Source organism: Oryzias latipes, chromosome 12, assembly GCF_002234675.1.
Source record: "Oryzias latipes chromosome 12, ASM223467v1".
In the NCBI taxonomy this organism is placed as follows: domain Eukaryota; kingdom Metazoa; phylum Chordata; class Actinopteri; order Beloniformes; family Adrianichthyidae; genus Oryzias; species Oryzias latipes.
Window position 1 is genome coordinate 26,205,693 of NC_019870.2, and position 117,079 is coordinate 26,322,771.

Below are 117,079 nucleotides of genomic sequence, written 5' to 3' on the forward strand. Positions count from 1 at the left end.
TTTCCTTTTTTACCTTAATGTCTGAGCGAACATCAGTGGTTGTTAGTAAAGTTCGATAAGAGTCCATTATTTCATGTTTTTCTCTGACGGACTGCAAACAGGGCGGTTTTAATATCATTAAAAATGTGTTAAAGTTAGACTTTCAATCAAACCAAGAAGTAATAATTAATGGATGATTAATTACTGCTAATGAATCACTGATTAATATTTGGGTTTTTTGCTGGGTCTGGTGGCCTTTAGATAGCTTTTAGGTTGGAAAACATAAATGATAATTCAAAGCAAATTTTAAAAAGTGGTCAAATGAAGCCAAGTGATCTGAGGGCAAAGAAAAAACAAGACATTTGCTACAAAACTTCCAAAAGGGCTGGAAGACAAATAAAACAGAAAAACAACTTTATTCGCTGATAAGACCTCAGCATGATAAGTGTTTGACATACAGATTTTCAGAAAAACACTGAAAAGTAATGTGTTTCACGTTTAAAAAAAAAGGTTTCTTTTGCTTCTTTAGTAAAACCTGACAAATAAAAAAAAAGACAGAAAGTCATAATTTGTTCCTTCTAGGAAGTGAGAGATTAACAAATTAGTGAATTTAATAAATGTAATGTTTTTCCTCAGTAAAAATAAATTGTAATAAAATAATAATAATTTAAATATATATCATAAAAATGTTGCATAATAATAAAATATATAACCTAAAATACACTTCTTTAACATTTAAACGTGATTTCATTTTTTAAGTTCTTATCAAAACTTTTGGATTCTTGAAATTGATGTTGTCTAAAAGTGGACCAGGAAGGAAGTTATTCGATGTTTTACCCTATAGGTAAGGATAATTAATACAAATGATGGAGAGGGCCCCATGGTATTGTGCTAGGGGCGAGGTCCAACACCCCAAACCATCACACTCCCACCACTGTGCTTTGACAGTTTTTTTTTTAAATTTTGCAGCAGCAGTTGCTTTTACAAAGTCCTTACAGATGTTTCTCTGTAGCATTTTGTTAAAACACAAATAAATGACCCAAAAAAACTATGATCCATCCAATCCACTCACATTTTTTTTTAGTTGTGATTTAATTATTCTTGTATTAATATCATAGAAACGTAAGCATTTAGTCGTTTTTTAGATGATTTAAAATATTTCACAAGTACAGAAATCTCTTGAATCCAATCACTGACAGAGAAACATGTTTTCAGATCAACATGAACAGGAACAAATCTAAGAACAATTCAGCCATTTGATCTGGAAAACACACTTTTGTGTTCCAATATGACTCATATTTGCCTCATTAAAGCTTTTTGTATGTTTGTTGGGACAGTTTGGCACACATTTTAAGGTTGTCTGTGGATTTCTTGGCCATTCGTTTTGTAATCTTCTGGATAATCTCTTCCAGGTGGATTCGCTGGGTTTGTTCACTTTTTCAATCCAGTTACGATACCTTCAGTGGTCCAAGACACTCATTACCTGACACTCCAACCCCCCCGGACATGCTGACGGCCCTTCACTCCTGTCCTCATCTCACGTAAAAGCTTAATTTACAAGCCCCTCTGCCCTCTTCAGCTTTATTTTTCTTGCTGGTATGTCAGACTGTCGTCCCACAGAGTGTCGCCCCCCCCACCCCCCCACCCCCCCACCCCCCCCACCCCCCCCACCCCAGCATGTGTTTGCAGGGTAAGGCGGCACATTCCTCATCTGGCAGTGTGGTTCCTGGAACTACAGAAAGACTTAATTGTGTTCAAATAGTGATAATAGATTTGGAATCACATAAAACTCACTTGTAAAGCTAAACGTTGGGCTTGAAATGGTGAAAGAAGGACTCATGTTGCCCGCAGAACTCAGGGTTATTTGACATTAGAGACTTGCTGTGTGCAGACTCCATTTATCCAGATGTACCTCAGTTTGTGAGGACACTTTCCCTTTATTTGCACAGCATCCCTGTAGGTGCATTACAGGATGAAACTTGCAGCTGGATGTAGGTTTGGCATCCCCTCACTGAATAGTGAAACACCCTCCACCTCAGCTCTCACATCTGCTAAAACAAGAAATTCTTCATCACAAAGCGGTTTCCTGCAGCTCTGCAGCAAACATCACTTAAAATACAATGATTTGTTTGCAGCACTTGCCTTCCCGGAGCTGCAGGTGAAACAGTTGACTGCTTATTCCTTATGTGTCTGACAGATCAATAAGTAATCAGGTTCAGTGGCTCTGCCTCCACTTTTGTATTTTCTTGTTCAGTTTACGCTTTAGCGTTTTCATGTTGTGTTATTTGTTAAGTCTAACTCCTCATTGTCTCAGCCTGACAGTCATTTCCAGACTGAGTACACCTCTTTACCCTGATGAAGTCTTTTCATCCAAAGGGACCACATCCATCTTAAGCTCTCCAACCTTGACTCTGAAACTGGTTCCCTTCCAGCCACACTGACCTTGACCTCCCACTCTCTGCCCTGAGGGTTCTCAAGCTTCAAGGCTCAGGGTGTCAAACAGTGGAACAAATCCACGATTAACGGGCTGGACTGCTGGCGGTTCAATTTCATCTCCTCTTAACATGACTAACATGAGCTAGTGTTGAGCTGTTGGGATGAATGGAACCCCCCACCCTCCAAAACTCAAACCCATGGGAAAGCTAGACAAATTATGATCTGCAGATAAATCATAACCAGTAAAGAAGATAGGCACACTCTAATGAAAGTAAAAAAAATATCAGCACTGAACAGAAATGAAGTTTAACAAAATCCAGAGGAAAATAAAGTCATAAACCAAAAATGTAGTGTGTGAAAGAGGAATAAGATCATGTTAAATGATATTGTGCACAAATATGTTTATTTACCTATTTGTTTGCTTGATCTGATGTCTAGTGAGCTGTAATTGTACAATCACTTGTTTATTTCTTTAAGCTGCCATGAGTGAATTTCTGCCTGAGATAAATAAAGTTTAATTCAATTAAGTTCAATTTAATTCAATAGAATCCATTTTGTAATGCCGCCTGTCTTCCTTCTTCTGCGTTTTATTATTTTTGTTTCTATTTTTTGCAGGTCTGTTCATGTTTGAGACTTCTCTGTTTCACAAATCCACTTTTTAAATACAAAGAAAATCAGAGTTCACCAAATGAGGAGAGCAACAAAAAAGTTACATTTCCACATTACATTCTTTTCAGATAATTTCTTCAACTTCGGACTGAATTATGTTTGATGTAAGTTTGCCAGGACTTAAACAGCCAGTGGACAACTATTGGAAACGTTTCAACCAAAAAACATCTAAATTAAAGACAAGATGAAGAACAACAGCAACTAGTAGCACATATTGGAGAAAATGTCATTATGCAAATGTTTGGGGCCTCACTCTGCAGAAGATGAACAAGTCTTTACCTATTCTGTAAAGCATTTTTGAATGTAACCCCCCCTCCGCCGTCTGGTAAAAGTTTCAACAAGTCGTTTGTATTTCTGTCAGAGGGATATTTATCACAGATTACATGACAGCTCTGGAAGACGGCATTGTTTGGGCACAGTCTGTTCATGATTCATATGCCGGGGTTACAGGGGAAAGATCTGATAGACGCTGTGCAGAGCCAGCATGTGTGGAGGTCTGTGTTTGTGTTAGAGATTTCATCAAACAAAGGTGCATGTGCCAAACCCATGTCAGACTGCTCAATGCCCGTCTGTTTTTCAGGAGGTGCATGTAGATTACTGCACTAGTGGTCAGTTGTCACCCATCAGGAGGTCTGAGGGTTAAAGGATGTTTGCAAATGTTCAGACAGACATGGAAGCAAAAGCACCTCTGTGGTGGCTCCTTACTTCATACTGTACATTTAGAACCCAACTGTAATTATTACTGCATTCCTGAGAAGAGCAAACTTGGCTCGATCTTGTTATTACGTTGCTGTTTTCTTTGTGAAGCTGTGAAGCAAGTCTCAGCTTGTTGAAAGAGTAAAACATCTTTTCATAGCCGGGCAAAGATCCATCAGCTCTTAATGAAATGTGAAGAGTGTTGAGTGTAGGAGCCCTGCCAGATGAATGGAAACAATCTGCCCAAGCCCCAAAGTGCAAAGAATTTCCAAAAGCACTGATAATGATCAGCACTCATTATCCTCAGCATTCAGCAACATTGAAAACATCTACGCTCAGTCCTGTTTGACAGAGGAACAGATACATTCTGCAAGAAATTACAGGTTTTACAACAAGGCAGATGATAAAGTAGCAGATTTCTTTACTTTAATCGCTTAAATATATTAGTACAATCATTTGTTTTCAAGATGCTCCTGGAGTACTCAGTTTAGGAACAGGGCTTCTCTAAACTGAACACTTTAACGGTTTGTTTACATCCTTACAGGTCCCATTTCGAAAATGTAGTTTCCAGTGATTTTAAATACGGAAAGAGCCTACATTGTGCTTTTGCTAAACCTTTCAGCGTAAACTATATCCATATATATGACAATATTTTACCTTTGGCACACTAAGGAACAATTTTTTTTTAAAGGAAAACGTTTTTAGTAGCTTATTTTCGTACCCGGAAGTAAGACAACTCGATCTCTGAAGCGTCACTTTTTGCTCCTTGGGGGTGCCGCCCATTTCCTGATGTCAACCCGGAGCCAGCCTCAGCAGCGTGTCAGTGTCTCCACTTAAACGAACATCCTAATTTTGCAAAGATAGATGTAAATACTGTGCATATAACATAAAAGTGTTTTAGTCAATCACAGCTAGCTCTTTGGAGAGAGTGGGTGTGTGTGTTAGCCTAGGGGACAGGGTGCTGGCAGCGCAGACTCTACCTGGAAGGGGTTTTTCCTCCATTATATATGTCACAATGTCAGGACCCGCTTGTTTTCGTTGATTGGGAGAGGCTTGTGCTCAGAGTGCAGGTTTTTAAAAAGAATACTGAGCGTTGTGTGAATGGATCAAAATACAGCTTTGGGCTGGTTTTTTGAGAGGAATTTGTGACGGATTGGCCAAGGATGAAAGCCAGGATTAGGAATGACATAACACAGATCATCAAGTCAGCAAATAGATTTAATGCCACGAGTGTAGCTCCAACACAGAACACAGAAAAGCCACATCTTATATAGGAGCTTAATGAGAATTGATAGCAGGTGTGACTCTCACAGGGGAGGACGTCCAGGAGAAGGCCCAGCCTGCCAGACTAATCAAACATTTAATGACAGAATTATAACCTGTTATACAACCTAAAAGCTCAAAAAGTTTATCTTTGGATGATAGGCCCTTTAAATTCAGAATGTGCTCCGGTTAAGCCATGGTCACGCGCACCTGATTGGGGGTTGACCGTTATGGGTTTATTGGTTTGTCTTGGCCCAAAGTTGAGCGAAGGTGTGTGTTGCGGTTCCTTTGAGGCTAATTAAAAATGGAGCATACGTGTGTGTGGTAATGCATCATAAAATATTCCTAAAACTAAAATGTCGACGCACTTGTGAGTGACGCCGTGGGGGCAGCGGTAGGGCAGTCGACCTCTGCTCGAACAACAAACATATCCTTAATGGACAATCTAAGTGCTAGCTATGGAAAAGCCTGACTAGGAGCCTGACCATCCTTTAGTACGGATCTCTCTAGATATGAGTAGAAGTTCCAGTTAATAATTGTTTTCGCTTGTCCTTCTGGCACGATAATATCAGTTTTACAGTAATGTTCGGCTGACCGTAATTCTTGGTTGTTTTTTTTTACCGTAATTCTGGCTTTTGTTCCACATATAGTGGTGGTTGATGCTCAGATTACCCCTTAAAAGTCAGCGGTTGACTGCAAGTGCAAGTGACTTAGCTACGTCTCAAATGTGAAAGATTGTGCATCCATCCAGCATGTCACAGACACATGACTTTAGTGCAGCAAAGTGTTTGAGTTCTTGTCTTATCAGTGTAATGTGTTTCTGTCCTGAGCTTATAAACCTATGTGCTTCAGCTCCGCTCTTGTTGTCACATGTTGGGCTTGTTAGAGCCGCCTGCCAGGTGGGAATGACCTCCCCTAAAGGTGAGGGCTGAGTAAGCCCCGCCTTCACCTGCCAGAGTGGCCCTCAGCTGGAGGCTGTGAGCATGGAAAGTTCACCGCTGGGTTGTCAGAGGTGTCAGCAAGCTGACAGACGAACACTGTTCTTGTTGGAGCATGAAGGGCAGTGACCCTGCACCAAACAGGTTAGGAGCAAAACTGACGACCCCTGACCCCACACCCCCCATGAGAAATGCTTGTGTTCTCCCATAAACCCTTGTCCATTTGCAGATTTGATCTCCCCAAATCACCTGAAAATACATTTTAAATCACAACTTGGGCTTACAGTGCTTTCTTAAAATGTACATTTTTGCTTTTGAACAGCTTAAACACAACTTAACGTCTATCCTGAAGAGTAGAAGACTTTCCAAAGCTTTAGCCAACAGTTTGCTCTTTACACATCAGCGTGACTCAAACGTGTTTTGATATTGCATAAAAGAACTGTGTGATCGGCCCATTCCCCTCTTGATCCCTTGCTGCAGTTTTGGGCAAAAGCTCCTGTCTTTGTTGAGGTTTCTCCTTGAGGGCAAGACATTTTCTCTGAAGGCTGCCGTTGCACAATTAAGACTATCTGAGCAGCAAATCTATATGTGGAAGAAAACATTTTCCGTTTCCTGGGGGAACAATTGACAGCTCAACAGACTTTGTTGAATCAGCTGTCTAGACAATGACAGACGCCTGTTGGGCTGATGTCTTATTTGACACAGTTTTGTTATTTGTTAATTTTAAAATCTAGCTTTTCCTTTTACTGAGGGTCATAGCAGTCACAAGATATTTCACTTCAGCTTGGAGTCAAAGTTAACTGGTTTTCTGTTTGTTGTAAATTCCTTGTGTTCTTTTGTGTTTTTTTTTTTTTTTTGACCAAAACATGTTTTGTCTGTTTTATTCCTTTCAGCACAAAATTTAGTGCAGGTTTCTTATGGCCAACCATACATTGAATCTTTCCTCTCTGTTGGCTGAATTGATCGCATGCTATTCTAATCCTGGAAAAAGATTATCCAAAATGCTTGCTCCATGTCTTGAACATTTGACTGAGGGGAGTGAGAACTGTTTAAGATACCTGTAACAAATCTATCTGGAGAAGATTTGTCAATAAATGTTCCAAAGACATGATAAAAACCAACTCTAACAAGGAGAAATTTTATTGCACTTATGCAAGAACAATTTGAGTCCCCGAAAAGGTTTTGAACGAACAATTTGTCAAGTTGTCTGATACAAAGCAACCTAAGAAATCAAGTTTTGAACCATCTTAAAAAAGTTATTTGCAAGTGACAAGACTGAATTGCAGAATTGAGACTACATTTTTGAAGAAATATGTAATTTACTTCAAAATTTCATTCATCCACTCCATTTTCTTAACCAGTGAAATACGTTTTGGAGTTACAAAGAAGCCAGAGCCTGTCCCAGTCCCTGTTGCATGTTGCAGGGGAATTGTTCAACATAATGGATAATTCATGTTTTCAATGAGCTGAAGGTCTGCAGTGAACTTAAGCTTCAAATGTTCCAAACCTTTACATGGATCTTGCACAAATGACATGCAAACCATATGGCTTTTCTCTGGCCAAGGGTTTCATTTTCTGTCTCTGAACAATCGCTCTTTAGTTTGAAAAGTTGCTAACTTCACATAAGATTCTCTCCACTTTTTTTCACTTTCTGATTTAAAAAAAAGCTACTTTTTTTCCTTTACTCTTAATATGGTTTTGATATTGTAGGGAGTTGCCATGCGGGTCGGCTGACTCTCAGGTTCTGAAATGAATAAGGATAGACCATTTTTCCCTTTAGATTTCAAGCTTAAAAAAGATTACGAGTTCAGCTGTGTCTACAGTAGGATTTATTTACAGGTTAAGAACAGCATGAACATGGTTCACTTCCAAAACGTTTAAGCCAAAGATGCAAAAGAAAAAAAAAGCCTATTTTAGGAAATTAACAGCCTCACATATGAGTTAAACGGTATATATTTATATACTCTGAACACTGCAGGAAAAATTAACCTAAACAGAAAGTGTATAGGGGGATGTCTCATTTCTTCTTGTGATAAAATTGGTGGATCTTTGGTTATCTCTATCATACAGAAACACGGATCATTGGGTCAGTAATCATGACAAAACAAGTCTTTTCCGAAATGAAGATATGTTTGGCTTCAATCATTACTATTATGGCTAATAGAAGGGTCTGATTGGAGGAAAAACGCCAAAAAAATACATTGGTGTTGCTGCAACCTTGGACAGAGTTTTATTCACTTCAGGTTTTTATGCCTCAATAGTTTTTAGCTGCATCAAAATGTCTACCAGTACCCAAAATAACTGTGTTGTTCCGATGTTTACAGAAAGACTGAAGGTCTGTGATTCACTCAGCTTCTTTGTCTTTTGGCTGCTTACCATACAGCAGTCATCTGGCTCCCAATAATTCACTTCTCTTGATCCTCCACACAAACACCAACCACCTTCCTGTACTCCTCCATTACATTTATGAACCTCCTCTTTGGTTTTTCTCTAGATTTTTGTCTTGGTAGATACAACCTCTGCATCTTTTAACCAATGTGTCCATAGCATCTCAATGTAATTACCTGAATTTATCTCCAAAACCTCCAAAAACATAAGCTGGTCCTCTGATGGATTCATTTCATGATTCATGATTTTTCTAATGGATATAATCTGCATATATTTTAGATAACTGATCTGCATTTGCTATGTTGATTTCTAAAATAGTTATGTCTATTTTTACACAAAAATTTAGTAATTCATCTTTGTCATGTGCTTTATTGATACCTAAGGATTCTTAATTCTGTCTGATAAAAGTTATTAACCGCTGATAATAAATCATGTAATAAAATGGTTACGGTAGAACAGGGGTGGGATTATTTAAATTTGCTTCCTTCCACTCCCTTCTAAGCAATATTTAATTTTATGTCTAATTATCCTAAGTTTGATACGTCATTGTATGAATGTAAAACTGCCTATTGTAATGTTTTTTGTGTATTATTCTTACTTGATTGCTTGAAATAAACCATTTCAATTCAAAAATCAAAAATTTCTATCCGTCCTGGTCAGAACCTCATCTTCTTCATTTGTGTTCCCTAAGCCTACACCTTTTGTTTGGCCTTTGCCACGTCCACCTTTTGCTGCATCTCCCTGTACTCTTATCTGTTCTCCTCCTTCCTCTCAGTGTCCCACTTTGCCTTTTTACTCTTAACACTCCCCTGAACTTCTTCATTCCACCACCAACTCTCCTCTACTTTCCTCATTCCTGATGGCACATAAAGTAACTTTCCCCCAGTCTACTAGATAACCTTAGTCCAGGCTATCTATGACAACTTTCTGATCTCCCAAAGCCCGTTGTAACTCTTTCCTAAATAGACACCCAGCATTCTTTAGTGGATGACATAATTATTTCAATTGGTCATTTACTTTCTTTCTATTTTTGTTTTATGACGTTCCGTTAAATCTTTCTTTTATATTATCACGTTTTTCATGAATTGTATTTTCCCTCCCTGTCCACAGAGGAAGTGGATGTTCTGCAGGAGCTTTCCCATCTAGTGTCAGACAGCAGCAATGCCTCTTTGACAGTGGAGGATGGCAGGTGTCCGGTCCTTCAGGTGGGACAGTATTCCACCCTGGCTCTTCCCATGCAGCAGCTCTTCCCTGACAGGTGGGTTTCTAAACTATTATAAAAAAGAAAAACAGTAGGAAGATTGTTACGATCATTTAATCCTGATCGTGTGCTTATTTATAATTATGCAGACAGTAGGTCAAAGTTTTTTATTTTTAATTTATTGAAATGTAATGACATCCGAACAAGACACCTCACTTAAAAAAACACACGCACTCATGACAGGTATCATTACTCCTGAATTATTTTCAAACAGAAGAAAGGCTTCGGTTTGCCAGGTGTGATGTGTGACTAAAGAGTTCATCAAGACTGAAGGGAAAGGTGTAGAAGACTGTGACGATAGCAGCAATGTTGTTGGTTTAGAGCCAGGCCTCAATGGCCGGTGTTTCTGAAGGATTTCCAGATATCTACGCCCTAATCTAGGCTCACTGCCTGGATCAGGTGTGTCTATCCAATTATGGCAGAGCAGGTTATGCTAGAAAACAAGCAGGAATGGGCCACTTGGTCCCCATCCCTGATTCAGAGGACATGGCTCTGAAAATGGGAAAGCAAAGCAGGAGGCTTAGATGATTATCTTAAGGTTCTCTGACCAGGATGGATAGGATCAGGGATGAATCCATCAGAGGAACAGATCATGGGAAATGTTATATAAGATAAATGCGGAGAAGCAGATTGAGATGGTTCGGACATGTAGAGAGAAGGAACGTTTAGGATGTTGGTAAAAGGATGCTGAGCTAACAGGACAGAAGACCAGAGAAAGAGGTTCATGATGTAGAGAAAGAGGACCTGTGGTTGGATGGTATGAACAAAGAAGATGTAGAGGAGAGGATTCGATGGAGACATTATCCCCGAAAGGGAGCTACTAAAATGCAAATAAGTAAAAGAGTAATGCCTTGCGCTTAGTTTTGCAGATGAGTTCAGTTTGTCGGTGCAGTTTCGGAGTCATCAGAAGGAGGAATGCAGCGTCTTGACCGTGCTGAGCCCTGACAGCCACATCATGCTGCAGCTGCGGATCAGCGCCCGTGCTGTCATCTTCATCGGAACTCAGCAGCGACACTACGAGTAAGTCACCCCATCTCATTCCCCCCTTTTCCCAGTTGGAAATAAAAGCCTCACTCTGCACAATTAAAATGATCTACGGGCAAAATCCGAATATAATGTTCATCAGCAGGTTTTCATTAGAGAAGGCTTGTGTGGAAATGAAAAATTCCGACCACAAAAACTCTGATCATCATGGCTTTTTTTTTTAAATGCAACTGTGATTTATTTTCAGAGTAACTTTGGAAAACTGTTAGAATTGTTTGGCAGCATCTAAAATGTCATGTTCTGAGTTAAGGGAAGCCTTTGGGAAATGAAAGACATTAGCTTAGGTGAATAATTGAGTAAAAGTGCCCAGAGTATTTCTGTGTTGATGCTCCAAACACGTGCATGTTCTTACTGTTACACATTTCCTACTTAGAAAAAATACAGATTTCAAGATGTTTACAGCATCTGTCGTGTGCCCAGACCTGGTACTTGTCTAAGTTATTTGCAAATATGTCTTAAAGTCAGAAAAACCTGTACAGAGCATGTTTTTATGCATGTGTTTCTGTTTGGAAAGGGTTCAGATTGGTTGTCTCTTTGATGTAATGATTTATTTGCCATCTTCTGGCTGATTCCTGCCTTTTGGGGACCGCAGCGCTTGAATGAAATGCCTCACTGATGGGCTCCAAACACAAATGTGGACGCTGACAGACTGTGTATTATTTTGCTCTGTCAGCAAAGAGGAGGCTTTATAGTTTTTATAGCGGCACTTCAAACATGCAGGCTTCCCTTTTATATGCATCAATGTGTTAAGAGTTTTATCACCATTAATGAGAGTTTTAGAAGTAAATTCCCCTCCAGTTATTTTTTTCCTGATGCTGTCTGCTTGCTCTTTATTGCATCTGCACAGCTCCCCTTTTGTTTTTGTGTTTGTGGAGTCCAAGCTGAGCTTCAGATTCACAGATTAAGTTCATTTTGTCTGCGGATCACCCTCTTCCACTCGGCCTTTGTGGTGTTTCTCCAGCAGCTGAGCTGCTCATTAATTGTCTTTCATTTTGCAAATACAGTTGGATGTTGTCAAGTCAGAATTTAAAATAACACTGACGAAAGAGCATTAAATGGGATGAATTTAGTGCTAAATTACAAAGTTCCCCTGAAAATGAAACACAGGTAACTTCGGTAGGTGATCTGCAACCTTTTTTATATCACACAATATTTTCACAGGCTGACCTGTATGAGGCTGAAGTGGACAGCTGATCTTTTCGGCCTCTTTTCTTTGAAAGTTTATCTTCATCCTCAGTAAAATATCTGGAGCTGCTTCAAACTTTATTCTTACACTAGACTTTGTGTAGGAACCATCAAAATGTGATCCAAATTTTCCACTGACCCATAATTGTCAAAGTGGAAGCTAAAAAATTTGGACACCAACTCCAGCCTTGAGTGACTTTTAAAGGTGCAATGATTAAATACCAGAAAAATGGTAAATAAAACTGGTATTTTCTAAATATAATACTAAACATGAATCCACCCTTTGATCACCATCCTCTGCAGGGTCCACGTAACATTAGACAGCCAGTTGTTGAATGTTATGCATTATTATAGTGCATAGAAACAACTGACACAATAAATCTATGTTTGGCTTTTTATGCAAAAAAAAAAAAAACTTTCCAAAATACGTCTGTTTTTTAATAACTTTGTTAGCCTGGGGGTTTCAATGCAGCGGTTGTTGCAGACGCTTTAAGAAAGTAGTGGATGGATTTTCCACATCCAAACATCTTGACATGCTTCAAGAAAGAGTTGAATGCTGTGGGGGGAATCCAATAGTTTTCCAAATAGAAACCAAGATAAAAGGAAAAAATGTAGGTCATGTCAACCCACAGACCTGTACCGGTTCACGCCCCGGGGGTTGGGGGTAATTGACTGAGGCGATAATCCGTAGAGCGCAGTTTGTTTTCCATGCCTATGAGTCATTGTTCCTCATTCAGCTAGATTGTGTTTGGTGGACACAACCATCTGTCGCTGGTCTTATGCATTATTTGAAGGTTCAGATTTATTAAAATGTAGGAAAATGAGATGAATGTTTTACCACACATCCAATATCTTCACAGAGATTGCACATCAAAACCGTAAAACCACGAATCAAAACCCCAAATCCGCGAATCAAAATGTATAAATTGAGAACCAAAACCAACAATTTGCAACCAAAAGATATAACCCAAAGCACAATCATATTTCTCAGCTGCCGATTTGTTTTCTCACCATTCTGAAATCATCGTTTTGAGTTGCGGTTTTATTCTGAAATTGTTTTTTTGAGTGGTTTTATTTTTTGCGGTTTTGATTCTAAAAACTATGCATTTTGATTCGCGGATTTGGGGTTTCGATTCGCAGTTTTACGGTTTTGATGCTCAATACTTTAGGCGCTGAATTGATACCATCCACGTTTTGTCCCTTTTGGAATCACAGGGCTGTTGGAGCCCATGGGTGGAGGCAGGGGACATCCTTGAAAGGTCACCAGTCGCAGTGGATATAACACTAAAAAATAAAAACTATACAGCTTAAAAGTGGCTCCAAATCACAATTTTGTTTGTTTATACATTTTATCCTAAGAATTTAGTTTAACCCTAATCTTCTTTTTTAGAACTACTTTTTGTATAATATTTGTTTGTTTGTTTATTGATCTAAAAAATCAAACTCAGAAATCTTGTAATCAGACCTTATATGTGTGTTTCAGGTTCCCGGTGGGGGGTCTGTGTGACGGGGAGTGGCATTATGTGGGGGTCAGTGTGTCCTCCCAGCACCTGTCGCTGTACGCTGACTGCTCTCTGCTAGAAAGCGTGGACTGGGTGAACCTCGGTATGGGGATCGGCACCGATGGCCTGCTCATGGTTGGAGGCATCATCGAGGCTTTTGAGACTCCTTTTGAAGTAAGAGGCAGCTTTTCAAGATTTTGCTTTTTTCCAAACACTAAGAGAAGAACTGAAGCAGCTCCAACCACTCCAACACCGCCCTCGGAAACCACCAACACCCCACCCAATCAAACACTGCAGCTTTTTCTGAGCCTTCAAAAAATCAGTGTAACCTCATAGAAGTGCAGCTCGAATTCTTTCATCAGTGTAGGAACACATGAGGCACTGATAGCTGTGCAGTTCAGTGCATCTAGACCATTGACTGTATAACAGAAGAGGACTGAGCAGGAGTAACATCACCCATTGAAAACAGCCTAATGAAATCAATTCAGTCGCCATTTTTTTTGGAGCCAGATGACGGTGATTGGTCTGAGTTGGTCTGAGTAAATGTTTCTATGGCAACCATGGTCGCCAATTAAAAGTAAGCTTGTTTAAAGGCCACCCCCACTGGAAAGAAAACGTTTAAAAAAAGGTATTAGAGGAAGAATGGATATTCTGACAAATATAGTGGCTGAGTAACAGCTGTTTATTTCGCTATAGAAGTCTATGGGATATTGTCTTCTTTGACTTTGCAGGTACTGCAATTGGAATGTGAGGGTGGAGTAATTCAGTCCAATTTTATTATACAGTCAGTAAACTAGACATGCATTAAAGTGGGTTTTGGCTGGGTTTTGACCTGTATAGTTGGGTATTTTCTGGTCCTCTTTATGACCAAACATTTATTAAAATCATCGTTCCAACATCTTTATTCAAGGCTTTGGAAGCCACTTTTAAACATTTCTAGTGATTCTGCTGCAACCTCTCGACAAAGAACAGAACTAAAATGGCTTTGCTTTAAATTGCAAAAGTCTTGAAGTCTGCTGAACTTCTAAAGGACCTTTGCTAACTGGAGCTGCAGCCTTCTGTGGTGATTTTTCATCTAAGTGGATGAAACTGTTATGTTAATGCCTAAAGAGCAATCATTCTGGTATGTCTTTAGTTACAAGAACCACTGTAGCGTGTCATCTGAGGAGCAGGAGGACTGTGGTGAGATGACTTCTGCATCTGGATTTGTTTGTACCATCAAAAAATGGTTTCTCTTTGTCAAGTGGGATCTTACTGAACTCTAAAGTCATTGAACGCAGATTAAAAGTTAAACCAGTTGAACTTTGACGAATCAGGGACTCGGATTTGCCATTGACGTATGGATGGCGCCCTTTTTAATAGATGGAAGTTACAAAATTGATCATGGAGGAGAAATTATCAATTGCCGTTTGTGCCCAGCCAGACTTATATCACCAATTCTTTCATGTATCAGAATAGATCTGTGAAAGCAAAAGCCTGAGTGAGATTTGTGGGATTCGCACCACTTTAACATTTCGCACCAAACTTCTTTCAACTGTACTTTAGCTACATGTGGTAGTATCAAGTGGCAACAGTCAAGTATACACACAATGCTAAAACTAGGTTTAGTAATGTGCATTCAGGACGTTCTTGATCAGAGGTCGACAGCTCTACCTCTCCACCACTGCTGCCCCATACAGTATATGTATTGTTAAAGCTGAGTTGTTGCCATTCATTTCTATATTATTTAAAACTTTACAAAATGGTAGTTCCCTATCATAATGATTTAATATGACTTCTGATGTTTTGGAATAAATCATGGGCCTATTAGACAACTATCGTTTCCTCTCACATTTTTTTTTTTCTGTTAGTGAAATTATAAAGTAAGTATTCTTCTGTTACATAGTGCGTAGTATATTAGTACCTTCAGTTAAAGATAACTTCACTCTTACAAAATAAAAATAAAATCTTTTGTTTCTCCAATATTTGATGCAGGGTCATCTTCGGCAGCTGGTCATCCGCTTTGGTGACCCTAACGGCGCCAATCAACACTGCAGCCACCACCCACCCCTCTGCAAAAAGCCCGCCCCCAAGTCCCCTCGTGCCTCTGCACACACCATGAAGGCCTCTGAGGTGAGGAACAGTAAATGGAAAGGACAGAAACCAAGAACAGTTCGGTAACAGAACAGATGATGCTCCAACATGGAAATGAACGTGTTTGAGGCGGAGTCAGCTCTGACTCCTGCAGTCCATGTGCTGACTGTTGCATTTAAAGTGGCTTAAGCGTTAGAATGGACTTTCAGTGGATTTAGGGTCAAAACTTTCCTTAATCCTGTGGGTTTTTGAAGCAGTTGCATGAATCTAGTGTCTGGTTCTTCATCAGTGTGTACCACCTCTCTTCCTCTCAGAGACTACTGCTGTCCTCAAATGACCTGAAAGACCTGCAGGTGGATTCAAAGGAGGACTCCATTTTGAGCTTTGACCAAACTGTGAGTAGAATAATAGAAAAAGCAAACCAGCAGCTTCTCTTTTTTAAGAGCATTGGGAAAGCATGCATTTATGTTACAGATTAATAAGTATGCAGCTGCCTTTCCCATCTTAAGCTGAGGTTGATGGGCAGGGGACTGCATTAGATTAGATTAGATTAGATTCAACTTTATTGTCACTGCACATGTAGGTACAAGGCAACGAAATGCAGTTAGCATCTAACCAGAAGTGCAATAAGCAGTAAGTACAGAATAAAGGTCTATAGTATGTACAATAACTATACAGGTAAATATTATGGACATAATTTACAGATATTAATACTATAAGCACGATATACAGATAGGTGTACTATGAACAAACTATTCAGATGGGCTATGTAAGAGTGTATGAACACTATAGGCAGAACTATGAACATAATTTACAGTATTGCAATGGACAGTAAAGTGCATGGAAAATATTACAATGTGCAGATGGATTATACAGTGTTCCCAGATGAACAGACAGTAGTGCAAGTAATAACAAGTAACTGTTTTACTTGTTGTGAATAGATAAATAATTCAGAGTGTTGAAGAGGGGGGGAGGAGTCTATGGTGGTGTGGGGGGTGTTTTAGGGGTGTCAGAGGGAAGAGTTCAGCAAGGAGACAGCTTTAGGGAAAAAGCTGTTCCTGAATCTTGTGGTCCTTGTCCGGAGGCTCCTGAAACGCTACCCGGAGGGGAGGAGGTTAAACAGTCCGTGGTCAGGGTGAGAGGAGTCCTTGAGAATGCTGCGAGCTCGATGTAGACAGCGTTTCTTCTGGATGTCCTCAAGAGCAGGAAGTGGTGTCCCTGTGATGCGCTGCGCAGTTTTCACCACCCCCTGCAGTGCCTTGCGGTCAGCCACTGAGCAGTTCCCATACCAGACTGAGATGCAACTCGTTAGGATGCTCTCGATCGCACACCGGTAGAAGTTCACCAGGATGGATGAAGACAGCTGGTTCTTCTTCAGTGTCCTGAGGAAGAAAAGGCGCTGGTGAGCCTTCTTGACCAGGCTGGAGGTGTTTGTGGCCCAGGACAGTTCCTCCGAGATGGTGGTTCCCAGGAACTTGAAGCTGGAAACACGTTCAACAACCATCCCGTTAATGTGGATGGGGTCATGAGTGCTTCCATTCTTCTTCCTGAAGTCCACAATGAGCTCCTTGGTCTTGTTGGTGTTAAGGAGCAGGTTATTGTCAGCGCACCATGTGGCCAGGTGCTGTACCTCTTCCCTGTAGGCAGTCTCATCGTTGTCACTGATGAGGCCAATCACCGTGGTGTCATCTGCAAACTTAATGATGGAGTTGGATCCATGCACGGGCTTGCAGTCGTGGGTGTAAAGGGAGTAGAGGAATGGGCTCAGCACACAGCCCTGTGGTACGCCAGTATTAATTGTGATGTTGGTGGAGTGGGTGTGACCTGACCGAACATGCTGAGGCCTGTTGGTCAGAAAGTCCATAATCCAGTTGCAGAGGGAGGTGTTGATTTCATGGTCTCCAAGTTTAGTGGTCAGCTTGGAGGGAATGACGGTGTTAAATGCTGAGCTGAAGTCAACAAACAACATCCTAACATATGTGTTGTTATTGTCCAGGTGTGTGAGTGCAGAGTGCAGCACTGTGCATACTGCATCCTCTGTGCTTCTATTTCTGCGGTAGGCAAATTGGTGTGGGTCCAGTGTGGGTGGGAGGCAGTCTTTGAGGTGTGCTAGGACCAGTCGCTCGAAGCACTTCATAATGATGGGTGTGAGTGCCACGGGGCGGTAGTCATTCAGTCACGGATTTCCGGTTCCGGGTTATACAGCAGGACGCGTGGCGTGCCTCTCTGCGAATACAACTATCTTCAAATTACTTAAAAAGTTGATTTTTCTCCAAAAAAGAGAGCTGACCATGCCCCCGAAGAAACCCCAGGAATATGAAGATCTCAAAAAGTCTCTTGACATTATTCAAGAAACGCTGAAAAGTTTTATGGATCAAGTGTCGGCTAAGCTAACACCACTCTGGGATATGATGGAAGAGTTCCGAAGATTTCGGGCTCAAAACGAGCAGCGAGAAAACCGGGTCGAGATTCTGGAGAAAAGACTGGACGATGTGGAACAGCAAGTAAGGATGAATAATGTCATTCTCACTGGAGTACCAATCAAGCCTCGAGCGAAGCTGAATGCAGCTGGAGCTAGTACTGCTTATGCTAGCGCTAGCGTAGCTAGCAGTTCTAATACGGAGATGGGTGCAGCGACGCTGCAACAGCAAATACATTCATTTCTCACATCTAAAGGGATTTCCCTGGATCTCAATACCATCGAGACCTGCCACCTGCTCCCCAGGAGAAAGGAGACGGATAAACCAGCGATCCTCATCAGGTTTGTGAATCTCAAACACAAGCTAGCTCTGATGAATCAACGCAAAAATCTCAGAGGATCTGCTGTTTATCTGAACGACCATCTGACCAGAAGGAATGCTGAAATCTCAAAACATGCACGGCTTCTCAGGAAGCGTAAGCAGATTGAGAACACTTGGGTTAAAGGCTGCAGGATTTACGTCAAACCACTCGGTCCAGAGGACCGATCCAAGGTTCTGGTCGTGAACACCATGAAGGACTTTGAGAAGTGCTTGATTACGGATGTCTGAAACAACGTGGAGTAATAAATCAAAGAGCCAAATAATTTCAAGAAATATGACACCTGTAATCATCACTTTCTCTGTATGTCTGACGTAACCTGAATAACAGCAGAGTTCTGACCTGCAGACAACTTGACCTCAACTTTCACCGCAGCTGATATCAGCTGAAGAAGGATATGGACCTGAATCTAATGTCTGCAGACATAACATGGAAGAAAACTATTAACTGTTTAAACCAAGAAAATCAGCTGTTATCACTAAAAGAAGAAATGCCAACCTTGGACAATTCGACAGTTTATGGACCCTTTTTATTTTTCCCCTACAGCATTACTTTATTATATAAAAAAATAAAATAAAAATACAAAAAAAATATAAAAAGAGTAAAACAAATGATTTATCACTTTTGAAAATTGTTAAATTGATTGACTTTTGATGATATTACTTCACTAGCTCCTAAAATTGATAAATTGATTCAAAAATCTTTCCTAATGTAGCATAACTTTGCACATGTTTTTAACTTTTGATACTTGATGAAATTTTGCTATGGAAATTCCTGAAACAGTGTTGTGTCTATTTTACTGATATAGTATTATGTTTTAAAGCATACGAATGACTTTTAAAAGCAACATAATTTGCATATATTTCAGATGCTGCATTTGCCATGTTGATTTCTAAAATAGTTATTTTTGACGTAGTACTTAAGTAATTCATCTTTGGCATGTGCCTTATTGATACCTTATGATTGTTAATTCTGTCTGATAAAACCTAGGAACCGGATATTGATAAATCATGTAATAAAATGGTTATAGTATAACGGGGTGGGATTATATAAGTTCGCTTCCTTCCACTCCCTTTCAAGCAATATTTATTAATTATGTCTAATTATCCTAAGTTTGATTAGTTACTGTATGAATGTATAACTGATGATTATATTGTTTTTGTGTATTATTTCTATTTTGATTGCTTGAAATAAACCATTTCAAATAAAAAAAAAAAAAAAACGTAGGGGAGGAGTGTTTCGGTACTGGCACAATGGATGTGGACTTAAAACATGTTAGCACAGTTGCCTGGGAGAGGGACAGGTTGAAAATGTCTGTGAAGACCCCTGCAAGCTGCTCTGCACATGCCCTAAGCACACGTCCAGGAATGCCATCCGGGCATAAGTCCCCAGACTGCATGTCTGGGGACTTATTCAGCTGTGGGTTTGTTGGCAAAGTAATGGGAACCAGCCAAGGGATTGGTTTCATTGTATTCTTTTGTCTTTGTCATTGCTTTTCTGTCACTAGTGTCTGTAAGATCAACAGCCATAGTGATCAGACTCTCCAGGAGTGTTGCCATGCTCGGTCCACTGCTCTGCTGTTGGTCAGAGTTTTTGAACTCTGAGTCTGCCATCTATATGAAATAATTTCTGTGGCTTTGAGCTGTCACTGGCCTCCATGATGTTTGTCATGGCAAACGTTTTTGTTCATGAAATAAAAGCAAAACAGTGAGTAGCTGCATTTAAGAAATCTGGTCTCCAACTAAACCCTGAAAAATGCATTTTCAATCAGAAAAGACCCCCGTTTGAGAAACTCATCATTTTTTCCACAGTTTCCTACTTTATAAGAAACACCTTAAAGCTACCAAAGCAGGCCCAGCACCTAACGCCACCACCCTGGGGTCATTCTTTAGTCCAATGTGGGATTTGAAAATCTGAGGAACATTTTCAGACTGTGATGAAGCATTTTAAAACCATCCTGTGTATTGGTACAATTGTCAACACCAGCTGCACAAAATAGTTTGAAAAGAGTGATAATCTGTAGTAAAAAGGCCACAGCAATGTCTGTTTTTGACCACAGTCTCCCAACTAATGTGTCCATAGACAGAATATGGTCCAGGGACAAACTGACACCGATGCTGACAAGATGGAGCAAAACAGGTTCACCAGACCTTGACCACTCTGTTGGCTAAGGAAGGGCTAGGACACACAGGAATGCATGAGATTTTTCGGATATGATGTAGTGCAGTGGTCCTCAAGACCGCGAACCAGCTACAGTCCTTTGGTACCTGGCTACTGAAAGTGAAATAACATGACCTTCATTTTTTTCTGTTTTATTAACAATTTGTTTCTGAAGCAACATTTTTGGCAGGGATACATATGGATTCTCTTTGCCACATCCGACTCATTCTTGACACATGTCAAGTCACTTGATCACGTGTGGAAAATCCATCCATCCTTTTGAGCGACTGCTCTGACCACTAAATTGAAACCCCCAAGCTAATAAAGATAACAATAACAAAAAGAGTTTGGAAAGTTTCTTTTGGCAGATAAAAGCCAAATAAGGATTTATTGCAACAATTGTTCCCACACACCATATTAATAATACAGAATATGCAGCAATCACCTGTCAAATGTTACAAGAATGCTGCTAATAAGGTTGCTGAAATGGTGGATTCAAGTTTATTATTATATTTAGAAAATTACAGGTTTAGTGACCTCTGTTTTGTGTTTGTTCATCACACTTTAAATGTCGGGCAAGGCTGACGCAGATATGGGCTAAGGGGAAATACAGATCACATTTGAATGGATCGTACATGACATTTGGTCTACAAACAAAGTATAATGCAGCTGTAGATACTTTAAAAAGGATAAAGATAAACTTATCAATTACCCCCTCCTCTGATTGAACACTAGCTGATGGAACTGTTTGGTCCTTCCAATATTGTGCAGGAAAAATACATTTATCTGGAGACGTAAATCCCAAAGTGACAAGTTGTCCATTAATTGACTTTTAGCTAAATAGAAACATATGTTTGTGTTTATCAACCGTGGTGAACTGAACATTTTCACATATAAGAACGGACCATGTTCCCAACATTCCTGTTTTAGTTTTGCTTGCTGCTTTACAATAACAATGTTTTTAACTTTTTTTTGCCAACATTTTTGAGGACAGACCCATCTTGGTTGAATAAATCTGCGTCTCCGTCTGAACTGGTTGAGGTTTTAGGATGGTGTGAACACCCCATTTTACGATCAGTTGATGGCCGGCTCAAGCTTTGGGAGACTCAGTGCTGAATGCATGATTAAATGTTATGCAACATAGTTTCACATTTGAGACAACATAGTTATGAAGCTTGCTGCGTTCTCTGTCCTGACATCATTAACTTCAAATCCCACCAAAGCATTTATCAAGATGTTTTGCTCATTAATGTAATCAGATTTTCTCCGTGGCAAGTCTTGTTCTAAATGATTTTGTGCATCCAGGATTATCAAAGCACAGATACCGCTGCCAAATTGTGTCCAACCAAACTAAAAAAGCATCTTATCATGAAAATGAAACCAAAAAATAATTCCTGCCAGTTCGGGTCGATATACAGTGTCTGTTTTGTCCAGATTTTGCAGGACTGTTGGCCTCTGCTCATTTCCCATCAGATCTTAGGTTACACTCTCTCCTGCTAGCTGACAGCCCCTCACATGCTCAAGCTAACAATCCAGCTGTACAGTTTTGAACCAGATGCCTGTTCAGGCAAGGAAAACAAAGACGTACATGGATCTGTTTGTCTTCATCAGAACGGAGCAGAGCAGGGAGCTGTGGCCTACAGATCGTAGCTGTACATCACAGCTACACTTTTGTCTGCTCCCGATTCACTATAATTTCAAATAAATAAATAAATATTAAAACATGCAATTTTAATCTTAATTTTCTTTATATATGTCCTCCATCATCATAGAAATGCCACAAGAACATGTTAAGAACACAGTTTTCTTTTGAGTGGATCTTTAAGGACTTTGATAATGTTCTTGTGGTTTTAAAAGAGTTGCATGTTTATGGTAATCTTGTACTAAAAAGCATAAAAAGTTGAGTCTGGAAATCTAGATTTCTGGTTTCTGAGCAGAGCAGGCTGGCAGAAGGCCCCTGGGACCAGCCCAGCAAAAGAGGAATGACGACTTTTATTTGTTTCATGTGTTCAGCTCCACTGAATGAAAAAAGCTGTAAGACGCTCTCTAATGCCTCTCCACCAACGGGCAGACATGAAGCAGACAGACGGGGTGCTGACAAAAGGCCACATAATAAACGACCCTGTCAGTGGAGGACGGACAGTTCTTATTGCAAACAGTTTGTAATTTTGAAGAACAGACGCCTAGCATTTCTTCTAATCAGCAGGAAAGTTCTGCACCCTGTACGTTTTTTTTTTTCTGGGAACTTCAAAGGAGGATCTGCTATAATTTTCCATCAGTTTGGAAAGTTTGGATACTCTTCCATAGTGAACTAATTAAAGCACGAAAGGACCCCCCTGAAATCAGAATTTTGGGTGTGGGGGGGGGTCTGGGTAGACCTATGAAGCTCTTGTCAGGATAAGAAGCATTTTGTCAGCATGAGTTGTTTCGGCATGTAATCATTTGGTTGAAAGCTGGGGTATTAGAAATGGAGCAGATGTGGTCGACTGTTTGCTGATGAAACATCAGTAAATTACAAACGTTCCAAAATCTGCCTCTGCAGTTCAGTGAGCGGCACAGCAGATTTCTCAAAAAGGAGCCTGCATGGGGGCAGACATGAAGAAAACCTATAAATTCAAACTCAGCACATCGACTCTGAAAGTATAAAGCGCTTTCTGAGGTTCTATTACCCCCAGATCAACCTCACTGAACTTGTTTACTCATATCGTTGTTTATGCTCCAAACCTTTTGTTCGTGATAGACGTGACGCAATGCTTCTTGGGATGAGCAGCTCCCACTGTGAGGAGTGAGAAGGTCTCTTGTCTGACTAGATGATAAAATCAGCCACAGAGAGTCTGTGGGGACCTTCATTCCTTCAGCTGTGGTTATTTCACTGAATCTTTGGAGCTTTCCCAACTCCCATCAAACTCCTTCCATACATGGAGACAGCAGGGATTCCCTTACCTCATCTGTTTGGAGACGTTCTCCATTTCCTCATCAACAGTTGAAATCGTTGTTTTTTTGGGGGGGTGATCGGAAGTTCCCTGGCTGACAGTGATTTGGGACATTTTGGAGATCAGCCTTTTGCAGAGTGATGCATGTATGCGAGAGCAGAATGTGTTTTTATTTAAAGCTTGTTCTGGAACACAGCTTTGCTGGGGTTGCCTGGCTGAGAGCTCACGGGTTTGGGTTTTGTCTGCTCTGGAGTGCGTTCTGGGGGGGCTTTAGGTGTGTGGGTGTGTCAGCCTGATCAGACTCCTGCCTGAGCAGAGCAGCAGAGCACAGACCGGCTGTGTCTCCTGCAGTCATGTTCTGCCATGTGGGACGGTCTCTTCTGCTGGGCTGCCTGCTGCTGGATTTAAAGGGCCTGCATGTTCGAGGCGAAAGACAACAGCATGAACAGGTAATGTGTGCTGCATGCGGCACAGATACTATAGAAACACAGGATAGGTTTGCTTCCTTTAACTCTTTCTGTCATGCAGTGCCTCAGTCTTTAAACATCTGGCGTCAAAATTCAGTCCATTTGGTTTGAAAAACTTTTCACACAAACTTAAAAAGCTCAGCACTTCTGTAGTGATGCTGCTGAACGTCAGTTGTGTGCATCGTCATCATCCTAATTAATCAATCAACCTAATTAATCAGTAAGAAAGTAGAAGGGAAAACTTTTCAGGTGAACTTTGTTAAATGACTGCAAAATGAAAAAAAAAAAAAACTTTTGCTCTGGTTTAAAAAAAGAAGCTGGTTGGATTAAAAAAAAACAACAACTTTAAATTCTGTTCACAGTCAAAGGACACATCTTTACTGAGGTGTCATGAACCCTAATTTTAGATTAGGTAAAGGAAGATTACATAAACATAATTCAGGATGCACAGTACTGGATTTTAGCGGACATTTCCATTGACGGATTGATATTTAAACCTCTGCCTTTGACAGGAGATAAAATACCAAGTCTCTCCTACTTTTGAGTTTAAAATAGTGTTGTAGTGTTGGATAACTTATTGCAAATTGCAAATATCCAAACAATTTTGAATCAACTTGAGATGTTTTTACATCAGGATCAACAGACTTCATTTATCTTTAAATTTAATGTCCAGAGCTCACCCTAACCCTAACCACATTCACAATTTTACAGTGGACCGTGGCGCCTCACATTATAGTGAGTTCCACCATTTATCATTAACTCCACTTTTGTAATAGAAACTGCTTAAGAGGGTAACGTCTAGGAATTGGAGTAACAGTTGTGCTCACATGAACAGGAACAGCAGCTACTTCTGTACAATGTTGGAGGAGCTCTGTCCAGCATGAAGCTGGATCTAATGGAGGAAAAGCTGTTGCTGGGAGGTGTGCGTCTGTGTCAGCCACATGTAATGTTAAAGCCACACACCTGGGATTTTGCATGTGACTCAGCACAGATGCTGAATTGCACGGATTTCATTTGAAAGCCACACATGCTTTCTTATTTTATATTCCCCAAGCAAACAGCTTCAGAATTTGTGAGAGAAAAACGTCCATTAGTGCAGCATACTTGCTGCCCAAACTCTGTCGATAGGCATTCACAAGGATGCCCTCTGAAGCTGTATGACCAAGAAAAAACAAATCATTTCAAGCACTATTAACCAATGAGGAGATCAAGGGGCTTTGACGGGAGAGGGACCAGACGTGCTGATTGATCATGTAACCAGAGGAGGACCTCAATCAGCCAGTCCAAAGTGAGAGTCAATTGAAAATGGAGCACCAAAAACTGCTATGAAAGAAAAAAGGAAGAAATAAAAAAAAACACAGCATTGATTTGCATGTAAAGGCGAGTTTATCTTGTTCTTTTTTCATTTCATAATAGAAGTCCAGTTTTTTCAAAGAGTGTTTAAGTTCCTGTTTATATTAATATAATTTTATAAATTACTATATATAAATTGAAGTAGTAACTAAAGGTTTTAGCCAAATCTAGGCTCCAAAAAAACTGAAAAATAATTACCCTAAAAGAAAAATAGATCGCTCTGTTTATAGATTTCTGCAGAGATCCCTGACTTAGACTTTGGATACTATTGATTTAACCTATTTGTTACTGCTCGATTATTTAGAAGTTGCTATCTTACAATGGATTAGAAAAGTATTGAGTACATATTTATTTATTAGGCAACCATTTTTTCAAACATTTTAAATAAAATTCACATTCTTTCTTAAAAACCATAAACCACAGTTTTTTTTTCATATTTTCATCAATCTTGTCTTGTCTTGATTGTAGATCTCTTCTCATTTTTGATTGGCTGATTGATGTTCCAAGAAACCGTTTTGGCTTTCTGATTGGTGAACTTGGTTTTAAATTGTGATGACCTCCTATCCCCTCTCCCCTTGTCCTGGTCTTCCCCACCAGTAAAGTTCTCTTTTCAGAAATGTTTGGCATAGAATTCATTTGTAAAATGAGAATAAGATGTTCACCTGCAGAGGGCAGACATGGATGTTTGTCTCACGTATGAACATTTTAAGGCAAGTTCTCAAGAAGTGTGAAAAAAGAACAGAAGGGCTGGACTTTCATATTACATGTGTGTTAATCAGCATCTGTGACTTAGACATGTGTGTCTGTGTGTGTGTGACTATCAAACTGCACAAACTGACAAAGACAATACGCTTTGAAGAACATCAACAACACTGTAAAACAATGTTTCATAGTAACACATTCTCCTTAATCAGGAAACAAAACAAAACATTTTTAAGATATTTTCATATGAACCAATTCAGCCTTTATATTTTATTCTTAGAGACTGATATAATATTGTTCTAATTTTAATCTTTGGCTTCCATTTTTAGGGTGTACTGTCCCTTATGTTCTCCAGACTTCCTCATCCAAACCACAGCTCCTCTCTCTGGATCCTGTCGTAGATTTCCTCTAGATCTACAAAGACACAATGCAGATCCTTCTGACCTTCTCCGTTCTTCTCCAGAAGAATCCTCAAATATTGCATCCGTGGTTCTCTTTATCCACACTTTTGCTCACAAATGTTCACTTCTGATCTCAGTCTACCTTCTGCTAGTCTTCATACCTTTATTGTGACTCATCAGCTTTATTCCTCTGTAGTTTCCACAAACACACCACCCTTCTTTTTTCACTCTCCTTTTCTAATAGGGACCTTGTGTTTGTGTGCTACTATCACACATAACTTTAAGGGAGACGCAGAGACAAATGAAGATGTTAGCAGTGGGAGACGCAGGAAAGATCCATGAACATTTAGTGACAAACTTGCTTCTCTAATGAAATGTCGAGTCTACATTTCAGAAATATGCCTTCATAATTTCTGAGGTAGCACTCACCTTTATCTGAACGGGACATTTGCTTTGCCTTTTCAGCAGCAGATTTGTTAACTCTACCACTTTATATGCTTTAAAAAAAAACATTTTAACCTTAAGATGCCTCCTGTGCTTCAGTTTCCGTCATAATTTGCTCTCCAGGGTTTTCATTATTAAATCTCAGTCACGGCAAACCAGAGGCATAACTTGATTCTGTTTCCCTACTGTAACATTGCAGAGTTTTCCCTGAAATATCAGGAAATTAAATCATTTCTTGTTTCGTTTTCAAGTAACCTTTTTATCCAGCGAACAGAGGTTAGACGTTTGGCTCCTGCAGGTAAACGCAGCACGCAGAGCTAAGGGGCCCTCTGCCCCTCCCTTAAACCCTTCATGGTCTCATTGCACATCCTGAGAAGTCCACAATCAGTTTGCCAGGTGCTTTTATTTTGAAATGAGTGCTCCAGGATAATAAAAATCCCCCAAACACAATAAGCCTGATGCCACCTTTGATTCACTTGGATGCATGTGAACACTCGCATGTTCATATGTACGATCGCCGGTGTGTCAAACAGTGAGTTCTGCTTTATTTCATCACCTACAGCAGTGCAGACATGCCCAGACTTCAAACAGCTCCCTCTGTTGTTTACATCTGGTTTCTGTGTTTATTGCATCTTCTCACATAAGCAGTAGACGTCTGTCTTCATGAGTCCTGAAACATCAGAAATGTGTCATCCTGAAGTTTTCCAGATCAAACTGTTTCTGGGCAAGACCCAGCCAGCCTGCATGCATGCCTGTGTCTCAGTAAGATTTACAGTCCTTGTGGTCTGATTGGCTCTTTTTAGGAGCACTTTCATTGTTTGTGCGCGTGCACGTGTGTTGATGAGAGCGCCGTAGCCTGTAGCCCCTTTGTCGGGCGTCTTCAGGTAACAGAAGATCTTCACATGAAAGGAAAACGCCTGAGGGTTCTCGTGCTGACAAACGCTGCTCTGATTAACCATAACCATTAATCAAGACCAGGTGCACCTGTCATAATCTGACCCTTTATCCTGCCTTTCTTCAGAGCCCAAAAGAAGTTTAAGGCCTTTTATTTTATATCAGCAATCATGAGAAATGCTTACAAAGGTCCAATGAAACCAATCTAGATATGTACATTTACTCAACGGCGTTTCCAAACAATGATCCTGTTACTGAGAGAGCAATCAAACAAGAGAGCATGATGGATCAGAAAAATCCAGTTCCTGCTTGTTAAGGCAGCAGATGCCGCAGGCATGGAAGTCTGAAACTTGAAGAAAAACTGTGGATTTTCTAGAACCCAACAACTTCATCATTTGTGATGAATCCCCTCTGCGCATTTTTATGTAACTTTGTGTTTTGTTTTTGGCATCAGTTGCTGATTGTTTGGTCTTTTGCACTTCTGCTTGTTAAATTAGAATCTAAACTAATAAAAAGACTGTAAATTGAAAGCTTTGGAGAGTCCCAGCTGACCTGAGTCACTCTAAACGAGAGAGGATGAATGAAAAAATAAAACAGTGAAGATTGTGCAAAATGGTTAGGATTTAGGATGGGCGGGGCTTTTTTTGTCACCTGTGTGAAAGCTTAGAGAAAGTCTAAGAGGCCATTCAATTGGCTGAAAGTGAGCATGCCGCTTTGCTGATAAGTTTGATTGACAGATTCATTAGCCAATGGTAAATTAATTGACCTGCTCATCTTTGATTCTGTACCGGTCGGTCGTTAGCGTGTTGGCTTTAGCATAGCTCCTGTAGGTTTATTCCCTTCAGTCTTCAAAAATTACTGGCTTGTGCAACTTTCCAGTGGACTTGGAAGCAAGGCAACATATATATATTTATATGTGTATATATATATATATGTATGTATATATATATATATATAAATATATATATATATATATATATATATATATATATATATATATATATATATATATATATATATATATATATATATATGTGTGTGTGTATATATATATATGTGTGTGTATATATATATATATGTATGTATGCATGTATGCATGCATGCATGTATGTATGCATGGTGTGAAAATACTCTTCTGCAACCAGCTTCCAGTGGTCATCTGAAAAACTATAACATTTGGTTCTTCCAGGTTGACCTCCAGTTTATGGACAAACACTCAATACTCCCTCAGTGTGCCATGCTTGACCTTTGCACCACTTTAGGGGTCCAGTTTGTGTTTCTCATCTTAAATTAGTTTCAGGAAAGATAATAATAATAAGGGATTAGATTTATCTGCACTTTTCCTTGGTGCTCAAAGAGCTTACAATGTGTCCATTATTCATTCCCTCTTCATTCATTCTGGGTGATGGTCAATACGGATGAAGCCACAGCTGCCCTGGGCCAGACTGACAGAGGCGTGGTGGCCAATTTGCGCCCACTGCCTTTCTGACCATCACCAGGACATTCATACACATTCACACACCAGTGGAGCCGCACTGGAGGCAGGGAGGGTGAACTGTCTTGCCCAAGGACACGACGCCATTTGACTGAGGGGAGCAGGGATCAAACCGCTGACCCTTCGGTCATTGGACGACCTGCTCTATCTATCACCTGATGCACTGCCGCCCCAAAGAACTCTAACATTTCCATACGTTTGTTCTTTTTCACTTTTGAGCTGAATTTTTTTGCTGGGAAAATTTGCTTTGTGAGTTCCTTGAAGAAGTGCACCGTTTGTCACACCACTGCCCAAAATCAGAGTTTTTAATGACAACTGAGTGCTAGGATGATCACTCCTAATGCAGCATTGATGACTGGCTACTCAGCATTTCACGTATTATTTTCTAAGCATGGACCAAGCTCCTGTTTGAATGAATATCTGGCAGACAGGAGCAGAGATAAGGAGACGGGAAGTGTTGACCTGAGAGGATCCGGTGTCGCTTTATCTGCTAAGACCGGCTGCTTGGATGCAGCCCAGAACAAGAGAAGGAGAAAGGGCTTTTGTTTTGGCTTGCAGCCGTGTGTTGGTTCTCCTGCTCGTCTCCGGGCTTCACAGCACATGCAGAATGCAAACTCAGATATGTTCTAGACCTGATGAATGGAATGCACATTAAAATAATCTGTTGTTGATGTAAAATGTTCAATCATACAATTATGGTGGGGTTTAAGCAAGTTCAACTGATGTCTGCCTTAAAAATTTTTAAAGTTAAATCATGAAACCAGTCTTTTTTTTTCTTTGGAAAGGTTGTTTTGGTGCCTAAACTGTATTAAGGTGAAATATGATCTTAAAATGATTTTCATTCAAGCCAGTGCTTTCCCAAACTGGAAGAGGTAATTGTTTAAAATCTGGCCCTATGTCAAACACACAGCGTTTGGCTCTTACGTATGAGGTGCATTGAACATCTGAAGATACACGGACTTCTTCTTACTGTCCTCACAACTCTGTGACCCAATTTTCTCTTGCCCCAACCAACTTTCTGCAGCCCGACCCTCTTCAAGGTTATACCCAAGCATGCCGACTCCGGGGTTCTGTCATGGTCTTTATTTTGGGCAGAGAAGCTGCAGGACTCACCAATCAGCTCTATGCTGTCGTTCTGATCTTTAGAAATAAAGATAACTTTGAGTCTAATTTCTGCATCTACATTTGCAGTCTGCCCTGTCAGGTTGTTTAAGTCCACTTCCAGATGTTTCTAATATCGTTTATAATAAATAAAGTGCCATAACAGTTTATTAATTTCTGCTGGATTTGAGTTTGTTTAGAAAAGCTCTGTCTTGTATCCTGACCAGCAGCGAGAGACGGAGGGTTGAATACCGGAGGGGAGTTATTTTAAGATCTAATTCTGAACAGACATGTAGTAATTCCCGAACGGAACCAGAACTGAGCTGCATTCATGAGGAAACGGTCTTCCTTTACTCAGATTTTTAGCTAAATGTAATCCTTTCACAGAATGCTGTTGTTAGACGGGTTTCCTCACTGGGTTTGAGCTGAGAGAAACAATTTCATGCAGAAAACAGCTGGTCACCTTAAGCAACATCTGCACGCTGGTGTCTAGAGCTGATTGTTTTTATTTCAGGTTTGTGCCAAAACCTTTTACTGTGAATGATATTAAGTCCCAAGAAGCATAAAGACTGTTGTTTTCCTGTCCAGTAAAACATTACGATCTATTTGCTGGATTCTTTTCAGCTAAAATACAAGAAAATAACATAATAATCACCTTTACTTTTTCCCCCACTTGTTTCTTTTTCTTTTTTTTCCCATTTTGGGTTACAAAAGACCAGTAGCGGTTTTAGGCACGGGCCATACGGGCGATCGCCCGGGGCGGAAAAATGACGGAGGGGCGGCGCCAGCGGCTCAGCTCTTCTAAAATACTTTATGCACCACTATTGGTTTACTTATATCACAGAGTTTGGGTATAAAAAAGGTATAAAAAAAAATCATGCTTTTTTGGTTATTTTTGTGTGAAATGCCCAAATAAAAAATGGGAAAACAAAAAAAATTATTCACTTAGATGTCAGTTGGTTTAGTCGACAGACTTGATACCCATGTCAGGACATTTATGCTAAATGCAAAAACATCTGAAATATGGAGAAAAAAGGTCAAAGCTGGTGCCCAATTTAGAAAGAAAAGAGAAGAAGAGGAGAAAAGAGACAAAGAAAAGGTTATTATCGCATAGCTAGATGCACGTTTTCTAAATTCGAATGCTACCTGCCCTACAACAACAACAACGTTGCAGAGGAAAAATCTCTTGTTTGGTCTATCATGACAAAAACTGAAGTAGGCCCAAATATTGCAAATAACGTCATTTTTAAGATATTCTTCTTAAATGTTTGCTCTGCCTCAACTTGTAACATTAGTTATGATTCGTGTGTCTGTCTGCTCTGCTGTAACACAAAGTTTTTGTTGTGTTTTATTGTTGTATATTAGTTCATAATGTTAAATAAGCTGTGATGGTAGCATGCTGCTGCTGCTGCTGCTGCTGCTGTTAGCTTTTCAAAACTCCAGTTGATCAAGTCATACCTGAGATCACCAATGTCTCAGGAGCAACTCACTAACCTGCTGTTGTTAGTATCAATCATTCAGGGGGGGAGCAGATTTCATATGATGACGTTATTGACAAGCTTGCATCAGGAAGGCCACAAAGGTTAGGTTTTAGTTAGTGTTTCTGTTCTTAGTGCTGCAGTTACATTTATTCTAGTGTATTATTAGTGTGATTTGTAGTTTATAATATTTATTTCAGATTATTTGCGTTTGATTAAATATTTCCTAACTGTATTTTCAGTTACAATAAATGGACAAAGTGACTCTATTGGGGGGGCGCCAGAGGAGGGTCTCGCCCGGGGAGTAATTCAGGGTAGAACCGCCACTGCAAAAGACCCTTTGAGGGACCACAGATAATAAAAAAGCTATCTGGTTAATTCTGGCATGGATACAGATATGTTTATTTAAAAACATGCACTGTCCTTGAAATGTATAAATATGGTGAAATAAAAAGGAACTATTTGATCAAAATGACATTTTCAGGTATTACACATAAAAACATTTTTTTTTATTGCTTTTTTATTTGAAGACTTGGAAATATCAGAATTTTCACAAATTTTATTTTTCTTCCTGATTTGATTGATTCTAAACAATAAATAATAACTTATGTTAAAATGGATTATTTATTTTTTTAAATCAGCTTTAAGTTCCTTTAAATATATATATACATAATTCATGCAGGATAAAATTGAAGCTCTTCTTTGCAATAATAAACAAAAAATCCATCTTTTCTTCCTGCCTTTTGGCTCCCCATTGTCCTGTTTACCATATGCTACACATCCACTGAAGTGCTCTGCAGCAGCATCAAACTGAATGTATGGCTCTCTGGTCCCCTCCCCTGAGAGGCCTCTCGCTAAGCCAGCAGTCCCTGAGGCCCAACATGTTGCTGCTTTGTCGTCTGTAGGGGGGAACTACTGGTTCTGGAGTGTTTGCAGTCACCTCTGGATGCTGCACAAAGACGTGTGTTTGCTTGAAAGCGACAGGTGGCGCTGAAGTGACTGAAAACAAATACAGCAACAACAGTTCCAGAACATATACCAGCTTCCATTTGAAATAACTTTGAAGAATTGCAAGTCATTTTAATGCTGAACTGTGAAATCTTTGTGCGGGTTGTGTAGCAAGATGAGTCACTGTGTAAATTATATTTCATTGTAAAGTAAATTTCAATGAACAGAGCTTTAACTTCTCAAGTTCTTTGTAAAGTCTGTGCAACAAGAACCGACAAGCATAGGACAACGTGCATTTCTGAAGGAAGTAACCTTGGGTGAAGGATGGGAGGCGTGTAGCTTTATTGTCATGCAGTAGAGGATGACAGAATCATATGCTCATTTGGGAGGCAAGGTTTGCTAAAAAGACCAACCATTCTTTTATTAAAAGCACCAGATTGAGATACAAAACAAAAAAAAACTAAAATGTTTGTTGACCATTTGAAAAATTATGAATGAAAATTATGAATATAAAAATGTCTTCTGATTTAAAAATGTATTTACCAACTGGTAAAATTTGCACAATAGGGTTTTAACTTTATGTCAGGGTTCATAATTATTATTTTCTGAACAGATCACTTTATTCTCAGTCTATAGGATTCCTGGTGGTTTCAGAACTCCCTAAACTATAATGGAGGCGGAGCCTTTAGCTATCTGGCTCCTCTTCTTTGGAGCCAACTTCCTGCTTTAGTTCAAGAGATAGACACGGTCACCGTTCGTAGGACTTCAAACCTTCCTGCTGATTGTTAACCTTGGTGACCCTGAGCCTTGCCCCCTGGGGGATGAACTTGGGTCATATTCAAATCTGTTCACTATTTACTACATGCTGAGGGCTGCCAACTTTTCATAAAAGGTTGGAGTGAGACTCAGACAAAAGAAGTCACTTTATACGGGTCAAGTGTAGTTTTGGGAACATGTAATTAAAGCACGGGATCCTACGAGTGTTTCTTCAGCTTCAGCAGATTCATTCATTTAAAAAAAGTGTATTTTGGTGGGTAAGTGAGAAATAGAGGTGTGGCGTGAAAACGTAAGAGATCAATCAAATGCTTGAGTTTCACAACTAATCCATGAGAGTTGGTTGCACTGACATACTGTATGAATCTATAGTATAATTTCAAAATTGAGTGCCCATTTCCACCAAATTCTTTAAAAATCAGACAATTAGATTTTTTGGGATCAATTTTTCTTGTGTTGTCTCTCATAGTTGAGGTATACCTATGATGACAATTACAGGCCTCTCTCATCTTTTTAGGTGGTAGAACTTGAACAACTGGTGGCTCACCAAATACTATTTTGCCCCACTGTATGTCCTCCATCATGAGACAAAAAAATGCTAAAGAACATGTTAAAAACACTAAAAACGTGTTTTTTCTCCCTGACAGAAGCTTTCACATCTGGGCATTCGCAGGACTCCGGGAATTATATTTCCTCTTCTCTGTTAATTTGTCATCATTTCCTCCTTGGTGTGACTGGTGGAAGGTGGAGATGCTACAAGAGCACGTTAAAACACCAAAAACACAATTTTCACTGAGGTTAAGTTAAACACAAGATAAATCAAATGAGCAGCTATTTAATATAGACTTCAGTATTCAGAGCTCATACCAATGGGGTTTTGAGTTTGTTTGCACTGGAGTGCTTCTCTGCTGTTTTATGGCAAGAAGGTGTAGGTGTATGCACTTATCAGTGAGATGAGCTGGAGACAAAGCTTTGTTTATCCGAGTGGCAACAATCTAGTTCACCATTCCTCTTAGAAGAAAACAAAAACCAGGGAATAAACCTTTCAGAAGTCTGACTTTGTTATCTCTCTCTACAGGCTGCATTCCTACGACTCCGGGGCGATGGCACCATACCCTCCAGACCCGACCGAAAAGGCTCAGCTGGACGTGGAGATGTCTTTGTGGTGGACGAGGACATCGACTTGTTGGATCCTGTCTTCCAAAATGGTGGATATGTGAACCCTCAATGGAAACCTTTTAAAAATGGACTTGAGGGACGACAGAAAGGAAAAATTGACAAAATACCGAAAAAGTTTGAGGACAATGTCACAACAGAGAAAAAGACAGATTCTAGTGGGAGAACTTCCCTGCAGTTCCCCAAAAAACCTTCAGATGAAATAATCGACTTGGACATTGGAAATACCCCTAAAAAACCTTCAGCTGGGGTTTCTCCACTTCCCAACACCCCAACAAGTCCCAGAACATCCAAAGATTCCAACAACTTAGAAGAAACAGAGGAGACAAAAACTTTTACCTCAGCACCTACCAAGATCATTATACCTGTGCAGACCACCATGCCTTTTGACCAAAGAATCAAGCATATAGGAAAAGGAAAACAACCAGACCAGGGGCATTCTGGGACTATAACTATAGTGTCCAAAGAAGGTGATCTGGCCATCGGCTCAGATGGGAAAAAGTACAGGCTTCAAAGAGGGCCACCTGGCAGAATGGGTCCCCCGGGTTTAGAGGTGAGTGGCTTTGTTTTTCCTCTTGTTTTTCCTTTGTCATTGTGCAGATGCTGCTGCCATCCAGGGGTGACTGGGTGTATTTTTTTTAGTAACCAGAGCTGGGATCATTTTTCTCCCTCATAGATAACCAAGGTGTTTGGGATTCTTTGACAGACAAGCTAAAGCCTCAAACTCAGTTTTGGCATCACATTAATCTGCAGATGAATGTGGGATTACAAGTGATCATTGTGAATGAAGACAACATGAGCATTCTAACTGTTGATAAAAGAATTCTGGTTATTTTTGTGCTGACTTACTATATATATATATATATATATATATATATATATATATATATATATATATATATATATATATATATATATATATATATATATATATATATATATATATATATGTCAAAAAATGAAATAACTCATGTGAGAAGATGCAAATTTCAACAACCCAGTGATTATTAGAATGAGCAGCTAATGTCCTGTTACTTGGTGGGAGTCTTAGAGTGGCCCAGAGGTGGGGGCTTTTGTTGGTGATTCAACACCATATCTATACAAGAAAAAAGCAATCATATCACTTTTCTACGAGCGTGCTTGGTGATCTTAAACACATCCAGATTCAAACACAGGTTTCAACCTTTAAATAACTTTGACACGTAGGAAGCCTCACTGGAAGCAGAAAAAAGGAAGAGGTCCATTTAATGTAAACTCTGAAAACCTGTGATTATTCTAAATAGATCTTTAGCAAGACATCATCTCATATTGGAAGGATACAGAGAAAGGCTCCAAAGACCAAAACAAGAACATTGTTATTTCATACATCACCAGTTTTTCTGAAAACCTGAGAACATTTTGGCCAACTTATCAAATACAAGCCCATTTCCAACCGACCAATGCACAAAAGTAGAAGCGAGTTCACCCCAAATAACACCAAGAAAAACAAAGTAATGAAATTCAGTCCAGTTCAGTGAAGACTGTTCAAAGCTGTAAATTAGAGAAACAAAACAGCCAATGCACAAGAGGATGAACCAGCACAGAATAAACAACACTTTCGTACCAATTTCAGGTGTCTAATCCCACATAAAAGACGAGGGACATTCATTTGAAAATCAAAATGCACAGATTCTTGTCAGAGAAGACAGATGTTTCGATAGAAGGGTCAGAGAGGTACTACATGTACAAGTAAAAACCCTCCCCTCAGCAGAAGGGGAGGCTTCAGACAAAATGTGTCTGCTTTTTAACCATGCTGCCCTTTCATTTAAATCCAAAGAAGACCAAAAACTCAAGCGCAACCATTTCCAATGACCCTGTGAGGAGGCTAGATTGAATAAAAGAGGAGAGGTGTATAGTTCGGTTTCTCTTCTTTTCCCTCGTTTCCATTGAGCTGTACAATCTGATCCAGTCTAGTATTTTTAGCGTTTCCATTATAAAATGGACTCATAAAGCCAGACCGAATCGTACCATTTTTGGGTCCCAATTGGTTGTAGATCGATAGAAAATGGAATGGTGTGGTTAGGGCCGAGCTACTGTTAAAACCTGTTGATTGGCTGAAGGTCAAAAGAAAGCGCCTAGAAAACAGATGTTTTCCTCTTCGCCGCCTGCAATCTTCTTTCAAACAACATTAAATGCTGTAAATACAGAAAACATGAACTGCTGGATGTCCTCCATTGCTTTTGTTGTTAGCTTCACCCCCCCTATACGCGGGAAGGTCCAACTCGGAGTAGAAACCCCACCTGAATAGTCAACGACCACCCCCCTGGATGACATCACAGAAGAATCACAACATCAGGCCAGTACTGAAGGACAGTAGACACTCATTTAAGACAATACAGCCACATTCTGGACAGAGAGGACAGATGGCTTAAGAGAGGACTTGAGGAAGACATCTTTGTGCGATGGAAGAAACCTTTTCTTGCTGAGGGGGTATGGGGGCACATTTTCTCTTGTGTTCAATCTTGTTTGACATATTTACACAGCAGACTAGGCCCCCACTCACATCCATCACACATTCAATAAACTACAGTAAGACCCCCACCAAATAGCAGAATGGTAAATTGTGAATACCAGCGCTTTAAGTGGACAAAAAAAAGTGGTGGTACTTTAAAGAGTACCGGGGAGTACCAGCCCACTTAAAGCACTGGCGTATCTTTTGATTGCCTTTTAATACCTTCTTTAAAGGCCCAAAGTGCTTCACAGTCACACTCCTATTCACCCCATTCACACACATACAGTCACTGAAGACACCAACCTATAATGTGGAGTTCAGTGTCTTCGCCAAGGACACTTTGACACATGGGCAGGCAAGGTAGGAACCAAACCTGTGATCTCATGTTAGCTGACCACTCTAATTATTACTGGTTTGTTGACATTTGTTAGAACTGAAGAAGATACCCTGATGATCAAAGAAAGTGTTTTTTTCAGTCTAGCTACTCTGAAGAACAGAATACTGCAACTTGGATGAAGAAGAATCTCAACAACCATGATGATTGTGAATTTTTTTTACAAATTACAAGCTCTGCTCTGCAGCAGCTGTCATCTGGATCTAATTGGGCGGTGTCATGCTGCTTCAGACACTTGCTCATCTACAATTCTTTGATCATTTCTGTCACATATTAGCTGCATGCATGAGGAACTCTTTGTTAAATGTTTATTTAGTGTGGCAGACCTAACCTCAGACTGGAAGTGCGTTTGGAAGAATAAAGTGATCTTATCCAGTTCACAACCTTGTGGAGGTTACTTTGGTGACTGTTGGGCCATGCAAAGCACATGTGCTTCCATCTGGATTTACGGTTTAACACCCCAGGAGGGCCTGATTGGAGCCGGCTGCAGAGATCATGAGGAAAAAGTGCCATTTGATATCTACACCCATTATAGCCCATGGTTGTTGCAAGTGTTTCACCTGTCTCATGCAACATACACAACTGAAATATAGGTCAGTCAAGACAAAAGTGATGCTGTCATAGTTTTTGCAGCTTCAAGTCTTCCCTTGTATCAAGCTGTTGATGGATCAGGTGTGTTTAACCAAAAAGGAGCATCAATGGCAGAAAACATGTAGGGTACCGGCCCTCGAGGTCTGGAGTTTGAGACCTGTGCTTTAGAGTATCCATCACTAACACAAGACACGCCCTGTTTTATTAGGGCCCAGACTCTCATTTGCCACTGTCAGTAGACTCATCCAAGCTTCTGCTCGCTTATGCTAAACAAGTCCATCCTGTCGCACCACCCTGGCTGTTTCACCTTGACTGGATCAAAGAGTCAGGCTTTACAATTTTCTATGTGATAAGCCACATGTGTACACATGATCTGACTAGTTTTTGTCAATGGACAGTGCTTTTGCAAAATACTCAGTGTGAGTAAAGTTGCCTCAAATAAAAAAAGTGGGTCGCAGAAAGGAGTTAATAGTCTAGTTAAGGGGTGGCCACACCTGGTCCTCCAGAGCCTCAGCCCTGCCTGGTTTCCAGCTTTCCCTGGACTGCTTGATGCTAAAAACCTAAACCAGGTATGTTCAGTCAACCAGGATGTGGAATCACTTGAGTCAGCCAATCAGCAGAAAGATAGTAAAGGAGAGCTGGAAACCAGGCAGGATTGTGGCTGTTGAGGACCAGGGTTGGCCAGCCCTGGTCTAGTTATTAGTCTTGTGCCTGTGCACAGCAAGTGTTTATAAGCAGGGCATCATGGCAAACATGAAGGACATAGTGCCCCAGGAACCAGGGTTGGGAAACACTGTTTAACACATTGGGCAGTGTAGGCTGAATAACAACCATAAACGCACTTTAAAAAGTTAGACCTGATTTGCACACCAAAAATGCTCTAAAGCTCATTTGACTCTATGGCCTGCTCTCTACTCCAAGTTGGACCTTCCCGCGAATAGGGGGGGTGAAGCTAACAACAAAAGCAATGGAGGACATCCAGCAGTTCATTTTTTCTGTCTCTACAGCATTTAATGTTGTTTGAAAGAAGATTGCAGGCGGCGAAGAGGAATACATCTGTTTTCTAGGCGCCTGCCATTCTGAACCCAATCCTGTTATTAGAGCTGTGACGGTGTGAGATTTTTGATCAACGCGGTGATGAACCAGTAGAGGGGGCGCAGTGTCGTGGTTAATCGCACCCCGCCAAACACAAAATCCCCCGGCGGCCACGTCGGAAAAGAATACAATTACAGCGCAGTATTCTTTATTAACAAATAGCAGTGACAACTAACTAACTAACTAGTAAACTAACTATATAGGTGTTGTAGAAAGAATATGTGTATGTGTGTCAAAGCGCTGCGTGTCTAAGAGGAAGGAGCGCACACAAGTGTGTTGGGGGTGCGTGTTGATTCTTCTGCAGCGGACCACTCTCTAGCTGCACCTGTGCCCTCTGGTACAGACATCTTCCCAGAATATTATATATTGCCCAGTAATAAACGAGATTGCGACACTTTGTCACCTTTCTGGTAGCCATGAAACCTGACACCCATGAAGAACACGGGGCACGAAGCTCTGCCTTTGTTTATGCAGACACGTAACTTTGCGCTGCACAAAATAGTTCCCAAACAAAACATGTAGTTATATTCATCGAAATCTAACAGTATGCCTTCATGTTTGGTGTTGCAGAGTGAAGGAGAACAGTAATGAAAGTTTCGAAAAACAGTGACTGAATCTTTATTAAACCGCTCTTTAGTACAGCTGTGACAGTGTGGGATTTTTGATCACCGCTGTGATAAAGCAGCATTGCGACCCCCGCCCCCAACGCAGAATCCTCCGGCGGGTGGCCGCACGCGGCTTGTAATGAAAATGAATACAATGGAAATTAATAATTAGAACGCAGAAAATCTGTAGTATTTCCTCGCGAGACGGAAACTTCTGTTGTAAATTGAGGGTGTGTGTGTGCTGCTGAAACCGCTCGCGTGTGTGTAAGAAGAGGGAGCACATCTAGCCCAAGAGGTGAGAGGCGCAGGGAGTGAAGGAGAACAGTATTAAAAGGTTTCCCCCAGAAGCACTTAGTCTGACCACAGGACTAGCAGAAAAAGTAAATTATCAGTAAAGATGAATGTGTTTAATGTGTTTATTATAGTTCTAATCACGCACCACATGCAGAACTTTAAAAAAGAAAAACATGGGGTGATGACCTCTTCACCGTATGATGCGGTGATGCGGTTATCATCCCACCCCGACCTGTTATGTCTCCGTTTCGCCCTTCTGCCTCTAAAATTATACCCACCGTTGGCAGTCATTTATCAAAGTTACTTTAGCTAAAAGTGCTGATAGGTTATTTTGCTTTTTTACATCAAAATGCACACAGGGGACACTCTGACACATGAGCTAAAATGAAGAGAATGTTTTGGTGAATGGGCGGGGGAGAGGGGGGCAGCCTTTGTGGCTTCTCCTTTGTTCAGGCATGGACCATGAAGCCAGGCTTGAGTCTCCATTTCTTCTGCTAGAAGCACAAAAAAATAATTCACGAAAATCAAATCAACTACTGTAAAATTTTCATGTAAAGAAAAAGTCTCCTCTGACTCGAGCTCGCACCTTTCCTAGTTCTGGTGATAATTTCTCCAACCAGTCATATTTTGTGTGTGTGAAAGCAGAACTGTTGAACCAAAAGAAATGGCTTTCGATGCGAATCATCTGAAAGGTAACAGTTAAAAAAGAAGGAAAAACATTTTATATTCAGACGTGCATCTTGTCCTGATAGTTCTCCTTTTTCTTTTTCTTTGCTGCTTTATCAAAACTTTCTGTTTCCACAGGGTTGTCCCGGGGAGCCAGGACCTCCGGGGTTTAAAGGTGACAAGGTAACAGATCCTCCTAACCATCATTGAGCTGCTAGAGTCTAAACGGGTTGTCATGGATACCATATGATATGCAGCTTGTAGAAAACACTGTATTCTTTTCTTTCCTCTAAATATTGGTTAGTAGTAGCGGTTTTAGGCACAGGTTATATAGGTAATTGCTTGGGGTGCAAAAGGGGGGCGGCGGTGACAGCGGGTCAGTGCTTAGAAAAAAATCTGCGCTACAATTGATTTACTATTATCTGTTGTATCACAGAGTTTATAACAGCCTGGAACTGTGAACTGCCGTCCCTGCAGCTGCTTCTGTCTCCTTCTCACACACGCAGTCGTGTGTGAGAAGGAGAGGGGAGGGATAGTGGGCTCAGGCTGTTGTGCAACACCTGGATCATCACGTGCCTTTAGATGACTCAGCTCATGCTAATAATGTCATTCTTTATTAACTATTGTAGACATCTTTATGATGTGTGTTTATTTTCCATCAATGTTTTTCTTTGTCTGTCTGTCGTTTAGTTGGTGTCAGTATTTGACAGAAAGACAGCAGGTAATGCAGGAAAACTGTGTTAATGTTTCAGATCAATTTACATTTAATATTATTTATTGATTGAATTATTTTTCTCAGCATCAAATGGTTCAGTTGGTCAAAATGTTTCTAGTTTAAATAAGGACTGACAGATTTTTTTTATTTCAGGCACTTTAAGTTTTTTTTTTCTGTTTTAGACTATAACAGGGTTTCTGTGTGGCAAAATAAAGTTAATATTTGTTAAAAGTGGATTTATATTGCTTTTTCTTTTGTTTATGTTGAAAGATACAATTTTAGGTATACTTACACAATATTTATAGATACTAACCTATATAATGTCACCACGGCAAGTGTATTTGTGTGTGTGTGTGGGGGGGGGGTAGGGGGGGGGATGCCAAACATTTTATTTCTCCTGGGGGGGGGGGGGGGCTAGCAAAAAATAATTGAGAAACACTGCTTTAAAATGTCCCTAGGTGTGCATGTGTGAGATTGGGCAGTTCGAGACAGACTGGTGACCTGTGTACCCCGCCTTTGCCCAATAGTAGCTGGGATAGGCTCCAGCAACCCGCAACCCTGAAAGGGATACAGTGGGTTAAGAAGATGGATGGATGGAAGTTGATTGTTTAATGTTTATTCTGAAATGATTTTTCCTGCTCCTGCTTAAATGTTGCCGTTCTTTTCACTCAGGGTAAGACAGGAGATGAAGGAAGACGAGGAAAACCAGGAGTGCCGGGGCCTCCTGGTCCACCGGGTTTACCGACCTTCTACCTATGGAGAAACACTGCTGAGGATTGGACTGCTTTCCAGGTATACTCTCAATAAACCACACGTTAAAACACCTACTATTGATGATAAGAAATGTGTCTGCTTTATTCTAAAAAAAAGATCGTATCAATAAAGTTTACCACATCATAGAAAAAATATAAAGAAAACTCAAAACAAGAAGTAAATGTGAAGAAAATTCCAAACTCAGCTTTTCATGATGCTTCTTCCTTTCATTTCTCGGAATGTTTTGGATCCATTTTTTCGCAACAATCAGAATCTTTCTTTGGAAAAGCTGCTCAAAGTTGGTGGAACTATTACTGAACCATATGAGTTTACATCAACACCGTTTAACTCTGGGGTGTCAAACTCATTTTGGTTCGGGGGCCACATTCAAGGTGTCTGATCCCAAGTGGGCCGGAGCAGTAACATAGAAGCAAAAAACATATGTTTTTTTACTCAGTTGGAAAAAATGCCTCAACCAACATTGTAGCCTAATCACTTATTATTACACATTCATTCACAGAGGCCAATGGATGTAAAATAAAATGTATTTCACTTAAAAAATTGGTTTATTTAATTTTATTCAGACTAAATATTTTACATCTGACACTGAATCAATCCTTATAATAAACTCAAGAGGGACTACGGAAAAAAAAATGAAACACCTGCCTCAAATCAATGAATAATTAAACTAAATTAAACTTGCAAACATTTGTGAACATAACGAGAATTTGGAGTTAACCTCCTTTCTCCCCTCAAACTTCAGCCAGCCATCAATATCAGGATTAAGATCCTGTACAGAAACTTATTTACTGTCATTCAAGTGTGCAAAACACAATGAAACGTCCAAGAATCTTTTCCTGGTTTCTGCCTCAATTTTGTGGCAACACCTGCCTTTTTCCAGACCTTTGATGGGCACCATCAATGACCAAACTCACGTCAGGTGACCAGTTTACTCCAAAATAGTCCAGCACAGTAACTAGAGAGCTGACTATGTCATCAGCTGTTGTTGTGTCCATCAACTCAAGAAACTCCGCTATGACGTTCTCTTCAGCACCTCTAAGAAATATGAACAGTTGTGCAATATCTGAATCTGTGCTTTCATTAATAGTGACCGCAAATACAATAAATGACTGAATTCCTTAATATGGCGCCCAAGTCTCCTCAGAGATGTTGTGTCTGTAATCATAATCTTTGACAGACTGCTTTTTGGGAACAAGACTTCTGCAGCCTTCAGCATTTTTCTATAGGATCACCATCTGAAAATGGTTTGGATGTTTGCTCCAACTTGTCTGCAATCAGGTGTCTGTCACTGCTCCATCACTGACGTCACGCTGCAGTAAATGCAGACGGGTTTTTTTTCAGGCCAGCTTTTAGTTGGTAAATCCTCTCTTTTCTTAACTGCAAATGGTGAAACTTTCCTCATTGTCTCAAAGTGGTGCTGAATTTTATATTCTTTGAGCACTGCCACCTGTTGATGACATAACAAGCACGCCGGTTTTGCATTCAATTCCGTAAACAAATAAAACTGTCCATTTTTCCTGGAAAGCTCAGCACTTCACTTCAACCCTTTTTTTCTTTTTTCACATTTCGGTCATTATTGTGTCACTACTGATCCTTCTTATAACAATGTAACAGCAGTGGGGCTTGCGGGGAACCAAACTACATCTTATTCAGACACAGAGCCATTAGGTTTCACTTTTGGCAGGTGCAAAGATATGCATTTTCACCTGTTTTGCTCAGCCTTTGCTCCCCCTAGTGGCGGAATTGCGCATTTCGGTTATTTCTTTAAAAAATCACAACTCTTCACAGGAATGGACTAGAAACGTGCTTGTTTTTTTAAACATTCTTATAATTTTTACTCTTCATGACTGGGCCGGATTGAACCATCTGGCGGGCCGGATTTACTTTTTCTTTTGTCACTGTCATTTAGCAAAAGAAAAGATGAAAATGGTTTAACCCACTAAGACCTAATTCTGATTTAAAGACCCATTCCCCAAAAATGTTTTAAAGTGTTTTCGGTAGTCTTTTACTTACTATTTTGCAATTTATTTAAAAAAACAACTGTGTTGTCTTCAAGGACATAGTTTCTCCAGAGCGGCAGGAGTTTATTAGAAATTCATCTTTGAGTTGTGGGTGGGACCATTGGCCCGGAGTGAGCCTTCCTCCTACTTCCCATCATCCATCTGTTTACTCTCTCAACAAAAATGGCAACCAATATTGCAACTCTCCAGCCGCACAGTTTTGATACAGATTCCAGCTCTGACGAGGAAAACAAAGACATTCATTGATTTATTTGTGAATCCATCAAAATGGGGCAGAGCAGGGAGCTTGTGGCCTGCCGATTGTAGCTTCTACGTAATAAACAACTACGATAAAATGCATCTTTTCGTCTGATCCTGATTCACAACAATTTGAAGAAAGAAGTACTCAGAAATGCAGTTTAAAACGTAATCTTCTTTTGATATACCATCCATCATGAGAAAAATGCCACGAGAACATGTTAAAAACCCAAAAACCTCTTATTCATCAGAGTGGGTTTTTAAGCGTAACAGTTAGTGTCTTTGCACGTTGGGCCTGCTGTCTATTTTTGCTGCTTCTCAGCTCTGATCACAGCTGTATGACTTTGTAACAATGGATTCTGATAATGGGGAACTTTTGATTTATTGTTAAAAAAGACTGGACAGGTGGAAGTCTGTTTGTGCTTTATGAAGATTACATAAGGTGTTAAGGAGGACAACCAATGGTTTACATTGAAACCTGAAAAGGGAGAGTCATGAAAAAAAAAGCATTTTCAACCTGTAAAAACTGAATGCTGATAAAACAGGGACACTATACATTTTTATGTTTTTTCAACAACTGTTTTTGTCTCATTCATTATGGAATTTGCAAATCTTTTTTTTTTTGTGCTTGTTTTTTTCTGCAGCAAACCAACTTCTATCAACTTCTTTCTTCCAGTTGGCCTGTAAGTATGTCCTCTAGCTTTTCTTGCCCAGACTGAGATGTTTTAGCATGTTATGGATTCACTGTTCATGGAATTCAAATAATGCATCATTTTTATGAGATTCAAGCTGTTACCATAAACTGCTATTTTTGATGCTGTGGAACAACAGCTGTTCCTTATTGAGATGAATCAACCTAGTTTGTTAGAAGTATTTATTCAGAGGCTGGTTTCTTTTTTGTGAGCTTGTAGACTCAGGAAGGCACACAAGGGCCCCCTGGAGAAATGGGCAAACCTGGCATGGAGGTCAGACATGGGCCAAAGACTTGTTTTGAGTATGTTTGTGGAGTTTATTGGTTTATCAGACGTTGTTTGTTTAGGGGCCACCAGGAGAACCTGGACAGCGAGGACAACCAGGGAGTCCAGGAGAGACGGTATGATCATTTGTGTGAGGTGTTGAAATGATAAATTCAATTAAATGAATTAAATGAAATGTTTGATACTGTCATGAACAGCACCAGAATTTGGAGCAGCAGTGGGCCAAATGACGACCATTATACAGCTATATACCAAATTTTAAATATGAAAAGCCGAGATGTGAAAAACCTAAAATCATTGCATAACTTTCACCACAAAACAACTTTTTAACAGGTTTTGGCCTCAAATTTAGCCTGACATCCAACAAATCAAAGTGGCAAGAAGAAACTCTTTTAATATTTTATTGTCTTAATAAAGTTCATTCAAATCCAGTTAATTGCATTTTGTTGTTAAAAACTACTTTGATATGTATATGTAGCATCTGGATGGCTCAGTTGGCTGCATGCAGGACTGCCACATGTAAAACTAGGGTTTGAGTCCCAGGAGATGCAATGAGCTCCATCCAGTGTGGATCCTTATGCAAGACCATTTGTGCTACTGCCTAACTATGTAGCCACAACGGGGCCCAAGTGTGGGTCTCCCTGTGCTGGTCCCCTGCCCAGATAAAATACAGGGTTCTGTCAGAAAGGGCATCCAGTATAAAACTCTCTGATGGCAATCCATCAGTAAATCAGTAAAAGCTGATTCACTGTGGCGACCCCTGAAGGGATATGCTGAAAGGTGAACAACAACAACATTCATATGTATTCATGATGTTATTGTGCGATAAAGAGGGAATTAAAATTTGAATTGGCCATCAAGAATGACTTTTAATGTTCCAAAAATCTGTAGTGGTAGTGAACTATAAAGGCCTGAGACAAGAACGGAGATAAAACGCCACATAAAAAAGAGAACGTGTTGTTCCCCTGAACTGAAAAGCTGTGATAAGTTTGTTTTTGGCAGATTTCTGATGTCCATATTTTGTTTCTATCGTAACTTAAATATTTTGGAAATATATTGTCAGCTTTTTTTCTGATTTTTTTTTCTTTTATCTCTTTGTGGCTTTCAGGAAGTTCTTGTTTACTTTTTGTAAGAAACTTAATAAAACCTGATTAAATACAAAGGCTTGAAACTTTAAATTTAATCACGAAATAATAATTTTATCAAAAACACAATTTTTTATTTTGTAATTTTGTGCAAGTCAATCTTAAAGGATGCTGCAAAGTTGTGTTAATCCATTTCCGATCCTAAAAGTCACTTTAAGGGACAAAACAGCAGGTTTGAATTTCATTACAAACTGGACTGTCCCACTGTTGTCTGACAGGGCGAACGAGGCCCCAGGGGCCCTCCAGGACGAGCTGGAATGCCGGGAAAAGATGGGGAAAATGGGGAAGATGGTCAGCCGGGATCACCTGGTGCTCCTGGATCACAAGTGTGTGCTGAAATTTTGACAGATCCAAAAAGTCCAATTGTTCTGTGAATGCTAATCAACTCATTGGTTGTGCAACATCAGGGTCTGTGGGGATACAGGGGAGAACGAGGATCCAAAGGGGAAAAAGGGGATGAGGTGAGAATTATCCCCAAAAAAACGGGGGTTGTTGTTTGATGATGCTGGAGTCGACTGTTTTAACTGAGTCTTACCAGATTTTTGGCCCAATTATTACTACACTGATATAATCTGACATAAAATTGTGCAAAAAAGAAAAATAGTCAAATTGAAACACACAGTCTGGTTAATAATGAATGTCGTGTCCCTTACTGGGGAGAAGGAGGACAGCAAATTTTCACAGTGATGTCTCATTTGATGAACCTTTTGCATCACTATAAAAAGCTAGGTTCAGTACAACACCTTCTAACATTTTACATATGATTCGAAGCTTTCATATTCACTTCACACAAAAATTTAGAAAAATGTACTATCAACAAATAAACATATATAGAGAAACCAGGACCGGTTCTAGCTCCATGGGGGAAAGATGCTGTGTTAGTGTTACAGTAACTGCTGGCAGGGCTGTTGACTTCCAACAAGCTCACTCCTGATTGATGACAGTGGTTGTCATAGAAACATTTATTGACTAACTCTGACCAATCACTGCTTACTGACATTGTCTGGCTCCAACATGGTGGTGTCCATACTGCAAGAAAAATGGCGACTGAATTGACTCGATTTGATTGGATCCAGAATTAAACCATTTCACCTACTACAGTTCTCATATACAGGCAATGGTCAGGATACCTTTTGGATTTTGGCGGGACCAGTATTTAATGTTTGCTAATTAGCTAGCAGGGCAGCAAACTTGGGGGATAAAGCTATGTTCTACCTCTACAGCCCACATCATCAACAAATGACTGACCTTTGCCTGTTTTTTTTCATCAGGTTTCCCTGTCTTGAGTTTTTCTCACACCGCTAGGAGAGCTCATGATTGATGGCGTGTCTCAACAGTCTTTGATTTTTTTTTTTTTTTAATAAACCCTCTCTATTAAAACTGAATAGTAGCTGTCAATCATTCCCACCATATCTGTGGGTGTCGCCGTCTCTCTAATCAACTGTGTGACAGTATTGTCCAAAGACCTAATAATGCCTAAAAACATTAGCCACAGCTTATTATTGCAGTTTTTTTATTCATTCATAGCCAACGTTTATTTTTATGCATATATGGGGGGAAAAATAAACAGGAGGTAGCTAGAGGTAAAAACATACATTTTAATTCTCAGAAGAGGCTGAACATGCAGCTTTGGGGACCCCTGGTGGCTTGGGGGCGATAGACATTCGTCTAGTTCACCTATAGAGGAAAACAGAAGTTGGTGAAAAATAAAAAGTCAACCCATGTGTTTTTTTGCAGGGTTTCTTGGGTCTGCAGGGTCCAAAAGGAGAAACCGGAGAACCCGGTGAGAAGGTAGTCCTTCATACATTTATTCCTCCTCCGTCTCTTATGTTTGGGCCATCTGCCTGTTTCTGAGCTCACATGGTTAAAGAGTCTTATTAAAGTGAGCTCTGCACTCAAATTCACAGCAGGTGGTTTTAATGGGTTGAAAACATCCCATAATCGTAGTTTTGTTCCTTAATCAGAAAGTAAGTTTACTTTTTTTTACCTGCAGAGTGTGAACCCGGTCTGCAATGTTGTACATTTCAGTTTAATACTTTGAAATAATAAAGAATAATGTTAAAAAAGAATAACAATAATAATTCAGGGATATTCTCTCTATTAATGATATTCTGCATAAATAACAGAAATTATGCTAGAATAAAGAAAAACAATATAAAATAAAGATTTTGATTACCGTAAAGATATCAAGGAAATGTTATTGGGAAAATAATTTTTTTTAACTGTAAAACTTTGACTAGAACTAGTTTTTGATCAGGCTGTATGGAGGTGAAAAGGTTACCCCCCCCCCCCCCCCCCCCCATTTTTAGTACAACCTTAGCTAAGGATTGAAATGTAATTAATATATCTAACGTGGTTTGAAAGAAACAAACGTTTAACTATTTTATCTGTAAGATAATAACGTTGTTGAGGTTTTTTTTAAATCTTACAGGGATCAAAAGGTTTGCCTGGCCCCCCTGGAGCTGTCGGCCTTTCAGTGAGTTTCAGAAAATCCTCTTATTTTCTAAAAAATAATCTGGATCTTTTTTATGTGACACTTACTTTTGGCTTTACATGAAAGAACTGAAGTATGAGTTAAAAACTTACAAGTTTCGTATTCCCTGGTAAAGGAATCTAAGACTTTAAACTGAAAAGGGAATTTCTCTAAACTTGACAGAAATGACCTTTACAATTTGCCAGACAGAATGCGTTCCATTAAACTGCAGGCCTTTTTATGATTAATTAACTATTCTTTAAAAAGCACTGTATTCAATTCTAACATTATTATTTGACATTAGTTTAATTTTTTGCAGGGATCACCTGGGTTTCGTGGTGGGACCGGGCCAGAGGGGCCCCTGGGTCCTGATGTGAGTATCAGACAGAGATGCTCACAAGTCACCTTTCGCAGTCCAAGTCAAGTGTCAGGTCTTGGCGTTGCAACTGTCCTTACAGGTGGATATGGGCTGTCCAAGGGCGAAAAATAGTCAAATCTCTGTGCAGGGTGTCAACATGGCATATCAAGATTAGGGCTGCACGATATAAGGAAAACTTGCGATTTGCTATATTAATGATCAACATTGTGATGATGATAAAACTTGCGATACATGAACAAATAGCAAAACATTTAAATACATCATTTCCATTTCAAATCTCAAGTTTCTGCATGTGAGACTTATCTTAAGTCGGATTCAAGTCCTCATCACTAGTTTTACACTGACCAAAAATATAAACGCAACACTTTTGTTATTGCTCCCATTTTTTATGGTATGAACTCAAAGATGTGAAACAATTTCCACATACACAAAATGACCAGTTCTCTGAAATATTGTTCACAAATCTGTTTAAATCTGTGATTTGCCAAGACAATCCATCCCACCTCGCAGGTGTGCCATATCAAGATGCTGATTAGACAGCATGATTATTGCACAGGGGGGCCCTTAGACTGGCCACAAGAAAAGGCAACTCTGAAATCTTCAGTTTTGTTTTATTGAGGGGGTCAGGGGACTCAGACAACCAGTCAGTATCTGGTGTGACCACCATTTGCCTCATGAAGTGCGACACATCTCCTTCGCATAGAGTTGATCAGGTTGTCTATTGCAGTGTTTTTCAACCTTTTCTGAGCCACGGCACACTTGCATCCAAAAATTTAAAAAAAAGGAGAAACTCATAGTCTGTATTGATCTACAGCCCCTGCACAATCTCACATGCATTTTTGAGATAATTGTTACAGAAAAAGCTGGAAACTGCAGCTGTTCTTTTCTAAAAGATGCAATAAAAGTTAAGTTAGAAGATTTAAAAACAGTTTGTGTGTTTGTTAGTTTCAAGATGTTTAACAACAGATCTCCTTTTGCGCTGTCACTCTCACAACCCAATGCATCATGGGAAATGTAGTGCATTAAACGGCCGAAGATCGGTTTTCGGAGCTTCATTGTTTTGTTCACTTGTTCCACGGTCTGATACCGGATTCTGTGGAAAGCTACACCGCTAAAGACGAGCTTTAGCTGGTATTTCTGTCGGAACTGAGCGACTTTACGAGCTAAATCGGGACAAGGAAGTGAAGACTTTAAGCACTTCTATTTGGTCAGACCGATGACATGTGATTAACCCCCCCAAAACGGGACTTTTCCAAACTACAGCCGAAGGTGCAGCTGAATCGCGGTACGTCATTCTTATCAAAATGTCTTTAATAAAATAAAATAAACGCAAAGAAAAGGTATTTTACGATCTTTTATATTCCTAACTCCTCAGTGTTTTATCAGGGCCTGTTTGGATGAACAGAGAGCTAAAATCCTGGAGATGGGAAATGTTTTTAGATCAGTTAATGAGGGCAATTTCCCACGGCACACTTGGCCATCTCCCACGGCACACTAGTGTGCCGCGGCACACTGGTTGAAAAACACTGGTCTATTGTGGCCTGTGGAATGTTGGTCCACTCTTCTTCAATGGCTGTGTGAAGTTGCTGGATATTGGCAGGAACTAGAACACGCTGTCGTATACGCCGATCCAGAGCATCCCAAACATGCTCAATGGGTGACATGTCCGGTGAGTATGCTGGCCATGCAAGAACTGGGATGTTTTTAGCTTCCAAGAATTGTGTACAGATCCTTGCAACATGGGGCTGTGCATTATCATGCTGCAACATGAGGTGATGTTGTTGGATGTACAGCACAACAATGGGCCCCAGGTCGTCACGGTATCTCTGTGCATTCAAAATGCCATCAATGAAATGCACCTGTGTTCTTCGCCCGTAACATACTGTATGCCTGCCCATACCATAACCCCACCACCACCATGGGCTACTCGATCCACAACATTGACATCAGAAAACCGCTCACCCACACGGTGTCTGCCATCTGCCCTGAACAGTGTAAACCGGGATTCATCCGTGAAGAGAACACCTCTCCAACGTGCCAGACGCCATCGCATGTGAGCATTTGCCCACTCAAGTCGGTTACGACGACGAACTGGAGTGAGGTCGAGACCTCGATGAGGACGACAAGCATGCAGAAGAGCTTCCCTGAGACGGTTTCTGACAGTTTGTGCAGAAATTCTGTGGTTATGCAAACCGATTGTTTCAGCAGCTGTCCGAGTGGCTGGTCTCAGACGATCTTGGAGGTGGACTTGCTGGATGTGGAGGTCTTGAGCTGGTGTGGTTACACGTGGTCTGCGGTTGTAAGGCCGGTTGGATGTGCTGCCAAATTCTCGGAAACGCCTTTGGAGACGGCTTATGGTGGAGAAATGGACATTCAATTCCCCTAGCAACAGCTCTGGTGGACATTCCTGCTATCAGCATGCCAATTGCACGCTCCCTCAAAACATGCAACACCTGTGGCATTGTGCTGTGTGATACAACTGAAGATTTCAGAGTGGCCTTTTCTTGTGGCCAGTCAAAGGGCCCCCCTGTGCAATAATCATGCTGTCTAATCAGCATCTTGATATGGCACACCTGCTAGGTGGGATGGATTGTCTTGCAAAGAAGTGCTCACTATCACAGATTTAGACAGATTTGTGAACAATATTTCAGAGAACTGGTTATTTTATGTATGTGGAAAATGTTTCACATCTTTGAGTTCATACCATAAAAAATGGGAGCAATAACAAAAGTGTTGCGTTTATATTTTTGGTCAGTGTAGATGGAAAACATTTGGTAACTTGTTAAACAAGAACTCGTCCTTTTATTTGTTTGACTTCCCTCTAACAGAGATGTAGCCGCATAAAAAAGGTTTTCTTTGGGGATCAAAGTGTCCCAGATGCCGCCAGAGGCCAAGTAGGGGGGAAATATTTTCCTCACTCTGTCATAATTAGTAGAACGTTTTTTTCATTTGCAGTAAAACAACTCAAAAATAGACACTATTTATTAGCTTTATTTAATCAAGCTGCTTTGTTCTCCGTGAGAGGTTGTCACTTTTTCACGCTCATCTTCAGGGGGAGAGTGGACTGGACGGCCCCCCAGGTCTGCCTGGGCTTCCGGTAAGGACACCAGCACGTGAAAACAAGCATTTTCTTGTTCCCCTTTATGGTGTTTTGCACAAACGTTTGGGGGTTTGATGTGTTTCAGGGGGCTCCGGGAATGACCGGACGAGTCGGCGCTCAGGGGGTTAATGGCTCGAGGGTAGGCATGAATCCAAAATATGAACTATTTCCATTTGTGGAAGAGGAATGTTTACATTCCTCCATCCCCAAGGATCTGTTCTAATGAACTCCAGCTCCTTTCAATTATGCTTTTCACCTCCACTCTCATCAAAGAGATGCCAAAAAACCTGTTTTATGCTTTCATAAACATGAAACTGAATGTTCAGACTAATTTGACAGGTTTGTTTACAAAGCATTCAATCTTTCCTTCAGGGGGACATGGGGCCGGCTGGCAGCATTGGCCCCCAGGGACCTCAGGTATGCACAGGCTTACAGTATGTACACACTGGACAGGTTCTGAAAATGTTTGACGTCACTGCCTTACCTGTCCCTTCTTTTATTTACCAGGGGCCTCCAGGTTTAGAGGGACAGATTGGACCTCCAGGGTGCAGAGGGCCACAAGTGAGTACCGGTACATGAGGGCGGAAAGAATGATCTGAGCCGCTGGGCCGATGACTTTACTGCCTGAAAATTGCTTAAGGGTGATTCCAGTCTACATGTGTTAACAGGGACATCCTGGAAGGATGGGGGGCCCAGGAACTAAAGGAGATCCTGTAAGTTTACAATTTCATTCATTCATTCATCTTCTAAACCCATTTTTGTCTCTTTCGGGGTCACTGACAAAATCATGTCAGAAAATGCTGTGTTTGAAAGTTTACCTCCATTGTTTCGGGATTTACATCTAGGTATGTGCCGATCCGATCACATGATCGGAAAACTGGCCCATCCATATTGGATGTCGTCTCCCAATCATTTAATATGTTTGTATTATGAACAGCACTTTAGAGTTTGAGTTTGATTTTATTTAATTGTCATGCACTAATGTGCCCAGCCTTCATGGGCTTATACGAGACTGGAAGACAAAATACAGGAAAATGTCCATCACAAAAATACAATGACCCACCCAATCAGAGTCTAACAGAGTACTAAGTGTCCATTCTTATTGTCCAAGCCTTTGCCACAAAAATTGCCAAACAAAAAATGTAATTTTTAAAAAGCCAACGTAAAATTTCATCTTCAGGTAATAAATCAGGACATTTCTTTTCTATTACCTCATACATCCAAAGTCTGTGTTGTCCATACAAAAAACAATAAAACAAAAAATGAAATTCATCCTCCACCACTTGCAGTTCACAGACCTCACAGAGTCTTTCCTCCTCAGGAATGCCTTTAAAGCGCCCTACTTCCACCTGCAGGGGGAGCACTCCTGCTCTAAGTTGAGCACATAAGGATCTTTGTCCTCTTTTTAATTTGTTCATAACATATGGCTCAGTCGAAAATTGTCTTTAATTTGCAAATAAGTTCGTAATTTTGATTTTTGAAGCAGTTTCATTTTCCAGTGTTTTTCATAATAATCAACTAGAGTTTCTTTAACATTAACTATCTTACATTTCAAACAGTTAAAAATATTGATTGTAGGTTCACAGAGGACAAAATGTTAAACACATCTTTACACCAGGGATAAATATGAGCTCTATCATCACACAAGGTTTTATACTTAAAGCTTACTATTCTGTATAAATGCTCCACTAGAAGTTTGCACGCACCAGAACACGGCGGCAGTTCAATCAGGAAGCTAGCAGAAACACTTCAGTCAAATGAGCCGGATGTTCACAAATTTGGACTTTCCGGATTAACAACTCTCTTAAAAACATTTTAAACTAATAAAAATTATCTATATTGGCCTGCCTTAACGCAAACAACGACCTACAAATGCATTTTTCTCATTAATGTTAACGTCTCCGTCCTGCAGACGGAGAGACGGCTGCACAGCAGCTGCTAACTGCCAGCTCCACGATTCAACCCCTTAAACAACGCCTAAGCTCTTCTATGACATTCCTTATTTGTTTCTCTGGCAGAGAGTTAAGAAAATGAACTGTCGTGATGAAACCCAAAATGTGATATGTGAAGAGGTTAAAAGTCTTACAAGGTTAAAAAAGAATCCCATGGCCGTTTCCCATTTTCCTAGGTAACAGCTGTACTGTTTTTACTTGATTGTTCAAGTTACTTCAGAGAGGTGCCATGTGTAAGTGTTAAAATACGGTTAAAAATCAGAGACAACCTGAATCTCTTTATTAAATTTGTTCATTTTGTAAATGTGTTACAAAAGTATCGGATCTGGACTTGACAACGGCAGATACTCAAAAGCAAATGACTCAGAATCGGATTGGAGCCAAAAAACCTCACATCCCTAATCCTAATTACATTTTATGTTATTGGAAAGTACTGTCTGTGTGCAAGACAATATTTTAAATCAACTTTACTGCTGTAGAATAATTAACTTAAAGCATCACGTCTGATTTTTAAATTGCTCTTGTAGCTTTCTTCCGTAGTGTTTAAAAATGGTCTTCCTGTTTTACCAAATGTTTTACTGAAATGATTGCTTCTTTTTTGAATCAGGGACCTGTGGGCCCGATGGGTGCCCGGGGGGAACCTGGCTTTGAAGGACCCATGGTAGGTTCCATTTCAGACCTACGTCCCTCTTTGAGCTCCTTCCTCTGAGGATGGAGTTCCAGACAGTCAGGGAGACTTAAGGGGGAGTTGCTCTAGTGTCAGCTGTTTCTAGAGTTCAGACTGCAATGGACTGTATGTCCTTAAGGCACTACAGCGCCCTCTGCTGGTGATGAGTCAATAATGACCGTTTTTATTCACAACTGCAGAAACTCTCAACCTCAAGTATTTTATACCTTTATTTTGCAATAAATGTCATTTCACAGAAGACTTAATAGGTTAACTTTCCAATTTTGGAATTCCTAAATGCCTCCATTATTGTACTTTTCTTAGTTTTCATATCTTTTATTGATGGTTGTGATGTTTTGATGATCACTGCTGATCGCTGCTTGATGACCGTTGCTCTCCCACTCTTGTAGGGTGAAAGAGGGATCCGTGGTCATGCAGGTTTCCCAGGAGCGATGGTGTGTAACCTTTCCAAGCTTTACAAATGTTTTTGCATTCTTTGGTCCTCTCAGTCTTTACCTGGTTTTCTTGCTATCAGGGCAAAAGAGGCGCAGATGGGGACAAGGGAGATCCAGGATCCAAAGGGGACAAAGTAGGAACTTAATAAATAACTCTAAAGAAAATTGAGAAGTACTTTTTTCTTCAGGGTTCTCGGAAAAGCTGCTCTTCACACCATAATGATGTGAAGCTGAGTTGTTCTTCGCTGACTGGAATATTCAAGAATTTATAAGCCTTCACTGAATCCTTAAAGAAACAATTTATGTAAACTATATTTATTGCAATAAATAATCAAGTATTTTGAAATTTGAAAACGTCAGTGTTTTTACATTATATTTAAATTATGCACCAGGAAAGGTATTTCTTTAGTTTAATTTTATTTTTTAAACGTATAAAACAAATTTGATAACCCAAAATGTGTTTGAGCTTTTTCAAAATCGCTTCAGATGCATTCAAATGTCTGTCTTCCTGGTTCAGGGTTTTCAGGGAGCCACAGGTATTCGGGGTCCTCAAGGAGAAAGGGGTCTCATCGGTCTGCCAGGTTTTTCAGGAGTCGCTGGCCCTCCTGGCCCTCGAGGCAGCGAGGTACACAGTGAAGTACAAGTACAAGTATAAAGTAAAGACAAAAAGATATTATTCTACAAAGAAGAAAATGAGAATATGCTTCCTCACAGTTTGACGTTGGAAAAAAACTTCAAACTTATTGTAATTTTTATGTAGAATTTGCGTTTAGAGAAAAAAACAAAATATAAAATTTTCGATCATGTGCCAAAACTCTGGTAATTTTATGAATTTTTAATGGCATTTAAAACATTTAAGAATAATTGATTTTAGAGCACCTTGTAAATGAACTGAGATCAGTAGAATAAAAAAGGCAGTTTTGCTCGTCAAATACAATTTTGAAATTTGAATTTAAAGAACTTTTTATCTACTTTTGCTGTTCATATAAAATCTGAAACCAGCCTGGTGAAGGTAAATAATGACACAAACTGTAATGATCTTCACTCAGGGACTCGATGGTGAAAGTGGTCTTCTGGGGAAGAAAGGAAGCATCGGGTTGAAGGTCAGAGAATATTCCAACCAACACATGTCAGATCTCATCTGCTGAAATCGAAATGTCACAAACTGCTGTACTTCATGATGAACTTCATGTGCTGAAGGATGTTTACTTTTGAATGGTCTTCAAAACAGGGTTTTGTTTGACCGTACAGCTATTCAGTAATTTATGACCTCTAATATCCAGAGGACTTAAGAAGATCTATGATGACTGTGAAATCCGTGAAATGACTGTGGTCTCCATGAAAGAAATGGATGTTGCCTTCATACTAACATGGTCAATGTTGAATGTAGAATTCCCCCAGGAGGAATCAAACCTTCAAACAGCTGTTTGTTTCTCACATGACAGCTTCATTTATCTTTTTTTTTTCTTTGACAAAATCATTAACATCATCACCATCATTACCAATTTACTCTTTAATTTATCTGTTAAGGACTGTATGAGAAAACAATTAATGCGGTTTCTGTTTTTTTTTCCACATTCTGAAAATTATTATGATAATGATAATTGTGACAATTGTAAGCAGATGTTTGTGTTGTTGAATGTTTTGTATTTGTTTTCCTAAGATGCTATGGGAAGATGTGAAATCACATGTAGCTAAATCTGGAGCAAACGTCTTCAAGATTTTAATGTAAAAAAAAACTAAAAAGATATGTTAATATAAAACTCTAACTTTGCTGTGAAACTGTGATTAAAACCACTTTAGATTGTGTGCTGTTGGAGCTCAGAATTAAACATGTTTATCCTTCCTCAAGGGGAACAGAGGACTCGATGGACGCACCGGGAAACCAGGACCCAGAGGGAACAAGGTAGACCATGTGCAAAGCTGCACACATCCTAAAATCCACCTGTAATTTGGAGTACATGTGTGATTTTATCGTGTTTAGTCTGTCGCATTTTTTTTTTTTTTACAGGGTGTGACTGGAAACAGGGGACATTCCGGTCAGCCTGGTCCATCGGTGAGCTTTAATCCTGAGGCTCCTGGCAAATGTCTGAAAAAATATTTCTTATATTGTCAAATCTACCAAATCTGAGAGGGGCAGGACTGGTATAGGGGTTCAGTACGGAGGCTGCACAACCAGAAAAATCCAGGTTTGATCTTTGGCTGGTGCCACTCAGTCCTCACACCAACAGGCTAGCATTTTAAAAATACACTTTCTGGCTACTTTATTAGGCACACCTGTCCAACTGCTCACTGATGCACATTTCTAATCAGCCAATCACACGGCAGCAACTCAATGCAATTAGGAATATAGATATGTTCAAGATGATCTGCTGCAGTTCAGAGCATCAGAATGGGGAAGAAAGGTGATTAATGTGACTTTGTTTGTGACATGGTTGTTGGTGCTAGACGGGCTGGTATGAGGATTTCAGAAACTGCTGATCTACTGGGAATTTCACCCACAACCATCTCTAGAGTTTATAGAGAATGGTCCGAAAAAGAGAAAATATCCAGTGAACAGCACTGTTCTGTGGGCATAAATGCTTTGTTGATGCCAGAGGTCAGAGGAGAATGTCCAGTCTGGTTCAAGCTGACAGAAAGGCAACAGAAATTCAAGAACCACTGGTCATAACCGAGGTCTGCAAAAGAGCATCTCTAAATGCAAAACACGTCCAACCTTGTGGCAGATGGGCTACAGCAGCAGAAGACCACACTGGGTGCAACTCCTGTCAGCTAAGAACAGGAATCTGAGGCTACAATTCACACAGACTCACCAAAACTGGACAATGGAAGATGGAAAAATGTTGTCTGGTCTGATGAGTCTCCATTTCTGCCGCCACATTCAGATGGTCGGGTCAGAATTTGGCGTCAACACCATAAAAGCATGATTCCATCCTGCCTTCTATCAACAGTTCAGGCTGGCGGTGGTAGTGTCATGGTATGGGGATGTTTTTTTTTTCACACCTTTGAGCATGGTTCCAACGCCACAGCCTACCTGAGTATCGTTGCTGAACATGTCCATACCTTTATGACCACAGTGGACCATCTTCTAATGGCTACTTCCAGCAGGGTAAGACGCCATAAAGCTGGAATCATCTCAGGCCGGTTTCTTGAAAGTGACAATGAGTTCACTGGACTTAAATGCCCTCTATAGTAACCAGATCTCTACCCAATAGAGCACCTATGGAATGCGCTGGAATGGGAGATCGGCATCATGGATGTGCAGCCGACAAATCGGCAGCGACTGCGTGATGCTTTCATGTCAACATGGACCAAAATCTCTGAGAAATGTTTCCAGAAGCTTGTTAAATCTATACCACCAAGGATTAAGGCAGCTCTGAAGGTAAAAGGGGGTCCAACCTGGTACTATCAAGGTGGCCAGTGAATTTATATTGCTTACAGTAAGAATCTGGGTGAATGAAACTTGTTGTGGTGGTTTACCCCATCAGTCCAAGTCTTAATGCTACGTGCCAAGAAGGGAAGGTCCTAACTTTGATGTGACCTGACTGGATTCAAACCCACAATTTTACAGTCTTAGTTGGGGACACTCCACCACTTGGCCATTGAGTTGGTGTTCACAACTGTCTCTTCATATGAATTGAACAGGTTTCTTAATCTGCTGCATCAAGATAATTGTTGAACATGAAGCACTTAGAAACGTGAATATATGTGAGAGGGACATGTATGAATGTACGTATGTGAGAGGTTCAGAATGAAATTTGTGTTGTACGGCCCGTCATAGGATGTGGTTTCTCGTATCTTTAGTCAGTTCACAAACAAAAGCTGGAAAACCAAGAGAGCAGTGTAACACGCCTACAAGCTATTAAACTCTTTATTGTTTTACATGTGTGTATTTGTTTCAGGGCTTACAAGGACTGCCTGGACCACAGGGACCAGAAGGAAAGCCTGGTACACAGGTTCCCATTCTATCATATTTCAATCCCATCAAATGAAAGAACTGTGTGTGTTTTGGTTTTTGCTTATGTGTTGTATGTGCTTATATGTATGTTAATCTTTTTGGGCATATTTATTCCTGTGTGTGTGTGTGCTCACTAAAGTGTACATTTCCGTTTACTTATCCCTCACATTGTTCCTTTTATTAATAATCTCCGCAAAATCTGCTTTCAGTCTGACAGTGAGGAGATTTAGGTGCAGTTTGTTAAACACAAAGCTTTTTGCATTTGGCGCTCACAATTTTATACACAATCTGAAGTCATGTGAGTGTAAAATTTGTTCTCCCCATCTGACCCCATCCAGGGGCAAGGGAAGGAAATGTTTCACACACTCACTTTCTGGGTTAAAATAGATCAAATGTGATTTCTCTGTTCAGTTTTTTTTGTTCAAAATCTATTTTTCTTGTTTTTTACATTTTTCTCCGCCTCTTCTGGAGATTCCCGCTTGATGCTTTGGTTCACTCTCCATGTTTAGAAATACTGGGCTGTCCTAAAAAGTTATTTATGCTTCTTAAGTGCTGACAACGTCATCATCATTTTAGTTGAAAAGGTTAAGTTTGGAACAAAAACATTGGGCTTCTTGACTTTTTTTTTGGTTTGTATAAACTCTGTTGGGTTTTTTACATTTATTGAGGTTTATTTTTCATAGAAGTGTCAGATTTCCCGAGAATTTCCTGACAGTCAGTTGGCAATAAACTCTTTGTGGGAGTTTTGCCTGTAAGGAAATTTTTTTGTACATTGTGTTTATAAATCATGTTGCTTTTACAACTGCAAGCTTTTAATCAAGATATTCAATTAGGTTTGCATCACTTATATTCAATATTTGGGACTCTTTCAGTCCTCAGAATTGGATTTATTCAAAAATTAAAAAAAACAAAATGTTTCCAGTTAATTCAGCATTTTAGCAATGCGTGCAGTTATTGTTGCATTTGCAGGACTCCATGACTTAAAAGCATTTGTGATTTATATTTGATTCCTGCATCTTTTAACAGCTTTTTAAAGCATTGTTGACCTTTTAAGCTACATCTGGTTTCAGCTCATCTATGTCCTTTTGTGCTAAAGCATCTTCCGCATGATTGTACCTAGCTTTCGTTGTTAGCATTCTAGTAGATTTTTATAAAAAAATCATATTTTACTGCTGGTAAAAGAGTAAAAATTATGCTTTTTAGAAAAATAATGAGTATGTGAAGGAAAGATCTAAACATTCATATGCTCTTTGCTCTTTTCTGCATTTCAGGGCCCACCTGGTGCAGATGGGGGTCCTGGCAGTAAAGGACCAATGGTAAGACTGTTGTCCCCTGGGGGTCCTTAAGGACATGATACCACTCTAATAGCTCAGCTTTGTACTCTATGTTATAATCTTCAGATTTAATTAAATATAAAAACAGGATTCCAGTGCCTGCAGGTCACAGGGACTGAATGAGTGTGTTGACAAAAAGTACTATCTATCCAAATTATTAAAATCTTTTTGAACATTAAACATTAAAAGGGCTTTTCTAAAAACATTCCAGACATGCAGAGACATTTTTCTTCTCTGAACCTATCTTGGAACAGAGTTGTGTGTACTTTTCAGCATGCAGACACAATGCTGATGCTACAATGGTCAACTTTTCTTAGAGCCTCTTAGACGGCCGTGGTATTCACCTACGGTAATTATGTGATGGAGGGACATCGTGAAACCACACTGATTAAAATCATGTTTGTGTGTGTGTGATTTCGACAAGTTCTCAAAACATTCTCATAACAGAGGACTTATAAAAATAAATTAGGCTTATAATTGCATTTCTGAGTATTTATTTATTCAAATCGCGGTGAAACAGGAACAGACAAAAAAAATGTTGCATAAAAACTACAGTCGATGAGCCGCAAGGTCCCTGCTCTGCTCCATCCTGATGCATCCACTGACAGACGACTAGATCCACGGACGTCTTTGTTTTCCTCGTCTGAGCCGGAATCTGGATCAGAACTTTAGCTCCAATATTGCTCGCCATTTTTGTTGTACCGCTAATGTTAGGTTGGGGTTGTGAGGGGCTGTAAGCTAAAGGGAGAGCGTATAAGACTGTTGCATTTTTTTGAGTATTTTTTGAATACGTCTCAAATTTAATTTGACAGTTTAATGCAACATCCTCTCCAACCTGGAGTCTGTGTATTTTTCATCCCTCTTCTTGTTTCATTTTCTTTATCTCATCTTTTATCTGTGCAGCTGGAATCTCAACCCCATGATGAATACCAAAACAATTTAATAAACAAACTCTACTCCAACTAATATGCTAATACTATTTAAAAATTATATCCCAGATGTTCTGTATATATTGTAAAGGAGTCCAACACCTACATAAACAATAACAGTGTCATTTGTAAAACGTTCACATAGACAAAAAGAAGAACATATTTTTCTTTCTTGGGTGTGTCTAAGTCTCTTTCATAAATCACAGACTGATTATATGCTTTTGCCGAATTACCAAATTCCATTCTAGTCTTCAGTTCTGCATGATCATGGACATTCCTCCCATTAATCATTTGCATGACCACAAAACAGATGTGACAATGAGAGCCAAAATTCCCTGCAGCTTTACCAGCTGTCAAACTGTCCAGGAATCCCCCTCTGAAAACAAGCCACTGAGTTCCTACTATTGTGAAAAGTTGTGGAAATAAGCAAAACCAGAAGAATGCAAATTACAGTCATCTTTAGAAGCAAGTTTGTCATATTTTTGAATCAAATCCCATCCGTTCATTTTCCATTCCCTCTTAGTGCTGTGCACGGAGGTCACAGGGGTCATTGGAGCCTATCCCAGCTAGGCTGATGGAGGGGAACACTGGGGACAGGCGGCCAATGCATCATTAACAATAATAATAATACATTTTATCTGTTAGGCCCCTTTCAAGGAACCCAAGGTCGCCGTACATAAAAGTGAAAATAAAAGCAATAAAATGCACAATAAAATATAGATTTAGATAGGCCAGAAATAAGAAGTTATGAGGGAAATAGGCAAGTTGGTAAAGATGAGTTTTCAGTTTCTTGGCGAATTGTGAGAGAGAGCCAGTGTTTCTGAGGTCAGTGGGTAGAGAATTCCAGAGCCGGAAGGGCAGAGCAGCTGAAGGCGCAATTCTATGCGCCCCATAGTGACAAGGCGAGCAGTGGGGACATTCAGATGAAGGGAGGAGGAGGATCTGAGGGTACGGGTGGGTGTGGCAACATGAACAAGATCTGAAAGATATAAAGGAGCAAGGTTGTGGATGGATTTAAAGGTCAGGAGAAGTATTTTGTATGTAATCCGGTGTGTGATTGGTAGCCAGTGGAGCTGCTGCAGAACAGGTGTGATGTGTTGGGTGGAAGGTGTTTGAGAGATAATTCTGGCAGCTGATTTCTGAAAATACTGTAGTTTTCGTAGAGTTTTTTGTGGTAGGCCAAAAAGAAGGGAGTTGCAATAATCCAGGTGGGAAGTGACAAGACTGTGCACCAGAACGGCTGTGGAATGCGGACTGAGGGAAGGGCGAAGACGACGGATGCTGCGAAGGTGGAAATAGGCAGACCGGGTGATGCTATTCATGTGTGAAGTGAAGGAAAGGGTGCTGTTGAGGATGACACCCAGACTCTTAACATGAGGGGAGGGGGAAATGGAGGAGGTTTCAAAGGGAATGGAGAAGTTCTGGATGCTGTTTATAACGGATTTGGTACCGATCAGGAGAAGTTCAGTTTTATCGTTGTTTAGTTTTAAGAAATTAGTATTAACCAGGATTTTATTTCAAGAAGGCAGTCAGTGAGGGAAGTGGGAGGTAAAGAGGAATTAGGCTTTGTGGAGACGTAAAGCTGAGTATCGTCTTGCATAACAATGGAAGTGAGTTTTGTATTTACGGAGGATTTGACCAAGAGGGAGAAGGTAAATGACAAATAGCAGGGGTCCCAGGACGGAGCCCTGGGGCACACCTGTAGTGACAGGAACTGTGTGAGAAGGGAATTGTTTTAATTGAATAAATTGGGTGCGACTAGAGAGGTAAGAGTGGAAACAGTTGAGAGGTATGTTTGTGACACCTATGGCGGATAGTCTGTCTAGGAGGATGGTGTGGGAGATGGTATCGAAGGCTGAGCTTAAATCAAGTAGGAGGAGGATGGAGAGTAGGCAGTCGGCAGCAAGGAGGAGGTCATTGGAGATTTTTAGGAGAGCCGTTTCTGTGCTGTGAAGGGGACGGAAGCCAGACTGGAATTGTTCATAAAGGTTATTCTGAGAGAGATGCATGCGAAGTTGTTCTGCAACAGTTTTTTCAAGGATTTTAGAGATGAACGGAAGATTACAGCAGCCTTTTTGAGACTAGAGGGAACAATTCTAGTGGTGAGACAGGACTGAATCACGTTGGTGATGAGGGGGGACAGAGAGGAAAGAGTAGCTTTAACCAAAGCTGTAGGAAATGGATCAAGTTGACTGGTCAATGATTTAGAATGTTTAATTAGCTCAGCAATTTCGGTGACTGATGGTAGAGAAAATGATAAAAATGAGTGAAGTGGGACCAACAGGAATAGGGGAGCTAGATCTGAGTCAGGATTTACTAATAGTTCCTGATGGATGTTTTCTATTTTTGAGCTGAAGAAGGAAGCCAAGGTGTCACAGAAGTCAGAGGTGTACAGATGGGGAGGCAGTTGGTTAGTAGGCTGTGTCATTTTGGAAAAGAGGGAAAACAGGGCCTTAGAATTCCCTTCACAGGTGTTTATTAAAGAGGAGTAATATGCTGACTTGGCTTTAGAGATGGAGTCCTTATAGTGGGAGATGTGGCTGATGTACTTGTCCCTGTGTATGGAGACATCATTGGGCCACGTCAAACTCTATAATTACGTTTTTTTAAGTTCCTTTACTACATTGACATTCTTAAACCTTTCAAACACGTGAATACAAATTAAAAAAGGTGTGAAAATTGTGCTTCCTTGCTCCCATTCTTCTCAAAAACTCAAGGGACTATAAAGCTATTTTATTTTAGCTTTCCCAAAATACCTTCAAACTTTCTTTACATGGGAACATAGTTTTTTATCAGCAGAGTAGCAGAGATTTTTTTTTAAACTTCTGTGAACTTCTTTTGTTGTTTGTTTGGGTCTTTTTTTAGGGATTTGAAGGCATTGCAGGAGAAAGAGGAATTGATGGTCCACCAGGTTCACAGGTGTGTTGTCTGTTCATTTTACACTCGCAGTGTCTGAGAAATAGAGGGACATTGCAATGTAAAAGTCACTAATACAGGGATTATCTTTAAGCCTAGTAGATTTGATATTGAATGCAGATATTGAAAGTACTGAAGTTTTGGTTTTCATCAGATCTGATGAGTTTTAGCACGCACAGAACTGCTGCTCATCACACAGGCAGAAATCAAAGGTTTCAGTGTTTCTCACTGGGCGACGTAAAGTTTGTGAAGCTGATTAATCATTGAAATTAGCCAACGTGACTATGGTTAAACCTTTGGCTTTTGTAGTCACTGTCAGATAAATATTCAACAGGGCCCTCAAGGAGGGACAGGAGCCCCAGGTCAACCAGGCTCCCCGGGACTGAAGGTTAGAGCCCCATGGAGAATTCATATCCCAAGTAACACGTATGGGACAGTATCCTGCATGTTTGCCATGTTTTTTTTTATGGAAGTGTTTTGTTTCCAGGGTTTTCCAGGGAAGCCTGGCTTGGAAGGACCACAGGGCCCAGTTGGCATGTATGTAAGTGATTCATGCTTTTGCACTGTGTGTGCCCTTCTCGTGTGAAAATGGATAAACGAGCAAAACATTTTTGCACTTGTAATGTTTGTGTATTTCAGGAAAAAGAGGATTTTTAAAGATATTTCTCATTTTCTCATTTCATGTTTTTGTAAATTCTGAACTTAAACTAAGAAACTGTTGTGTTTAATCTTGCGTTTTCACAGTATCGGAAGAGTTGCCAAAGGGCACTTTCTCTGTTTTTCTGATAGATGTTGGGCATTTGAACAAGTCAGTTTCTGTGAATATGTATTTCTGCTTTTCTTGGCCACCAGGGCATTCAGGGTAATGTGGGCATGCGTGGGCTCCCGGGCTTCACAGGAAACAGGGTACGGTCTTTCTGCTTTCACCTCTCTTGCATGCCAACAGAAGCAGATCTTGTTTTTTGAGAGAAAGAGACTTCTAAAATGTTGTTGAGTATTTTGTAAAATCCTAAAAAAGCACCAAAGCAGAGGTGTCAGACACCAGGCCTGCTGGTTATTGTGATAACACAGTCCCACCTGCTACTGGTTTCTTGGATCAGGTGTGTTCTGCCAATAAGAAGCTTCAGTGGCAGATTAGTTGAAAAGCATGTAGGACACAGGCCATCGCGGCTTGGAGTTTAACACCCCTGACATCATTTTAAGAGTTTCAGTTTATGTCATACAGTGTCTTATTGTTTATTGAATGGTACTGCTAAATAAAATGGATTATTATTAAACTAAAAGATCATGAATTTAAATTAAAAAACACATCAAAGACTGTCTCTGATCTTCTTACTAGGGTGGGCCGGGTTTGAAGGGCTTCCCTGGTTCTCCTGGAAAACCAGGGCCTGCTGTAAGTGTGTCATCAGTCCAAAACGACTCGTTTGACTTCAACTTTATTTCTTCATCTCTAAGTGAATGTTGCTTAGAGATCCATTCAAATGAAACATGTATTTTGTTGTTTTTTTAAACATGCTCTTGTGGCATTTTTGTCATGAAGCAGGACACGTATAAAGAAAATTAGGTTTAAAATTGCATTTCTGAGTATTTCAGAAAGAAATACTCAGAAATGCAATTTTAAGCTAAGTTGTATATCAGGAGAAGATAAAAAGCATTTCCTTTAAAAGAGCTTATTTGTGATGTTGACAATACAATGGGTGGAGCTCCCTGCGCCGCTCCATTCTGATGCATCCACTAACATTCGAGTAGATCCATGTGAGTCTTTGTTTTCCTAATCCGAGCTGGAATTTGGATCAAAAGGGCTGCATAGCTCCAATATTGCGCACCATTTTTTTTTTTTTTTTTTTTTTTTTTTTTGCACCACTAATGTTGGGTTGGGGTTGTGAGGGCCTGTAAGTTAGTGGAAGAAAGTGTAAACAAATAGATGATGGGAAATGGGGGAAGACTTACTCAATGCCAACAGTCTCACCCACAACTGATGTCCTTTTATATTTCCTAGAAAACATTACAAAGTTTTTTGATTTTGGCCAAAAATGAAATAATCATAATTAAAATACCACTGGAAAAATAATCAGAGGGGGTCTTTAATAATGACAGGTTTTGCCGTCCAAAATTTGATTTGTAAACAGTCTGACAGGTAGGTTAGTTGGTTAATGGACTTTGTCTTCTTTACCATGGGCGGTTTTGACACTTGTACAGAGATCTACATTGAAACTGAAAAACGCTGGAAGAAGTTTTGATTGTTTTAGTCTGAGATACAAATAAGATTAAAGGCTTTTTTCTCCAATGCTAGTTTTGATTTTTGTTTGTTTACCAAGAAGCAAAACAATTCTGGATCAGATTTTATCTTTTTTGGGTTTTCAGGGCCCCCCAGGCCCTCCAGGAGAGAACGGGCCCCGGGGTCCTCAGGTGAGAAAAATTCTAATGATTTTTTTTTTTTTTTTTTGCATATATGTGGAAAAAGCCTGAGCATTTTTAGGGTCCAGGTTTACTTTCGATTTGTACTTAATTGCTTTGTTTCCTTCAGGGACGGCCTGGTGATGATGGGTTGAAAGGGATTAACGGCCCAACGGTAAGTTTTCAAAATGCAGGGAATACTATGTGTTCTTCTGAATAATAGGTCCCTGTCATGGAATGTGGGGAACAGAATGAAATGTACAAAATCGTAAAACATTTAAAAGTGTAACAACTTTGACTTGTCCAAGAGAGCTGACTCTAGAGACTTAAACACTTTTCAAGTTTTTTTTTTCTATTTTACTTTGGGCTTCTACAAGCCCTTTGTTCTTCCCACAGAACCTTTCATCTCAATATGGAAAGACAGAACAATACGGTCATAACTTGACTCCTCCCTGCTTTTCAGGGCCTTCCTGGTCTTCCGGGTCCCAATGGTGCAACTGGCAAACATGGTCCCATTGGAAGCATTGGAACCCCAGGGCCTCAGGGCCCACAGGGACCAGCAGGAATCCCAGTGAGTGGGTACCTACAGTTGACCACTGTCTTTCTTCACAAAAACTCTGCTCAGTTTATTATTTAAGTTGTGCAGGATTGCAGCAAGAAAAGCATAAAAACAGACTTTCGTGTTGATCTCTTCAGGGCCTCCAGGGGGACTCTGGGTTACCTGGAACCACAGGGGACAAAGGACAGAGGGTGCAAAAACATGCATGCAATGGAACTGTATTGTTTACATACTATGCATAAAATCTGCTTCTATGTCATTTTAATCACTAAACTGTTAATTGTACAATCAGGGTCTACCAGGGCCACCAGGGAGTGATGGCCCCCCAGGACAAAGCGGACCCCAGGTTGGCTTTTCAATGTTATAAAAAGCATACGTTGTTCCCCACACAAGTATCATGGTTCATCTTCTTCCTGCATCACATTATGGATGTTCTGCCTTAGTCAGAACTATCCGTACGAGTGGATACGGGCTGTCTGCACGGAAAAATGGGCAAACTTGTGCGCCGCAGGTAAACCAAACAAAATTGGAAGATACTAGAAAACCTGATAAATCCGTAAGGCAAAAATTCACTTTTCTTGCTGTGTGCATCAGCTTCCAGTGAACACTTAAGCAACACGTAAGGGTAGGTAAGGGTGAAGTAGGTGAGATACGTCATAATTTGGATTTATTTACCTCCTGCACTGCGCAGGGAGCCTGTTGGTGCTGTTTAAGTGAAGGATGATGGAAAAAATGAGGAAATCACGGTGGCTCTATGAGCCTCCAAGGAATTGTAAGACACCTGCACTCCCCTTAAGAGGCAGCCGCTCGTGTTTATGACTCTCCACAGGCCCGAACAACCCAAAAACCCACCGCACCCATACGGATCAACCCTGCAGGCGCATGTGACTGAGGCTTTAGTTGATGACACTGTAGTTTAATGGAAGAGCGCAGTTGTTACTGCAGCTCTCTGCTTCAGTGGCATAGAGAGGAAAAAGTTCAAAACCTAAAGCCTTTGTGTCTCAGACGAAAACAGAAAGTTCCTAGTGAAAGCAGCTTCTAATTACACCGGGATGAGTGGTGAAACATTGAAAGAAAAAAGTCCAGATGCCATGACTCAACCTACAGGAAACCTGAGAACCTTTATATTGCCAACCAAATTTGTTTTTTTTGTTTGTGTTTTAACTCCATTCTTGGACTTACAGTGAGCTTAAGCACATGTGACCCAAAAAATGTTGGTGTGAGAAAGTTTATTGCGGTAAAAAAAAAAAAGCATTCTTAAGAATTTAGAGTAAAATCACCTGAATCTCCACTGTTGTCTCTTAAGGGTCTGCCCGGACTGACAGGAACTGAAGGACCACCTGGAAAGAAAGGAGATCAGGTCAGACGAAACATCATGTATTACTCTTTGCATTTTTGCATGTTGAGTGTTGTACAAAACACAAAAAGCTACTGAGAAAAAAAAAGCCTCTCAAAGCTGAGATTGTTCATCAAACATTAGCAGGAATATAAGTACAAAACTTAATTGAACTGACAAATTCTGTTTAATTGTAATTTGAGTACAGTAAGTCTGTTTTAGGCAATAACAACAAGAGAACCAATGAGAAATCTTAATATCTTGTAAAATGTCATATTTATGAACATTCCTAACCAACTAATTTCACTCAATATTAAAAAAAATCAGGTAGATAAGATAAGATAAGGATTTATTGTCTAACAAGTAATCATTTTATCAGGATTTGCTGCATTTTACCAGCCCTGTCACTCTAAATGTGTTTAGAATTAGTGAACAGAGAACATTAACTTTATGGTTTTTTTTCCGTCTTTAACAGGGAGACCAAGGTCCCTTTGGGAAACAGGGGCCTCGGGGGATCATGGGACCACGGGGCCTTGAGGGGATAAAAGGACTACAGGGACCACCTGGACCACCTGGTAAACAGGTAGGCTTTCATTCAAACTACTTAAAAATTGTTAGAGAGACCTGTTTAGCCGGTCTCCCTTTGATAGTTTTGTCTTTTATTAGGCTGAAAATTCAGAATTTTGGGACTTCATCCCATATTCTGATTCACTGACTTCTTAGCCTCACAGAGGAGCTTCTGGTGGTAACAGAGATCTTCATAAACTAAAAATGAGTCTGATAGTTGGACAGAAGCAGTACATGGTTGCAGAAATGAGAGCAACCAACGGGGGGCGGCAGTGTGCTGCTATTTACCTAAAGAACACTGTCTGACAGACTCCCGTCAGCAAAGCACTGAAGTCCAAAACTCACCAGAACAGGTTGGGATTGTTCATGACTGTGCGTTTACTAAAATATGTGTTCATTTGAACTGTGTATGGAGAAATCTGAGCGCAGGTGATGGTGTGAGAAATGTAGAAATTATGCAACGTTTAAAAGGGGGCAGACAACTACAAGAATTGTATTCTTCACTTCTGCCCCTTTCCAATTGTGAAAATGTTCAATTGTGCAAAAATCATGTAAACATATTTGGCATTCAACACTTGTTATGAAAGGAACAAAAATGAGTGAATGAAACTATTACTCATCAGGTCTCAGGTTAAATGTCAGTCACTGCATGTATGATAGAAGTGATGCTAAAAGTCGAGTCTTTTCCACGGGTAATATTGAAATAAACTGAACAAGAAAAACTTTTTTCACATACATACATACAGTCATTCCTCCCTCCATTTTTGGATCCCACTTAATCCCTTTTGGGGGTGCCAATTCCAGCTATTTTTGGGTGAAGGTGGGGTTCAGAACCACACACACTTACTCACTCACATCCAAGGGAAACTTTAGGTCTTTGGGAGGAAACCAGAGAACATCCATGTAGGCACGAGGAGAACATGCAAACTCCACAGCTGGGATTTGAACCAGAACCTCCTTGCTGCAAGGCTAGAGTGCCAACTACAATACCACCGTTTAGCCCCGGCTACATGCATACACTAAAAATATGTAAAAACCTGGATGCTTCAACATGAAAACATAAACCATGTTCTTGCTGCTCATGATGTTAGAATCTAGCATCATGAAATAAGGATCAGCATCAGTGGCATCATCAGCTGCCTCTCCAGGAGTTTGGCTCCTGGGGACAGAAGTATTAGCAGGGATGCCCTTGCTCCTCCACCTCTTCCAGCAGGATGCCGAGGCGTTCCCAGGCGAGCAACGGGATTTGAACTAGTCTGCTGGGTTGGACATGGCCTTGATACCTCTCTAGGTGTTCAGGTGGTTCTTTCACCTGCCTAAACCCCTAAAATTCCTCATCTGGCTGTGGAGAGGTAGAAGCTCCACTCTGTGTTCCTCCCTGAAGTCTCAGCTTCACCTTTGCAGGAGTGCTTCTCCTGGAGATGTGTCCATAAACTTGTGTAGTCTTTACATGATATCAAATTATTTTCTTCAACCATATTTTTACTCAAAAATATTCAACCTATTCATTATAATCAGATTTTATTTGAAAATATAGCAGCATGTCTGGCTTTATTTTAATTTCGATTCTACATGCATTAATCTGCAAATGTGTTAAACCTATTCTTCTATTTGGTAAATCAGACATCCGTTTATCTCCACTCTACCTGTGCTGTACAGGGGGATGTTGGGCGTCCCGGTGGGAGTGGGGATCCTGGACCCAGAGGGGACAAGGTGAACTTATCCAACACTGTTTTCTGGTGAAGATGCTGCATGTTTTTTTGTGTACATCCTCAGTGATTCAGACCAAATTGTGTGCAGGGAGAAGTTGGTCCTGTCGGTTTGTCCGGGCGAGAGGGCCCCTGGGGAGCTGTTGGGGAAAATGGAAACAGGGGTCCAAAGGGGGAAAAAGGCTTCATTGGGTTCATGGTGAGCACAGACAAGCCCTTTAAGAAAAGATCTAAAGCAGGAAGAGACATCTGTCAGTAGCCACTGGTGCATAACATTTGGCAGCATGAATGTTATGAGTGTTGAACGTATTGGCTGAATGGAAACTCCTTAACGGCAGTCTCTCTCAGGGTGAACCAGGACCTGTTGGTGACTTGGGTCCTGCAGGACTGGTTGGTTTTCAGGTAAGGATGTAGAGATAAATGCTGTGCAGAATCTGCTCTAAATTCTCATTTACTGATTTTACTGAAAGATTTACAGCCAACACTGAATCCACAAACGTATTTGTTGTTATTCATGCTCGTTTCAGGGAACCTCTGGTCCTCCAGGACATCCAGGACCTGATGGACCTCCAGGAGAGAAGGTAACTGAAATAGTTTATAATTAGACAAAGTAATCGTCACGGTGGAACAGAAAGAGGTTAGCGGCATATTTTAGGTCTTTGTAAATATGCACCATTTCTCAAAGATAAGCAGGTTTAATAATGGAATTGGAGTTTGATGAATTTGAAGACAAGTTATTTCCTCTGAAACAGGAAGTCTTACTTTGAAGAAGTAAAAATGCAGATTTGTTGAACAATATATGTTTTATGACATTTCAGGGTTTTTTGTTTTTGTTTTGTTTTATTATGGTTAAAATGTTCAGGATGCACTTTTGCAGAATCAAATATGAGCTAAACTTCAACAAAAAATACAAAACTCTTCTCTGCAGGGGGAGTTTGGATCTCTAGGAGTTACCGGACCTCCGGGACCACCAGGTCCTCAGGTAAATTTCAATTAGACTTCACTGTTTCACTACCGCAGCTGTTCTGAGAACCAATCATTCCTATTTCATTGTTTCTTTCTCAGGGAGCAAGTGGATTGCCGGGTGTTCGAGGTGACCCTGGGAAACTGGGCCCACCTGTAAGGACAGGAGCAAGTTTCTTTGAACCTGACCCATTTACCAGGACGAATTTCTCATGCTTTTGTGGCACCTGCTTATCAGGGATCAGTCGGACTGGCTGGACCTCAAGGTGACCAAGGAGCCAAAGGAGAACCTGGTACACAAGGACCAAAGGGAGAAATGGGAGCTGTAGGTCTTCCTGGAGATCAGGTAAGTGTCTGTGTAGTACTCTTGTTTGTGTCTCAGATACATTAGGCTCTTCTTCTTGTTTTGTTTTTAAGTCTGTGTGCTATTGTTCAAACCTCAGTAAACATTTCTGTTTGCAGGGTGACGATGGACCTCCAGGAATCCAAGGTCCTGCAGGTCTTCCAGGATCTGAGGTGAAAACTGCTTTGAACAGAAAACAGCAAAGAACTGCAGACTGCTTATTGCTGTAATACTTCTGACGCTGGCATCTTTCTTCCAGGGACTGTCTGGAGAAATGGGGTTCATTGGCCCCCCAGGTCCTGAAGGAACTCCTGTAAGAGTCTTAAGATGAAATGTGGATTTTGTCATGCTGAGATTGTCTTTTGCTTTGTGGCTTAACATTTAGGAAATTCTGATTTTGCAGGGAAAGCAAGGAGGACCAGGATCTGAAGGAAAACAGGGAATGAAAGGAGAAAAGGTAAATTGCTTAGTTAAAAAGTGACTTTCATTGGGGGGGGAGGGGGGCAATTCAATTTTAGTTCAACTTTATGGTTGAATAGTAGGAAAAATAAAATTTAAAATGATAACTGAAACTTCCAATATTTCTTATTGGTATTACCTGTGATCCTTTCATTATGGAACTGGAACAGAAACTTAAACACGTGCTGGTCTTATTCACTCTGACATTTTTGTCTTTCAATTGTCTTTGCTTAATTTTGCTTAATTTAATCCTCCTCAGAGTATTTTAGCTACAATATGTCTGAATCATAATCCTTTCAGTGCTTTTTAGTGAATTCCTCAGTCCTTAAAGTTGTTTTCTGTCATCAGGGAGATGATGGACAGGTTGGACCATCAGGGAAGAAAGGTCACATTGGGCGGAGAGTAAGGCCTCACGGTTTAAAGGCTTTAGTTGATAAAAGGAAGTAATCAAAACTTAAAATAACATTTCTGTTGGGAAATTCATCAACAGGGAAAACGAGGGAAAGCCGGCATCAGGGGGATCAGAGGAGATACTGGACCAAAGGTGGGACAGCTGCAAAGCAGCACCACACCTTAATAAAGAGTCACCTAACTGAAGATTGTGTTATTAAGGGTGAAAAAGGTGACGTGGGGCCAGCGGGCCTCCCAGGCTGGCCGGGAGTCTTGGTGAGTTACTTTATGCACTCGCTTTTATGCACATTACAAATATGACATTTCCCTGTTTGAGTACCCAAAACCTGATTTGTCTGTTTTTTTAAAGTATTTATGATTTTTTATTTTTTTATTTCTTTTATCAAGGGACTCCCTGGCTTACAAGGAGAGCCGGGGGATAAAGGGGAACCTGGCCAAGAGGTAACAGGGAGGACACAAACTCAGATACTTCTGTATGCAGGTCCAGAGGGCAGGAGCTGAATTACGATGCTGCAGACCACATGTCTTCTTTGTGAATCAGTGGGAAATGAGAAAACTTCTTTATTTATAATAAAATTGTTTTTTCTTCTAGCATTTATGCTGATTCCTAAAAAGGATTAAAGTGCCTCAAAAATATATTTTTATTTGAAAATTTAATAGAATGGTCAAAAGTCAACAACAAAAAAATGAAAATTGAATGAAAAAGAAAACTGATGAAACAGACAGTGTTTGTGGAAGGCACAGAAATTAAATATTGTCAGGTTGGGAGGGGCTGGTGAGCAGGAAGGACCCAAAATGCAGAGACGGAAGCACGCGGTTCCAGGGCAAGGGGTTTATTAACGTAACAAAAAGCACTGCAGAGCAGGAAAACAAAACTAAACTCACTGTGGGCAAAACATGAACATGGCAGAAGAGACGAGACGATAATGGACCAGCACAAGAGGAAAGCAGAGACAAGACTTAAATACAGACAAGACACAGGTGAACATGATCAGGAAAATTGGGAGGAAGTAAAACTCAAAAGCATGACAAAACAGGAAACCTTTCAAAATAAAACAGGAAACAGAACTCAAACATGACAGAACAAGATATAAAGCAAAACCCAATACTAAGATACCCAAACCATGACAGTACCCCCCCCTCAAGGAACCGCACTGAGGTTCCAAAAGTAAACCAAGGAGGAGGGGGCCTGTGAGACGAACTTTGAATGGTGACAGAGTACAGGGAGGCCGGGCTGGGCACACCAGTGAGGCCAAGAAAATGAGTCTAGAGGACAGCCGGGAGGCCGTGCTGTCCGCCGTGGCAGGTCCGGAGGACGGCAGGGAGGCCGCGCTGTCCAGCTTGGCAGGACCGGAGGACAGCCGGGAGGCCACACTTTCCGGCGAGGCAGCTCAGGAGGACGGCCGGGAGGCCGCGCTGTACTCTGTCACCATTCAAAGTTCGTCTCACAGGCCCCCTCCTCCTTGGTTTACTTTTGGAACCTCAGTGCGGTTCCTTGAGGGGGGGGTACTGTCATGGTTTGGGTATCTTAGTATTGGGTTTTGCTTTATATCTTGTTCTGTCATGTTTGAGTTCTGTTTCCTGTTTTATTTTGAAAGGTTTCCTGTTTTGTCATGCTTTTGAGTTTGTTAATGTTTTATTTCCTGTCACCAATCCTGGTCTCCTGCATTTTGGATCCTCCACCACCAGTTCGTGACAAATATTTTTGTACAAAGTATGACATAAAAACTGAACTGAAAGGATAAAAAGGTATAAGATAAAAAAAGAAGAACAAGAAACAGTAGATGTGCAAATCTGCCGGTAGAAAACCATAAAGCAGATGTGATCCCATGTTTGGCGTTTTATCATGTTCTTGCTGCGTTTTTCTGCTGATCAATCAATCAATCAATCAACTTTATTTCTTTTCATATAAAAGAATAAAACTAAGTGCTTTACAGTAAAACATAACAAAATAAATAATATAAAACAAGCATGAAAATTAAAATAAACAAGCACAAAAATAAAAAAATAGGGCCTCCTCCCCGTACCTACAGACAACCCCCCACTCCTTTCACACCTCCCACCCCCTAACTGATGGGGAAAGACAATAAGAAATAGGCTAGGCACGAAAACAAGATGTTTGTTGTTGGAAATTGTCATCTAATGAATAACTGAAAAAATAAAAAGTAAATAAAGGAAAATAAATAAATAACAAAAACAATAAATAAAAGTACGTAGTTAAAAATTAGCTAAAACCCAGGTTAAAAAGATGGGTCTTTAGCCTTTTCTTAAAAACTTCAATGCTCTCTGCGGCTCTCAGGTCCTCTGGCAGACTGTTCCATAAACGGGGTCCATAGTGTTAAAAAGATGCCTCTCCGTAGGTTTAGGTTTTTAAAGTCGGAATGGTTAACAGACCAGTGCCAGAGGACCTCAGGGTCCGCGAGGGTTCATACTTTACTAAAAGGTCTGATAAATAAGAAGGTCCAAGACCGTTAAAACATTTAGAAACTGATAAAAGTATCTCAAAATCAATCCGGAAGCATATGTGGAGCCAATGCAGGGATTTTAAAATTGGGGTGATGTGAGCCCGCCTCCTGGTCCTGGTGAGAACTCGAGCAGCAGAATTTTGGAGAAGCTGAAGGTTCTTAATGTTGGTTTTTGGAAGACCAGCAAGCAGGGCATTAATCAATTTTACTCATGATGAAAGCATGCATTGCCATCTCCATATTAGCAAGAGAGAGTATTGGGTGGACCCCAGCTAGATTACTGAGATGATAAAAAACAGTTTTAACCACCTGTTTTATATGTGGGATAAAAGTTAGCTTAAGGCCTGTTCACACCGGGACGAATTTCGCCGGCGATTTTCGCCGACGTTTAACGCCTCGTGACTAAACAAAGGGCACCAATGTGAGTGTGCACACCGACGCGAAAAAACGCCACGCGCCAAAGCGTCAAAAAAAAAAAAACGCCTCGGGTTCGTTTTTTTTTTTCGACGCGTTGCGTCGAAATCTATTCGACCAATGAGAATTGCGCTTTTGCACACGTGTCTGGAGCTTCTGAAGTTACAGTAAAACACAACTTGGGGGCGCTCAAACACAAAACTGCCTTTCTGAGCACATATACCAGCGAAGAAGATAGACGCCAAGTAGCGTCTACACTGCCGCGAAGAAATAATGACGGACATTCTTAAATATCCCCTTACCAAGTACCAGTTGGAGCTACTGATGCTTGAAATATTCATGTTTTCTTTGTATGATTCTGACAAGCGCGTAAATACTTGCTCTCTTCTTCTGAGTGAAAAGCGACTTTAAGAATCGTAAAGTTGCGCAGCGCCACCTTGTGTACAGGAGTATTTCTGTTTACATTAAGCGCCATCTAATGTCAGGGAATGAAATTGCATGTTCGCTCGGCTCATCGTCAGCGAAAATCGCCTGGGTGTGAACACAAAAGACGTGGCGAAAAACGCTGGCGAATAACGCCTGGCGAATATTCGTCCCGGTGTGTACGGGCCTTTAGAGTCGGAAAAAACGCCCAGGTTTCTGACTGTTTCTGAATGGCTTAATGAAAGTTCTTTTAACTTCAGAAACTATTTCTCTCTCTTAGCTTCGAGACCGATAACTAAAATTTCAGCTTTTTCCTGGTTAAGCTGCAGAAAATTATGTGCCATCCATAATTTCACATCTAAAATACAGTTAAAACGTGCTTCTATTGGTCTTGTGTCATCAGGAGAAATAGCTATGTACAGCTGGGTATCATCAGCATAGCTATGAAAACTGATGTTGTGGCTTCTGATTACATTCCCCAGAGGAAGCATGTAAATGTTAAAAAGCAAGGGGTCAAGGATGGAACCTTGAGGCACACCACAATTAATTTCATGGACCCCAGAAAGGTGTCTGTCCATGCGTACCATAAAGTTTCTCTCCATGAGATGCGATTCGAACCACTTGAGAACAGTCCCTGAAAGGCCAAGACTTTTAAGTCTGTTTACAAGGATCAGGTGATCAACAGTATCAAAAGCTGCACTTAGAGCTAACAGAACTAGTACTGAGATCTGACCTGAATCCAAGGCACACCTGACATCATGAATGATTTTTAACAAGGCTGTCTCAGTACTGTGGTTTGTTCTAAAGCCAGAGTGGTTTATCTAAAAAAAAAATGTTTTGTAAGAGAAACTCATTCAGCTGAATAAAAACAAGTTTTCCTAAACCTTACTTAAAAATGGCAAGTTGGACACAGGCCTGAAGTTATTAAAAACTGAAGGGTCTAAATTGGTTTTCTTAAGTAACAGTTTCATCACTGCAGTTTTAAAGGCAGCAGGAAAAATACCCGTCTGTAGAGAGGAGTTCATGATATTTAAAATCTTATTCTCTTGAAGATCCGTGAAATAATGAAAAATTGATGGAGGACATACATAAACAAAATTAAGATTAAAATGACATTGTCTTTGAGTATTTCTTTGTCATTGTGAATCAGTAGCAGATTTAAAAACTGCTGTTTGACCTTCGACATGTAGGGCCCTTGGTAGGGGGGCTGCTTGGACGTCACCTGGGCCCGGCGGTGCTCTCTCCGCGCGCGCGGGGGGGTTCACATTACACCTGAGCCGGGGGTGTTCGTGTCCCTGGGGGCTGGGTTCTGGTCCTTGCCCCTGAGCGCTGGGCCCTGCCAAATTTCCAACTGTGGCCGAGCCTGGTCGGGCCATATTTACAACACCCCTTGTGGGCACCCTTTTTTCCCCGGGGTTCCCCCCTCCTGGGCGGGGGCGGCGGGCCCCTGCCTTGCTCCTCCCTGGACCAACTGTGGGGCGGGTGGGTGGCTGCCTGGAGTGCGGAGCGGGTCTCCCTTGGGGGGTCCTGGCTCGTACCTGGGGTTGGGGCGGGGGGATGCCCGGAACTCCTGGGTGGTGATGGGGTGCTCCTCTGGGGCTGTGGGCGTCCTTCTCCGGTGGGGCCCTGCGTTGGGCTCTCCCGGCGCGGCTGGGGGGGCCGCTCTCCTGGTTGGGCTGGGACGGCGCTCTCTTTCCCTCCATGCCTCCCTGCTCTCTTGCTCTGGGGGCCTCGCGGCGGTCCTGCTGGCCCTGGCTTGGGTGGCGGGCTTGGTCGCCCGGGGGGCGGTTGTTCCCTGCCGGCTCCCGTGTGGCATTGGGGAGATTCCGGCTGCCGCTGAGGCGGGGGTCTGGGGGTGGGGATGGCTGGGCACTCTCCCTCCTTCTTTTCACATTCCACCATCCATTTTAGAAGAACATAAACACTCACCTGAGCACAGGTGTTAGCTCACCTTTGCACTAACAGTTTGCATGATTGAATGAATGAAAGATTTCACACTAGTTGGTTTTAAGGCATAAGTATGCGTGTGAACACTATCTGTTTTGTGTACATGTTGACATGTGGACATTTTTGCAGCTAGCAGGTGTGTTGATAACATCTGAGTGTGTGTGTGGATAGGCCCTGCCCTTTTTGTACTACATTTGAACCTTACCGTAATGATAAACAACCAGTAAACTTGTTGCTTTATGCTGCTTCATGGTCTTATCCCCCCTCCCCTCCTATTATCACCCTCCTACACCCCCCCCCCCTCTCTAACGTCCCTCTCTCTTCTTCCCTTTTTTCCTTTTCCGTCCGGTCCAACACCCAAGATTTTCAAACATGGTTAAATTAAAAAAAAGAAAAAAAAAGGAAACAAAAAAAACCTGCTGTTTGAAAAAGATCTTATTCGTAACAGAGATAACACTGGGATAGCCAGAAGGAACCTGCTCCGAGCTGTCAGCAATGGGAAGGGGAGGCGGGGTTGCTCCGTGGCAACCGTCCCACATTCAACTCGGCTACAAATTTCTTATGTTTTACTGCTGCCCTGCAGAAACTGTCATAGAAAATGACACAGGTTTTTTTTTTTTATTTTGCCCTAAAAAACACCCTAATCATGAATTTAAAAAAAAAAAAAAACCCGCTGGAATACTTATAAATAGGATCAAAAGATGATCAAAGTGGGACTTTAAAGAAAAATTGCTTAGCTTAAGAAAAACGTATCTGAACAAGAATTCTGGGTCCTTACAGAACCCCAGACCATTGTGGAAGAAGTGACTGCCACCATGGTCTGACTGAGCAAGTTGTATTTTGATAGAGAGCTCACGTCCCTAGAGGATGTAGTGTTCTTCCAAAGGTGTGGACAGCAGTGATTACTGATGGAAGTCCCAATGTGGACCTTCCAGAACCACTACTGAAGGTCTACAGCAAGTGATTCCCGCCCATCTTCATGTTTTTCGCCAGAGATAAGAATGGATTATTTCAAGAAACGCAGTTTTGATCAAATATGAAAATCCGAAAACAATTTGATTTGATGATCAGAAACTGCGAGAAAAGGATCAAATTAACAGGATGAAGCTAAGAACTGAAGCCACAGTTCCTCACAGGTGTTTACTCTCCAACACCAGTCCCTGAAACATCACCAGCGGAGTCCACCAGATGAACCTGGGCAGCAGAGAAACCTTTCCCGCTTTTGTTTCTATACCTACATTGTAAAGGTTTATCTTCAGTTGTAAAGATTTACTTTCACATGATGAGGTTTAATTCTACCACTTGTCCCATCAGGGTCAGAAGGGAGACGCAGGACTGACAGGTCCCCCTGGTCAAGATGGTCTAAAGGTAATTCTGCAAAACAAACTGTTTAATCTTCAGACAGTAGCCTGGATGTGGGATCCTATAAAATAAATAATCAGTAATTAAACATTAGAACTCTTATGTGATTGCTATCTTAAATGTTTTTTTAGGGGATTCGAGGTCCAGTTGGAGCACCTGGCCCAGTGGGTAAAAAGGGGGAACAGGTAAAAAAACCAACAGAAGCTGTTTTCACCCGTGAACTGTCCCTTTGAAAACGCTGCTGTCATGTCCTCACTTCATTATTGTTTCTGCTAGATTAAACACTGGACCTCTCTGGTTTCTGTTGTTGCAGGGAAACATTGGTCCTCCAGGACCAAGAGGATCGCTGGGGATGCCAGGATTACCCGTAGGTGCCCGCCCCCCCCTCCACCATCAATTTATGGCTAAGCCAGACTTGACATTGAGCATGCTCATGTCCTCAAAGTGCTTACCTGCGTTCACAACCGCATATGTCCTCCTGCACTCAGTGTCTTTCACTCCAAACAAATGTATGATAAACTATACTAATGCTTTACTTCACATTGTTTTGCTGTCTTTTCCTCAAGTTTTCATGTCTCTCTTTTTGTTTTCTGCTTCTTCCTTATTCAGTCATTTAGGAAAAACAATAATTCTGCCTCTTTTTCCACTAAATACACACAAAAATATTCTTGCACTTGTTCATTAAAACAAAATAGTTTAACACAAAAAACATTCATAAATAAATAAAAAATCATGTCACATTGTTAACTTCGACCTGATACTAGTTTTTTATCAGACGATTCCTTTTTAGTTTAGCGAGGCCTACAGGAGGCACTGTCTGTCAGGGTCTGAGAGCAGCAGGTAAAGCTACCTGTGAGCTCTTTCTCAGGCGGTTGCCCTCACTCAGTGTTTAAACTCTCCTGTGTTCTCTGTTGCAGGGATTGTTCGGATTGAAGGTATGGAACCATCTCTGTGTTCAACCTGTTTTGATGGTTTGCTACGGAATTAATAAATTCAATTTTGGTTTTCAGGGCTTGAAAGGCTACCAAGGTCCACCCGGACAGCCTGGCAGAAAGGGGCTGCCGGTGAGTTACCAAGGAAGGAGACTGCAAAAGTTAAACTTAACTTACAGGTTATTCCAATACAATAAAAGGGCTGTGTTCTCATGTTTGCATTTATTAAAAACTGTTTTTAATACATTTATTGATAGAATAGTTTTATGTACAGACACAACATTATTATAAAAATTCTTTATTTTGTAAATGCTTAAAGAGGGATCCTTTTTTCATACACTTCCAGTCATAAATCTGGAACTCCGATTGAAGAAAAGTCAAAAGTTTTAAAGCAAGTTAGTAAAGTAAAAATGCAAAGTCAAACTTTATTCAATTCATTCACAAACTGTTGAAGGACAACAGTTTGGAGTATTCATCACTCCAAAAGGTTCCTCACTATGGTAGCTGTAATTCTCCAATCAATCCTTTGTAGTTTTCCAACGTTGTACCAAAACACTTTAACTGATTTTTGAGCAGAAAATAAATTTTAAGCCAGTAAGCAAAACTAGAACTCATACCTAAGGCGCACAAGAATATAAGGCAGATTTTCTTTTTATTTTTACCAAATTCAAGGATTTTAAGTGGGCCTCCGGTAGGGATTACATATTTAACTCTGATTTCATCTGGCTGAGATGCACCACAGAGAGAAAAATAAACAGTTTTTTTAAGCATTACTGCTGACATCACAGTACTACTTTTGCTGCACTGAGATGAGCACCACAGGGTCTTTTATTTTGAAAAAAGTAATTCTGTCTTTTTTTTTATTGAACTTATCAAATATACCTGTCTAAAGATGTAAACTTAAAAAAAAGGCTACTTTCTTTGTTTTATTTATGCCAAAAAAAAAAATTTTCATTTTAACAATAGCATAAATGCAAACTGGTGTCTTATTTTTCCAAACGGTGAAATAAGTCTCTGTGGCACCTAATGGGTTGTAGTTAGTGGGAAATTGACCGAAATGCCTCTTTAAGTGTTGAAGGTTGAAGATCCTGGTTTTAACCCCTTGACCTCTGAATTTATTTCCAGCTCTGAAAAATAAAAATCAATCACGTTAAGTGGTTTAATGCGTAACAGGGCTAATAAAAACTGTTGAGAAAAGCTTCAAACCCTTAAGAAACATCTTTTTCTGCCAAAAAAAGGGTTAACTTCTACTTTTCCTTTAATTCTTAATTCGACATTTTCAGCTGTCTGCATTTACATTCATCTTTGGTGGAACTGCTCAGTTTTTTCTGATTTAAGAATATTCCTAAGCTTCATAATTGCCACTCAATGACACATTCTTGTATGTTTTCTGTCTCATCTGTAGGGTCCACCTGGTGTTCCAGGCCCTCCAGGAAAGTCCCTGAACATGACCCTGACTCAACTCAAGGCAAAACTCTTTGTGTTCGTATGTTGTCGGTTGTGTTTTGTTTCTGGCTTTTTTAATGTTTTTCATATTCCTCTCTCTCCCATGTTCAGGATCTGATATACATGTCCGACATGCCCAAATACTCACTGATCCAGACGCTGCTGGACTCTCTGCAGCTGGAGTTGCGACTGCTGCTGGACCCTCCGGATGGCAGCCGGAAGCATCCCGCCACTACCTGTCTGGAGTTGTGGCTCTGTCACCCAGAGTACAGCAGCGGTAAGATGCCATATTTCACAGAGTTAGCTGGACCACTTCCCTTCGTTTCATCTGTGTTGCAGAAATGTTAGACTTCCAAAACACTCTACTGAAATTAAATGTTGTAGCTTGAGTTCATTCAGGTCTAATACCAGCAGGGTGCATTAAAGTGTGTATACTTTTATTGCTATGACAGCAGCATTATAGCCAGAGGATAAAACATTCACGATAAAAATCATAATCTATTCATGACTTTGTTGTGACCTTTTATTTTAAAGCCATAGAGGAACATGCATTTAGTCTTATTAGCCAAATTGTGCTTTGATCTGCAGTTTATAGGTTATTTTCTTACTTTGGGGTTTGTGGACATCTGTTTAACCCTTGTGCTGTCCTAGGCACTTTAACATTGGGAGTTGGGTCATCTAGACCCACTAGACAGTGCACTGAACCTTTTTTCTTCAATGATTTGTGATCTTCACTGGTGTCCATGGATTACATGAAATCTTTCCACCTTTATCCACCTTTGTCATGGTAGGGAGAACACGTCAATGCAAGGGTGGGGTCATCTTAGATAGCAAAGGGTTAAAAGCAGTTAACTGAGGATCCTAAAGCAGCATCACAGGCTTAGCTGTGGACTTCAGCCGTGCCTCTCACACGGCCCGCCTCTACAAAACTGTTCTACAGTCTAAGTTCATTGTCATGAATCGACAATGTGATAGTGATAGTGCTACGTTCACTCTCTTCCACTAGCTTATAACCCCTCACACCCCCAACCCAACATTACAGGTGCAACAAAATGGTGGGCAATATCAGAGCTATCCAGCCGTCCAGTTCTGATCTAGATTCCATCTCCGACGAGGAAAACAAAGACGTTCATGGATCTATTTGTCTGCAAGTTCATGCATCAGAATGGAGCGGAGCAGGAATGCTGAGGCCTGCTGACTGTAGTTTGTACTTAACAACTACAAGCTTTTTAAATAGCATTGCTCCTTAGAAACACCATTGTCCTCCAACATCAGAAAAATACTACAAGAACTTGTTAAAAAAAAACACGAAAAACACAGTTTTTGTTGGAGTGGGTCTTTAAAAAAATTGCTTCAATGCAGAAAGCAAAGTGCTTATTTTTATTTGTAATAACTCAGGACTTGAGTATTAGTAATAATAGTGTGAGCTCTGGGACAGGAGCAGAAAGCCAAACTAGTTACCATAACCAAACAAAACCAAACAAACTAGAGGTGAGATGAACTAAACATGATGTAACTGATTAAAATAAAAATGCAAAACAAATGTTAAGGTACTGATCCTCACAAATGTTTCCTTTTATTTTTCAAACTTTATTTTTCAGCTTTTTCATTCACAGTATCCTGTTACAGTATTGTTGGGCTCATATTTTTAGATATAGACCGGAAACAGAAACAAAAACAAAAAATTTTGTTATACATAAACAGGTAACAGGTAGAAAGTAGAATATAACTAAGAAATAAGCAAGAACAGACAAAAAGAAAACCAAAACAAACAAAAAAATCAAAAAATAAAAAACCCTCCCACCCAACCCACCCTAGGCTCTAAAAACAGATGAAGGAACACAAAGAGAAACAAAAGAGATATGGTTGATAACAGTCTCAATTTCCCACCTGCAATCCTCAAATGTCAAAAGTAAATGTTTTCACATATTCAATAAGGGGGTGCCACGTCACCAAAAATTTTTGTTGAGTTGATTTTACCCTGTACAAAAGAAACAAAAAAAGAAAAAAAAATCAACAATATAAATTTGTATTTTTTTGTTTTCAGTTGTGATTGTTATTGTGTAAAATGTAGTTAAAAAAGAGCTATGTTGAACAGGAGACTGCCGTCGTGTGTGCTGAAAAGAGCGAGCTTGTCGGGTCGTCCAGTAATGCTCGGTGTGACCCTTGGATCACAGCAGGTTTGATTATATCCTGCTGACCTTTGGCCCTGCAGGAATGTATTACATCGACCCCAACCAGGGTAGCCCAGCCGACGCTTTGCTGGCCTACTGCAGCTTCTCCTCTTCATCAAAAGAGACCTGCCTTCATCCTGAAAACCCTCAGGTATGACCGCATCAGATCGATCGATGATGTCCTGCTGAACAAATGCAGCCGCATTGTAATAGCTCCGTCTCACTGTAAGGACTCTGGATCAGCCACGATCCAGTATCCAGTTTTTGTGTTTTTTTAACTAATTCTACATTTTTAGAATGCAGTTGGTGGTGAGGCAGCTATAAAAATGCATTTACTGCTGGCACATCTACAGGTAAAATAAATACTTATCATTTTAGATAAAATGCTTAAATTGGGACCGGGGAAGTGTCCAGGGTGTACCCCGCCTGGGACAGACTCCAACAACATCCATGACCCCCTGATGGATGTATAGGATGCTAAAACCAGAGCTGACTGAGCTCTATATATTTAACTGCAATTTTTTTATGATTAAAAAAAACATTTTATGAAACATCTACAACCTTTGTCCTCAAGGATGTTATTTGTCTTTTATGTGAATTAATACACTTTGTTTTTTGCTGTATTTTTCACACAATAAAATAACTAAGCGTTGTGTCCAAATTCCCCCACCACACACTACTCAGTGCTCTACATTCCAAAATCCAGTGCTCTGGAAATTTCCCAGAACTCTTTGCAGAAAAAAAAAAACTGTGTGCATTGATACTCACTTATTTGGCGAATATAGACCACAATGCATTTTGTTTAAATGATTTTTCCTCTGAAAAAATGTATTTGATCTTGTTTCATATAAATCATCCAAGTTTACATCATCAAATCATGAATGGTCTTCATATTTTTAAGGTTTCCTTTGACAAATGGATGCTATCGTATTTGCAGTTACATTTATTTTTAAGTAGTGAGCACGTATCTGAATTACATTAAAATCAAGAGTTCAAGATCATCCCTGTGATGAAGAGGCAGAGGCGTTTGGATCCATGTGCAACTGTGTTTATTGATTAACACAAACAGGGCTCAAGAGGTTAATCAAGGAGCCGAGAAGAGAATGGGTAAACAGACATGGGTGATGGCAAGCGAAGTCAAAACATGCAAAGGTCAAAATAGACGAAGGAATAAACAGAGAAGTAACGCTCAGCCTGTCAGCAAATGCAAAACAAGACTTTACAAAGAGCAAAGCCTGATCAAATACACTGGTGGTGATTATGCAGAACAGCCGGTGGAAAGTCCGGGAACAGTGACCGGTGGCTGATGGGAGATGTAGTGAAGTCAACACTCAAGAGATGGCTCCCTCTGGTAGGCAGAAGGGGATACAGAAGCTTGAGTCTCGAGAGTCCCACATTACATTTTCTTTTAGGGAGTGCTGAGGGAAACCAGACACAGCAAAAGTGTTGGAAAATATAAAGAAACAAAGAAAACAAGCCAACATATATAAGACAGAAAAAACACAAAATAACTGTAACAAATAAAACAATTAAATTCCCTTTTTGAAATGACACTGAAACTGTCAGGACATTCACACTGTTGCTTGGGTCAGCCTTGGCAGAATCAGCCTTTATTCATTGAATTTTAATCAGTTTAACTTTGTCTTTTATCTTTACCTCAGCTTCCCATGAAGGCCTGGATGGAGGGATTTCCTGAAGAAGAGTCCTTTCAGTGGCTCAGCAAAATGGATCAGGGCTATCAGGTAAGCAGCTAAGCTTAAAAAAATATATTGTTTTTTTTATGACAACTTATGCTGTCGATCATTGGAGGACTAAAATCCTATACAATTAAAAAAGGGACTTCATGGTCAAAGTTCAGTTGACGAACAGATTGAAAGGTGAAGTGCTGTTAAAGGGTCTTTGTTTCCTTCAGAAGGTTTTCATACATTTGTCACTTTTAAATAAATGGAATTTTAGCCCATTTAGCCCACAGAGAAACAGAAACTCTGGGTCTACAGAAAGAGCCAGTAGGTCTGTGACCCGTGTCAGCCTGAAAGGGACCTAAAGACTTTTCTGCAGCTCCAGGGATGGAGAAAACTGCACAAAGGAGAATCAAACCACCAAAATGCAGAAGGTCATAAAAGAGAATCCTCTTCAGGAAGTCTGAACATCAGATTTCATTCAGAATTAACTGTTTCACCAGCCGAACCCGTTTCCTCCTGGCGTCCTGACAATCCAACACAACAGACACAGTAAACTGTAAACTTTTTTACAATTTACCTCATCAATTCTAGCAGAAAGAACAAAGAACACGTACTTCTTCATCTTATGACAACATTTTTCATGGTTACTTGAACGTCATCATTTGTAAATATAGAGGTTAAGGAGGCCGTTTACTTTGCCACTCACTTTTCATTGGTCAGGTTGTCCAACTCCTGCTGCAGCTTTCATCTCTGAAAGACTTTTTTCGGTCATGTCTCATCAGTTCTCCTATCCAGATGCCAGCGTGGTCCAGATGCGTTTCCTGAGGTTGCACAGCGTCACCGCTGTACAGAGGGTGACCTATTCATGTCATCCAGGATCTAGACAAGGCCCAACAGAACGAAGCGTGAAATTTCTTACAGACACAAGAAGGCAAAGCTACCTCGGAGCTCTGAGAGACTGTATGGTACGTATTCATCAGAGGCAGAGAAAAGATGTTTCTTTTCTTTTTTTAAAATATGTAAACAGCTGTTTGAAAAAGTTGGCTGGAAGAGGGAGATGTGGTGTTTTTTTTATGTTTGTCTGAAAGTCTGGGTCAAACTAAAGAAAAATGATGATAGAACTTCAGCCGCATTCTGATCTGGTTTACTGAGATTGCTGATTATACCACCTCCCATCTTGAGGCATTTGGCCGAGCTGAACTTGTCTGTGTCTGCAAACTCTTGTGAAAACCACTGGTGGGACACTCCACCAAGCTGAAGAAGGCCTGCTGTTTGTATGAGGCAGCAGACAGGCACCAACAGGGCAAATCTACTTTATGCTCCAGTGTTGCACGTTTCCAGCATGCACGGCCCAAAATCTGGAGTTGTTGCACCTTTTTTAGTTGTTGTTATGATCTTTAAAATATTGAAGTGATTTGCACTTCAGGGCCACCGTAACTGAGTCATCCCAACGGGATCACTGAACTAAAGTCTCAGGCCTGTTTCTTGTTTGTTTTCTGCGTTTCAGCCCGGACAGGAGATGGAGTTTGGCTCTCGGGAGACTGTCTTTGAGTTCGAGGACCTCCACTTTCTTCCTCTACGAGACGTGGCGCTGATGGGAGGAGCAAAGGTCTCGCACCAGTTTGCCTTCACAGTTGGACCCGTGTGTTTCAGCTAAAGGTGGGGCAAAACTGTGACGTCTGGGGGGCCTCAGAAAACATGGAGATGAGACTTTATTAAGGACCCCAGGAGAACGTGTGGAGCTTTTGAAGATTTCCCTGCATTTTGGGGGATGAAATCTCTCAAGTGACTCCGTCTGAATGAATTTGACAGAGCACAAGTGCTTTCTTCACGGAGACGTCAATTTTGTTTACAGAGACATTTCTCTTCTATGAACTAATTTAAATATGTGTATCAGATTAGAAAAACGTGTTTCGTACGGTTGTGATGTGTTCTTCGAGGTTCGTTGATCTTCCGATTACTGTTGGTGTTAGAGTGAGACCACACTGACCTCCACAGTGTGCTCCTGAAGCAGCAGCATCTTCTGTTGTGTTGGTGGTACTTCTCCAGGCCAGCAATGGATCCAAACGTCTCACATTTAACTGATGGTGCTGATTGAGCTTTATTTAAATTACCTATATTTTTATTCCCAGCACAAAGGGACACTTGTTTATCTAACTCACACTTGGTGCTGTCCATTAACCGACATTCCTCAGCTTTAAAAAACTGCTATAGTTTTTACAGCTTTATGTAATAAAAGTGTTTTCTCTCAATCTCAGGTATGATAAATCAATATCACACCATGGCACCTTATCTGCCGCTGTCAGCTGCTCTGGTTTCATAAATCGATATGGGCTAGATGGAAAAGTAATTGGATAAATCAACTACAATAGCTGAAAGAATAAGGAGTTAAATCATTTGCTGGAAACTATTTTTTTTGCACTTTTTTTAGTGCCATCGACCAGAAAAGAGCTGCACGCCGGTCTATTGATTACAGGTGACAAATGCAGAAAGGACAAACAAAAATCTTTGCATGTTTTAACGCAGAACTCAAATATAAAAACTCCCAACATCTTATTGGTTGCAACAGACGACAATGATTTTTACCTCAGGAAATCTAAATTTTAAATTTATGGGTCAACTTCAGATGTGACTTAGTTTGAAACACGTGGAGGTGTGAAATACTGCTCCTTCTACTCTTCATCACTTGTGATGCAGTGCCATTGTTTAACACTTCCTCCTCCCTTTTGGGACCAGAATTTTGGGCCTTGCTTTTAGAAAATGTAAAATTGTGTCAGAATTCCATCACTTCTCACTGCTTAGTTCACGATAAGGGGGCTCACCATTTGTCTGGATCTACAATTCCAAAATTCATTGCCCTGGAAATTTCCAAGAAGTCTCTGCAAAAATCCAGTGAGCTAGATTGGTGAATTTAACCACAATGCTTTGCGTTTGAAAGATTTTCCTCAGAATTGACCTTTTTATAAGCCATCTAAGTTTCCATCATCACAGCCCAGTGGATCCATTTACTTTGGGAAATCAGTGACGGTGTATTTTCCGTTCAAAAACAAAAAGTAGCGAGCAACTTGGTTTCTGAATTGCTGTTAAAATCCAGGGCACTGAAGAGTCTATGCTTTATTGTTTTTTGTACTCAATGAGTAGGGAGGGAGTTCAGACACAACCTTAGTTATAGATATACTTTAAGAAAAATACCAAGACATGTTAAGAGGTCAAGAAAACGTTGGCAGTATGTGAGGGAAAAAAGTCAACACAGGCTACCTTTTAGATTGAAGTTTAGGCTTTTTGACGTCACTGTTAAATCTCTCATTATGAATCATCACAGATTTGCTGTATTGGTATATACTGAATAACATATATTAAATTTTGTGATTTCTGCATCCAGCTGTTCCCCTTTCCTCTTACAAAAAAACGAGCCCTAATCAGACTTTTACCAGAAATTTTTAAATTAGCAAGACTGAAATTTTTGTTTTTTGTTCTTTTTTTTTATTGAATTTTGAATGTAATTCTGAATTTAATTGTTGTGATCTTCCCATGAAAAGCTTGGTAGCATGGAAGCTTTCTAGTTTCTTCTTTAACCTGTTTGTGTTTTACTGTAAATCGGTGCATGTTGGTGCTCATTTAGCCCTGAACGGACTCGCTCAACCTGCGTTCTGCGTCATCCATCCCACAAGAGAAAAGGAGCAAACCCTGTAGCTACTCAGCTCTGTTGCTGTTTGTGTTCTTTAGCACAGAGCATTGCTGTTTTCACGCTGCTGGTTGCCTTGGAGGGAGATCTCAGGGGGAAACAAAACAAGTATTTTGAGTTATCCTGATCTGGTTTTGAAGAGACTCAACTTCAGAGGGGAGTCACAGGTCGTCCATTCTGTCCCGGTGTTCTGGATTCATCTTTTTTTTTGTACTTACTTTTGTGGAAACATTGTAAAGACTGCCTTAGCTGACTGAGACTGATCATTGTTACATTGCTGGCTCTGTGAAAATGATCTTTAAAAAATATTCAACTAAATGCTGGACATCTCTCTTGTTCAAAGGACGGTGATCGGCGTATTAAAAATGTGTACCCATGAAAATGGTTTGGTGTGCTTTTTTTGTTAGCTCTATAATCGTGTGAATTTAAACATTGTGTACTTGGAGTCAAAGAGACACAAGTTACAAATTTAGCCTAAATGGAGGCTTTTTGATACAGACTATGAAAAGAGTTGCACTTCATCCAAAAGATCAGGAGACACGATTTGAATCAGGTGGATCATGTTCCTGAAGCCACTGGCCTCAGGAAAGATCAGCTTTTTTGTTTAACCCTTCTGTTATGTTGCGGGTCAAATTGACCCGTTTCAAAGTTTGAACATCTAGGAAAAATAGTTAAAAGTATTTTTTCAGCATCAAACTTCTTCTGCTTGCCTTAATTAGCGTAATCAACATATATTATGAAAATGGTTCATCTCACATATATGCAACCCCCCCTTCCCCATGTTTATATTACATAGATACTGTTCGGGTCAATTTGACCCGGCAGTCAAACTGGAGGTACAAGGATGTCTTATTAGTTTTCCTTTATTTGCAGCTGTGAGACATATTTTAACCCAATCACACACACAGACACACACACAAACACACATCCACACACACAGGTGCATAGTTGTTATGACTTTTGACAGGAACCTTTTATGTTCTAGTGGGAAAACTCAACCCACATTCAGTGGACACTCAACAGGGGAGGGGCAAAACATTTAAAAGATTCTCTGCATGGGAGTCCTTCCAGCATTACACAGGCAGACCTTTAGAAAATGAGCAGCAGAAGCAGAAATGTGACAGTCCAGGAGGCTCTGGAAGTCATCACTGATCATGATCAGAAGAAGACTATCTTGAGCTAAATTCTGATTCTGATTCTGATTTTGAACCAGATGAGGGAATTGCTATTCCTGTTCCTCCAAGCAAGACATTCATATCAAAGAATGGTGAAATACATTTGTCTTCGTGCCCAAATATGCGTCAGACAAACATATCTGCAGAAAACATAATAAAGACAGTGCCAGGGCCCACTAGGATGGCAGTGACTCATGTGACCATGTCAATTCAATTTAATTCAATTCAATTCAATTTCATTTTATTTGTATAGCCCAAATTCACAACTGTCGTCTCAATGGGCTTCGTATCGGTAATTGAAGTAAACATAAAATCGAAAGGATCATGAATACATAGAATTCAATAGGAAAAAAACAAATTGAACTAACTAAAAAAACTAAACTATGATGACTGATGTTGGAATGTCCGTACAAAAATTCGGCATAGGTTTCATATATTTGGATTGTACGGTTTGGGAGCTATTAAAAAAAATTGACCAACTTTCATAAACAAATCTAAGGAATTTCCATATAATAATTCATAAAAAATATTTCACATCTTTGATTACAAAATAAAGAGGTGTGTCTGATGTTGGGATGTCAGTACAACAATTCGGCATAGGTTTCAGATCTTTGGGTCAGGTGGTTTGGGAGCTATTGAAGAAAGAATTAGATTTTATATGTGAACATCTGTAATTTTAAAACAAAAAGTAATGTAAGATTTTCAAAAGAGATAGATTATTAAGACACAAAATGAGATTTTTTTTTATTAAGACACAAAAGGAGAATTTTTTCAATAGTAATTTATTAATTTTTGCCAAGTTAAAATCTTCTCCATCTTATGCACTCGTGAATTTGTTGACTGTCCCTAAGAGTCCTCACTGGAGATCCGCGCTGAATGTATGTCGAATATCCAACGTAAAACTAACTTCACCGCAGTTCATTACTGTGGCTTTGCCTGGAGACACATTGGCAACAATTTTAGATTTTTTTTTTTTATTGAATAAAATAAGGTTGATGTATTCTAGCTTTAAAGCAGTTAACAAAACAGAAAAATAAATAAAAAAGATCACATGATGGTCTAATATGATCTAATTGTTGCATACAACTTTTGAACAACTTCTCTAAATATTCCCAGCTGAAAGAGTTAAATCTCCCTCTGAAGACCACGTGAACGCGTCACGTGACCCCCCGCGCACAGTCCACTTCCGCATCCCCGTTATGCTGCAATAACACGTCAGGTGGAGTCGGTCTTTCTCGACCTTTCAGGTGTGCTCACCTCCGCGCAGCGGCTGTCCGCTCGTGTAGCAGCAGACACGCCTCCGTCTGAGCTCCTGACAGCGAAGCTGCGAGCTTCCGGTCAGCTCCGGGCCGCGGAGGCGCTGCTTCCCGGTCGGGCTAACACAGCTGTTCGGAGCCGTGGAGGCGTGAAGCAGCCGAGCAGCTCCAAGGTGACAGGCTGCAGGTGGAGGTGCAACACCTGAGCGCCCTGCAGGTGTGGCGTTTAAAACGGGTCATCGCTGGAACCAGGGGCAGTTGGAGGCAGCTAGCCGTTCGGCTAACAACCTGATTGCTAACAGGTGAGACGTTTTCAGGTTCATGGATGAGGTTCGATTTTGAATCTTTTACTGATAAAAGACAAAAAGAACCAGAAAAGCTGGTTTTTCTGCCTAATCTCGTTTCCGGTTCCGTTTGTTTATTCATAAAGAAGTGAACAGTCAACAACTCCACGTGACGGAGACGCCCTTTAACATTAAACTTGCGTTTGAACTAAAACATATTCAAAGAGGACAGTGTGCTCTTTATACATTTAATTAAAAAAAAAGTAATCTGATAAATCAAACGCTCGTGTTCATGTAAATGGATTAGGATCATAATTTGCGCTGTCCTTGGTGCTGAAACAGACACCCTAAATAGGAAAAAGCTTTTTTATTTATTGCGAAAACAGTGATGTGGATTTTCTTAAAGAAGTTTGACACAGAACATTTTACAAAAAACTTTTTATTACCTTGCATATTGGCATCAAAAGGTGTAAAGAGGTTACAGTTATTTTTACAAACCAGATATTGACAAATGTAAAACATATTGCAAAAGAATAATCAAAAATGTGTATTGTTCGGAAGTTGGTTAAAACAATGTCAGCTTGGGACACTGCTGAAAAGTTGTAAACTTTTTTTTTAGTTACTTTTTAACATAGAAGTTATTTAATAATGTGAGAAAAAGCAAAACATGATGGATGAGTCTCCTGAAGGAGCTGAATGATTTGATATCAGGAAGTTTGAAACTGTTAAATTGAAATGTGACAAAACCTCTGAAAGAAATCAAAAATAGAAACTGAAGAAAGTGAATGTTTCAGAGCTTTTACATGAGTGGGTCACATGTGAGCAGCAGAAAGAAATAATCTAATTTCTTAAATATGAAACTAAATCATCAAGCTGCAATATTGTTCAGCTGGCCTTTTATGACGGTTACTATAAATAATGTATGGAACTTATCAAAATTCATATTAACTTATAATTAACTATCATTTTGCAGCATTTATCTATGATGCCTATATTTTTCCATAATTCTCAATCTTGTGTCGATCAATCTGCCTCTATTTAGATTCTTACTCTTCTTTATCTCATCTTATAGACTCGGCCAGGATGAGTCCAAATGTTCCTGTAATGTCTCATACTTACTGAATTGCCTGTGAACAGTTTAAGTTGAAGCACCTAAGGTCATGCACCTGTTATATAAAGAGAAAAGGCGGTGCGTGCAGCACTACTGCAGCCCCTTTACACGTGGAAACTCTTACTTTTTTGTGGGCCTCATTTATAAAACTTTGCGTAGGATTTGCGTCAGAAGTGGCGTACGGATGAAACATAGGACGTGCGTACGCACAGAAGTATTCGGATTTATAAAACCCTGCGCACCCACATCCTACGCATCTTTCCCTTAATAAATCACATCCAATTCTAAATGCAGCGCAGCTTTTGCGGCTTCATGACACGCCCATAGTTGCCCATAAATAGTCCGTGAAACGCCCACAAATGAATATTCATTGATTGCGAAATCATGGCAAACACAGAGAGGAAATCAAAAAAACGTATCTTCACTCAGTGTGAAGTAGAAGTTATCGTTGCCGAGGTGGCAAAGAGGAGAAAAATGTTGTTTGGAGGGCACAGGGTGGGCATTACTAATGCAAAAAAGGCAGGTGAGCGGCAAACGGTGGCAGACGCCGTAAATGCTGTAGCCTCACAACCTCGGACCGTGGCCGAAATAAAAAAGAAATGGTCGGACATCAAAGTCGAGGCGAAAAAACGTCTGGCGCTGCATCTGCAGAGTGTGTCTGCCACGGGGGGGGGGGGGACACCGGAGCTGACCCCTCTTGATGACAGACTGGCGGCAATAATTGGGGAATCCCTTAAGTGGAGTGGTGACTGAGGCGCGGGGGGAACACCGACGCGCCAGATGCACCGGTTGACACCCCCCCAAAAGCTCCAACAGGACGGCTCGTGGAAGTCGGAACCGGCTCATAAGCCACTCGTCCTCTTCTTGCTGTCTAAAGATGCGTTCACTCCGAATTCTTCCATTTGCCACATCTTCTAAGAGCGCAAGATCAGCCATTGTGCGTCATTACGCATTGTGATGGAGCATTTTATTTCCCTCCATTTAATTACATCTGACAAGCTACAGATGTCGGTAAAAATCGACGTGGAAATGGGAAATTGATCAGCGCAAATGTAATTTCTTGTTGCTTTGTGAATGGTGAGACATACGCCATACATTGTTTTATCAAAAATAAAACAAACTAAAGGCATATGTATGAATACCATAATTCCATAGCTTATGAAGAAATGTTTTAATATGAAAACAACTTTCCCCAGTGGACAATTAACGCGTCTGTCCGTCCGTCCGCACGCCCGCACCTATATCTGCTCCGCCAGACGGACACACTGACGAGAATATCAGTTTTGTACATTATTTCGTTCTGTAAAACTATATTATTTATGAGGATGAATTGCACAACATTCCAATATTGCAGAACATATTTCACTTTTCTTTCTGCAAATAAGTGTTCATTTGAATTTCTGTTGTAATTTTCGTTTGATTTTTTTATTTGTTTCACTGCTGATCGGTCAAACGGGTGTTCGTGTAGGCTGTTGATTGTAAGACTTGCTTTGTGAAGTCTTCATGTTATTTATGAGAGGCTGTATTGTCATTTTCACTTCCACGTGTTTCTTCCATCTGCCGACGGTGTCGCCGTTTCTCATTTCACCCGTTTTTGTGCGTACGCCTGTGTCAGAGCTTGCGTGAATGACCGCACATTTTCCCGTCAAGTTTGCTTTTTATAAATCTCAACTATTGCGTAGAGAGTGGCGTACGCCTTCTTTTGTGCGTACGCAACGTTTATAAATGAGGCCCCTGGTCTGTCAGAGTGGAGGTTCATATAATCAAGGCTAATCTCTTTCTGTAACCTGGGTTATAATATGTTAAACTGGAGTTAAGGAGCCAGAAAAGTTTAAAAAAAACAAAACAAAAGAAACCAGTTCCATGACATAGACCTCACTGTCCCCTACTGTTTCAAGACCACTACCATTGTTTCCCTCCCCAAGAAGAACCCTCCCACCTGCCTGAATGACTAGACACCAGTACTCCAATCACTATAAGGTGCTTCAATACAGTGGTGCCGACCCATATTCAGGGCAGCATCCCAGACACACTAGACCCCCCTATCGGTCCAACCGGTCCACCTCAGATGCTCTCACACCTGGAGAATAAAGACTTCTACATCAGGCTGCTCTTTATTGACTGCAGTTCTGTGTTTAACACAGTTGTTCCCCACAAGCTCACCCACAAACTGTTCTCCCTTGGACTGCACCCCATCATCTGTGACTGGCTCCTGGACTTTTTGAGTGGCAGGTCTTAGTCTGTCAGAATAGGGAACACGACTGAAACGTCCCAAACACTGGCACACCACAGGGCTGTGTCCTCAGTCCCATCCTCTACATCCTGTTCACCCACGGCTGTGTGGCCTCTCACAAGAACATCATCCTGACGTTTGCTGACGACAACGCAGTGATAGGACACCTCACTGGTGGGGACGAGGCAGCCTACAGGAGGGAGGTGGCCGCTGTGGTGACATGATGTGAGGACAACAACCTCACCCTTAACACAGACAAGACCCAGGACATGATAGTGGACATGAGGAAGGAGAGGAGCTTTAGTCATTTACTGAAGCCTAGTTATATTTTTGTTAATATTTAGATATCCTGTGAATATCCTTCTCCATGTTTTTATTTAACCTTAAACGCCTTATGGCATTCAGAGTGAACATAGCAAAGAAAGCATCTCATTGTACAGGGAAACCTGTTTCTTTGCTGTGCATATGACAATGAAACCTTAAATCCAGACAGTTCCAAACATGCAATGCAGGTTTTTCTTTAAGATCACCAGAATTTAAACCTTTTTTTCTTTTCTTTTTGCCTTTTGTAGCTTTGCTTTTGAAACAACATTGGAAAAGATAACTTATTTTCTTGTTGGTTTGTTTATTTTCCTTGCAGGCTCCATGACGATCGATCATCCCATCTGATCAGAGGATGTATCCGCCCCCCAGGAAGGACTTCATCGCTCTGACACTAAGTGACCCACACAGTCGCGACGCCTACAACAACGGAAAACACCGGAGACGGTCCTGCTGGAGGGTGAGTGCTGCTGCGGGTCAGGCTGGGGGGGGGGGCTCTCTAAAAGAAACAAGTTAAAACATTTTTTTCAGTGCAGATGTGGATCCAGACGACCTGCAGACACTTCCAATCGCTTTTATCTCGTCAATGAAAGCATGAAGCTCTGTGAACCACATGAAGCTGTTGATGATCCTTTTCTGGGTTCTGGTTGACATGCTTTTCTGCAGAGATCTACTGTTTACCTGAAAGTAAAGAAAGTAAATGAAGTGAGAACTCAAAGGTAAATCGTAGAATCGATTCTACTTCACACAAAGATGGCTCCGCCTCCATCACAAAAAAATGCTGGCTCCACAGAATGCTAGCTGGCTCCACCCCTGTCACAAATTTCTGGCTCCGCCCCTGGCACTGAATGCTAGCTGGCTCCGCCCCTGTCACAAATTGCTGGCTCCGCCTCTGGCACTAATTGGTGGCTCCGCCCATGTCACAAAAAAGGTCTTAAATAGTCTTAGTTTAAACTTGAGGAAACGTGTTGGAACCCTGGATGTTTTTAGGGAGCACCACTAACATTTAAGCATCCAGCTCTCATAAAAATCTGTCATATTTGACATTTTTATCCATTTCTTTATCTTATCTTTTGTCTTGCATGTAACTCAAACTTTTAAATAGCAAGAAATTGAAATGTAAAATTAAAACTGTGTTTCAAAGAAAAAGTTTAGGAATAAAATATAGAATCCATTTCTTTATATTTTACACTTATGGGAAAATGTGGAAAATCTGATTCTCTACAACAAAAAAGGAATGAGGCTGAGGAGCAGACGTCTGTCTCCAAAACCTTTCCAGCGGGACAGATGGAACGTAGCTTCTTGTTTGTGTTTAATGTTCTCAACATGGGTGACATGAGCTCGTGCCAACCGTTTTAAATCTTCAAAGTCAGAGGAATAACATGGGATCGCTCTGGAGGAAGCCTCCTTCAGGGCCATGTAGGATAAACGACTAACTTGACTTTTACTTTCTTTAGAGGATTCTCTGACAGCTAAACGGTTGTCTGAGCACACTATTTAAGCAAGATCAGCTTCCTCCTTAACCGCCACCTGCATATTATTTAAAAAAAGGTCTGAAGAAGATTTTGCAGAAGGGTCTTAAGCTGCAGACATTGGTCTCTGTGGATTCATTTGAAAGGACAGAGGAGCTGAAACGGCTGAATGTTCTTCTTTTGCCTCAACTTCACTTGTTTGTTGCTTTTTTAAAATGTTCTTGCAAATAAATAACTAGAAAATGTGTGTAACAGTGATTTTAAACGAGTACAACTAACTGTGTTTTTTGCTGAGGTCTTTCTCACCCTAAGCCATGAAGTTTACTCTCCTAATTTAAAAATGGCAACTACAAAATGAAATACAAGATTTTTGTAAAATGGCTTAGAACTGAAAGCTTTTGCTTTCCTTTATAATAGATTTAACAACAAGCGTCTCCTATTTCAGGGGAAACAGTTCTCACACACTTATATTTACTGCTTTGCTGTTGTTTCTTTTCTGCAGTTATCTCCTGATTCTGTTGTTCTGGTGTTGTGGATCACCCTTTAACGGGTCTGATTGCTTTTTGCGCCATAACAACCTGTTTGAAACCTTTGTTAGGTCTGAACATTAGAGACGCAGTGGAAATGGAAGTGTTGATCCCACGGCTCACTTAGTATGGTTCAACAGTTTCTTGGTGTTGCATAATTACAGCAGGTTACACTGTTGTCCAGCTCTCTGCTGGGAAATGATGTCAGGTTGCTCTTTCTAAAGACATCTCTGGATCCCGCCTTTACTCTTTTCTTTCCTGGGAAAAGTGACAAAATGTTCTTGGGTTGTTTTGGAGGAAGGAGGGAGGTACCTGGATAATGTGCGGTTGTAGTTCCAAGCTGTAAACATGTTTGTTTTATCTGCCCACAGAAATGGAAGCAGCTGTCTCGGCTGCAGCGGAGCCTCATCCTGTTCCTGCTGATTCTGCTGCTCGTGGTAGGACTGCTGTTCTACCCCAGCGTGTCAGAGCAGTGGAGAGGTAAACCATCCCCGCTCAGGGCTAATCCCATGCGTGCACATGCAGACACCAGGCTGCCGTTCATTCCAGCGACACTGCTGTCCAACATGCAGATTATCTGTTTCTGTCACTGCACCAAATTACATTCAAATTAAACCACAGAATCGGGAAACTTTAGTTTCATCATTCACATAAGCAAAGGACTTTTTTATTTTCCCGGGGAAAACATGTCCTCATTGACAGAAGTCAGAGCTTTTGTCGTCGACGTGTTGCACTGTGCATGTGCCGTGAAGGATCCGTGGGATCTTTGGCTCAAACTGCAGAATGTGTCTGTGCGTGTAGGTTGGTCCGATAAGGAGGAGTGGCTGGAGCTGAACGACAGAGGCTTTAAGGCGGAGCTGAGTCCTGCACCAGGAAGAGCTCCGGCTCCGGTGGTACAGCCGCATTTGGGAGATGCTGCTGCGGATCCAGTCGCTTTGGCAAAACCCAAAGAGCCTCATGTCCCCGTTTTGGCCAAGCTTCCCGCAAAGGTCAGATGTGTGAATGTCAGACAGTTTGGGGACACCAGGCCAGCAAAAACATGGGGCCCTCTGCAGCAGTTGTATTTTAACATTTTTTTTTATTCCTTACAAAGGGTCAAACATTGAACAAGTTCTTCACTGGTCAGCTTGTAAACGGAATGAATATCAAGAATCCAAATGTTTTTCATAAGCATTTAAAAACAGTGAACTGTCTTGAATGCACTTCTTAGTTTCCCACTCAATATCTGGTATGAACAAATGAGGGCTTTTCTTTTATTTGTCAAGTTGTACTAAACAAGGAAAAAGAAACAAAAATACTTCAATGATGGATCAGAACGGGACGCTATGGAGTGGTGTCGAATAAAAAGAAAAATATTCTCAAAATGACCATTTTCTGCCCCTCCCGTTGCCTTTCCTCTCTTTTTCAGTCGCTTTTCTCTTCCTCTTTTTAGTTGCTTAAATTCTGTTCTTCTTTTTCCTGTTTTGTCTTTTTGAACTTTTGAAAGTGTGGCAGCAAATTTCTTTCTTTTTCTTTGCCTCATCTTTTTCCTCATCCGCTTGGACAACTACACTTCATTTTACCGCCTTCTTAATCATTTTTTATATATTTTATTTTTTTAATCTCCTTCAAAGCATCTTTCTCTGCTAGTAAACTTGCTGTTTGATGGAATAGTCTATTGCTGCAGATGGACGGGGAGGACAAAGTACAAAATGGCAGTCTTTTAATGACTGTAAAATAATAGTGAGAGATTATTTTGGATGTTTTTATTTCATATTCTGCCCTAATGGTAAGTCTGTCCCTTTTGTCTCCTGTGTTTGTACTAAAGAATCATATCAATCCACAATATATTAACTTTTAAAACTGTTGAAAAAATGTCACTTGCTTAGGACTTTATCTTAAAACACATGGAAGTTAAAAATAACTGAAGACTTACCAAAGAATTGTGGATCCTTTTCTGTACATAGATTACAGCACTGCAGATGAGATAATAACCAGAGGAATCATAACTGTTGATGAAGTTCATGTTCTGATTGAGCTTTTTTTTAGATGCACACATTTGAAATGAAGAATTTCCGGAATTGTTATGGTATTTTTTAAAATGTATTCTCTGAAATGCTACTTCCAGGGTTCACCTACCCCACATGTAGCCCCAAGCGTACCACACACTGAGGTTTTGAACACTGGTTTGATAATAACATGAGGCTTTGGTAGAGAGACAGCAGCTGGAGCACGGCATAAAACCAACAGGACCTGTTTGATGATAAAGAAATCTCCATTATTAAAGTTGTCAAAGTGACAAAGCACCACCTGAAGGGCCTGCAATGATCCGGAGATGCTGTGTTCTTTCGTTTTTTTTTTCTTAAGCCTGTAGGACTTTTATGTCATTTCAGATTGAAGAGACTGTTTGGATCAATAAAGTGTGTTGCATGTTAACAGAGGGTGACCTTAACAGGTCGTCCCTGTGAATCGTCCTAAACAAACAGTTATCTCGCTGAATCGGAAGGGTTTTCCAGCCATCCAGAGCTGTCTGGGTCTCAGCTTGATCAGAAATGGATTTTGTTTGATTCAAAATCTTCAAAAACCAGCTCTGAGCTGGAGCTGTGCCATACATCACTAAATCTCTGCCAGAAGTTAAGTGCACTCATGGAAGGAAGTACACATTTCAGGGCTGCATTGGCTGCTGCCCATATTAGGCACCTCAACGACCACGTGTGAATGTTCTCGCAACAATTCAGCAGCAGCCATCCCTCTCCAGCCAAAAACCACTAACACTGAAGAGGGACGAATGTTGGAAGATCTGCCTGCTCTTATTCTGGACTCCAGTGAGGATTCCACAGAGTTTAAGAATTCAAAGATGCTCCTGAGCTTCCAGAGTTTTTATTTATAATCTTTTTTGATAGATGATTGCTTGAAGAGGTTCGTATCAGCCTATTTAGGCTAGGTTGTCTTTTAACAGTTCCTGAAGAGCATAACTTAAAAAATTAGACTTGATGTCTTCCATGAAAAAAGAAAAAGCTTTAAAAGTCATCTCTGTTGTCTAACACAGGTTGGAAAGTCAACACCATCCGACTCTTAACTGTTTATCCTGTTTAACTTCCTCCTAACGACAGAGAAAAACATCTTTGAACAAAAGAGGTCCCCCCAGCCTTCAAAAAGATGCCAATGTGTCGCGCCTTAACGGAGGGGGAAAACCAGACGTGGCTCCACAGGAAGCAGGTGAAGAAGAGGAGGAGGACAAAGACAAGACCATCGTCAGGTGGTTCTTCTGCCTTTTCTCTCTCATGTTAAAATGGCGCAGAAGACTGAGAAACCATTCACTGAACATCTGTAGACGGAAGTGATCCGAATCCAAAACTTTGCTTTTTTTTCCTCGCAGCTGGAGAGGGGCGATGATCGAAGCGGACCGCGCCACAGAGCCCTCCCCGTCAGCCGCTCCAAAAGAAGCCGCGGCGCCCCCGCCACCCATCGACCCCACCGCCGCCGCCGCCACACTGGAGGGTCTGTAACTTCATCAACTCTCAACCTCTCGAGACCCGAGATCTGTGTTTGAATTGCTTTTTTTTACTTTGTAGTCACAGGGCCCCAGGTAATCAGAATGAACTACAGTGAAAATGCAGCCCACAGTTTGATGTCTTCGTTCTGAGTGTTGTATGGTCTCACGAGGTTAAAAGTGTCATATAATCGAAATAGCATCCATCCATCTACTGAACCTGCTTTGGGGTCGCTGGAGAAAACGCGGATACCGTTGGGTGAAGGCAGAGCTCACATTGAACAGGTTGCCAGTCTGTTGCAGACACTGAAATCATTTATTTTTCTTTGCAAGAAGAGGATTCTTTATAACAACAAATCAAAGGTTGTGTCAATTTGAGTCTGATTCATAATTCTTTGGCGGGTTTGATTTTATTTCATTTTACTCTGTGGGTTTATTTCCATTAGGTTTTGTTCATGTGAAACTGAACCAAAGAAAGTAGATTTTGAAACTACAGAAAATTGAATTTTAATTAGATTGATCACATTTGAAACGAAATGAAAGAACCTTAGAGTTTGCAGTGAATGGACTCATGGATATCTCCACTGATGTCCATTCTGCATTTTCCTCAGTTTCCTCTGGGAATGTCAGCAGACTGGAGGCGGTGCGTGACGCCTTCAGGCACGCGTGGAAAGGCTATAAGGACTATGCGTGGGGTCACGACGAGCTCAAGCCCATCTCAAAGTCTTTCAGCGAGTGGTTTGGGCTGGGGCTGACGCTCGTCGACTCGCTGGACACCATGTGGATTCTGGGCCTGAAAGAAGGTAAAACGGCACAAAACGCCTCAGACTCGTGCATGTGGTTGATTCAGAGGGAGGAGCGCAAAGCCAGGAGGAAGACTCTGTTTTTAAAAATGGATTACACTAAAGTGCTCGGATGAAAGGGATGATGAAATGTTGAACGAGGTAACGGCTTCATTTGAGCTGCTGGCTTCACAGCAGTTTCACTTCGTTCTGCTGAATGATGCGGACAGGAGATAAATGTTCAGCTAAAAACACCCCAGCTTTATTTTTCTTTTCAGCAGTAATGTCATTGTGAAAACTGGTGTTTCTAACAAACCGCAGTCCCACTCTGCAGGCCTCGCTCCACCACTCCATCATCTCCCGTCAAGCGGGCTTTTGCAGATGCATTATTCTGCGTTCTCAAGGTTTTTCCGTCTCCTCCTGTTGTGATTCATCCCCCCTGATGCAGAATTTGCTGAAGCAAAGAGCTGGGTGGAAAACGAGCTGTCCTTCGACAAGAACGTGGACGTGAATCTTTTTGAAACCACCATCCGAGTCCTGGGGGGGCTGCTCAGCACCTACCACCTATCAGGAGAGCAGGTCTTTCTGGAGAAAGCTGTGAGTTTGTTGGCAGCTTTTTAGCTCAATCACAAGTCAATATGTCAAAGAAAAATAATATTGAATGGGAAATAAATAGAATAAAATAAGGAAACATTATAATAATAGAATAAAAAACTAGGAAAAGTAAAAAAAAAAGACTATGACATTTAGAAACCCATTATATAATTATAATACATGTCACATTATACATTTTATGTACTTTTTTTACTTTTAAATATAAATAGTAATTCATTCACAGAAACATCATGACTTACACAGTTTAACTATAAAAAGCCCTTAATACATACCAGCATATTTGGATGTAAAATATTTTTATAGATGATAAGAAATTGTGTTTTCAGATTTTAAAGGAAAGTGACAAAAGACTTCCTCTGACCAAAACTCGGATGTCCTTTTATGCAGATTATTACCATTAGTCTTAATGAAAGTTTTTCTCCCCATAAAAGAAAGACCTAGGTTCCAGATTGATGCCAGCGTTCAAAACCCCCTCAAAGATCCCGTACTCTGATGTCAACATCGGGAAGGGGACGGCACACCCCCCCAGGTGGACGTCGGACAGCACAGTGGCTGAAGTCACAAGTATCCAGCTGGAGTTTCGAGAGCTGAGCCATCTCACCCAGGACCCCCAGTACCAGGTCAGGACAACAGGAGGCGCTGTGATGAGGCGTCACACTTTTTACAGCCTTTTCTAAATCTTCTGATAAAATGAATGTGGAAAATTCAAGAGTCTATAAAGTTGATGTTATCACACAGCTTGGTCAGATTGTAATTCAGTAATCTGATTTGCTGCTGGGGCATATATATATATATATTTTTTTTTAAGTTTAATGAAGCATCTTCCAGTTAGTATACAGTTGTTCCTCCAGTTCTTCCACCTCTAGCAGTTTTTAAAACAGTCCCTGAAAGATAAGGGGCGGGGCTTATTTTGTGCCTGTTTTGCCACGAAGACGTCTTTGGTTTGAAGACGTGTCAAGAATAAATCTTAACTGTACGTATAAATGTTGACGGGGCTTCGTGTAAAAAAATACTTTGATAATGATTATTGTACTAAAGAACTTGAAAATGAGGAAATGCCCTCTTTCTTTCTTTCTCATTTTCTTCTCTACTTATTTTAGCTTGTACATCTGCATCCTCACTGCAATCTGCTTCTTGAACAATCTTCCTCTGCATTGTTCTTTTTTTAAATATAAATTAATTTGTTCTTAGGTTTTATCTTGAACTATTGATCACAGTAGTATTGTAAAGGCTGTAGGAATCATTTATTGTTTTTCTTGTCACGTTGCAAACTAGCTTGCATATAAATCTGTCTTCTTGACTGTGAGTGAATTGAGAGGTCGCACACATCAAATTACATTCACACTGAAGGGCTTAATGCTCAATTCCGATTGTTTTTTGAAAAAATCCGATTTTTTTTTTTTTTTTTTTTTTTTTTTTTGCAGGGTCGTTCACATTTCCAATTAAATGCAAACTTTTGTGATCTCCTGTGTGACCGTGAAATGACCCGCATGCGCAGAAGAGGACTCAACGGTGAACAACGTCACTGTTGTTTGCTTAAGTAGCTAACGTTAACAATGGATGTCAACAACAGTGTTGTCAACAGCGGAGCTCTTTTTGCATTAATACATTTATTTTCACAAAGGAGCCAGCACAATTACAATCTTCTCATTTTAAGAAGGCATTGGAGCCGGATCGTCTGTACCTACTGTTGTGGAATGGGGATGTTTATGTGCTGGGACCGCGCGCGTGTGTGTAAGAGAGAGGAGAGCGCGCGTGCAGCGCAGTAGGGAATGAGGGGGGCAGTGGAGGCGCACATTCATGTTGTGTGTTATGGAGGAACAAGAACGATAATAACAGAAGGCTCCCCCCAGAATAAATGCTATTGAATCTTTATTAACCCGCTCTGCAGAATCTGAGGGTCCGAACGGGGAAGTGAACCCCGAAGGAGGATCCGCCTTCAGCCTGGAGAAAAATCTCCCCCGCGCTTCTGACCAGGGTCGGAAAGGAAAAAAAAGTAATCCGGGAAAGGTTCAACACCACGCTCTGCCATTTCTCTGGAAATATTTTCAAAAACCGCCTGGTTGCGATAACAGCCGTGGAGTTTGGCCTGAATGGAGCTGTCAGCCCAAATATGAATCCAATCGGTGACCTCGCTTCCCTTCCACTGACTGGTCTCAGCAGCATCGTCCGCCATAGTTGATGTTTATGTTCTAGTTCCCGCCTACTTCAATGCAGAATTAAGACGTTTGTAGCGTATCGATGACGTACGGGTCAGATTCATGTGGCCTGGCCGTTCAGACGGAGGTCGCATTTCAAAAGATCGGATACGTATCGGATTCAGGACCACACCAAGTGGCCTGGGTCGCATTTGAAAAGATCGGATCTGTGTCATTCAGACTGTCATGTAAAGATCAGATACAGGTCACATTGGGGCAAAAATATCGGAATTGGGTTGTTTCAGCCTGCGGTGTGAACGTAGCCTGAAGGTACCCTGCAAGTCGCGCAGTTTAATGTGTTTGTTTCGGTAAGTGAGAGAATTAACGGAAAGTGTGAAAGGAGAGAGGGTCGTAAATCACAACACATAGCGATGATGAGACACTAAAAACCACAGAGACACTAAACTGATGTGATAAAGTTCTGCCCGGTTCACAGTTTTAGCCTGCAGCTGCTTTTGAGCAAATGTTAAAGCAGCAAAGAGCCGCCGCACAGCTGATCTTCCTGCCGGTACGGCGTTCCTCCACCAGATCTTATACCGGTACACGGTACCGGACTGTACCGGCTTACGTTCAGCCCTGAACGTAACTCCCACGACAAACAAGGCACTACTTTTTTTTTAGGTGATTCAACTTCTACTCCCTTTTGCTATTTAGTATGGTGTTTGTACATCTGTCTTTATGGTTCTGTTTAAATTCTTCAGTGAGTTTATACATTTCAAGTGACTTCAAAGTTTTTGGATTTCTTTCTGACTCTCAGATACCTTTTTAAAGCTTATTTCATCTCTTTAATCCTCCGCTCTCTGGGGTTCACATGCACAGGGCTCCAGACTAACTTTTTTCACTAGGAGCACAGTGGCCCCTAACTGAAAATTTTAGGGGCACAACTAGAAAATTTAGGGGTGCATACCGTAAATCAAAATTCTAACCAAATCTACTAATTTACACTGTATTACTAATAAATACTTTAAAAATAGATGCAGAAATTACAATGTGCTGTTTCAAATTCAGTGTCACATTTTATTCTGCACTTTTGAAGATGCACAAAGAAGGTAAACTGACAAAAGCATCGCTGTCATGACAATACAAATAGTTAAGAAAACTGATGGAAATTTATCTTGGTGACACCAAATAGGTGTAGCCAAGATGCACAATAAGCGTGTTTGAGATCACCCAGGTGAACTCAACGCTGCGCAGATCACCTGGTGTGAGACATATATTTTTGTTTTTGCTCCAACATTAACTGTCAATCATCACAAAAATTTCAGGAGAAAGGGGTGGGAGCAAGGGGCAAACCTACCCGGACACAGCTGGAAACTGAACTGACTGAAAGCTGCCCTACAGACTACAAAACAATGCATTATGGGACATGTGTCCTGATGGTTTTTGTAGTGGAGTGATTAATTAAAATAATTTAAAATACCAATTCATTAAAAAAGGCTACATACATCACAAAACCTTAAATAATCATAAAATATATAATAACACAGATCATACTGAAGGGGAGAAGAATATTAAAACTAAACTGAATGTTAAGGACAACTCCGATTTCCTGTTCTCCTTCAGTCTTGCTGCAGATTCGCTATCATCTTACAGCCCCCCCCCCCCCCCCCCCCCCCCCCCCCCCAAACGATCCAGGCGAGGTGCCGGTTCATCTCAAACACGTCTATCGTTGCATTTTCCCCACGTATTTTCAGTGTGTCTAAAACTAATGTTGTTTTTGCTCGAGCGTGTTTAAAGTTCAAGCCCCGTTAGCTGTCACGCATGTAGGTGTGGGACATTTATTCTCCTCAGCTGCCCCGACTCCCGCGGGAGCGGTGTGCTGCCGTAACGGCCGTGCATAACCGTTTGATGCGCCGCCGTAACCAAAACCTAAACCTTCCTCCGGGTCTGTGCGACCCAGAGAAAAGTTCAGCACGGACTGCATGTATTTAGAAAATTACGAGCGAAAAGATACGTTCTAAAGGAAAGTAAGGAACTTCTTAATGTGGTCCGGGGAGGGAGGGGGCTGTCAGGTGTCCTGCTTTCAAACCCTGTCATTGTCACGCCCCCAAGAGTCATATACCCCACTGTGATTGGTTGGTCAGCTCTAGGCCCCTCCCCCTACACGCATTTTAGCCACTCACAGTGGCTTTCCCTATTCTTCTCACACGCAGTGGCCGCCTCACACACAGGCATCACGCGAGTGTGTGCTCGCGTTTCATGAGTATGTGCGCGAGTGTGTGTGTCTGCCTGCGTGCGTGTGCGCTCGCGTCTCATTGATTATTTCATTGATCATTGACGTGCCCCTTCCACGTTTAATGTATAAAAAAATATGAAGGGTGGGGGAGGCAAATTTACTGGTCGCACATGTGCGAATGGATGTAAAATTCAGTCGCACACTCTCAAATTTTGGTCGCAAAATGCAACCAATTGCTCGCAGTCTGGAGCCCTGATGCAGGAAATTGAGTTTTAACTTATTTGAATCAGATTGACTTTTAGAAAAAAAACTACCATGCTTATGTCCAGATGGAGGTTTGAGTTCATTGAAACTTTAACATTAAGATCAGCTCACCAACACTCTGAGGTGTCAGTTATGGGCCAAAATGTGTCTCAGCTCTGTCATCCATGATGTTACTTTCAGGCATCCTCAGCATCACCAGCTCTGATTTTTCTCCTTACGGATGTGATCCTGTCTTCATTTTCCAGGAGGTCGTGAATGAAGTATCAAAGCTGGTCCACCAACTGCCGGGCAAACATGACGGCCTGGTGCCCATGTTCATCAACACCAACAGTGGCCAGTTCAGCCACAAAGGAGTCTTCACTCTGGGCGCCCGAGCAGACAGCTACTATGAATACCTGCTCAAACAGTGGATCCAGGGCGGAAAGACGGAGGACCAGTAATTCACTCATTCACTTTGGGTGTCTGTCCAACATAGAAATAACAAGTTTTAAAATCAGAGAAGACAAAATGTAAAACGGATTATGTGTTTGTGGGGGTTCTTATTGTCAAAGTGCATAGTTTTAATTGAACTTGTCAAGGATTTTCTGTCAGAAAGTTGGTTAAGCTCCTTTAAACAGAAAAGATTATAGTTGTTTTAGAGCTTTAGCCCCTTCAGCCCCTTTTTTATATCTGAAGATGTTTTTTGTGACTTACTGTTTCAGCCTTTCAAAAATTAAAAAAAGGAATAGTTATAAAAGTGTGTACCTTATTGATCATTTTATAAATGTATCACCCGAAGGGTTTAGCACAAAAAGAACAATCCATCGAGTCTGGATGGTTTAAGCCCAGGTTTTTGACTTCTCCTGGATTTTTTTGTTGTGTTGTTGTGTAGTACCCTCACCCCTGTCCTCTGTGTTTGTGCAGCTTGTTGGAGGACTACCTGCAGGCCATAGAGGGAGTGAAAAAGCACCTTGTGAGACAGACGGGACCCAGCAGGCTGACCATCGTTGGAGAGCTGTCTCACTACCGCTTCAGCGCCAAGATGGTTGGAACGTTTTTCCTTCATCTTTCCCCCACTTCTGGTTCCAATTTCAGGGACGTAGAAGTTGCTTATTAGGGCAAATCTCAGCTCAAAGCACAAGCGCTTCTTGAGATGAGGGGAAAAAAAAGAATCTGTCCGTTGGCGGCATATTTGAATGCAAACAGAAATGTGTCATCCGCCTTTTTCACACCGACGAGTAAAGTTGTGCAGGTGCACATCCTGCACCGGTAGAGCCGGAGCCTCCGGTGTCTTTGTCAAGGACACGTTAACGGTGACTGATAACGCAGCCAGAAAATTCTGATAATTCACTCCTGGCTTCTTTGCGGGAAAACCAATGAGTGACCTTGGCGTTTCCAGCCTGTAAGCCACCGTTAAAAGCCGCAGCACCCACTAATTCCTGAACGCAGCCAATGACTGCCTTATTAAATCAGACTCCATCCATCCAATTATACATAGTCAGCTTCCTTCTTTCATGAATAAGTCCACTGAATTCCTTCCCCTCATCTTCTGTCATCTTTCATCAGCTGTCTGTCTATGGCTGCTCCACAGGATCACCTGGTGTGTTTCCTGCCAGGGACCCTGGCTCTGGGGGTCCACAACGGTCTCCCAGGAGACCACATGGATCTAGCTGTGCAGCTCATGGAGACCTGTTACCAAATGTACAAACAGATGGAGACCGGGCTGAGTCCAGAGATCGCACACTTCAGCCTGCAGGGCGGCGCTGGCCAGGATGTGGTTGTCAAGGTGACTTGCATGCTTCGGTATAGAGGAAATCATTTCAAAATAAGAGCCAAAATGTATATTTCACTTTAACTTCTCTTTAAATGAAGCGCATTAAAAGATTTTCTACAGTCATACTATCATCAACTAAACAATTTAAAAGTTGTTGCATATATTGTTACGTAAAACAATATAAAGTAAACAAAATCCAAGAGAACACCTTACAGGTTAAAAACAATACTGAGGGTTTCTTTTGTTTTTACAAAGAGTCATGTTCTTCATATCGGTGTGTATTTTTCTCTCTGGTCCGCTGCTGCTTTTATCCTCCTCAGATATAATTATCAAACCCTTTTAAAGAGCTCATTTCTATTCCATGAATGAACAAAACAAACGCTGGTTAATGAAAGCTTTAGTTGGTCTCTAATGAGGAACCCTGAGCCAACGAGCCGCTTTTGAACGCTCAGGAGATTATCTCTGTTTAATGCTGTTTGGCCACGAGCAGCTTGGATTGAAATGTAGCCAGATAACAGTTGTTTGAATCAATGTATGGTTCTTAAAAAAAAAAAAACAGCCGAGCGCAGAAACCTCCTAAACTTGTTTCACTCGTTGAAGCTCCATAGCTGGATGAGTTGGATTCATAATATCGGTCTTGATCTACCGTGTAATCATAGAAAGGGATATTCCTGACATTATAATAGCTCCTAATCATAGACATATTTGCTCTTGTACATACAGTACACACGACACATTGAATCCATTACATGTAACGATTTATGAATAAGTAAGACGAAAGAAATAGTCTTATACACTTTGACCCCAATTATGTTTTACGTAACCTTTCTTAGAACATAATTACTGCAATTATCTGCTTCACTTCTATTTAGAGTTATGATTACGTTTTCAAAAAAGAAGTTCTTATTGATTATAATCTGAAAATATTTTTCTAGGAAGACGTTGTTATATGTCACGTGTTGAGTAATAAATACAGACCCTTTCCCAAAAATTAGAATATCAAGAAAAGGGGTTATTCATTTTCATAATTCCAGTCTATCATTTAAACACACTGTCTCATTTATTTCAAGTATTTATTTATTTCTTTTACATAAATCAGGGTTCTGGCTCATGAAGCCCGCAAAAACAGGATTTCAAAAGAATTACAATACTGTGGAGAAATTTCTGAGGTCATGAATGTTTTGAACGAGCTAATCTTCCACTTAACTCAAAGCACCTGCGCAGGTCATTCAATTCACTACGTTTGGTTCAAAGACAAGTAAATGGGGATTTCTCTACATTATTCTAATTTCTTGACATCTTGTTTTTGTTGGTTTTATGAGATAAAACCCCAATTTATGTAAGAAAGTAAATAACAAATACTTGAATTCAATTAATCAATGGGGCTGGAATCTATATTCTATAAAAGCTGAAGTTTTTAATTGGAATTAGGGAGAAGAATGTACCGTTTTAATGATAGTCTTGTTTTTTGGAAGGGTCTGTATATAGTAAGTCCTTGTCATCATTTTTCCATTTCTGATTCAGTTGTTTTTCACTCTTTTTTTATTTTATCTTTTGTTCCTCTAAAGCCGTGCCTGATAGCCGTATGTGGTTAAAAAAAGTCCACACTGTTCTGGCTTTGCTTTTTGGTTCTTTGTGCTTTTCCTTCATGAGATTTTCATCATATCTCACAAAGCGTCTGTCTCCTGAAGAACGTCTGGTACCCGTCGCATTAGACGAAACATGAAGCTAAAATGCAGATCTTCCTTTAGCCTGCAGATGGACACAATTTACTGAGACCAGAAACCGTGGAGAGCCTGTTCTACATGTACAGATTCACCAAGAACGCCAAGTACAGAGACTGGGGGTGGGACATCCTGCAGAGCTTCAACAAGTACACAAAGGTACAAACACACCTCACAGGCCCACGCCATGTGTTTGGTAGTGAGTTTTAAAACAGCAAAAAAGGATTATTATTGGTGTTTTTATCATTTTCTTGTGGAATTTTTCTGACGATGGAGGACAAATATTAAGAAAATGAAGCTCAAAATTGCATTTCTGAACATTTCTATATTCAGATCATTGTGAATTAGGAGCAGATGAAAAAATGCAGTTTGAAAAACATTGTATTTGTTGTGTAGAAAAACCACTAGGCGGGCTGCTGCTCCACTCCATTCTGATGCATCCACTTGCAGACAAACAGATCCATGAACGTCTTTGTTTTCTGAGATTGAATCTGGATCCGAACTGTACGGCTGGATAGCTGTAATATTGCTCACCGTTTTTGTTACACCATTAATGTTAGGTTTGGGCTGTAAGCTAGTGGGAGAGCGCATAAAGAGCCCTCAGCAAAAATTGAGGAAAAGGGGGGGATGGGGTTGCTCCTCGCCCACAACTCTGATGTAAACTTCTGCTGCTCTGCAAAAACTACAATGGAGCAAAACCGTATGTACGGTCGTAAGCCACCAATTGTGCAAGTTCTCCCACCTAAAAAGATGAGAGAGGCCTGTAATTCTCATCACAGTATACTGTACAGTCAACCCCATAGAAAATCTTTGCAGGGAGTTGAAAGTCTGCATTGCCCAGCGACAGGCCCAAAACATTGCTGCTCTAGAGGAGACCTGCATGGAGGAATGGGCCAAAATACCAGCGACAGTTTGTGAAAACCTTGTGAAGACTTAAAGAAAAAGGTTGACTGCTGTCATTGCTAACAAAGGGTATAGAACAAAGTATTGAGTTGAACTTTTGTTACTAAACACTTATTTTCCACCGAAATGTACAAATAAATTCTTTAAAATTAGACAATGTGATTTTCTGTTTTTTTTTTGTAAATTCATATTGTTGAGGTTTACCTATGATGAAAATTACAGGCCTCTGTCATCTTTTTAAGTGGGAGAACTTGCCAAATTGGTGGCTGACTAAATGGTTTTTTCCCCACCGTATGTCCTAGAAAACGACACAGGTTTTTCAAATTTGGCCTAAAAACAGCATCGTCATCATTTAAAAGACCACTGGGAACGCTTTAAAAATAGATGATCCTAGTGGAACTTCACCAAAGAGAGAGAAGGGACTAGCGGTCTCCATGTCTTCAATTTTTCTTATCGGGGACACACGAAATGTTGTGGTTTTATGTGTAACTGCTGGACTGTGGGGGAGGAGATTGACTTGACCTTTGTTGACCTCTCAGTGAGACATACGGCTTCTGACTGAAAACTGTCTATCTGCAGGTGCCGAACGGAGGCTACACATCTATCAGCAATGTCCGGGACCCTGCCAACCCTGGACCCCGCGACAAAATGGAGAGTTTTTTTCTGGGTGAGACGCTGAAGTACTTGTATCTGCTCTTCTCTGATGACATGGAGCTGCTCAGTCCAGACAAGTACGTCTTCAACACGGAGGCCCACCCTCTCCCCATATGGCCGTCTCCTCCCAAGTGACGAGGCGTGTGAAAATGCTCCTCCGGGCATCCGTCTGGGCTGCACCGCTCAGCGGATCTGCGCTGCCCCCTAGGTTTGCTTTATTTTTCCTAAGGAAAAGTCTGTGACGGAGCTGGCCTCTGATGTAAAGAAGTTTGTGGAAAAAAACATGGAGCTGGTTTGTGACAGGAGAGGTTCACTGAATATAGGAGGCGGAGCCCTCATCATGGAGCACCGTGAACATCTTCACCTCGGCTGTGACTGAAACGAGTCAAGGACCAAGTTCCTGTTTGAAGGAGAACAGCAGTCGGAGCCTTCAGCCTCCTTCATGGAGGCCCTCACTTCTTAAGACAAAACATGCATGCTTTTTCTAAACGGACTCCTGAAAGTGAAGTTTGTGGGCGGTTCCAGCGGGCGGTTCCAGCGGGCCGCTGACCCAAAGCCGTCCTGGTTTCCGTGGTTGGAGTTCCTGTGGCCTGCTGCTGCAGCTTTGTCTGCTCAGGGTTCCTGAAGGTCCAGAGTCATCAGTCAGCTCACCACTTTGAATGGAGCCATAGTCATTCTGGGCGGATGCTCTTTTTCTCCCGTTGGGGGCTCGAACCTGTGTGCTGGTGTCAGTGTTCGCTCTTCACCATGGTTAATGTCAGTAAAGAGGAACAGTTAAAACGGCTTTCATAACTTTTGATTCACAGAGCGTCACTTTTTCACAAGAATTTAAAAAAAAATGACAGAGTTACAAAGAGAGGCATCGTAAAACATGTTATTCCATTTATCCATGGGAAGTCCAGAAATGCAGCAGTGATGGGTTTTTGACTTGAACTAAAATGTCACCATACAACATGCAGAGGGACTGAAGTCGGCTGGACTGGAGCCTCATGTAAAAACAGGCGGTAAAATATGCGTTGAGACCAACTAGTTACTGAAACTAATTTTGTTTTACATCACTAGAGAAACTGATTTAAATGTGATGCTTTTTCAACTGGAAAAAGTCATTTTTAGGTTGCTTTGACACAGATTTAGCTTAAAAAAGCTCAGAGAACTCTGATCTTCATCCAGGAAATCACATTGTTTAATTATCATGAATTTATTTGAATAATGGTGCAGAAAATGAAGATTTAGCTCCGGCAAATAAGACCTTCACACCCTAATAAGGTCTTCTTGAAGAAGCTCTTCTATCCTTCACTCATATTATATTATCACATAATATTTTTTTTTATAAAGGTGTTTACATTTGGATCTTTTCTGCTTTATTCTGACACCAAGAGGTCATGCAGATGTTTTAGCATCAGCTCTGAGTGCTGATCCGGGGGGGGTTGACAATTAAGGTTTGTGCTTAATATGATGAATTTATTTATAATGTAACTTAATATTAATCATTGGGTTTCAGTCCTGTGCCATAAACTTTTCTTCTGCTTTAAAAACGCCCCCTCCCTTTTTTTTGTGGCCATGATCACAAAAATCAAATAGTTTCCTGTCAACCATTAACACAGAGACTCGTCTAAACCAGCCTTCTGCTAGCATAAGATAACTTAACTTAATATTACACTTACACTGAATTTCTTAAACACTCAGAAATGCTGCTGTCATGTGTATCCTGTCTGTTTGCAACACTTTTCCTGGATTACACAGCACTACGTTGGATTTTTGCTGAAATTCTCTTTTCTTTTTTATAAAATTACATTCCTCAAAAGTGTAAAACCTTTTTCATTTTACATTTAGTTTGTTTTTTCTTAAAGCCAAACAAATGTCCCCCTCATTTGGTGTGTGGATGAATGTGTGATGTGCATTGCCTGTATAGGAGAACTGGACGATGTGACTGTCAAAATCACCATTCTTGCTCTCCTACCTTTTTTTTAAAACGTTCATGATAATCCTTGTTTTTTTCCAGGATATATTTTTCTTTATTGCAATTTATTCAAATTACAAGCTGACCAATCAGATGCCTGAGTAAATGCATGTGGTGTCTTCTGACCTCAACCTTTGATTGACAGATTCTTCTGAGCTGGCTTTCAGTGGAAGGGGCGTGGACTTTCAACAAGCTCACTCCTGATTGGTGACAGTAGTTGCCATACCTCGTCTGACTCCAACGCTGCGGTGGATGTATTGCAAAAAAATAAAAAGCGACTGAATTGACTTAATTTGGTTGGAGCTGACGGCACACTCGCTCAGTCCAGTTCTCAATTACAGTCAAGATGAAAAAAACTAGTCAACAAAGATTTATTCATTTAGCTTTTAAACCAATTTTCTTTCCCTTTTGGGGTCATGGGGCTGCTGGAGCCTATCCCGACCACTCGTGGGCGAAGGCAGGGGACATCCTGGACGGGTCTCCAGTCTGTCGCAGGGCCTTGAACAAAGATTTCACAGTAAATCATCTGACAGGCAGTCTGCGTTTTCTGCACCTTCATCAAGAGCCACAGACGTCCAACAAAAAAGTTTGTTCAGAACAAATCGGAGCTCGTTTTGGGGAAAATGTCTTTTCCAAACAGCTCTCGCTGCTGTGTTTCTCTTCAAGATCTTCATGGCTTCCCGTCTCCCTGAGGCTTGTGGAGTCTGAACTGTAACTCTCGGGTCTTCAACCAGAACTTGGTCTGAACCAGCTGGTTAAGACCTTCACTGACTGCAGATTCACTTTTGTCCAGTTGATAAGTTACTTATTCCCCTCTAATGTGAAATCTTGGAATTCTCTGTAAATATTTAAAAACGATTTTTAATTTATGTAAAAATGTATGATATGGATTTTATTTGATTTCTATATTATTAAACTGACCATCAGATGTCAGATTTCCTGCTTTCTGTCTGCAGCGTCATCCTGTCAGACTGCAGAGTCATGACTGCTGCAGTCAATCATCCGAGTCATGCAGGAGCAGCAGCTCTGGTGCAGCCGTCTCTTGCAGAGCTCCTCGTTCCTCCTTCACAGACGCTCAGATGGCTGCGTCTGCTCTTCGTACCTGCACCCGTGGCTCGCTCTGTTCTTCACTGAAGTCTAACCTTTTCAGGACCCAACAGATTTAAAATGAAGCTTCACTGAAGGATTTTCCTTAAGCTTTCCAAGCCCAGCTTTGTCTGTACATTCTCCTCCATCTTTATCTGCTGGCGGTCACACTTTCTGATGACCTGCCCTCAGAATAAATCACGACACAGATGCCGTTTCCTCCCCACAAAACTTCGATTGGTGCGTTTGTGTGTTCGGTCTGCAAACGAACCCCTTCTGTCTGTAAACATGCATCTGAACGGGTCTGTTCCGGCAGAGCTCCACCAGGAGGCAGAAGAGCACATCCATCACTGCTGTCAGCCCACTGGGAGCTCCATCTAATCATCATAATGCTTTTCAAGGACCTCGCTTTCCCAGAGCTCTTCTCCGAAATGCTCTTCACCCTTAACAACAACAGACTGGTGTGGGGGGGGGGGGGGGGGGGGGGGCAGCTGCATGTGGCGTCTCCGGTCAGGTTTTTCCCCTAATCGGGACAAACCTCTGCAGAGCTTCAGACGTTAAAACCTCTCTGTAATAGCTGACGCCATCCGTGAGAAACGCTTGATTATTGCGTGATGATGATGATGCTGTGGAAGGGCTCTGCATTTGAACTCTATCCAGAGGAGTGAGAGTATTTGCTTCCCAGAATCCCCTGATGGGGCAGCAGAGCTCACCTCCGGCCTTCCAACCACACCTGGTCTGCTGTTAATGCAGCAACACCCCCCTCTCTAACCCCCTCCAGCCCACGCAGTCAGAACCACAGGAGAGATGGGACAGACCTCACTGGTTATGCTCTCATTAAGTTATGATTTAGATCAGAACAGATTTATGAGTGAAGAACTCTCTCAACCATAAAGGGTGGGGAAAAAAAGGAAGGGATCTGTCTAAGTCCTGCAGTAATTACCTATTACACTAAAAAAGAAGTGCTAAATGGGCTGAATATATTCTAAAAAGTATAAATGCAGCAATAAAGATAAATTGGTTCCATGGATGAATCAGAAAAATGATCAGAATTTTTTAGAATAAAGGCATAAAATGTTTTCATGAAACACCGACTAATGATAAAAATAGAT

General features: G+C 40.8%; 2 protein-coding genes across 4 annotated transcripts; both read left to right on the plus strand.

The window, feature by feature from the left end:
* Positions 1-5,948: 5,948 nt before the first annotated feature.
* LOC105355325 (collagen alpha-1(I) chain) lies at positions 5,949-90,383 on the plus strand. Its single transcript, XM_023961126.1, has 68 exons — positions 5,949-5,964; positions 9,480-9,627; positions 10,492-10,650; positions 13,343-13,535; positions 15,336-15,473; positions 15,749-15,829; positions 34,462-35,112; positions 40,834-40,878; positions 42,083-42,202; positions 45,087-45,125; positions 45,354-45,407; positions 45,482-45,535; positions 46,783-46,890; positions 46,972-47,025; positions 48,302-48,355; positions 48,996-49,040; positions 49,357-49,410; positions 52,469-52,513; positions 52,602-52,655; positions 52,889-52,933; positions 53,024-53,077; positions 53,185-53,229; positions 55,076-55,129; positions 55,546-55,590; positions 55,671-55,724; positions 56,108-56,215; positions 56,640-56,693; positions 57,443-57,496; positions 57,602-57,646; positions 59,493-59,546; positions 60,820-60,864; positions 64,677-64,730; positions 65,062-65,115; positions 65,215-65,268; positions 65,580-65,633; positions 66,067-66,120; positions 67,092-67,136; positions 67,255-67,299; positions 67,588-67,695; positions 67,821-67,874; positions 67,976-68,029; positions 68,990-69,043; positions 69,495-69,602; positions 71,246-71,299; positions 71,387-71,494; positions 71,644-71,697; positions 71,823-71,876; positions 72,224-72,277; positions 72,361-72,414; positions 72,497-72,604; positions 72,721-72,774; positions 72,861-72,914; positions 73,005-73,058; positions 73,409-73,462; positions 73,551-73,604; positions 73,673-73,726; positions 73,859-73,912; positions 80,035-80,088; positions 80,214-80,267; positions 80,396-80,449; positions 81,000-81,017; positions 81,093-81,146; positions 82,420-82,482; positions 82,572-82,737; positions 84,676-84,785; positions 86,296-86,376; positions 87,099-87,281; positions 87,824-90,383. The coding sequence occupies exons 1-68, from the start codon at positions 5,949-5,951 to the stop codon at positions 87,971-87,973; spliced, it is 5,358 nt and encodes a 1,785-aa protein (XP_023816894.1). The 3' UTR covers positions 87,974-90,383.
* Positions 90,384-92,298: 1,915 nt separating this feature from the next.
* LOC101168136 (endoplasmic reticulum mannosyl-oligosaccharide 1,2-alpha-mannosidase) lies at positions 92,299-116,143 on the plus strand. Of its 3 annotated transcripts, none has more exons than XM_011482063.3 (15): positions 92,299-92,734; positions 96,701-96,841; positions 98,752-98,860; positions 99,182-99,369; positions 101,473-101,618; positions 101,739-101,860; positions 102,464-102,655; positions 103,083-103,231; positions 103,681-103,869; positions 108,133-108,323; positions 108,791-108,911; positions 109,458-109,652; positions 111,392-111,523; positions 112,847-112,934; positions 115,838-116,143. In XM_011482063.3, exons 2-15 carry the CDS (start codon positions 96,737-96,739, stop codon positions 115,864-115,866), a joined length of 1,956 nt encoding a protein of 651 aa, XP_011480365.1. In that variant the 5' UTR covers positions 92,299-92,734; positions 96,701-96,736; the 3' UTR covers positions 115,867-116,143. The 3 variants fall into 3 exon arrangements, with proteins under 3 accessions (XP_011480365.1, XP_020563530.1, XP_004075152.1); XM_020707871.2 differs by lacking the exon at positions 115,838-116,143 and adding an exon at positions 115,027-115,814; XM_004075104.4 differs by lacking the exon at positions 115,838-116,143 and having other exon boundaries at positions 92,300-92,734; positions 112,847-115,814.
* Positions 116,144-117,079: the final 936 nt, after the last annotated feature.

What these genes read in the sequence shown, in the direction of transcription:
- LOC105355325 (XM_023961126.1), top strand. An exon ending in CAGGTCTGCCTGGGCTTCCG is followed by an intron (nt 52,514 to 52,601) that starts GTAAGGACACCA and finishes GATGTGTTTCAG; the next exon opens with GGGGCTCCGGGAATGACCGG. An exon ending in CAGGTTTCCCAGGAGCGATG is followed by an intron (nt 55,591 to 55,670) that starts GTGTGTAACCTT and finishes TCTTGCTATCAG; the next exon opens with GGCAAAAGAGGCGCAGATGG.
- LOC101168136 (XM_004075104.4), top strand. Translation starts at nt 96,737, where the DNA reads ATGTATCCGCCCCCCAGGAAGGACTTCATCGCTCTGACACTAAGTGAC. An exon ending in CGCCGCCGCCACACTGGAGG is followed by an intron (nt 101,861 to 102,463) that starts GTCTGTAACTTC and finishes CATTTTCCTCAG; the next exon opens with TTTCCTCTGGGAATGTCAGC. An exon ending in CCCAGGACCCCCAGTACCAG is followed by an intron (nt 103,870 to 108,132) that starts GTCAGGACAACA and finishes TTCATTTTCCAG; the next exon opens with GAGGTCGTGAATGAAGTATC.